General features: G+C 43.4%; 2 protein-coding genes across 7 annotated transcripts; both read right to left on the bottom strand.

Annotated features, from left to right (window-relative positions):
- Positions 1 to 30523: 30523 nt before the first annotated feature.
- On the bottom strand, positions 30524 to 50608 carry LOC139413282 (RNA-binding protein 5-like). 6 transcript variants are annotated; one of them, XM_071160477.1, is made up of 21 exons: positions 50478 to 50608; positions 49591 to 49667; positions 47117 to 48821; positions 46844 to 46933; positions 46637 to 46706; positions 45381 to 45454; positions 41929 to 42003; positions 41376 to 41679; positions 41072 to 41229; positions 40826 to 40926; positions 40675 to 40744; positions 40522 to 40588; positions 40258 to 40352; positions 39706 to 39826; positions 39491 to 39588; positions 39006 to 39389; positions 38741 to 38896; positions 33301 to 33363; positions 32826 to 33125; positions 31847 to 31999; positions 30524 to 31516 (listed from the first exon to the last, which is right to left on the bottom strand). In XM_071160477.1, exons 2-21 carry the CDS (start codon positions 49635 to 49637, stop codon positions 31424 to 31426), a joined length of 4224 nt encoding a protein of 1407 aa, XP_071016578.1. In that variant the 5' UTR covers positions 49638 to 49667; positions 50478 to 50608; the 3' UTR covers positions 30524 to 31423. The 6 variants fall into 6 exon arrangements, with proteins under 6 accessions (XP_071016578.1, XP_071016582.1, XP_071016579.1 ...); XM_071160481.1 differs by having other exon boundaries at positions 31847 to 31987; XM_071160478.1 differs by having other exon boundaries at positions 32826 to 33122.
- Positions 50609 to 60696: 10088 nt separating this feature from the next.
- Positions 60697 to 98376, bottom strand: LOC139414234 (caM kinase-like vesicle-associated protein). Its single transcript, XM_071162132.1, has 11 exons — positions 98253 to 98376; positions 70312 to 70447; positions 70026 to 70157; positions 64272 to 64346; positions 63802 to 63940; positions 63435 to 63555; positions 63193 to 63268; positions 62941 to 63077; positions 62690 to 62768; positions 62516 to 62603; positions 60697 to 62319 (listed from the first exon to the last, which is right to left on the bottom strand). The coding sequence occupies exons 2-11, from the start codon at positions 70404 to 70406 to the stop codon at positions 61966 to 61968; spliced, it is 1296 nt and encodes a 431-aa protein (XP_071018233.1). The 5' UTR covers positions 70407 to 70447; positions 98253 to 98376; the 3' UTR covers positions 60697 to 61965.
- Between the last annotated feature and the right edge of the window lie 45803 nt (positions 98377 to 144179).

Genomic DNA, 144179 nt, shown 5'->3' with positions numbered 1-144179 from the left:
AACCCCTTTTGTTTTCAGGTAGAACCCTTTGGGGTTCCACAAAGAACCCATTCCACAGAGAGTTCTACATGGAGCCCAAAAGGGTTCTACCTGCAACCAAAAAGGGTTATTCTATGGAGATTCCCAAAGAACCCTTTTGGAACCCTTTTTTTCTAAGAGTGTACAACATCAACTCTCCATGGATGTTTACTTCTTGAGATGTCTGTTATGGTAACGTGAGTCAGCTTTCTAAAAGGCTATTGCTCCAGGCGGGGGCCAGACAGACAGACTGACAGATGATCGGGAGGCAGACAGACGGCGAAGAGAGGACACAGGGATGGGGTGTGGATAGAGGGGGGGGGGGGGGGTGAAGAAGGAGAGTGAGTTGCTCAGACAGAGAATTTGTTTTTCTTATCATTATCTCAATTAATGGAGAATTCCCCTCCAGTGAGCGGGATGAGAGAGAAGTGAGAAGAGAGGTGTTTTCAGACGGAGGAGTCTCCATAGGGATGTTTTCTTTGGAGAGCTTTACTAGGAATGTGTCTGTCATTCCTGTGTGCCATCAGCAACTTACTGTTTCAGGCGTCGGCTTGTTCCAACTCATTTTAGATCCCCCAGGGGGAGAAAACAGGCATGGTAGAGATTGAGATACACTGTAGTCGTAAAGGACGGCTAACCAACAGACAGCAGATTTTTTTATTTTCTTTTTTTTACACCAGAGATGATTTCACGTGACTTTAGTTTACAGTAGTGTACGTGTTAGAGAACTCCATTCATTTGTTGATGCATGTGTGAGTATGGACTGTCCTTGCCTCCTAACGTCGACTTGGTCGTAATTGTAATCGGGCCAATGTGGTGTCTCTTGAATGGCTCAGCTATGTTGTGGTTGGCACTGACTCGAGAGTTCAACTGAAACATAGCTCTGAGCTATTCTTTTATTTGGCTTGAGGAACAGAACATTACCTACTCCCTTCAGGGCAAAACCCCTTGGAAACAGGTCTACACCATTGTATTAACAGCTTGTGGGAGATCCATGAGGCAGTAATTCATCCAACAACGGCCACAACTACCTCCATATGCCTTGTTAACGGTACCTCAAAAGAGGGTTAAATGTCTCCGCCTTTTTCCCAGATTTTCAATGAGCTCCTTTCAATTCACATATCAGTGTACACTGTACATGACCCAGTCTACACTGACATATGTAAGTATCTATATCAAGGACAAAGTCTTTATTCGTGACAACGTTTGTTCATAAACCCAAACTGGGAGAAAGTCCAGGCCGGAGTTCTAAGCTAGGAGAATGGGGGGGAAAAAAGAGTCAGCTCATGATAATGATAATAAATACCTGTCACGGGACACGGGGCGGCAGCAGGACAATGACAGTTGACACATGAATTGCTGTGAAGTTCATGCAGAGCAATTTCAGACAGTTTGGCGGCAACCTCACATACAGGAGCAGGTCTCCTCTTGTAGAGCCTGACAGATGAGACTCACATAGGAGCTGGGGGCCAGGGAGATTTCCATTGTTGAACCCATCTGTATATATGCCAAGGACTGAGAAACTAGCCTGGCTCAGAGCCTGTTGGCTGATTCTCCTGAGGATAGCCTGTAACCTCATGTGGCTGTCTCGTTTCTGTGTCGGGGAGTCAGTTTAGAAAATGGATGGATGTGTTATTTAGTGACAGGGTCTCAACAGAAAGTTGTGAATTACAGAATAAAGCTTTCCTTAGGTGGCTAAATGATTGTACTCTAGAATGGCGACTGACTGTCTAATCTCAGACAGACTTAGGCCCATATAAATACTTTTGGACATGTCAAACAATGGCCATTGATGTTTTGACATGAAAACTATGCGAGGGAAGACACTTAGTGAGAGAGTCCCCCCCCCCCCCCCTCAAACCCAGGTAACATTTGATTGGTAAGTGAATCGGTGTGTAACAAACTGTTTCTGTCAGACAAAGACTCCAAATTCATTACTGAGGGAATCCATGGGCACCAGGAGTAGAGTATGTGCACCATGTCCTTGAGGATGCCTGATCGGGTTTCTGAGTGTGATTTATACTGGGGCAGCTGCAGTGGTAGTGTGCCCATCCCAAATCGGAATGTACGCACCACAAAAGGTGGGCGAGCTGGGCTCTAACTGTGTAACACAATACCTGATCTCCTGGACGACCCCAGTTAAGAGTCATGGAGGTGATTGAGCTCACATCAAGAGGAAGACATGCTGGGTCCTCACTGGAGATGGATCAAACCCAAGGATCCTGTCTACATGACCTACTACCGTTCAAAAGTTTAGGGTCACTTAGAAATGTCCTTGTTTTTGAAAGAAAAGCACTTTTTTTGTCCATTAAAATAACATTAGGTTGATCAGAAATACAGTGTAGACATTGTTAATGTTGTAAATGACTATTGTAGCTGGAAACGGCTGATTTTTAATGGAATACAGAGTACGGAGGCACATTATCAACAACCTAGACTCCTGTGTTCCAATGGCACGTTGTGTTAGCTATTCCAAGTTTATTATTTTAAAAGGCGAATTAATCATTAGAAAACCCTTTTGCGATTATGTTAGCACAGCTGAAAACTGTTGTTCTGATTAAAGAAGCAATGAAACTGTCCTTCTTTAGACTAGTTGAGTATCTGGAGCATCAGCATTTGTGGGTTCGATTACAGGCTCAAAATGGCCAGAAACAAAGACCTTTCTTCTGAAACTCGTCAGTCTATTCTTGTTCTGAGAAATGAAGGCTATTCCATGGGAGAAATTGTCAACAAACTGAAGATCTCGTACAACGCTGAGTACTACTCCCTTCACAGAACAGCGCAAACTGGCTCTAACCACAATAGAAAGAGGAGTGGGAGGCCCCGGTGCACAACTGAGTAAGAGGACAAGTACATTAGTGTATAGTTTGAGAAACAGATGCCTTACTCATAATGGACCTCTGTACGCCTATGTAGATATTTCATTAAAAATCAGCCGTTTCCAGCTACAATATCCATTTACAACATTAACAATGTCTACACTGTATTTCTGATCAATTTGATGTTATTTGAATGGACCAAAAATGTGCTTCTCTTTCAAAAACAAGGACATTTCTAAGTGACCCCACATTTTTGAACGGTCGTGTACATCAACGGCTTGATGGAAGTTTAATTTCCTTTCCATTTCCTATAAGCCATAAACATAATATCTAGAGATTTCCAATTGAAAGTTGACATAAAAACTCAGTCAGATATCCATTGCAGTGCAACACTAATCCATAAATCTCATCATGTGACTGGCACGTTCTTGGACACATAGTAATCACATATCTGGGGCCCACACTCAAACATGCATTCTTATCACACATAAAACAATACGATAAGTTAAGACCATGACATGCCTGGTGCAAAGGGCACCATCTATCCATCCATTTGCCCCTTCTCCAGGTCCCCCTAGCCCCAAACACAGGGTAGCTTTCCTGCGCCTGGAAAACAAACAACTGCCAAACAACCAGAGACTTGTGACCCCTAACCCCCAAGGGTCCACTTACTCTCACTCTCATCCCACAAAGCCCAGGTCTGGTTACACCACCCTGGGAGACCTCGGCCATAGCCAGGAAAAGTGGTGCCATTACTGTCCTCATTACCAAACCGACCCTGCCTGCTTCCCTGCCTCCATCACTCAGACCCTACTGACAGCTCCCATTCACCAAGCAGGACCAGGGAACATGGATAGCAGCCATGCCTGCCCAGGCCCGGTGGACAGGAGAGGGTGGGTTTTGGCCCTGACAGGACCCCCCATTGTGACCTCCATCAGCTCTGTGTGATTTACTGTTGGCTCGGTCGTGGGGACACAGACACGTGCCCTCTGTTGTTTGTCTAGTAGATGTGCTTTAGACGAGGCCTAGGGGGATCACCCACACTGTGTGTTGAAGCTAGTTGTGTAGATATTTCCAAAAATCCTCTCCCTTTGTGTTCTTTCAAAGTAAATGTTTTTCTCTTTTTGACAGGGAGAGGAACAGAGAGAGAATGCATGCACAACGATGAGAGGGAGACTTACTGTGTTGACACTAATTGCCTGGAGAAACCTGGAGCTTAACTAGACAGGACTGAAAGTCTGGCATTTCAAAAAGGTAAACTTCACACTTCTGCCTTTAGAAATTGTGAGAAAAAAAAAGTTATTCACTGATGGACAGGAAGTGGAAGCTTCAGTGACAGCACCACTGAAAAAGGTTCTTAGCTCAGCAGACTCCTCTTTGGTTTACTCTATCTGCTTTTAAACATAAGAAGTGAAGGATATCTTCAGAGTTTAAAAAAGAAGGGGGAAGCAGTGAGCATAGAGCCAACCAGCTAGCCAACTAGCCTTTCAGTAACCAGCTAGCCAACTAGCCTTTCAGTAACCAGGGAAAAACCACAATAAGGAAAGATTAGATTTATTTGAACCAATATAAAGTTTGGCAAGGATATACAGTACATCTATCACATTGAGTTAATCCATCCAGTGAGTAGAAATCCAGAACCCAACTGGAGCAGTAAACAACATTCTAATAATATAGCATTCATCAAACGTTTCTAATTATTATTACTTGACCTTAAAAACGGACACAAACACTCATTACATGAAATATATATATTTTTTTAAAAGAGGAGATGGTTGACTCGCTGCCTGTTACACCACTTGTCTACAAATTTACAGGCCTAATTGCACATTTCCTCTTATACTAAGATTCATCGTGTTTACGGCTGTCATTTTGATTCTATCTTAGGGGAAATCCTTTTCCCCCATGTTGCCTATTTTCTCTATGATGCCTTTGTGCAGGGGTCAGCTTGGGCATCTACTGCAAGCCTCTGTAGTTCATCATTTGAGTGTGGGCCCCCTCTGTATGTTTACAGGACATACGTATCTCTCAACACAAAATAAGACTCTCCCTGTCAGCACCATAGAAAAATCTGGAATTTTCCCACACCAGTTTTCGCCTTCACGCGCCAGTGATGGCCACAACTTCCAGTTCAACTAAGTCCTGTAATGTTTTTCAATCTCGTGGTAGATTTCTATCATCCTAGTGAGGTTGTTTTGGTGGGTAGGTCCTGACAGACATGATGGAGGGGCGACCACAGTGGTCGGTTCTGCTCAGGGAAGAGTGCGCTGGGAAAGAAGCAGCCAGTGTAGAACATGGGACAGGTGTCGGAGCCAAGCCTCCGGCAGTTGGGGGATGATAACATATTTACAGCTCCCTGTGCTGCTCACAAGTAGTCTTAAAGTCCAGTGGAGACATGGCTGGAGGGACAGACGGGAGCTGTGGGTGGCAGACTGGAGAATACAGTAGGGAGGGTATGTGAGGGACGTGTGAGGAAAACTTTGCTATACTTCAATTATCAAATTCAAATCAAATTGTATACACATGGTTAGCAGATGTTATTGCGAGTGTAGCAAAATGCTTGTGCTTCAAGTTCCGACAGTGCAGCAATATCTAACAAGTAATCTAACAATTCCACAACAACTACCTTATACACACAAATCTAAGTAAAGGGATGGAATAAGAATATGCACATATAAATATATGGATGGGCCATGACCGACCGGCATAGACAAGATGCAATAGATGGTATAAAATACAGTATACATATGAGATGAGTAATGCAAGATATGTAAACATCATTATTTAAGTGGTATTAATAAAGTGACTAGTGATCCATTTGTTAGAGTGGCCAATGATTTCAAGTATGTATGTAGGCAGCAGCCTCTCTGTGTTAGTGATGTCTGTTTAACAGTCTGATGGCCTTGAGGTTGAAAAATAGCTTCTGTCTCTCTGTCCCAGCTTTGATACACCTGTATTGACCTCGCCTTCTGGATGATAGCAGCGTGAACAGGCAGTGGCTTGGGTAGTTGTTGTCCTTGATGATCTTTTTGGCCTTCCTGTGACATCAGGTGCTGTAAGTGTCCTGGAGGGCAGGTAGTTTGCCCCCAGTGATGCGTTGTGCAGACTGCACCACCCTCTGGAGATCCCCGCGGTAGTGGTCGGTGCAGTTGCCGTACCAGGCGGTGATACAGCCCGACAGGATACTGTCAATTGTGCATCTGTAAAAGTTTGTGAGGGTTTTAGGTGACAAGCCAAATTTCTTCAGCCTCCTGAGGTCTGTGTGGGTGGACCGTTTCAGTTTGTCCGTGATGTTTATGCCGAGGAACTTGAAACTTTCCACCTTCTCCAATGCTGTCCCGTCGATGTGGATAGGGGGGTGCACCCTCTGCTGTTTCCTGAAGTCCACGATAATCTCCTTTCTTTTGTTGATGTTGAGTGAGAGGTTGTTTTCCTGAGACCACACTCCGAGTGCCCTCACCTCCTCCCTATAGGCTGTCTGGATGTTGTTGGTGATCAAGCCTACTACTGTTGTGTTGTCTGCAAATTTTAATCGAGTTGGAGGCGTGAATGGCCATGAAGTCATGGGTGAAGAGGGAGTACAGGAGGGGGCTGATCACTCAGTGTTGAGGATCAGCGAAGTGGGCGGGGTTGAGACCCAGGGCCTCAAGCTTAATGATGAGCTTGGAGGGTACTAAGGTGTTGAATGCTGAGCTGTAGTCAATGAACAGCATTCTTACATAGGTATTCCTCTTGTCCAGAAGGGATAGGGCAGTGTGCAGTGTGATGGCGATTGCATCTTCTGTGGACCTATTGCGGCGGCAGTGGGTCTAGGGTGACAGGTCAGGTGGAGGTGATATGATCCTTGACTAGTCTCTCAAAGCACTTCATGACGAAAGTATCACTCAGTTAAATTTGCTACTGTATTTTTATGAAACAATTAGGAACAGTTGAGGTCTTAGAGTATCAGAAAACGGAGCATACGGTACAATGCAGGATCTTATAAATGATCAACTTCAGCACTTTTCAGTACGTTGGACCTGTTCCAATGTTTTAATAAATCAGGAAGTGAGATTATAGGCATGTCTGTCTGGTGTATCCAACAGAGAACTAGTATATGCCACATAGGAATGCTTTCACTGTTTGAAGTTCTTCTTGTGTGAGCTGCTTTGATTCAGGGAACAAAAGTGCTTAAATTCCTGTCCGGACAGTTTTGCTTTAGAACTAGTTAGAAATGTCAAACGTCCCCTCATTATAAGACAAGACCTTAAGGGTGTTTGAACAACCAAACAACCATTCACGGCTGTCCAATAACTGTGGATATCTACTGTACGGTGTGTAAATGTTTTCCTATTCACATCAAGGTCTGGTTTTAGATAAACATTTAATGTGGATGCGTTACAAACTTGGCCTGTATTACAAAAGAATCCCAGAAATCAGCTCAGCACAAAGGCTTTATTTGATGAGGCTTCATTTTGTGGCTCTTTAACAGAAGAGACTCTGCTTCATTTAGTGCAGAGAATAGGCTGATTGATTGACCTGACGTCATTTGTTTTGTTTCAGCACAGTGATGATGCCAAGTGTTTCGATTGCGGCATTTCTTCATTTTGTATGTGACTTTCTGGCCTAACATTTGCCCTAAATTCTCAATGTGTTTAGTGCCTTATCAAAATCCCAGTTGTGAGACATTGTTGAGTTTGTGTTTAAAAAGAGTCATCTGATAACTCACTTAAAATAAACATTTTTTAGAAACCCATCAACCTGTATCCTGTTGCCTGTTGTGGGGGGATAAAGGACAATCATTTCGACACATTGACCAATAGGTCAGGTCAGGCGTGACATGGTTTAGGAAGTGGTCAGTGTGAGGACCAGGGTGTATGCGGGTCAATGAGTCTCTATCATCGCTGATGACCAGAGGAACCCATTGACCTAGGAGTGCCACATTACTGGCCAGTCTGCCCTACCATTAATCCTTAACAGGACACACACACAAACACACGATGCAAGCACACGCACACACCTCTCTTCATGCCTCGGTGGACGCTAGATCCTCCAATTCCCTCAAATACTGCGATGGAAAACGCGACTCCTACCACCTTGCACAGACCTGGGATAACCTATATCTATGACTGACAGCCATAATGCAGGTCAAATTGTGCATCAGTTCTCCTCCACCTCCTAGTCATAGACATAAGTCTTATTGGCCCTGACAGAGCACAGGGCAGGTTAGGGCAGCCAGGTTTAAAAGTAATCATCCACTCTGATGAGCCGAGCAGACAGTGTTATTGAAACACCGAGCATTAAATAGAGTTGATGAGACCATCATGTCAATGTAATCAGGTTCATCCGTCTTAATATTGACTCTGCTTTGAAAGCCACGAGAGCAAGTCGCCGGTATTATAATGTAGTACTTGTGCAAAAGTACTGTAGGTTTCAAAATCAAAATTGGAAAAGTATTGCCAAGAGTAGCAGGATATAAAAACAAAAGGTAACACCTATGGACATGCTCACCGCCTCTTAGCATTCGAATAGTGAACAGCCTAGGGCTCCCAAACGGTGTTATTCCTTTGTTGAAAAACAAGCTGAATATTTAAAGAGACACGATAGTTTTTTTTTTTTTTTTTTTTTTTTTTTTTTTTTTTTACCTTTATTTAACCAGGCAAGTCAGTTAAGAACAAATTCTTATTTTCAATGACGGCCTGGGAACAGTGGGTTAACTGCCTGTTCAGGGGCAGAACGACAGATTTGTACCTTGTCAGCTCGGGGGTTTGAACTCGCAACCTTCCGGTTACTAGTCCAACGCTCTAACCACTAGGCTACCCTGCCGCCCCAAGTTAATCTTGTCCTGGGGCGAAGGTGGGCCTAAAACACCTCTCAACTAGGTAATGGAAACCCAAGAATATGCCAGAGAAGACTTTCTCTGTTTATGAAAAATGGAGAGCTGAAAGAGTAATGCCTGTACGCACGCACATAACCATGTGCACACGAACATACAGACACTGGAACACATAGACGGGGCGGCAGGTAGCCTAGTGGTTAGAGCGTTGGACTAGTAACCGAAAGGTTGCAAGATCGAATCCCAGAGCTGACAAGTTCAAACCTGTCGTTCTGCCCCTGAACAAGACAGTTAACCCACTGTTCGTAGGCCGTCATTGAAAATAAGAATTTGTTCTTAACTGACTTGCCTAGTTAAATAAATGTTTTTTTTTAAAGACACATGTATTCTGCCTCTTCCCTTCTTACACCCACCCAGCACTCAAGGAGTGGTCTACACAGACAAGTTCTGGCCTGGTTTAGATCTTATCTGTCGGAAAGATATCAGTTTGTCTCTGTGAATGGTTTGTCCTCTGACAAATCAACTGTAAATTTTGGTGTTCCTCAAGGTTCCGTTTTAGGACGACTATTGTTTTCACTATATATTTTACCTCTTGGGGATGTCATTCGAAAACATAATGTTAACTTTCACTGCTATGCAGATGACACACAGCTGTACATTTCAATGAAACATGGTGAAGCCCCAAAATTGCCCTTGTTAGAAGCATGTGTTTCAGACATAAGTGGATGGCTGCAAACTTTCTACTTTTAAAATTGGACAAAACAGAGATGCTTGTTCTAGGTCCCAAGAAACAAAGAGATCTTCTGTTGAATCTGACAATTAATCTTAATGGTTGTACAGTCATCTCAAATAAAACTGTGAAGAACCTCACCGTTACTCTGGACCCTGATCTCTCTTTTGAAGAGCATATCAAGACTGTTTCAAGGACAGCTTTTTTTCATCTACGTAACATTGCAAAAATCAGAAACTTTCTGTCCAAAAATTATGCAGAAAAATTCATCCATGCTTTTGTCACTTCTAGGTTAGACTACTGCAATGCTCTACTTTCCGGCTACCCGGATAAAGCACTAAATAAACTTCAGTAAGTGCTAAATATGGCTGCTAGAATCCTGACTAGAACCAAAAAATTTGATCATATTACTCCAGTGCTAGCCTCCCTACACTGGCTTCCTGTCAAGGCAAGGGCTGATTTCAAGGTTTTACTGCTAACCTACAAAGCATTACATGGGCTTGCTCCTACCTATCTCTCTGATTTGGTCCTGCCGTACATACCGACACGTACGCTACGGTCACAAGACGCAGGCCTCCTAATTGTCCCTAGAATTTCTAAGCAAATAGCTGGAGGCAGGGCCTTCTCCTAATAGAGCTCCATTTTTATGGAATGGTCTGCCTACCCATGTGAGAGACGCAAACTCGGTCTCAACCTTTATGTCTTTACTGAAGACTCATCTCTTCAGTGGGTCATTTGATTGAGTGTAGTCTGGCCCCGGAGTGTGAAGGTGAACGAAAAGGCTCTGGAGCAACGAACCGCCCTTGCTGTCTCTGCCTGGCTGGTTCCCCTCTTTCCACTGGGATTCTCTGTCTCTAACCCTATTACAGGGACTGAGTCACTGGCTTACTAGGGTTCTTTCATACCGTCCCTAGGAAGGGTGCGTCACTTGAGTGGGTTGAGTCACTGATGTGATCTTCCTGTCTGGGTTGATGCCCCCCCTTGGGTTGTGCCGTGGCGGAGATCTTTGTGGGCTATACTCGGCCTTGTCTCAGGATGGTTGGTGGTTGAAGTTATCCCTCTAGTGGTGTGGGGGCTGTGCTTTGGCAAAGTGGGTGGGGTTATATCCATCCTGTTTGGCCCTGTCCGGGGGTGTCATCGGATGGGGCCACAGTGTCTCCTGACCCCTCCTGTTTCAGCCTCCAGTATTTATGCTGCAGTAGTTTATGTGTCGGGGGGCTAGGGTCAGTTTGTTATATCTGGAGTACTTATCCTGTCCTATCCGGTGTCCTGTGTGAATTTAAGTATGCTCTTTCGAATTATCTCTCTCTCTTTCTTTCTTTCTTTCTCTCTCTCGGAGGACCTGAGCCCTAGGACCATGCCTCAGGACTACCTGACATGATGACTCCTTGCTGTCCCCAGTCCACCTGGCCGTGCTGCTGCTCCAGTTTCAACTGTTCTGCCTGTGATTATTATTATTTGACCATGCTGGTCATTTATTAACATTTGAACATCTTGGCCATGTTCTGTTATAATCTCCACCCGGCACAGCCAGAAGAGGACTGGCCACCCCACATAGCCTGGTTCCTCTTTAGGTTTCTTCCTAGGTTTTGGCTTTTCTAGGGAGTTATTCATAGCCCCCGTGCTTCTACACCTGCATTGCTTGCTGTTTGGGGTTTTAGGCTGGGTTTCTGTACAGCACTTTCAGATATAAGCTGATGTGCGAAGGGCTATATAAATACATTTGATTTGATTTGAGTGACTGTTCTTCTGATGAAGGGCTGTCACCAGCACTCTACCCCCAGAGAGATGAGTCCATCTCTGGTTAAGGATTAGTCAGTGATATGAGTGCGGCATTGCTGTCTTTACAACGTTACAATTGTAAACCGTCTCAAATCACTCAAACTTACAAGCTGAGCTGGCACAATTTGAAGCCCTGTGTTGCCTTGTGTAAACTTCTTCAATCGCTGTCTTTCTGCTAGTTTCCCCATCTGTGTTTAGGTCTCTGAGAAGACAACCCATGAGTGATTTATGACCTCCATGTGTCACCCGTGGGGCCTCTAGCCCTTCAACTGAAGACAAATGACACAAACAAGACACAGAGACCCCACTGTCTGGATCGCAACGGCCAACGTACATCTCTGGTTGTGGAAGATATTATATGTCTCCTTCCAACACACACACAAAAAAATCATTAAATCTGCCCTGGTTTTCCAACCCCATTACATAGATTATCATGGGTAGAAAAAGAAAAAAAAACACAATGCAATCTCTCATGACAGTTACTGAATAATCAAGGAGAGTGGATGGGAATTGTAGTGTAAAAGACAATAAGATGGCAACATTTGCATGTTTCCGCCTGTCGGCATCCATTTTCATCTGTGTAAATCAATCCACGTGAAAAATTGCTGTAATACGTCAGAGTAAAAGACTAATGAAAGGTGAAAGGGAAGTCGACAACAGATTTCCTACATTCCATGTTGAATGTTCATCATTAAAGAAGAGAAAAGTGAATATCTCAATAATAATTATGTCTTTGTTCAACAGCGGAAGATTTGCTCAATATTTCTCAAATCAGACCTAAGATAACTTCCACTGTTGAAGACACAGCCCCCCCCCACAAACTCTGATAATCCAACAGTCTGTTTTGAATGATAATTTAACAGTTGTTTACAGGCTGTAAACATGGATGGCATCCCTGGGAGGGAGAGAGACTACAGAGACAACTGATTTGCGATATGGTTTGTTTGACACATGTAGGCCTCCCATAATATACAGTACCAGTCAAAGGTTTGGACAAACCTACTCATTCAAAGTTTTTTCTTTATTTTTTAAAACTATTTTCTATATTGTAGAATAATAGTGAAGATATCAAAACTATGAAATAACACATGGAATCATGTAGTAACCCAAAAAGTGTTAAACAAATCAAAATATATTTATTTGAGCAACTCTTTGCTTTGATGACAGCTTTGCACACTCTTGGCATTCTCGCAAACCAGCTTCACCTGGAATGCTTTTCCAACAGAAGGAGTTCCCACATATGCTGAGCACTTGTTGGCTGTTTTTCCTACACTCTGCGGTCCAACTCATCCCAAACCATCTCAATTGGGTTGAGGTCGGATGATTGTGGAGGCCAGGTCATCTGATGCAGCACCCCATCACTCTCCTTCTTGGTCAAATAGACCTGACACAGCCTGGAGGTGTGTTGGGTCATTGTCCTTTGAAAAACAAATGATGGTCCCACTAAGCACAAACCAGATGGGATGGCGTATCGATGCAGAATGTTGTGGTAGCCATACTGGTTAAGAATGCCTTGATTTCTAAATAAATCACTGACAGTGTCACCAGCAAAGCACCCCCACACCATCACATCCTCCTCCATGCTTCATGTGGGAACCACATGCGGAGATCATCCGTTCATCTACTCTGCTTCTCACAAAGACACGGCGGTTGGAACCCAAAATCTTACATTTGGACTTATCAGACCAAAAGGACAGATTTCCATCGGTCTAATGTCCATTGATCGTGTTTCTTGGCCCAAGCAAGTCTCTTCTTCTTATTGGTGTCCTTTTGTAATGGTTTCTTTGCAGTATTCGACCACGAAGGCCTGATTCACGCAGTTGCCTCTGAACAGTTGATGTTGAGATGTGTCTGTATACTTGAACTCATCTATTTGGGCTGCAAATAATGAACCTATCATCTGCAGCAGAGGTAACTCTGGGTCTTCCTTTCCTGTGGCGGTCCTCATGAGAGCCAGGTTCATCATAGCACTTGATGGTTTTTGCGACTGCACTTCAAGAAACTTTCAAAGTTCGTACAGTAAAGATGGGCTGCCGTTTCTCTTTGCTTATTTGAGCCGTTCTCACCATAGTATGCACACTCCAAATCGCATTCCGCCCCAACAGATCCACAGATGATGCAATCTCAATCGCACTCCACACTGCCCTTTCTCACCTGGACAAAAGGAACATCTATGTGAGAAAGCTGTTCATTGACTACAGCTCAGCATTCAACACCATAGTGCCCACGAAGCTCATCTCTAAGCTGAGGACACTGGGACCAAACATCTCCCTCTGCAACTGGTCCTGGACTTCCTGATGGTCCGCTCCCATTGTCACGCCCTGGCCATAGAGAGGCTTTTATTCTCTATTTTGTGTAGGCCAGGGTGTGACTAGGGTGGGCATTCTAGTTTTTTTATTTCTATGTTTTGGTCGGGTATGGTTCTCAATCAGGGACAGTTATCTATCGTTGTCTCTGATTGGGAATCATACTTAGGCAGCCTTTTTTCCTTTGTATTTTGTGGGTAGTTATCTTTGTTAGTGGCACTATAGACCTAGTAAGCTTCACGGTCATTTCTTTGTTTCTTGTTTTGTTGGCGACATTTACATACATAAAGGAAAATGTACGCTCACCATGCTGCACCTTGGTCCGGTCATCTCCCTGACGACGTTCGTGACAGAACTACCCACCACCAAAGGACCAAGCAGCGTGGCCAGGAGAGGCAGAGGGGGCACACGGGACGGGTTGGAACCAGAGCCAGTCAGATTGGAGGAGAGAGTTAGGAGAGAGTTAGGAGAGAGCTGTTGTGTTGGCGCATGAGGCAGCTCTCCATACTCGTACTGAGGTGCCTGCTAGCTGTCTGGTGAAGACTGTGCTAGCCCCACGCACCAGACCTCCTGTGCGCCTCCCCAGCCCTGCACGTCTTGTGCCAGCTCTACGCTCCAGACCTCCAGTGCGCCTCCACAGCACTGTGTCTCCGGTGCGCTGTGACAGCCCGGTTCGTCCTATGCCTGCGCTCCGCACGTGCCGGGCTAAAGTGGGCATTCAGCCAAGAGGAGCGGTGCAAGGTTTAAGCACCAGATCTCCAGTGCTCCCCCACAACCCGGTTCGACCTGTGCCTGCGCTCTGGAGGTGCCGGGCTAAAGTGGATGGCCGGATGTGATACAGCCTGGTTGACCTGGTTGCTGACGCTGGTTGAGAGAATGGCAAGAGTGTGTAACACTGTCATCAAGGGAAAGGGTGGCTAATTTGAAGAATCTAAAATATATTTAACACTTTTTGAATGAGTAGGTGTGTCCAAACTTTTGACTGGTACTGTAGATAAAATACATACATTAACACTCCAATGCTATCTGTTTGTAAGTCCTTCTCTACTTTCTCTCCCCACATCTTCAGTGATACAATTACAGTGCATTCGGAAAGTATTCAGACTGACTTTTTCCACATTTTGTTATGTTACAGCCTTATTCTGAAATTGATTAAATAAAATAATTTATTCATCAAGTTACACACAATAACCCATAATGACGAAGCAAAAACAGGTTTTTTGAATTTTTTAAAAAAGGAATAAAAAATGAAATACCGAAATAACTTATTTACATAAGTATTCAGACCCTTTGCTATGGGACTGAGCTCAGGTGCATCCTGTTTCCACTGATCATCCTTGAGATGTTTCTACAACTTGGAGTCCACCTGTGGTAAATTCAATTGATTGGACATGATTTGGAAAGGCGCACAAACTTGTCTAAATAAGGTCCCACCCACAGTTGACAGTGCATGTCAGAGCAAAAACCAAGACATGAGGTTGAAGGAATTGTCCGCTCTGAGACAGGATTCTTCCTAGAGATGGCCGCATGGCCAAACGGGGGAGAAGGGCCTTGGTCAGGGAGGTGACCAAGAACCCAATGGTTACTCTGATAGAGCTCCAGAGTTCCTCTGTGGAGATGGGAGAAATTCCAGAAGGACAGCCATCTCTGTAGCACTCCAACAAATCAGGCCTTTATGGTAGAGTGGCCAGACAGAAGCCACTCATCAGTAAAAGTACACTTGGAGTTTACCAAAAGGCACCTAAAGGATTCTCAGACTATGAGAAAAAAGATTCTGGTCTGACGAAACTAAGATGATAGTACTCTGGCCTGAATGCCAAGCGTCACATCTGGAGGAAACATGGCACCATCCCTATGGTGAAGCATGGTGGTGGCAGCATCATGCTGTGGGGATGTTTTTCAGTGGCAGGGACTGGGAGACTAGTCAGGATCGAGGGAAAGATGAATGAAGCAAAGCACAGCGAGATCCTTGATGAAAACCTGCTCCAGAGCTTTCAGGACTTCAGAGTGGGGGCGAAAGTTCACCTTCCAACAGGACAACGACCTTAAGCACACAGCCAAGACAATGCAGGAGTGGCTTCAGGACAAGTCTCTGAATGTCCTTGAGTGGCCCAGCCAGAGCCCGAACTTGAACCCAATCTCTGGAGAGACCTGAAAATAGCTGTGCAGCGACACTCCCCATCCAAACTGACAGAGCTTGAAAGGATCTGCAGAGAAGAATAGGAGAAACTCCCCAAATACAGGTGTGCAAAGCTTGTAGCGTCATACCCAAGAAGACTCGAGGCTGTAATCGCTGCCAAAGGTGCTTCAACAAAGTAATGAGCAAAGGGTCTGAATACTTATGTAAATGGAATATCAGTTAATTTTTTGTATATATTTGCAAACATTTCAAAAAACCTGTTTTTTCATTATGGGGTATTGGGTGTAGATTGATGAGGGGAAAAAACAATATAATCAATTTTAGAATAAGGCTGTAACATAACATAATGTGGAAAAAGTCTTTGCTGGTCATATACTTCTTGTCAAAGTCTCCCAAACGTGAGGTTAATCCTGCTGGCTGATTCAGGCCTTTGTTTTCAAGACTGGAAACCTTTGACTATATCTGTGATGGAAACAATCCGTGCAGTGCTACAGTACAAGGCAGAGAGTATGGATATTTCTTAACTAAGGAAGATGACCAACAGAAAATATGTTGTTTTTCAATTCTCTTACATTTATGGAATGGCCCATAAATATAATGAAGTTGCATGAAACGCTGACCTAATTGTGGTTAGTTTTATGTATTAGATGAGTCACATTTAAATGCCACTCCCACAACATGAGGCTGGCTGTGTACGCTGTTACTTCTCCATGACAATGAATTCATAGCTTTTTATGTGCTTATTTTCACACTCAGAGAAAACGCTGTAATTATGTGTAGTTAGGAACAACTGACAGGACAAAACTAGGCCTGATATAGCTTCAAATAGACCTTACAGACACAGGAGGAAGAAAAATGGAATGATCCGACACTCTTTGCACACTCGGTTTTACCGAATACAGTGCCCCTGCTTGGTTCCATTGCACACTCAGCAAATACAACACATCACACTGTGTTAATTGGAAAGATTACCGGCAATATCAATATAATTTATGACAAAACCTATAGAAACACACTGCCCTTTCTTTTTCAGGACCCACCATATTGAACTTGGCCGCGGAAAATAGATAGCCTACCACAGTTGAATTGAGGGGCACAGGTAAATGAACCAAATTACAATTGGTCTTTCTAATAATTCCCAGAAGCGATCACAGATGCCAGACCAACTAAATGTGTAACTGCAGGATGATTATTCATTGCCAGCATAGTGTCAGAATCAAAGACTCTTTCAGGGTCTTGGCCTAAAATAAAACATAATACTACACTACCACCGCTGCACAAGCGTTTCACAAAGCATGAGGTAAGGGGACTGGCGTTCTCCCTAATAGGTCAACTAACAGATAATCAGTTCTCTTTAATGGAACGAGGGTAGGAGAGGGAAAATACAGTAAAAATACAAATAAAATAAAAAGCAACATCATCTGTTTCACAATGCTGTGTGATGATAGGTTTATCTGCTGCGGAAAACATGTACTGTAAACGGCTGATGATGAAACCAACCATGTGTGGCGTGAGAGGCACGGAGGAGAGGCCTAGGAACCCGAGAGCAGAGCAGGACTGGGAGAAAGAGCTCGTGTTGTAAGCACCTTTCAACAACCCCCTGATTCAGTACACATTTAGAGGGCCCGCTACACAGGTACTGTCCTGTGAGCAGCAGGAGACTGGCCAAGGGCACAGCCATTAGTCTATCATCACAGGTTTATAAAACGGGGAGCTGTTTACCAGCTGTTACTGTACTGTAGAAAACGCTTCGTCAAGATCTACCCTCCCGGGTTTGACCTCCCAAACTTTCTAACACACCAGACACTAAACATGGATTCCACTCAACACCAATAGCTATAAGTGTTTCTCGGGCAATGAGAAAATGATGTGTATGGATCCAAAGACCACAGATACACTACATGCAACTTTGTGCAACAGTTTGGGGGAGGCCCTTTCCTGTTCCAGCATGAAAATGCCCCCGTGCACAAAGTGAGGTTAATACAGAAATGGTTTGTCGAGATCTGTGTGTAAGAACTTGACTGACCTGCACAGAGCCCTAACCTCAACCCCATTGAACACCTTTGGGATGGATTGGAATGCCGACTGCGAGCCAGGCCTGATTGCCCAACATCAGGGCCCAACATCATTAATGCTAGTGGCTGAATGGACGCAAGTCCCCGCAGCAATGTTCCAACATCTAGTGGAAAGTCTTCCCAGAAGAGTGGAGGCTGTTATAGCAGAAAAGAGGGGGACCAACTCCATATTAATGCCCATGATTTTGGAATATTCAATGAGCAGGTGTCCACATACATTTGGCCATGTAGTGTCTCAAACAAAGAGCATGAGTGTAGAGAGAGCGAGAGAGTATAACAGGCTGTATAACATTCCTTCGACATTGCCCTCTGTGCCCCCTTATCCTCTCCTCTTCCAAGGTGCAGATGTTTCTACCCAGAAACCTGGCAGCTGGACAAAACCAGGAAACACCAGATACTACAGAGAAGGATCTGCCTCTGGGCCTGCCAGAACATGGGGTGGAGGATGAGTCTCTCTCCCCCCCTCTGCATCTACCTGCTGCTGCCCCAGGGGCCGAGAGAGGGCTGACATAAATCTCCTGTGGTGGGAGATGACAGTATATTAGGAGGAGTCAAGTCAGGTTAATCAGAGGCCTGAACCTCAGGACGATTTAGATGCTGCTGAGATAGTCTTCTCTGTCTTCATGGACGCATGCAGCTTTATTTTCCAGGGTAGATCCTACATCTGACACATTGAACAGGCCTGGTTATGACCACAGATTGATATTGAATCCCCATCTTTTTTAATCTTCCACAGATTCTTAGACAAACATCATTTCATCAGGTAATTCAGGAAAATATTTTTGTATTTCTATAAATGTCCATGACAGCATAATGCCATGGAAAATCCAGAATATAAGTATTACACCCAATAAATTAAGAGCTAGGAACGCAAGACGCGTTTAGGATCAACTAGCTTCAAAGGGAGATGGGCACCAACTTACAGACTGGGGATGGATGGAGTGCTCACGGTAGGAGTTGGGTATTTCCTGATCTAATGGGGGAGTCTGTGCACTGTGCTCAATAAGGGCATACGCTCACAAAGAATTACAAAACACTCGTGGAATTTGCCCATACGATGAGAAAAGTGTGCAACAAAATCAGAGAAAAGGTGAGAGAGAAATGAGGGCTGTGGGATGATAAATGATACCGGTGCACTCTATTTTTTCCAAATCAATAAAAAGAGTGGAAGAATGGGTGGGAGGAAGACTGACAGATATACAAGTAACTAAGGACAAACTGGGACAGATAGAATAAGAGAGAGCTGAAAGTGGTCAGGTAGCCTAGCGGTTAAGCACGTTGAGCCAGTAACAGAAAGGTCAATTGGTTCGAATCCCCGAGACGAGGTAAAAAAAATATAATCTGTCGATGTACCCTTAAGCAAGGGACTTAATCCTAACAACTCCTGTAAATTGCTCTGGATAAGCGTGTCTGCTAAATTATTAAAATGCCAGGCAGGTCTTTCTTGACTGTTTACACCCCATGACTGCGGTGGAATCTATTAAAACACATGACCTGGTCATATCTCAGTATCAGTCGAGAGAGGGTGGAAAATTAAACATACCCGGGTAATTATCTCATTACCTCAAGCTAACAGGTATGCCAACACAACACAGAAACACCCTGTCACACACGCACACAACAACCCTGTTGCATTCATCCCATCAAACCATAATTGCTGCGGTCTCTCTTCACAGTTGCCATAGAGGCACTTTGTTGTCGTCATGCTTCCCCCTCCCTTGATGGGGGGGAGCTGGTAAATAACACCATGTGATAAGTAGTGGCTGTACAGTAGCCTAGCCTAGGTAGTCTAAATGCAGTAGCTATCCCAGAGTTCCTGGCCTTGGTGAAACCTGCTCTCAGCTCCTGCAATGGAAGCATGGGCTAATATGTAATTGTTCAGAAGATGCTGATTTATGGAGCGTTAAAAAAAAACGTTCAGCTTCATGACAGCTGACATTCATTTGATCGATGACAAAAAATATAAACTTGCTGGCGACGGGATGCAGTATATGAAAGGATCCGGAATGAAGCATAGGTTCAGGTGACGCTTCGTAAATCACTGATATGTAGCTTGGAGGAGCTGTTTTGTGCAGCATGCTTAGAGAGGTGTTGTGAAATGAGTGTGAACGAGGTCAGTGAAGTGTCACTCGTAACCTCCTCCCAGTGTCAGACACACACCGCTGTGACGCTAAGAAAACACAGCCAGAAGAGGGCAAGGCCAACACATCCCAGAACCACACTTCACCTCTCCTTGTTCTACAACCCCAACGTACAGAGAACGGAGTGGTGGCTCGACAGCAAAGTGATGATCCGAGCTGCTTGCTTCAAAATAACTGTTCAGAGTTAAATCTCTCCATTTCTTTCTTGAAAGTTCTCTCTTCGTCAACTATTTGAGTGTGCGCTGGGGAGCTCAATCAGCAAAGGAAACGGTTCCAACCTCCTGTTTTCCGTATTTGTTCAAGGCTGTCACTCCTGTCTTTTCTCATGTCTGAGCTGAGGCGAAGACCCATGACATCACCATCTCCAAGCGTTCCCATCATTTATAATGTTCTCAGTGACAGTCCAGACAACGGAACCAGTCCTGCTATACCAGCCACTGGCACTGTCTCCGGAATCAAAGCTGCCCTTTGAAGCACGGCCCCTTTCTGACAACCAGGACATTTTTTAAGAGGACGTCATGTGGATAAGATCAATGGTCAACTCCATTTTTGTTTTTACTTACACTTGAAAGGAAAAACACCAGGGAGATCATGTAGAGACAAGCATGGTCAGGCTTTTCTCTTTGTCCGGTTGCTAGACATTCAGCACTCTGTTTGTACGGACAGATTACAAAAAAACACATGCTACTATTTAAGGGGAATCGTTTACATGAGGCGTACATGTTACCATCTGTCATAAAACAAAATAGATGGACATTTGTGGTTTCGTTACATACTTGAATTTCAGAAGTAAATCCAGCATGTCATCCAGGAATACTGTATAAATTGATTTTCGCTTGCATCATCAGAGGAAATCTGAAACTCTGAAAGTGGAATTTATCCTTGGCTGTTTGAGGCAAACTAATCTATACATGAATATTTCAATGATGATTTGGGAGTACTGAAGTGACAAGCAGAAAACGGCTAAATGAAGACCACATTTGCAGTGACTTCAGGCCTACTGAAAAAAAACCACCAAGCATTATTCACAAGGAGTCACAACTGTTTGTCACATGAATAAAAACATGGAATGCTCACATCATTTATGCTTTTCATGGACATTTTAATTTGTTTTGCACATAATGTGGTGCATGGTTACCTATCTGGAACTGCTGCCGTTTCAAAACCTGATTTCATGGTGATTAAAAGAGCCTCTTCCCGCCTCTCTCTGCTGTGCACTGACAGAAAATCTAAATATCGGAGGGTCCTGCTCCCTCTCCGCCCATCAGCTGTCCGACTGGGATAATTGGGCCCCCTGAGCTACATCCCTGCCACCCCTGGTGCCTGAAAGCTCCCGCAGCACGTGAATGGGTTACAAAATGGTGACTCGCCACCCTTGGACCCCACCACCTCTATGTTTGGTCCCTCATCAAGTCATTTCATATTCAAATCGACTGACACTCCGCCGTTGGCCGTCGGGTCAGTAATGATGACATCTGTCACACCGGGGGCTTGTGATAGAGGGGAAAAGAGGACTGGAAATCAGACCATGAAACACAAAGGAAACCATATGATACCCCTTTTCAAAGATGCCATCTGATGCCAGATAGTAAATTAATAGATTCTGACTGGGTTTAATTGAGAGATATCTGCATAACACAAACCCCTTAGACAAACAGGTCGATAAAAAGAAACTGTCATGTCAAATTGCAAACAATTATGACTTGTCATTGCAAGCCACAGCTCCAGATAACTATTTCCTTGGTATAATACTTGTTCAATCTGTAAATTAAATAATAGCTCATAAACTAAGGTGTCACAATCTAATTCCCCCCTAGAAGGAGTCATACATACAGTGGGGCAAAAAAGTATTTAATTTTGACAGACAAAATGAGAAAAAAAAAATCCAGAAAATCACATTGTAGGATTGTTAATGAATTTATTTGCAAATTATGGTGGAAAATAAGTATTTGGTCAATAACAAAAGTTAATCTCAATACTTTGTTATATTTGGCAATGACAGAGGTCAAACATTTTCTGTAAGTCTTCACAAGGTTTTCACACACCGTTGCTAGTATTTTTGCCCATTCCTCCATGCAGATCTCCTCTAGAGCAGTGATGTGATGTAAAGTTAAAAAAAATAAAAAATATGGCAGTCAAAAACCTGAGAAGAAATCCAAATAGGAAGTGGGAAATCTGAGGTTGGTCGATTTAACTCAGCCCCCTTTTTTTCCCCCCTTTAAGCAAGTTAAGAACAAATTCTTATTTTCAATGACGGCCTAGTGGGTTAACTGCCTGTTCAGGGGCAGAACAACAGATTTGTACCTTGTAAGCTCGGGATTTGAACTTGCAACCTTTCAGTTACTAGTCCAACGCTCTAACCACTAGGCTACCCTGTCACCCCTATTGAACACACAGTGGGATATTGGTTGCTGCACTTTCTAAGGCTTCCACTAGATGTCAACCGTCTTTAGAAACTTGTTTGAGGATTCTACTGTGAAGGGGGAGAGAATGAGAGAAGATTGAGTAAGAGTTCTGCCAGCAGTCATGCGCATTTCACATGAGAGGCAGCTCGCGCTCCTTTGCTTTTCTGAAGACAAAGGAATTCTCCAGTTGGAATATTATTTAAGTTTTATGTTAAAAACATCCTAAAGATTGATTCCATATATCGTTTGAAATGTTTCTAAGGACAGTAACGGAACTTTGACATTTCGTCTGCAACTAGTGAACACACTTCGTGACTTTGGATTTGTTTACCAAACGCACTAACAAAAGTAGCTATTTGGACATAAATGGACATTATCGAACAAATCAAACATTTAATGTGGACCTGGGATTCCTGGGAGTGCATTCTGATGAAGATAAAAGGTAATTGAATATTTATAATGTTATTTCTGATTTCTGTTGACTCCAACATGGCAATTGTATGTATTTGCTTTCTGAGCGCCGTTCTCAGATTGCATGGTTTACTTTTTCCGTAAAGCTTTTTTGAAATCCGACACAGCGGTTGCATTAAGGAGAAGTATATCTATATTTCCATGTCTAACACTTGTATTTTCATCAACATTTATAATGAGTATTTCTGTAAATTGATGTGGCTCTCGGCAATATCACCAAATGTTTTTGGAACTAGTGTATTGTGTAACATGAAGTCCTATGAGTGTCATCTGATGAAGATCAAAATGTTAGGTGATTCATTTTCTCTCTATTTCTGCTTTTTGTGACTCCTCTCTTTGGCTGGAAAAATGGCTGTGTTTTTCTGTGACTAGGTGCTGACCTAACATAATCGTTTGGTGTGCTTTCGTCGTAAATACTTTTTGAAATCGGACACTGTGGCTGGATTTACAACAAGTTTATCTTTAAAATGGTGTAAAATACTTGTATGTTTGAGGAATTTTAATTAGGAGATTTCTGTTGTTTGAATTTGGCGCCCTGCACTGTCACTGGCTGTCATAACGATCCCGTTAGCGGGATTTCAGCCGTAAGAAGTTAAGTCCTTCCTCTGACACCGTCTGGTATAGAGGTCCTGGATGGCAGGAAGCTTGGCCCCAGTGATGTACTACCCTCTGTAGTGCCTTGTGTTCGGAGGCCGAGCAGTTGTCATACCAGACAGTGATGGAACCCGTCAGGAGGCTCTCGATGGTGCAGATGTAAAACTTTTTGAGGATCTGAGGACCCATGCCAAATCTTTCCAGTCTCCCGAGGGGGAATAGGTTTTGTGGTGCCCTCTTCACGACTGTCTTGGTGTGCTTGGACCATGTTAGTTTGTTGGTGATGTGGACGCCAAGGAACTTGAAGCTCTCAACCAGCTCCATTACAGCCCCGTTGATGAGAAAGGGGCCGTGCTCGGTCTTCCTTTTCTTGTAGTCCACAATCATCTCCTTTGTACATCACTTTGAGGGAGAGGTTGTTGTCATTGTACCACACGGTCAGGTCTCTGACCTCCTCCCTATAGGCTGTGTCATCGTTGTCAGTGATCAGGCCTACCACTGCTGTGTCATCAGCAAACTTAATGGTGTTGAAGTTGTACCTGGCTGTGCAGTCATGAGTGAACAGGGAGTACAGGAGGGGACTGAGCACACACCCCTGAGGGCCCCCGTATTGAGGATCAGCAATACCTACCCTTACCACCTGGGGGCGGTCCGTCAGTAAGTCTAGGATCCAGTTGCAGAGGGAGGTGTTTAGTCCCAGTGTCCTTAGCTGGGTTGTGTCGCTGAGTTATGCTTCAGAAAAATGTACATTATCCCAGGGGTGTCATTAGACACAATGTAAGTAACCTAATTTGCTATTAACAGATGACATTTATATCTGACACTCCCTGACTCAGTTAGATAATACAGTGGTAGCAATACATGGTTATAAGATCACAGAAAAGACAGAAATGCCAAAAGGTGGAGGTGTGGCCATTTATATTCAGAACCACATTCCTGTAACGCTAAGAGAGGATCTAATGTTAAATACTGTTGAAGTATGGCTACAGGTTCATCTGCCTCACATAAAGCCCATTCTGATGAGAAGCTGCTCTACAAGAGGTTTTGTAGCACTTCCTATATTGTTGATGTAAAGAATATTTGTTGGTCCGTGGTGTGTGATGAAGAGCAACCAGACGCTGCACTTGCCACATTTATGAAATTGCTTATTCCAGTCACTAATAAGCATGCACCCATTAAGAAAATTACTGTGAAAGCTTAAATCACAGTGGATTGATGAGGAATTGTATGGTTGAGAGGGATGAGGCAAAAGGAATGGAAAATAAGTCCGGCTGCACAACCGATTGGCAAACATACTGCAAATTGAGAAATCATGTGACTAAACCGAATTTAAAAAAAGAAACAAAGAACAATAGTAAAATGCTTTGGGCAAAAAGGCAAACTCAGCTCCATCATTCATTGAAACAGATGGCTCATTCATCACAAAACCCACTGATATTGCCAACTACTTTAATGATTTTTGTCATTGGCAAGATTAGCAAATTTAGGCATGACATGCCAGCAACAAATGCTGACACTACACTATTGTTGCCTATCAACAATGACAAGCCACCGGGGTCTGCCAACTTGGATGGAAAATTACTGGAGGATAATAGCAGACAATATTGCCACTGCTATTTGCCATATATTCAATTTAAGCCTACTAAGAAAGTGTGCCCTCAGGCCTCCCGGGTGGCACAGTGGTTTAAGGCATTGCATTGCAGTGCTAGCTGTGCCACAAGAGACTCTGGGTCTGAGCCCAGGCTCTGTCACAGCCGGACGTGACCGGGAGGCCCATGGGGCGGCGCACAATTGGCCTAGCGTCGTCCGGGTTAGTCCGGCAGGGATATCCTTGACTCATCGCCAACTAGCGACTCGTGGCGGGCCGGGCACAGTGCACGCTGACCAGGTCACTAGGTGTACGGTGTTTCCTCTGACACATTGGTGCGGCTGGCTTCCGGGTTGGATGCGTGCTGTGTCAAGAAGCAGTGCGGCTTGGTTGTGTTTCGGAGGATGCATAACTCTCGAACATCGCCTCTCCCGAGTCCTTGTGGGAGTTGTAGCGATGAGACAAAACTACTAACAATTGGTTACCATGAAATTGGGGGTAAAAAAAAAGAGAGCCCTAAGGCTTGGAGGGAAGTAATTCTGCTACCTGTGAATAGTAAAGCCCCCTTTACTTGCTCAAATAGCCAACCGACCAGCCTGTTACCAACCCTTAGTAAACTTTTAGGAAAAAACTGTCAGACCAGATACAATATTTTACAGTAAACAACATACTTTCAGCATGCTTATAGGGAAGGACAGCTTTTTTCCATCTACGTAACATTGCAAAAATCAGAAACTTTCTGTCCAAAAATGATGCAGAAAAATTCATCCATGCTTTTGTTACTTCTAGGTTAGACTACTGCAATGCTCTACTTTCCGGCTACCCGGATAAAGCACTAAATAAACTTCAGTTAGTGCTAAATACGGCTGCTAGAATCCTGACGAGAACCAAACAAATGTGATCATATTACTCCAGTGCTAGCCTCCCTACACTGGCTTCCTGTCAAAGCAAGGGCTGATTTCAAGGTTTTACTGCTAACCTACAAAGCATTACATGGGCTTGCTCCTACCTATCTCTCTGATTTGGTCCTGCCGTACATACCTACACGTACGCTACGGTCACAAGACTCAGGCCTCCTAATTGTCCCTAGAATTTCTAAGCAAACAGCTGGAGGCAGGGCTTTCTCCTATAGAGCTCCATTTTTATGGAACGGTCTGCCTACCCATGTGAGAGACGCAAACTCGGTCTCAACCTTTATGTCTTTACTGAAGACTCATCTCTTCAGTGGGTCATATGATTGAGTGTAGTCTGGCCCAGGAGTGGGAAGGTGAACGGAAAGGCTCTGGAGCAACGAACCGCCCTTGCCGTCTCTGCCTGGCCGGTTCCCCTCTTTCCACTGGGATTCTCTGCCTATTACAGGGGCTGAGTCACTGGCTTACTGGTGCTCTTTCATGCCGTCCCTAGGAGGGGTGTATCACTTGAGTGGGTTGAGTCACTGATGTGATCTTCCTGTCTGGGTTGGCGCCCCCCCTTGGGTTGAACCGTGGCGGAGATCTTTGTGGGCTATACTCAGGCTTGTCTCAGGATGGTAAGTTGGTGGTTGAAGATATCCCTCTAGTGGTGTGGGGGCTGTGCTTTGGCAAAGTGGGTGGGGTTATATCCTTCCTGTTTGGCCCTGTCCGGGGGTATCATCGGATGGGGCCACAGTGTCTCCTGACCCCTCCTGTCTCAGCCTCCAGTATTTATGCTGCAGTAGTTTGTGTCGGGGGCTAGGGTCAGTTCGTTATATCTGGAGTACTTCTCCTGTCTTATCCGGTGTGAATTTAAGTATGCTCTCTTTCTTTCTCGCTCGGAGGACCTGAGCCCTAGGACCATGCCTCAGTTCTACCTGGTATGATTACTTGCTGTCCCCAGTCCACCTGGCCATGCTGCTGCTCCAGTTTCAACTGTTCTGCCTGCGGCTATGGAATCCTGACCTGTTCACCTGACGTGCTACCTGTCCCAGACCCATTATTTGACCATGCTGGTCATTTATTAACATTTGAACATCTTGGCCATGTTCTGTTATAATTTCCACCCGGCACAGCCAGAAGAGGACTGGCCACCCCTCATAGCCTGGTTCCTCTAGGTTTCTTCCTAGGTTTGGGCCTTTCTAGGGAGTTTTTCAACATCTGCATTGCTTGCTGTTTGGGGTTTTAGGCTGGGTTTCTGTACAGCACTTTTAGATATCAGCTGATGTATGAAGGGCTATATAAATACATTTGATTTGACATGCAACAAGCACAGGACTTACACAAATGACTGATAATTGGCTGAGAGAAATTGTTGATAAAAATATTGCGGGGGCTGTTTTGTTAGACTTTAGTGTGGCTTTTGACATTATCAATCATAGAATGCTGCTGGAAAAACATGTGTTATGGCTTACACCCCCTGCTATATTGTGGATAAAAGAACAGAGGGTGTTTTTTAATGGAAGTCTCTCGAACATAATCCAGGTTGAATCAGGAATTCCTCAGGGCAGAAGTCTAAGCCCCGTTCTTGTTTCAATCTTTAACAACATGCCACTGGCTTTGAGTAAAGCCACCATATTGAGGTGACTAAACTGCTTGGAGTAACCTTGGATTGTAAACTGTCATGGTCAAAACATTGATGCAGTAGTAGCTAAGATGGGGAGAAGTCTGTCCAAAATAAAGCGCTGCTCTACCTTCTTAACAGCACTACCAACAAGGCAAGTCCTACATGCCCTAGTTTTGTTGCACCTGGACTGGCTGAATGCACAGAGCTGTCTGTTTGAACTACTGGCACACAGCTCAGAAACCCATGCATTCCCCACAAGACATAAAACCAGAGGTCTCTTCACAGTCCAAGTCGAGAACAGACTATGAGAGGCACACAATACAACATTGAGCCATGACTACATGGGACTCTATTCCACATCAAGTAAATCATGCAAGCAGTAAAATTAGATGTAAAAAGATATATAGAAAAACACACCTTAGGGAACAGCAGGGACTGTGAAGCAACACAAACATAGGCATACGATAACATACACACTATAAACACACGTACACATGGATTTTGTGTTGCAGATACGTAGTAGTAGGGGCCTGAGTCGGGGCCTGAGTGCACACACGTAATGTGTTGTGAAATCTGTAATGAATGTATTGTAATGTTTTTAAATACAAAATGTGTTGAGTCAGTGGAGCTTTCGTGAGAGGATAAGCAGGAACATTAGTTCATTTACACTAAGGATACAGACACATGCTACATAGTGGTAGCTTTTACACTGACTTAAAAGTATAGTGTAAATTTTCAATATCAGAAGGGAAACAGAAACATTTGATGCGTTTCCCTCTGTCCTGCTGCAAAGAGCTATACTTGACATAGCACAAATCTCGCTATTAGAACTACAGATATACCAGACAGACGAGTGTCTCGGCAGTTTCTTTTTGAGTTTTTCCACAGCTCTTTAAGAGTCAGGAACCAAATAGTCAGCTCCAAAAAAAAAAATAGGACTTGATATTTATAGACTAGTTTGTTATGTATGAAAAGTTGTCTGGTTTGATTCTACAGTGTTGAATAGCACTTGGTGTTCAGTCTTTCAGAAAAAGTCAGACATTTGGCCCAACAGACACTCAAGTATGAGCCTTTTCACAAAGCAGAACATGACAGGGTGGTTCTCTTTGTCCACAGGTAGATGAGAGCACCATGGCAAGCCAGAGGACAGTGATTTATGACCAGCCTATGGTGGGGTAACTCAAGGATCACTCTGCAGCTGTCAGCCTCCTGACAAAGCCTACCATGGTGGGTTACCCATGATGGAGTGTCTGTTGATCCAGCGTGGCATAACCAATCATACCTTACCACCTCCACTTCTATCCGACCACACAGGAGCGATGAGGATGCTGCTCTGCCATCAGCTCTGACATAATCAAACACTTGGCTACGTCACCATGAACAAAATACAGGAGGGATAAGAGTTGCAATTTAAAGTATGTAAATTAACCAACCATAGCACTTTCCAAAAATAAAATGGCAGACAGCAAGTCGAGTGATTTCAAGTCCAATCGCCTTTTCACTTTATATTATTGGTGGGGTTGTTTTGTTGTGTTTGTGACTATGCACTCACCCTTGCTTCCCTGCCAAGCCACAGAGCAGGGTTTAGGGAGTTGTGCTGCCTCCTTGCATATCTGTCTCCAGACTTACAGGCTCCTCACTGTCAATGCCTCTGGTTAGAAACTGCATTAACCACTCCTTGTTGGAGCAACTTAAGAGAAAAGGAGCAGGTTGGATGGCAGACAGTAAAGTTGAGTCAAGTAACTTGCTGATGGGTACTGAAATCACAAAACAATGGGTTTTCCCGAGTGGGGAGTAATTTACTATATCCGAGTCTGTACATTACGATGGGGTTTGCACCATATGAATCACAATGTAAATGGCTTTTTTTTTTTTTTTTTTAAACGGAAATACCTGGAAAATGTCATCTCTAGTCACAAATTTGATCATACTGAGCAAAGATAATGATGCAGCAATATCGTTTCCAATTTTGTTTATTCCAATGGACACGTGTCATTTTTTGCCATTCTCAGTGCTCGTGATTCAATTTCTGTTTAAAAGGAAAAACCAAAAACCTGAAGACACTCGGCCCTCCGTGGAATGCCTTTGATATCGCTGGTTTAAACTAAGAGGAAAAAAATCCAATGGCAGAAAACTACGAAGTCAGAGTACCATCAGTGGGATTAAGGAGCCCCTACATTCAGTTGTGTTTCTGCTGTTCTGCTCTGCATTGACTGCCTGTGGCGCCACCTTGGTCTGGTTCCTGTTGCGATCTCAGAGGAACTCGGAGAACACTAAACCCAAGTAATCCTCCAATTACGGAGCTAAACCCACGTGGGAGTAGAGCCCATATTCTGACACCTGCAGAGCAGGAATGGGGCTTATATGAAATGATAGAAAACACACCAAACATTAGATAAATCAACCAATTCTACACTAACCCTCTGGAACCAAGACAAGATGGTTTAGTAATCCTAACCTAAACAAAACAGAAGAAAATTAGTCGGGGAGGCCAAGAGAGTTTTTGTTCCTTCCCTGTAGCACCAGTGCTATGGGTAATACCGATGTTTAACAAAATGAACATCCTCATGATGTTCTGCCTCAGCTATAAGACATCATTTTCTCATCAACTTCAACAAATCACCAAGACCAAATAAGCGTAGAGATCATTGCGACAATTCCCTGTTCAAACAATGAAACATATTCTAGTTCATTGTATTATCTGAAGGGTTAACCATATAACATCATGGGAATGTCCAACACTATTCGGATTTAGTGATGGTACACATATCTAAAAGAACACTGCTGCCACCCAATGGAGAGGTCCTGAATAGAATCTGTCTAACAGTCTTGTAAACCCGACCGACCCTAGGCAACAGCAGTGAGTGAATAGGATCTGGTTTCAATGACTGACTCTTTCGGCAACTTCGATAAGGATAAACTATTTGTTCCGGGATGGGAGTGACATAATCCCTGTATGCCAAACTGACATTTGATTACATACAGACGTGTTAAGATGGAACGTTTCAAAAAAAGTGTGGGAGGAAACCCGGATGTCTAGTGACTAGACAAAGTAAACCACTGCACACATTCCTAATCTAACAGCACACACATCCTTTCACATAAATAAACCAGACTCAAGGTGATTTTTTTTGTTGTTTACTTAAAAATGTAAACGTGTACACATACAGAGTATAACCCAAACAAGGAAAGGAATAAGTCCATATAAAAACATCTTAAAATAAATGGTGTGTAGCTGGATCCAGCTGGTAGCATACAGATATTCTACAATGGCAGATCTGGCTGCTGAGTACACGTCACAATAATACTACACATCAGCCATACACAACACAAGGCAAAACAAAGCTACATCCATAAAAAGGATTGATTAGGAGCCCGTCAAAGCCAGCTTGATGTTTGGGGTGAGTCTGGAGTAGCTTAGCCCCAATGCCACTGGTTCTGCCTCGCTCCTGGAGTCAGTACAGCGGTGGGATAGGGATGGGTGAACGGGCCCTCCAACAAGCATAGAAAATACTGCAGAAATGTGGAGGCCCTAGCGGTCTCCCTACAGCGCCATGGTCTCAACAGTTGAGCTGAGTGGGCAGGCTACGGCCTGATTTCATTGCTGGGGAGTCAAAGTCCTTGTAGTACAGTGAATTGGGGCCACCAGGTACAGTAAGAGGTGAGCTCAGTCCAAAAGCTCCGCTGGGGCATGGCAAGTCCATTATGTTGACCACCACTCCCCATAGACAAACACACAAGAGTGGGTGATCTTGGGTGTGTTAAGTAGAACAGAGCGGTGTGCAACGTTTGATTCAACGGAAACAGCGCCCTTCTGAACGACCAGCTGAAGAGCGTTGTGATTATGGTAACGGAGGAAGATTGCATACGTTGTGCTGCATTAGTTTTGTGATTTCGAAAGGTTACATCCATATTGATCAGGCCACCAACCACCACCAGCAAACAAACCTCAGACTGTTGAAGAATGGTGAGCACAAAACATACAGTGAACTGAACGCACCCCTGGTGTTCACAGGAAGAGGTCAGTCCAGCTCTTTGAAGCGTGCGAACATGGACTTGCGCACAGCTTGTTTGTAGGTGGCATGGTTCCAGACGACAGGCTCCTTCTTCTTCCTCTGAGAAAAGAGAGGAAACATCACGAAGGGTAAAAAAATAAATAAATAAATAATAAATAATAATAATAATAATATTATTTTTAAATCACCAAGAAAACCATCTGGAGGACTACAGACAAATACAAAATGTTATAGACCAGGGCTTTTCAACCCTGTTCCTGTAGAGCTACCCTCCTGTAGGTTTACGCTCCAATCCCAGTTGTAACTTGCTGGATTCAGCTCACCAACCAGCTAACTATTAGAATTAGTGCTACATTAAGGGTAGGAGTGAAAACCGACAGGACGGTAGTTCTCCAGGAACAGAGTTGGAGAGCTGCATTAGAGACGCACCTCAACAGGTTCAGAGCCTAACCCAGGTCTCTCGCTGCCTTTGTGCATGTCCCTGGAGCCACCAGCCCAGCTATTCTGGTGTTGATGTTGGTGCTTCCTTCTCTTCTGTTCTGGGGAGCCGTTGGACTCGACAGCACTCAGCTGTGGGACAGACTACACACATTAATACGTCAGTCATGACATTTAAAAATAACATATTTTATTAGGATCCCCATTAGCTGACGTCACACCGACAGCTAGTCTTCCTGGGGTCCGACACGTAACGAAAAAGACATTACAGACAAAGAATACAATTTACATACGTTAACAATTAGATATTACAGACATTTAAAATACCTGAAAAGCAACATTTAATGGTCAAGATCCATATCTCATTAGATGTCTTTTATATTTTCTTAAGACTTTTTCGCTTGGGAAATATGAGTTGGTAATAGAGATGGGCGACATGGGGGGGGGGGGGGGGAATCCATATCGCAATAAAATGACTAAATCATCATATATTAACCAGAAACTGAACAATGAATTCTTAACATTAATGTGCACCAGTTACTTTCTTTTATATATCCCTTAAAACTAGTACCACTTTGAATGACAGTTAGTAATAGCTCATTCAGTTTCTTTTCAAACTTCACATTCCCCTAGTAAAAGGCTACTAATCGTTAATGTCAATATCAGTGAAATGTTAAAATGTCCTTGATAAAATGGTCCGTTTCACCCATTTTGGTTTATCGTCCCAGCTCTAGTAGGAAAGGAGGTCCATTCAATGATGGCCGTATTTAAAGGTTGATTTGTGGAGATCTCTCCCAAGTTGGGGGGGGGGGGGGGTGTATCAGATGACCGTTGCCAGTATACAATAATAAGATAGAGACTGAGGCAACTATGATTTAGCTATTTGCGACTATTGGAACGGCTTTACAGCTACATATTAAATGTGTACGCACTTACGTAAAAGGTGAAGAAAAATCAGGCCTCCACTGACCTCTTTCTCCTGGTTCTCCAAAGCCTCCAGCTCCTTCTTTGACCTTTTGATCTTCATGTGGATCTCCATGTTTTGCTTGTGGAGGTCAGAGAGCTGCTGGTGGCGCACCAGACCGTCCTTATTGGGGAACTGTCTCCTACACAGCAGGCAGGCCATCTTCTTCCAGTCTGTTAGCTTGTCCTCCTCGTCCTGGGACTGGCTCCTAGAAACCTGAGGCGCCTCGTGCTGCACCTCCTCCTCCTCGTCACTGCCTGTAGCTGCATAGTCTGACGCCAGCAGGCCCAGAGAGCCAATGGGCTGCTGGGTAGAGTAGAGAGAACAGGAAGTTTGAGAACAAGTTCACCAGGGAGTGAGGAAACTAGCCCAGACATTATGGATTGGAATCAAATTCATGACTTCTTTCCCCAGCTCTCACACCACAGAACATTCTAGGCATTTGGCGGTGACCTCTCACAAATCCTCCAACCAATCTCACCTTTGAGCCCTTCCCCTCTTTCTTGGGAGGAGCCATAGGCTTCTTGAAGGGGTCATCTCCACCCTGTATGGGGAAACAGAGGAGTTACAGCAGAATTGATAAAATCGTGGTAAATAAATAATGCGTAGGGCAGCTCCCGAAGTGACCCATCAGCAAGAATTTCCTGTGTTCTTAGGAATTCCACATTCTCCATGTTGATCTTGCCAACCCCCAAGGTCACACCTCTGAGAAGCAGTTCTGTTGTGATTACATCATGTAGGTCTGACATCTGATTGGAGGTGAACGGTACAGTTACACTATTGGTCAACTCAGATTTGTAAACCAAACCACGCAGATGCATATAAAAGGGTCTTAGAGATCCCTCCCTCTCCTAGAATGCCAGTTAATGCTTTGTAACATAAGCTTTTTGCCTTGTATGCAAATGTGTTCATTTTACAAAGTAATTCAATGCTCTTATATTTAGAATTCCATTCAGACATTAAGCGCAAGTATGGTGTTCTTGCATATTGCTAAATAATCTTTATGGAGTCAGATAATTCATTAAAATGGGCTAATTGCATAGTTTAATTATGAGGCGCATGTGAGGTACACTACATGACCAAAAGTATATGGACGTTAATTGCAAAATCATGAGCATTATTATGGAGTTGGTCCCCCCTTTTTGCTGCTATAACAACTCTTTCGGGAAGGCTTTCCACTAGATGTTGGAACATGGCTGCGGGAACTTGCTTCCATCCAGCCACAAGAACATGGATGGGCAATTAGGCCTGGATCGCAGTCGGCGTTCCAATTCATTCCAAAGGCGTTTGATGGGGTTGAGGTCCGGGCTCAGTGCAGGCTAGTCAAGTTCTTCCACACCGATCTCGACAAACCATTTCTGTATGGATCTCGCTTTGTGCAACGGGGCATTGGCATTGGCATGCAGAAATAGGAAAGGGCCTTCAGCAAACTGTAACCACAAAGTTGTAAGCACAGAATCATCTAGAACATGGGTGTCAAAGTCAAATGGACGGAGGGCCAAATAAAAAAATCAGCTACAAGACGAGGGCCGGACTGTTCGAATGTTCATTGAAAAATTTTTAAATGACGCATATAGTCTAGTGAACCTAATTGAACCTACTGAAAACCTAACAAATATATTACAATATGATCAGATAAATAAAGCAATATTTTCTTATGGCTCTGTCAGTAATCTTTAATTTTCAACAGACACAAAAGACAAATTTCCTTTATATAAATATCCCCATAACATGAACATTAAATGAAAGAAACCGGTATTCAAGGCACCATCAGTAGACTATATTTTCTATTTTAGCAAAAGTGGGCTAAATTTACTTCAAAGAAAAAACAATAATAGCAATTTTCTATCATCCACTCAACTGAAATATTTTTAAAATATAATTGGATTGAAATACAAAAAAATAAAGTGCAAAAATCTATTAATCAAAAACAACACTTTGTTTAAGGAGAAGTAACATGCAGTGAAAACAAATATTAAATTTTAACTTTTAAACTTGAACTGAGTAAAAACTCTAAATATGTGATTGCACAGTAATGTTCACTTGTTTGAGGTTGAGGGTGATACTTGGTGGTGTCCCATCTTTTCCACAAGTTCATCAATGTTCGGGGTAAGGCTCTGAGCTGAAGAAATCCTCAGAATTGAGTGGAGGTGTTCAGCAGTAAGTCGACTTCTGTGTGATGTTTTGTTCAGGTTCATCAAAGAAAACAGTTGTTCACACAGGTATGTGCTGCCAAACATAGACAACGTTTGAGCAGCCTGGATGCGCAGCTGGGGCATTGTGCCGGGGAGGAAACGGGCAAACTCCGCAGCACCCACTGCCGCATATTTTTCCCTCAGTGCATCATTGCATTGGAGGTCAATCAACTCCATTTGGAGGTTTGGTGGTGAGCTTTCCACGTCAACAGCAAATGGGTTACCGAGCAGTTCCAACCTGCTTTTTTGTGCTTCAAAGTCAGCAAATCGGCGTCGAAAGTCAGTGGTAAGCATACCTATTTTATCAGCCAACTGTGTGCTCGGGAACGCACTGGTAGAGAGCTTCTCTTTCATGGTCTGGCAGCTGGGAAAGTGGCTCAAATTTTCTTTCCGCATCTGCGTCTCCCACAGAGTCAGTTTGGTTTTAAATGCCTTCACTGTACTGTACATATCAGAGATGACACGATCCCGACCCTGCAGCTGCAAGTTTATTGCATTCAGATGACTCGTAATGTCACACAGAAAAGCCATTTCACACAGAAACATTTCGTCTCGGAGTTGTGTTGTGTCTTTCCCTTTGCTGTCCAAGAATAGACAAATCTCCTCACGAAGCTCGAAACATCTTTGAAGCACCTTTCCCTGGCTTAGCCATCGCACCTCTGTGTGATAAGGCAAATCACCATGCTCCGTTTCTAACTCCGTCAGAAATGCCTTGAACTGGCGGTGATTCAAACCTTTGGCTCTGATAAAGTTAACTGTGCGCGTGATGATGCTCATTACATGCTCCATTTTCAAGGCTTTACCGCACAACGCTTCCTGGTGTATGATACAATGATAAGCTGTCAGCTCACCTGTCGCGTTTTCCTCTTGCATCTTTTCCCGTATCTTCGCCACCAGTCCGCTCCTGTGTCCACACATCGCAGGTGCTCCGTCGGTTGTCAAACCCACAAGTTTTTCCCAAGGCAGCTCCATCTCATTTACACATCTTGACACCTCTTCATACAAATCATGCCCCGTAGTTGTGCCATGCATAGGACGTAAAGCCAAAAACTCCTCTGTCACGCTTAGGCTGGAGTCCACTCCGCGGATGAAAATTGACAACTGGGCAATGTCAGAAATGTCGGTGCTCTCATCCACAGCCAAGGAATATGCAATAAAATCTTTTCCCTTTTTCACAAGCTGCTCTTTTAGATTGATGGACAACTGGTCTACTCTCTCGGCAATGGTGTTTCTGCTCAGACTCACATTTAAAAAGAGTTGCCTTTTTTCTGGGCAAACTTCGTCACAAACTTTAATCATGCAGTTTTTGATGAAATCCCGCTCCGTAAATGGCCGGGCTGATTTAGCGATCTCTTCTGCCAAAATAAAACTGGCCTTGACAGCAGCCTGGCCTTGTGATTTGGCTTTTTTGAACAGAGCCTGTCGAGATTTGAGGCCTCGTTTTAATTCCTCTGCCTTTTGTAGCCTTTGTTCCATGTCCATATTCTTGTTTTTGTCCGCGTGTTTCGTTTCATAATGTCGTCTCAGATTATACTCTTTCAGTACCGCCACACTTTCTCCACACAGAAGACACACAGGTTTTCCAGCTACCTTCGTGAACATATACTCCGACTCCCACCTTGTTTGAAACCCCCGGTTCTCAGTATCCACCTTCCGTTTTGCCATTTTTGATGGGTATCTGAAAGTTAATTTTACTGTGATGCTGACGACTGCTGTGCCAATAAATATTGAAATGAAGCAGCCTACTGCTCGGTGCGTCACCTTTGCATTGTGGGAAATGTAGTATTGGTGCGTGTAAAAGATCTGCGGGCTGCCGGCTTGCTGCGGGCCGGTTCTAATAATAAATCAAGATCATCCCAGGGGCCGTAAAAAACCTTCTTGCGGGCCGGATGTGGCCCGCGGGCCTTGACTCTGACATATGTGATCTAGAATGTCATTTTACACTGTAGCATTATGATTTCACTTCCCTGGAACTAAACGGCCTAGCCCAAACCATGAAAAACAGCCCAGACCATTATTCTCCTGGCATCTGCCATACCCAGATTTGTCCGTCGGACCGCCAGATGAAGCTGATTCATCTCTCCAGAAAAGGCATTTCCTCTGTTCTAGAGTCCAATGGTGGCAAACCATACAGACGGTATGTGTGATCACTCTCTCCGTAGTCGACGTGCGTAAGACCTTTAAACAGGTCAACATTCAAAGTCCGTAGGGCCAGGCGGATTCAACACCATAGTGCCTTCAAAGCTCATCACTAAGCTAAGGATCCTGGGACTAAACACCGCCCTCTGCAACTGGATCCTGGACTTCCTGACGGGCCGGGCCGGGCCACCCCCAGGTAGTGAGGGTAGGTAGCAACACATCCGCCATGCTGATCCTCAACACTGGAGCCCCTCAGGGGCGCGTGCGCAGTCCCCTCCAGTGCTCATTGTTCACCCACGACAGCATGGCCAGGCAAGACGCCAACACCATTGTTACGTTTACAGACGACACAACAGTGGTAGGCCTGATCACCGACAACGACGAGACAGCCTATAGGGAAGAGGTCAGAGACCTGGCTGGGTGGTGCCAGAATAACAACCTCTCCCTCAACGTGATGAAGACAAAGGAGATGATTGTGGACCACAGGAAAAGGATGACCGAGCATGCCCCCATTCTCATTGAGGGGGCTGTAGTGGAGCAGGTTGAGAGCTTCAAGTTCCTTGGTGTCCACATCACCAACAAACTAGAATGGTCCAAATACAACAAGAAAGTCATGAAGAGGGTACGACACAAAACCTATTCCCTCTCAGGATAGGAGAATGAAAATATTTGGCATAGGTCCTCAGATCCTCAAAAGGTTCTACAGCTGCAACACCGAGAGCATCTGGTTGCATCACGAGCAATGGACATTAGACAGGTGGAAATATGTCCTTTGGTCTGTCGTCCAAATTTGAGAATTTTGGTTCCAACCATTGCTGTGAGACACAGAGTAGGTGAACGGATATCAGCATGTGTGGTTCCCACCGTGAAGCATGGAGGAGACGTGATGGTGCTTTGCTGGTGACACTGATTTATTTAGTATTCAAGGCCCACTTAACCAGCATGGCTACCACAGCATTCTGCAATGATACACCATCCCATCTGGTTTGCAATTAGTGGGACATTTGTTTTTCAAAAGGACAATGACCAAACACACCTCCAGGCTGTGTAAGGGCTATTTGACCAAGAAGGAGAGTGATGGAGTGCTGCATCAGATGACCTGGCCTCCGCAGTCAATCGACCGCAACCCAATTGAGATGGTTAAGGATGAGTTGGACCGCAGAGTGAAGGAAAAGCAGCCAACAAGTGCTCAGCATATGTGGGAACTCCTTCAAGACTGTTGGGAAAAAGCATTCTTCGTGAAGCTGGTTGAAAGAATGTCATGAGTGTGCAAAGCTGTAATCAAGACAAAGGGTGGCTACTTTGAAGAATCTCAAATATAAAATATATTTTGATTTGTTTAACACTTTTTTGGTTACTACATGATTCCATGTGTGTTATTTCATAGTTTCATAGTTTACTATTATTCTACAATGAAGAAAGTAGTAAAAAAAAGAAAAACCCTTGAATGAGTAGTCAACTTTTGACTGGTACTGTATATAAATACACTGTATACACATGTCAAATATTACTGCCCACTACACGTGAAGAATAAAAATAAAGATGACAAAGCAGCTGCATGCATGTCACCGAGACACGCCTACCCACCTTCCTCTCGAAGATGGCGAAGGCCGCATCAGCTGCCTTGGAGGTCTTCCTGTCGTCCAGTCCGCCCACGGAGGTCTTCAGTATGGGGGACGGGCAACGGACGCTGTCCTTCTGGCGGTTCTGGATCTTAGCCCATCGCTCCATATCCTTCATGACCTGAGACAGACAGATATGTATTCACCATCTATGAGGTAGTGTATTTGGGCAAGAGGGTTGTTCATATAGCTTCATTGTACATGAGTACAATGTGGTAATGTGGGTTTACTTTGACAGCGGCTAGGCTCCTGGGTTTCTCCTCTTTCTCTCCTGGTTTGTCTTTGCCATCTTTCTTATCAAGGCTGTGAGGTGCAGTGTCCTCCTCCTCTCTCCTCTCTGGGGAAGGGTTGGGGTTAGGCATGGTGTTCAGGGCAGGAGTAGGGTTCAGGACTGGGGGAGGGTCGACGTGAGGGGTTGGCTCTGGTTTCTTTATGTCCAGTGGAGCGTCTGCTACTGGATTGGCCAGAATGGCCTGTACGTCAGGTGCCAGGGCAACACTAAATTGGGCCATGGGGGGCTGGGTGTCTGTGGAGTGTCCTCCAGGCACGGGGATGTACGTCTTGGACGCACTGTCCCAGTAAAGGTACTCCTGGGTCTGGGCATTGTAGAAATACTGCACACACAGACAGAGGACATGAAGCACAAACACAACAAAGAGAATCATTTCAAGAGCATGTATCAGATCATATATGAGCTACTGTGCAGCACTCTTACCCTAGAGGCAGGGTCATAGTACAAGGTAGTTTGGGGATCGTAGTAGAACCCGGAAGTGGCATCATACAGGTAGTTAGTCACGTCAGGAGTTTCAGTAGCTAGAGAAATGAGAAGGACAGTTATTGCAAGAGCATGACAAGATGAGACTGATAAAATGCCTGTCTAGTCACATTTTTCCCCCCTGATGTCAGAGGGGCATTATTGCTTGGCCTTACCATAGCTGTAGCCATCAGTGCTGTGGTCTCCTGTAGCTGCCATTACTCCAGCAGAGGAGACCTGGGGGTGCAGAGCCTGTTGGTAGGGAACAACTAATGGAGGTTCACCATAGCCACCTCCCTGGGATGTGGGAGAGGGAAACATAGGTTACCTGGGCATTTCACACCGACACTCACTCAAGCATTTCCTCTGTTTAAACTGTCAATCATTATCAACGCTTCAAGAATGCACAAGATACACATGGTATACACTGTCCAACGAAACGCTTACTTGCAGGTTCCATCGACAATGCAACAATAAGAAATAACAAAAGATAATAAAAAGTAAAAACGGCAGTCGAATGGAATAAACATTTTAGCATAAGTATAATACAGGAAGGCACAATTTCTAGTCAAATATTTACACGTGTTTTGGGGAAGAGGGGGCAAGTGTTATTGCTAAATACTGCACAATTTAAAGATGAAGAGTCAGGTAGCAGCAGCAATATGTGTGTAGCATGAATGGATGCGTGTGTCTTCACACGAATAAAGTCGGTTATAATAGTATCTCACCTGAGCCATGCTGGAGTTCAAGTGAGAGACGGATGAATGGGAGTGAGGGATGTCTGAGCTCATCGGCCCACCCATTGAGCCACCCAAACGGTCTCCTAGGTCAAAAAACATATATAAGAATGGATTCTTACAGATCATTTTGGACTCAACATTACCTGATTGAAGGATGTTGAGCTGAAAAATACACAAAATGTACTGTCTCTTCATGTGCAAATCCTCAGGCAGAAAAGTGTTTGAATGTGGATACTGACAGAGAGGACTCACCTTGCATGTTAGGTGGGGGAGCGCCTGGTGGCTGCTTGTGAGGTTGGGATGAATAGTACTGCTGCGGCTGGAATTAGGGCACAAAAACACGTTCAGTTGTCTAACCAACACACAAAATCAAAACCAAAAAACGATAGCAAACACCTAACTTACCTCCATCATACTGGACTCAGGTGGGAACCCCAGGAGAGAAGTGTTGGATTTATCAAACTCTCTTCTGTAGCTAGCAGGAGAAGACACCATCAAATCCTCAGTAGTGCACTGAAATCTGTGGCTACATGATATAACATGCTACAGGACTCACTTTTGATTCTTCAACGGCTTGGCGACCTCGGCGTAAACCCGGACCCCGTCGATAGAGAGAGGCCTGGGCTTGGTGAGAAGGTCAACTAGACGGGTCACTTGCTAGAATGGAAAAAAAGACCACGTCATGATATCCATTAAGCGGGCTACAACTCTGACATTTCAAATCCACATATCAGTTGGAAAAGGGAGTGTGATAAACCATGACAAAGAGCCTAATTGACATGTTATGGCAGCTATGTGATACCTCATGAGAGTCCATGTCAATGAAGCAGAAGCATTTGGCACCCGGTGGTTTGCCTCTAACCAGACGGACGTTCCTCTCATCCAGGTAGGCGAAGGGGTCCAGGGCTTTCAGGATGGTCTCCACTGTTGTGGTGGGCTTCACATTCTTTATGATCATGGCTGTAGGGCAACAGAGGGGAGAACAAGCACACTGATCTATAAACTTGAAAGCCATTGAGTTTGAACAGTAATCCATAGACAAACAAACACATTATTATCCAGTCACACATCAAACCAACTATTCCAATACTGCCCAGCTCACTCACTCTTGCTCTCCTTAAAGATGGGGTCCAGCTGATGAGGGCCAGGAGCTTGGCGAGGGGGGTTGCGGCTGGCCCAGGACTCTGCCTGCTGCTCAGCCTCTTGCTGTCTGAGCTGCTGGTCCACCTGCTGCTGCCAGGCCTCTGGGGTGAGGTCTGAGCTGCGCTGCCACGAGCCCTGCTGAGATAGGGGGTCCACTGGGGCCTTGGCCTGTGAGCCATTCTGGCCGTAGTGGTCGCTCTTGGCCTTGTTGACCAGGAGCTGGCCCGGGCTTGGCAGCAGGGGTTCCTGGGCCGGAGGGCCTGGTTCCTAACGCAGCGAGAGGAGTCGCATCAATTACTTAGTGGTAGTTGTCTTAACCTATAGCTTAACATAATGAATACAGGCAAAACAAATCTACTGCTCACACAAATCTCGGGGTAAATACGACCAAGCATAAAAATACCTATGCTACTATCATTCTAAAAATAAGAAAAGGTCTATGGAACCAAGGTAAAGGGAATGAATAAATCCCTGTCATCCACAGCAGGCCCTTCCTGTGTGATATACAACACTTACTTGAGCTTCCTTGACACTTCTGTCCGGCTGGACGTATCTCATGAGAGCCGTTTTAGTGCCAACCATCAGCGATCCCTGAAAAACAGGAAGAGAGTTCTCTAGATCCAAACGGAGCAATCCGCTTCCTTGCCAACCAAGTGACACAATTCTAAATGTTCCAAGAGAACAGACTCCCATCATGCACTGTGGCAGGTTTAGTCCTCCTTAGTGGAGAGGGTAGTAGGACAAACATAGTTCTGACAGAAATTTGGAAGCCATGTCGACCAATACCTTCCAAAAGAACTTCCTCCATGCAATTGCATTACTGTTTCCCAGGAGGTAATTCAACCTTTTATGTACAGTACTATCAAAAGCGGAGATTATGAATTTCCCATCACTCGTCTTACTAGATAAAGTTACAAATCTATATTCGTTGACAATGCAGGACTCAAATGTGTACTTCAAAAATGTGAAATTCAATAGACCATTGTGTTGGCAGTGCACTGTAAGTGTATGACACTCATTTGCCTAAAGGCATGACTGTGCTGGATCAGACATGCAAGCTAAGCTGTTGGTTTAAAGACAATTTTTTTTCCAGATTTAACATAACCTCAGGTTTAACTAATACAGTGCAGTCGGAAACTATTCAGACCTCTGGACATTTTCCACATTTCGTTATGTTGCAGCCGTACTCAAATTGATTAAGTAGTTCCCCCCCCTCAATCTACACACAATACCCCATAATGACAAAGAAAACAGGTTTTTAGACATGTTTGCAAACGTATAAAAAAACGTATTAACTGAAATATCACATTTACATAAGTATTCAGACCCTTACTCAGTACTTCGTTGAAGCCCCTTTGGCAGCGATTACAGCCTTGAGTCTTCTTGGGTATGACTCTACAAACTTGGCACACCTGTATTTGGGGAGTTTCTCCAATTCATCTCTGCGGATCCTCTCAAGCTGTCTCAGGTTGGATGGGGACCATTGCTGCACAGCTATTTTCAGGTCTCTCCAGAGACCGGGTTCGATAGGGTTCAAGTCCGGGCTCTGGCTGGGCCACTCAAGGACATTCAGAGACTTGTCCGAAAGCCACTCCTGCATTGTCTTGGCTGTGTGCTTAGGGTCTTTGTCCTGTTGGAAGGTGAACCGTCACTCCAGTTTTAGGTCCTGAGCCCCCTGGAGCAGGTGTTCATCAAGTATCTCTGTACTTTGCTCTGTTCATCTTTCCCTTGATCCTGACTAATCTCCCAGACCCTTCCGCTGAAAAACATCCCCAGGTGGACACCAATCAAGTTGTAGAAACATCTCAAGGATGATCAATGGAAACAGGATGCACCTGATATCAATTGCGAGTCTCATAGAAAAGGGTGTGAATACTAAAAAAATATATATCTAAAAACCTGTAATCACTTTGTCATTATGGGGTAGGGTGTAGATTGAGGAGGAAAGACATTTATTTAATAAAGGGGTCTCTATACTTTCCGAATGCACTGCAAGTACATCTAAAATGGTGAGTGGCAGTTATATCTACAATAACCCCACTTGCCGAGAGAATACTTTAACCGTTTCTTTGCTGTTGATAGGTAAAAAGATACAGCCGAATGCATTAAACACTTGAGAGGAAATGCATGTCTTTTAAATCTTATGTAACCAAATGATTTTTACAAAATCCAAAACCATTCTACCAACCAGCTACCCAATTAGTAAATTAACAGAGGATAGATCAAAGGAACATGTAACGCCTGTCACTGATTCTGCATCGTTCCAGCCTTGATCAGAGCCAGACATGGCCCTAGCCTTGATGATTGTCTGTTGCTTAACATTGTAGTGCGTCATGAGTCCATCAATATGGGTACCAGATTTGGCCAATATGGTTGGGAGAATATGAGTCACCTGTACTGGTGGCGTGCACCACTGACCTTTGCTAAAATGGCTAAAAACCAACCAATGCAGGCTTCTGACACTCTACATGAACTTATACCAATTTGACCAAAAGGAAGGCCTCACAGTCCCCAAAAGGAAAAAGCAAGCAAAGAACTGTGGTCAAGAGAAAAGACTCCTCAAGTGTCAAGTGAATGGGTGTCGAGCAGATATTCTACTTGTATTTAGCAGACAAGTGGATCTGATGTGGAGGACGCATTTAGGCACAGAGTCTATCCATTCAGCACTGTGAAAGAATACCATGGTTGCTGCACAGCTCTCTACGTGTAGAGAAAGAAGAATGGAATAGAACATTACTGTCCACTTCTTGAGAACAAGGAATGAGCATAACCCCCAACAAACAGTCAAGAGTATTGCAGAATGTAGTACCCCAAAGTAATTGGGGGTAAAGTTGGGCTTGTAAGTAGCCAAAGGTTAAGGCAAGATATTGCCAGAAAGGTATAAGTCAACAGGCAACAGCAATCTGAAGCATAAAGAGATCAACTTTCCAACATTGCCACCAAAAAAAAGCAACTCTCGTATTTTTAAGTTCTGTGCAAAAATGAGAACAAAACAAACCTTAAGATGGACTTGAACGCTAGCTCAGAAATGGCTGCCTTACTCGCCTTGACATTGCCATCTAGCAATGAAAAAAAAAAAGAGATCACTAAATGAAAACCAATCCAACTAAGGACTTTGATGGACAGAGGACCAAGAATGCAGGAACAAGACATTATGTAGCATGCCTATGGGCCTAGACATACACTGAGTGAGCAAAACATTAAAAACACCTTTCTAATATTGAGTTGCACCATCCCCTTTTGTCCTCAGAACAGCCTTAATATGTTAGGCGTGGACTCTACAAGGTGTCTAAAGTATTCCACAGGGATGCTGGCCCATGTTGACTCCAATGCTTCAAGTTAGAGGGATGTCCTTTTGAGTGGTGGACCAGTCTTGATACACACGGGAAACTGTTGAGCGTGAAAAACAGAGTAGCTCTGCGGTTCTTGACAAACCGGTGCGCCTGGCACCTACAACTATTTAAATATTTTGTCTTGCTCATTCACCCTCTGAATGACACACATTCACAATCCATGTCTCAAGACTGTAAAATCCTTCTCTAACCTGTCTCCTCCCATTTAGCTACACTGATTGAAGCGGATTTTAAAAAAGTGACATCATTAAGGGTCCATAACTTTCACCTAGATTCACCTGGTCAGTCCGTCATGGAAAGAGCAGGTGTTCTTAATGTTTTGTACACTCAGTGTACAATGCACCAGACAGACGCCTCCTCGACCTCGTATTATTGAACTATTATGAAAAGTCGAATTTCTCCCAAAAAGCTATTCTCAGCATCCTTGAACCTACACCAACAGTGTAAATTCACACACCCACACGTAGGGAGTAACTACGACAAATTATCCCAAACAATAACCAACCCTGCTCCCACCTCTCCCTCCCCTAACCCTTATAAAATGCCAGCCCCCCCAGCCCAAGCCTTCTTCCTGCCCGAAGGCACAGCCGACGTAGAGAGACGAGGATGGGCCACCTGGTTGGATTCCATGAAGTGGACTGCATCCTCGAGGTTTAAAAACTCCACATAGGCCGTATCGTAGCTGTAACCTGGGGACAGCATTTGAAATACAGATGGGTTTGAGTTAGTCAATGCCAGTAAGGACAGCAGTTCATGAGCACATCACGAAAGGAGATCACATTCAGCATTTTTGTGGTGATGGTGCTGCATTTAGATGACTACATGGGGGGATAGAACATTGTCCTAATTATTCATGTTGAGACATGTATGCCAATGTCTCCACTAATACAGTACCTTTTCAGCACAACATGCATTTTAGTCATTTATCTTGCATTTGAGTTGGCAATGTCCGTATTTAATTGCCAGTACCAACATATTTTCCTAATCCAACTATGGACTGAATGTTGTCCCTAAACAGCTTGCCAAGTATGCCAACTATAGCTTCCTTTCCATAAAGGGAAGTTCCTGCAAGCATAAAGGTATGACCTATGTGCTACTAAGGCATAGGCTTACGGTGTATGAAAGAAACTAACATGAAACATAGGCTATGCCATTGATGAATTGTCTTGCTGCCATATTTAAACTTTGTCATTTCAGAAACATGGTATTGTAGCGTCTCAGGGATCTGAAATGTAACGCTTTACATTGCATGAGCTCAACCCTTTTCAACAGAACACAGTTTAAACCCATCTTGCAACATTTATTAATGTGATGTTCTTTGGTAAGCATGTGAATGAACAGTTGGGAGTAGATGGCTGAAGCAGTCCTACAATCAAATTATTGAGAAAACTTTCGGTCTAAGCTGAATGACGAGAAACGCAACACCAAGAACCTGAAGTCGCAGCAAAACACTTAGAGTGGTCTGTAATAGGGGCTTGCTGCCGACATTCGTTTACAATCAATGCTTTATTTGTTAAAAAAAGGAAATTGTGTATAATGAAACAAATGGTGTGTACGCAAGAAATGCTTGTCACATGAACTGTTGTGACAGATAGTCACTGTCAAAGATGGCTTCGTTGAGGATGAAAGCTCCTACAAAATGTTTTGAACGTGTTCCTACATCGTCAGGAATGAAAAACACTAATGGATAAATACTAAGAAAACCTGGCTGTTGAACTGATGCGCGACTGCATCAAGATCGAGAACACCGGAGGCAACAAAGACACTTTGAAAAGCGTATATGAGTCGTATAGTGAAATAGCGAAACATTTCGTAGGAGATTTGAGATACTGTTCGAGTTGAGCATGTCCACACATGGACTTTTGTCTCACCTGGCACAACATTCTTTATCTTCATGCCCTGCATTGGGACACCGTCACGGACTGCAAAGGCACCAAGAATCTGCAAGAGTGAAATGTTTTTAGGCTTTAACCTTTAATAAAAACACCTATAGGTTTATAACTAAAACTTTCATCATCTAACTAGAAGATTTTACGCAATCAGAAAAGTAAAAGGTAAATGTCTGATTTGATTCCTACCTGTTCCATTGTGGCTGTCTTAGGAATTCCAGTTATGCAAATTGTATGAGTAACCTTGTCCTTCACAGTCGCACTCCTGTAATCCTGATCCTTTGGTTGACAGGTCAGATTTAAATAACAGGTTAATTAAAGCAATTGAAAAATCACATAAATGACAAACGGGAACACTCAACCAACAGATGTACAAGAAAATTTGTATGGAATTTAGTTTGGATGCAAATGTTTTGTTTTGCATTTTCTATGTGGTTTAGTCTATACATTTGCTTTACTAACCTGGGAACCAGAGTCATTGAATTTGGGAGTCTGGACTGGTTTGGATTCCTTTAGAACTTCGTTAGGTACTTGCAGCTCCTCAGATTTGTGGTAAAAGACTCTCCCTGGGCCTGTTCTGTAGTCAATGTCCCTGTAGTCCTGGTCTTTGCCTTGGAATGCAGGCCCTGGAACCAGCTTATCCCTCTCTGAGCCTTGTTCAAGCAATGCATCCTTCGGTCCTTTGAAACTAGCGTTATCTTTTGGCCCCTGGCCCAGTGGAGTTGGTGGAGTCTTCTCTAGGAGATAGGGGGGCCTGTCCATCTCTAAGAGGTATGGGGGTCTGTCACCTCGATTTGGTGCATTTTGATTCTGCTTGGGATCTCTGTCTCCAGGCCAGCGCTTGCTGTTATTCTCTCTGTTCGGGGTGTTTGGCAGGAGCCCAGGACCCATGGGTGGAAAGGGAGGGTACTGGGGACCTCTACGGCCAAAGGATGGCAAATCCATGACAGGAAAATCTTGGGGGGGCTTTTTATCCCAGTCCTGAGAACCAGGAGCTTCTCTCTCAGTGTGAGGGAAGCCAAAGGGAGGCCCATCCTTTTTCCCTGGGAATTCTGTGGATGGTCTGTCTTTTTCTTTAAAAATTGGTGGCTCTCCAAGAAGACCGCCCCCTCTGGACATTGGAGGGAATCGCTGTCCCTGAACATCTATGGTGAAAGGAGGAAGACCTCTGATCATAGGAGATGGAAGAGTGTCCTTCATTTTTCGGTTCTTCCACTCCTCTGCAAGCGACACCTCATCCATTTCTGGAAAGTCCCTGTCTCTATGGGTGCCTTTTGGATCTTTACCCATAAACTTGGGTCTGTTTGGCCCACCAAGATCTGGAGGGCAACCAGGACTTCCCCGGACATCCATTGGCGCACCTTCACTGTCGCCAAATCTAACAGGAGATCTGTCCCTTCCTCTGTATTCAGCCTGGGGTCCAACGCGGTTTCTGAAGTCCATATCAGACTCAAACCTTCTCCTTGGATTCAACGACGAAGCACCCCTCCTGCTGAAGTCCATCATTCCCCTGTCCGAGTCCCGTGGAGGCATGTCCATATTAAACCCATCAATGTCATCCATGCCCATTGGGGGCCTGTCTCTATCACGCATGTCTCTGAACCCCTCATTTCTACCCATAGGCTCAATGGAAAATCCTCCACGCCTTCCATCCATATTGGGATTGTTGAAACCTGGCATATCCTTGCGGAACATCTCCCCATCTCTCATATCTATAAATCTGTCATTTGGCTCTCGTAGATCTCGTGGTGGCATGCCTCTCCCTCCCATGCCTGGGCCTGGCCCCTTGAAACCACCACTACCTGCTGCATTTAGCAGCTTGTCTCGGATTGCCATTTCATACTGCCTTCGGAGGCCGAAGTCTGATTCCTCCCCAGGTCTTCCCGGGAAATCCCTGGGTGGTTCTCCTCTCCCTCGTATGTCAAGAGGTTCCATAACATGGCCCCTCATATCAGACGGACCCCTCATATCAGACGGACCCCTCATATCAGACGGACCCCTCATATCAGACGGACCCCTCATATCAGACGGACAATCCATCCTCCTCATGTCCATACGAGGCCCCCGATCCTGTGGCCCCCTGGGACCCATGTTCATCCCATTTCGACCCCTGAAATTGGGCATAGCTCCACCTCGGTCCCCAAACATTTCTCCACGATTGCCCCCACTGGAACAAAAAAAATGGTGGGATGTTTGTGCTGGTACAATTAATTATGCAAGAAATGGCCATGATATAATAAGCATATCAAAGTAAACCTGGAGTCACGTGATGATATGGTGTGTGGTCCTCCCACTACGACTCAGGAAACCATGCAAATTATTAGGTTACAGATTCAATAAATTATGATGAACTTCACAGGTTGGTTAAAGTGCACTGTGATGAGCTTGATGCTCCTTTCCAATAAATATAGAGTGTCTTATTCTGGTGACATGATGATCCATGCTTGACAAATAAACAATCTCACTCTTATCTATAATAATCTCATCATGTAGACTAGCCTACCCTCACTGTATCTGTGAGCTGTTGGCTAGAGAGCACATGTCAAGACCAGAGTAGGCACATTTGCTATTTAACGCAACAGTTTCTGACAAAAACTATCGGTAGAGTTGAAAATAAGATGGAAACACATTGAACTTTAGATTCTTATTCAGTACTTGAAAACTAAAATCTACATTGTGTGTACTAAATCCTCAAGCACGGATTTGTTTCTGTAAGAAGTCTGTTTGGTGGAAACACACCACTGGTGGATTTTAGAATATTTGCATGAAAATCTATTGCCAATTGGATGGCATCCTAGCTACTGACAAACATTTTCAATTGAGCACCTCTTTCAAATCAAGTAACCAATGAAAATAACTTGAAACGTTAGTGTTCCTCATCTCATATCACTATAAAAACAGCTCTGTGGATACTGCCTTTGCCACTGTCTGCTTACCGAAAGGGTGGTCCCGCTTGTGGTCCTCTCCTGGGTCCGTCCCACATATTTTTCCAAACTTCAATCACCAAATTTATCTGACAGAGTAAAACGTTTTCATGTTAAATCGCAGACAGTAGCTTGACTCCAATGCAGTGTTATTTACCTTCAGTATAGCAATAAACTACAGGGGCTTGATAAGCATCTATAATGAGCAAATTCAAGGAAACAAATTGCCACCAGTTTACAAGGGAAGATGGCATTGACACAATAGTCGGTATCACCAATCTTTAGCATCGTATGTTGTGCCAAGGAATGGGTTAGCTAGCAATGTGACATGTTATTTACTAGCTAGGCCTGACAAATGTGTGTTAACTAGCTAGCTAAATTAAGTTAGCTAGCTAGATAACGTTAGTTACTTTCAGTCAATATTTCCTCCACAATTTGTGTTACAGTTGAAGCTAACTATCTAGCTGTCAATTATTTTGATAAACGATCAAGGTACACTCTGGTGTGCATTGCAAGGCCAAATACGCTAATGACGACGTTTCAGTTAGCTAGCCGTGCTGGCGACATTTTCTAAGTAGCTAAAGTCAGAGATACTGTGTATAATGACGAGACAGTCTTCTCCCATAGGCGGGAAAGCAGACCGGGCAGTCTGCTTATCGTGTAAAGAATTTGACGGGAGTATACCCTCTCGCTTCGCCGTTTCCTCTCTGCTGTCAGCTAGCTAGCTGCCTCCACCGGATTGGTTTTCAAGCTACTAACGCTAGTGAGCTAATATCCTGGCAGGTAAGAGTCGGTTTTCAAAATGTAAGCTAGGTGATGTTTTTGATGATAAAGGTTGATATGAACGGAAATAACCATATTGAATCAATTTCTTATTATTTATAATAGGAGAAGCTCACCTTATATTTGTTCTGAGATCTTCAATCAATCGGGAAGAAAATGGAGACCGGAGGTTTTAAAGAAGAGTGGTATCCAGGGAGGGGTAATATATTGGTGGGATTTGTAGTCCTCTGGCAATATGTACTACAATATCCACTGAGACGATAGGTCTGTTCGACATTGACGCTTGACTGATCTTCTAATCACCTTGCATCATAAATAGCGACTCGTTATTATTTGAGGGTCAGTCAGTCACAATTTACCCACGATATAACACGGTTTTGATGCTCTCGAACACGGCCAGTGGGCGAGTTCCAGACCGACTAACGGCTTGAGAATTTGGCCCTCCATCGCATGCTGCCTGCCTCGATCTCCCCTGGACAACTTTTAGAGATCCCTGTTTTTCTACAGTCAAAAGACTGCAATATCCACAAGGCTGTTGACAACCAAAGCAAACATACGAGTATTTGTTAAATGACTAAACTGTAAATATGTGTGAACAACAGGACATAGAGACTGACGGAGAACTCGTCTTTGTATCTGTGACGGCATGGGCAGCAAGCACCATTAAGGCTATCGCCATTTAAAGTAGTCTGTTTTCTTCTTCTTCATTGGCTGATTGCTGCCAACTCATAGGAATCCAGTTTTAATGTCACACACAAGTACAGTGAAATGCCTTTCTTGGAAACTCAAAACCCAACAATGCAATAATCAATATTAATGTTTTACAAGAAAAAAACCCCACAGGAAATAAGAATATGAAATATGAAATAGACATTAAAGTAAGTAAGTAACCATGGTATATACAGGAAATATTTAAAAAGTCAGTTCCAATACCATATATATATATATATATACTCTTGACATGTTTATTTTTAGGGGATAGATCAGCTTTAATATTGCAAATGGGTTGTAGCTTCCGTCAATGTAATTCTCTGCATCATTTCCAATCCCCAAAATATTGTTTTATAAATATATACAGTACCAGTCAAAACTTTGGATACACCTACTCATTCAAGGGTTTTTCTTTATTTTCACTATTTTCTACATTGTAGAATAATAGTGAAGACATCAAAACTATGAAATAACATATGGAATCATGTAGTAATCAAAAAAGTTTTAAACATCAAAATATATTTTAGATTTTAGATTCTTCAAAGTAGCCACAATTTACCTTGATGGCAGCTTTGCACAATCTTGACATTCTCTCAACCAGCTTCACCTGGAATGCTTTTCCAACAGTCTTAAAGGAGTTCCCACATATATGCTGAGCACTTATTGGCTGATTGTCCTTCGCTAAAATCCCAAACCATCTCAATTGGATTGAGGTCGGGTGATTGTGGAGGCCAGATCATCTGATATAGCACTCCATCACTGTTCTTCTTGGTCAAATAGGCCTTACACAGCCTGGAGGTGTGTTGGGTCATTGTCCTGTTGAAAAACAAATGATAGTCCCACTAATTGCAAACCAGATGGGATGGTGTATCGCTGCAGAATGCTGTGGAAGCCATGTTGGTTAGGTGTGCCTTGAACTCCAAATAAATCACAGACAGTGTCACCGGCAAAGCACGCCCACACCATCACACCTCCTCCATGCTTCACCGTGGGAACCACACATGCAGAGATCATCTGTTCACCTACTCTGCATCTCACAGACACAGTTGGAACCCAAAAAATCTCAAATTTTGATACATCAGATCAAAAGACAGATTTCCAATGGTCTGATGTCCTTTGCTTATGTTTCTTAGCCCAAGCATGTCTCTTATTATTATTGGTGTCCTTTAGTAGTGGTTTCTTTGCAGCAATTCGACCATGGAGGCCTGATTCTCCTCTGAACAGCTGATGTTGAGATGTGCCTGTTACTTACACTTTGTGAAACATTTATTTGGGCTGCAATTTCTGAGGCTGGTAACTGTAATGAACTTATCCTCTGTAGCAGAAGTAACTCTGGGTCTTCAATTCCTGTGGCAGTCCTCGTAAGAGCCAGTTTCATCATAACGCTTGATGGTTTTTGTGACTGCCTTTGAAGAAACTTTAAAAGTTCTTGACATTTTCCATAATGACTGACCTTCACCAATTGTGCAAGTTCTCCCACTTAAAAAGATGAGAGGCCTGTAATTTTCATCATATGTACACTTCAACTATGACAGACAAAATTAGAAAAAGAAATCCAGAAAATCACATTATAGGATTTTTAATGAATTTATTTGCAAATTATCGTAGAAAATAAGTATTTGGTCAATAACTTTGTTATATACCCTTTGTTGGCAATGACAGAGGTCAAACATTTTCTGTAAGTCTTCACAAGATTTTCACACACTGTTGCTGGTATTTTGGCCCATTCCTCCATGCAGATCTCCTCTAGAGCAGTGATGTTTTAGGGCTGTTGCTGGGCAACACGGACTTTCAACTCCCTCCAAAGATTTTCTATGGGGTTGAGATCTGGAGACTGGCTAGGCCACTCCAGGACCTTGAAATGCTTCTTACTAAGCCACTCCTTCGTTGCCCGGGCGGTGTGTTTGGGATCATTGTCATGCTGAAAGACCCAGCCACGTTTCATCTTCAATGCCCTTTCTGATGGAAGGAGGTTTTCACTCAAAATCTCACGATACATGGCCCCATTCATTCTTTCCTTTACACGGATCAGTCATCCTTGTCCCTTTGCAGAAAAACAGCCCCAAAGCATGATGTTTCCACCCCCATGCTTCACAGTAGGTATGGTGTTCTTTGGATGCAACTCAGCATTCTTTGTCCTCCAAACACAACGTGTTGATTTTTTTACCAAAAAGTTATAATTTGGTTTCATCTGACCATATGACATTCTCCCAATCTTCTTCTGGATCATCCAAATGCTCTCTAGCAAACTTCAGACAGGCCTGGACATGTACTGGCTTAAGCAGGGGGACACGTCTGGCACTGCAGGATTTGAGTCCCTGGTGGCGTAGTGTGTTACTGATGGTAGGCTTTGTTACTTTGGTCCCAGCTCTCTGCAGGTCATTCACTAGGTCCCCCCGTGTGGTTCTGGGATTTTTGCTCACCGTTCTTGTGATCATTTTGACCCCACGGGGTGAGATCTTGCGTGGAGCCCCAGATCGAGGGAGATTGTCAGTGGTCTTGTATGTCTTCCATTTCCTAATAATTGCTCCCACAGTTGATTTCTTCAAACCAAGCTGCTTACCTATTGCAGATTCAGTCTTCCCAGCCTGGTGCAGGTCTACAATTTTGTTTCTGGTGTCCTTTGACAGCTCTTTGGTCTTTGCCATAGTGGAGTTTGGAGTGTGACTGTTTGAGGTTGTGGACAGGTGTCTTTTATACTGATAACAAGTTCAAACAGGTGCCATTAATACAGGTAACGAGTGGAGGACAGAGGAGCCTCTTAAAGAAGAAGTTACAGGTCTGTGAGAGCCAGAAATCTTGCTTGATGGTCGGTGACCAAATAATTATTTTCCACCATAAATGGCAAATAAATTCATTAAAAATCCTACAATGTGATTTTCTGGAGTGATGGAGGTTGATATGTATAGGGGTAAGTGGCCAAGGCAACAGGATATAAGATAAAGTAGCAGCAGTTTGTATGTGAGTTGGTGTGCAGGTGCGTAGAGTCAGTATAAATTGATGTGCATATTATGTTTGAGTGGGCAAATGATGGAGTGAGTGTTTGTTTGTGTGTTGGAGTGACAATGTATGTGAGTGTGTAGGGCCCTATCGGTGTGCTTAGAAATAGTGCAAGTGTCACATGTGCTCCCTCTCCGGCCTCTAGGTCACCAGGCTGCTCGTTATGGTGCTCACCTGTCACCATCGTGATGCGCACCAGCGTATTATGACACTCACCTGGACTCCATCACCTCCTCGATTACCTGCCCTTTATAAGTCACCCCCTTTGGTTTCTTCCCCAGTCGTCATTGTTTCTGTTTCTGTGTCATGTTGCTGCTCTGTTCGTGTTTTCTTGTTTTGTATTTTGCTACGTTTATTCATTAAAACACTCACTCCCTGAACTTGCTTCCCGACTCAGCGCACGTCGTTACAGCAAGGATGGAAATAAAGGTAAATAAAGAGGTTACTTAGGCAGTCCATGTAGCTAATTTGTTAGCTATTTATCAGTCGTATTGCTTGGGGATAGAAGCTGTTCAAGAGCGTGTTGATGTCAGACTTGATGCACCAGTACCTCTTGCTATGCGGCGGCAGAGAAAATTGTCTACGGCTCGGGTGGTTGGAGTCTTTGATGATTTTCCGGGCCTTCTTTTCAAACCGCCTGATATAGAGGTCCTGGATGGCAAAGAGCTCGGCCCCAGTGATGTACTGGGCTGTCCACACAACCCTCTTTAGCGCCATGCGATCGAGGGCGGTGCCATTGCATACCAAGCAGTGATGCAGCCAGTCAATATGCTCTCAATGGTACAGCTGTAGAACCTTTTCAGGATTTGACATACAGTAAGTGCATGTGATACCAAAATGTCTACTAGACAGTCACCATTACATTGGTGTCAGAACTGGGATAGCTATACACCCAAGCCTGTGAAGCATCTGATGAAGAAGACTGGGCAAGAAGAGGAGGAAATTAGCATTCTGCTCCAGGTGCTGAGTTTCGGCGGGAAGTGATCCAAGGAATAAGGTGCCCATCCGGACAGTGAAGGTTGCCTGCTATGGGAGGTGGAGTCCTAGGAACCCTACCTAGCCCAGTTTCAGCTAGCCATGAGGTAAAATGGATGGCTGAAGAGGAAATGGCTGTGCAGCTTGCCCCTGTAGGGGCTGTACTAGACCTCAGCTCTGACCAGTGGAGGGACTACACTGCCCTAACTACCACCTTAAGGCAGAGATTTGGTTCAGCCCTTGCCCACACCTGAGTTGACAAGAATTGCCATTGGGATAATGACGATGGGAACTTCATCCCAGTCCCCTGACACCTTGTTGAGCTGGAATATGGAGTTTGTTGTTTAGGCCAGATGCAGGGCATCTACCTTCCATGCAGCATCAGCGGGGAGGCCTGGAAGGCGTTGATTGACATAGATTCCACGATAGTCCTTGTTCAGCCTGGTGTTGATCCAGGCCTCTACCTGTATGTCTTCGCACAGTGACGGGAGCTTGCGGTCGTGAAGGGTCGGAGTTCCTTATCTGTGACAGTCAGCAATGTCTCGTTGAAGCACAAGTTCTGGTTAGCCGATATCCAAGGTGACTACACACACCTAGGGTTGATTTCCTCAGTCAAGCAGGGGCATGCCTAGATGTTGGAACACGGAAACTCCAGATGAAAGTCTCTGTGATGGAACTTCAAAGCAGTGGAATAAGGCAAGGGAATTGTGGACAGACAGCCCCAGAAAGATCCTTCCTCCAGATGAGAAGCAGCAGTTGATGCCCCCTGAACAGGTGAGTGTGCCCCAGCAGATGAGAAGTGGCAGAGTGGACGTACCTTCAGAAGCTACCCAGCAAGCTGTGCGGGAACAAGGGAAGAGGTGTTCGTAAGGTCTGGAGCCTGATCAATGGGAGAAGTTGGAAACACTGCTTGCATTTAGTGGATGTCTCTGCAGCATGAGATGAAGACTACTGGAGAATCCGTCTGGTCCAGCACTCTATTGATACTGGCAACGCAGAACCTATCCGTTTGTGGCCCCATCGCTTGCCACTGGCGAAGAGAGGAAACAGAGCAGAAGATCCAAGAGATGGCGGATACAAGTTTCATCAAGCCATTCAACAGCCCTCGGGCGGCCCCTGTAGTCCTTGTCAAGAAGATGGACAGCTTGTGGTGTTTTTGTGCAGACTACAGGCAGCTGAACTATGTGACTGGGAAGGATTCCCATCTCCCCCCCCCACACACATAGATGAAATCACAGGGCCACTGTGGTGCAGTTCCCTTGACCTCTGCAGCAGTTATTGGCAAGTGGAGTTTGCCCCAGAAGCCAGGCCGAAGACCACCTTCTCGATTGGACAGGGACTGTGGCAGTTCACCATGGTGCCCTTCAGGCTCTGCAACACTCCACTAACCGTTGAGCTTCTTATGGAGCAAGTGCTGTGTGCAATCCTCTGCAACAAGTGTGTGGTCTACCTGGATGACCTCCTTGTGCCTACTGCAGACTTCCAGGGAGCTCTGGCGAACCTATGTGATGTCATTCTGTTAGGCAGGACTCAAGCTAAATCCCAAGAAGTGTAACCTACTGCAGCGGCAGATCAGGTTCCTGGGCCATGTTGTCAGGGGAAGATGGAGTCGCAGGTGATCAAGCCAAAGTAGTGGCGGTTAAGCACTGGTCAGTCCCAAAGGACCTCACTGAGTTGAGAAGCTTTGTTGGCCTAGCTTCTTACTACCGGAAGTTCATCAAGGACTTTGCAACAGTAGACAGCCCTCTACAAACAAGGACCAGCGGTTTGACTGGGATGAGGACTGCGCGGCCGCAATTCACTTAACTGTGGGAGGCCCTTATCAAGGCTCCGGTCCTTGCATACCCTAACCCTCAGCACCCATTCATCATGGATACAGATGCCAGCAATGTGGGCATTGGGGCTGTTCTGTCGCAGGAGGGTCCAGATTGTGAACGGGTGGTGGCCTCCTACAGTCGGAGCCTCAACTTTGCAGAGTGCAACTACTTTGTCACAATTCAAGAGTTGTTGGCTGTGGTCGACGAACTCCATCATTTCTGATCCTACCTCTACGGGACTTAAGGCCTCCTCCTTACTGACCATGCCTCACTCACCTGGCTCCTCAACTTTTGAGAACCACAGGGCCAGGTGACTCACTGGATAGAAAAGCTACACGAGTACGACTACCAGATGCAGTACCGGGCTGGTCGTCTCCACACAAACTCCGATGCATTTAGAATAGAATGCTATATATGTGGGGGAGAATCTCAAATTTGGACTCATCAGACCAAAGGACAGATTTCCACCGGTCTAATGTCCATTGCTTGTGTTTCTTGGCCCAAGTAGGTCTCTTCTTATTAATAGTGTCCTTTACTCTTTGCTTATTCGAGCTGTTCTTGCCATAATATGGACTTGGTATTTTACCGAATAGGGCTATGTTTTGAATGGCTCAAACGCATTAAGAAAGAAAGAAATTCCATAAATAAACTTTTAACAAGGACCACCTGTTAATCGAAATGCATTCCAGGTGACTACCTCATGAAGCTGGATGAGAGAATACCAAGAGTGTGCAAAGCTGTTATCAAGGCAAAGGGTGGCTATTTTGAATAATCTCAAATATAAAATATATTTTGATTTGATTAACACTTTTTATGATTACTACATGATCCAATATGTGTTATTTCATAGTTTTGATGTCTCCAGTATTATTCTGCAATATAGAAGATAGTAAAAATAAAGAGAAACCCTTGAATGAGTAGGTGTGTCAACTTTTGACGGGTACTGTATGTACAAAATGCCATAACAGTAGCTCAAAAGGGACAGGAGATATGCTTGTTCAAAGTTTGGTGGGATACAAAAACTCTAATTTGCAGAAAATGTAATGGTGATGAGCTTATAAGTACTTATGGGAAACATGTTGCTCATGAGGAGATTATACTGTATGTACAAAAGGTAATGACTAGCTCAAACGGGACAGGAGATATGCTTGTTCGAAATATCTATAGCGCCCCTCTTGTGCCGACCAGTGTATTGTTGTAAATGCCAGATCTCTATGGCAAGACGCATCATTCACCTAAGTTTTGTCAAAATCGGGCCAGTGGTGTCTGAGATATCGAGTGTGACTAAACTATGGACAGCAACATCTCCCCACTTGGTCTGTTTATTGCTATATTCTCGCGTGGACAGATTTTGACAGGAGTGGAGTCTCTCGCTTTGCTTCTTCCTCTCTGTTAAAACCTCCTAGCGTGGATGTCCGCACCCCCGCGGGAATCGAATTAGCGTAATAAGCTAGAGACTATATGTATCAGTTTTTTTGTTTTGGATGCATCTCAATCCACCATCCACCATTGTCGCACTTCTGCATCTAAGGTGACAGAGCTAGAGCTCTAGAGGTGTTTGTCAGACCATGACACATCCCGAAAATCTGTCTTCTCACAAAATCTTCTGTAGTGTCAGAATGGATTGCCTACAAACGATTATGATCCCTCTATGTAAACATGTGATTCTCACGAATACGTACAGTGCATTCGGGAAGTATTCAGACCCCTTGACTTTTCCCACATTTTGTTAAGTTACAGCCTTATTCTCAAATGGATTAAATACAATAATTTCCTCATCAATCTACACACAATACCCCATAATGACAAAGCAAAAACAGGTTTTTAGAAATGTTTGCAAAATTCAAAACAGAAATACCTTATTTACATAGGTATTCAGACCCTTTCCTATGAGACTCAAAATTGAGCTCAGGTGCATCCTGTTTCCCATTGATCATCCTTGAGATGTTTATACAACTTGAGTGGACATGATCTAGAAAGACTACAGGCAGCTGAACCAAATAAGGTCCCACAGTTCACAGTGCATATCAGAGCAAAAACCAATCCATGAGGTTGAAGAAATTGTCTGTAGAGCTCCGAGACAGGATTGTGAATAGGCACAGATCTGGGGAAGGGTACCAAAACATGTCTGCAGCATTGAAGATCCCCAAGAACACAGTGGCCTCCATCATTTTTAAAACGGAGAAGTTTGGAACCACCAAGACTCTTCCTAGCCAAACTGAGCAGTCGGTGGAGAAGGGCCTTGGTCAGGGAGGTGACCAAGAACATGATGGTTACTTTGACAGAGCTCCAGAGTTCCTCTGTGGAGATTGGAGAACCTTCCAGAAGGACAACTTTCCAAAAGGACAACCATCTCTGCAGCACTCCACCAATCAGGCCTTTATGGTAGAGTGGCAAGACGGAATCCACTCCTCAGTAAAAGGCACATGACAGCCCGCTTGGAGTTTATCCAAAGATTCTCTGGTCTGATGAAACCAAGATTGAACTCTTTGACCTGAATGACAAAAACATTACTTCTGGAGGAAACCTTGCACCATCCCATCGGTGAAACATGGTGGTGCAGCATCGTGCTGTGGGGATGTTTTTCAGCGGCAGGGACTGGGAGACTAGCAAGGATCGACGGAAAGATAAACGGATCGCTCAGGACCTCAGACTGGGGCAAAGGTTCACCATCCAACAGAACAATGACCCTAAGCACACAGCCAAGACAATGCAGAAGTAGCTTCGGGACAAATCTCTGAATATCTTTTAGGGGCCCAGCCAGAGCCCAGACTTGAACCCGATCGAACATCTCTGGAGAGACCTGAAAATATTGTGTAGCGACGCTCCCCGTCCAACCTGACAGCGCTTGAGTGGATCTACAGAGAAGAATGGGAGAAACTCCCCAAATACAGGTGTGCAAAGCTTGTAGCGTCATACCCAAGAAGTCCCAAATGTGGGAAAAGTCAAGAGGTCTGAATCATTTATGTCAGTTGTTTTGAGGGCCACAGGCCTCACAAGACTCTTCTGAAGGTCCCCAAGTACCAGTGGAAAAAATGTATTGAAGTAAACACATCTTTCTTATATCTCTCAGATATAGGACACACTTCCTTTAAATTTTTGTTTTTTTGGGGGGGGGGGGCTATCTGTTCCATGTAGTGAATCTGTTATTAAATGCATTTGTATGGGATAATAGCAGTAAGGCCAAATAAAAATGTGAATTAAATATTATAAAAATAAAATAAATTGATACTTCAAGGGGTCTTAAAATTCAAAATCAAATAGCAAAATGATCCTTGGTATGACATTCTTAAAACAATTCCAAATAGCCTATTAATAGGACCCCCCCCCCCCCCCCACTACTTTTTATAAACTTTTAATAAACTTGTCTGGTAGTGGTGATCGAACGACATATGCTCAGTTGGTCTTGAGCAAGTTGGAAAAGCAGTGTGAGCCACCATTTGTGTGAGCCACCGTTTGTGACAAACCTCAACCTGCAACTTTTAATAATACACAAGTAACACAAGCCAACACCACAAATAAATATAAGTAACACAAACCAACACCACAAATAAATATAAGTAACACAAGTATAATCACATTACTTGCTTTCTTGCTACAGTAGCTACATAGACAATAAAATGCATTTTTTTTGTCTGTGTAAATTTCAGCCTCCCCTAATGCAGGATGTGATGACAGAGAATGTATTTTCTGGAAATGATGATGATACGTTTATTTCCCCTTTGATAGCTACTGGACCATGAACCTACACATAGTATTCCAACTCACCTTTTTAGCACAGCTGCAGAACCCATACAGTACATTGTGCATCAAAAATATATATTATAACTTGTGAATCACAATACATTTTATTTTAGATTTACAGTCAAGAAATACAGACTACAAATGGGACATGACTCAAAATACAAGAAAAAGTACATTCGCTAAATAAATGCATAATACAAGCATATTGTTAAATAATTCACCATACATTAACCTTATAGAATACTTTTTAAACGTGTGAGGATTGATTAAATCATTGCTTTGATTTGTTACTCTTTGTTTTGTGGTGGCTCCCACGATATGAATCAGTCAAAGTGAATTAAGAAAATGTTTTACAGGTATTCATGGGCAAAATGAAATGGCAAAAAAAAAAACAATCAGGTGAAAAAGTTACGATCTGTTTTAAAATATGTTCTACTGTCCCACACCTACATAGGGACACGTTTTTTTGAAAAGCAATCAAGTGGAACCGGCTGGTCATGGCATATGAAAAATAAATCATACTGATCAGTCACAATTAAATCAGATTCTGAAAAGTGTCACAGTTTTATACAGCAATACGAATATTGCTCAGTTCATAGATGTATATAATACTTCGGCAGCACTTCAGCTCAGCTAAAAGATGCTTAAGACATAAATAACACACTTTAACAGGCTTGACGCGATCTTAAACGTACACACAACATGAGCTACTATTTGCAAAATGTTCATAAAGCCCGATACACTATTTTATTGGGATCAATAATCAAGCATACACATTTTCTCACCAGGTTTCCGTCTTCTTTCCAAAGAAAAGGGAGTATACAGTGAGAATATAAGCAGTTATCAGACCATTTCTCAGTCACATTGGGTACGGTACAGCAGAAAACAGATTTTGAGATTGCTCTCTAAGTTGACCTTTAAGGAACCAAAGAGGCTGGCCATCACAAACATGTAGGTGTCTAGGAATTTCACTAAAGGTGTGATTCAGATTCAAACCGATACATTGATAGAATTGAGAATTCGATCAAATAAAAAGTAATTAAGTGAAGAGAAAGTGTGAGACAGAAATTTGCTAGACCTGCTCAAAACAAATGTTAGAGGTATGTATTCCTCACACTCTTTTTTTCCCAAAAGGATGAGTATCAACAAAACTAGAGGGGAAAAGAGTAAGAGGAAAAGATAGACAGACCACTCAACCAATCACAGGGTGCAGATAGATAGAACAGACTGTGTGAGATGCGGCTGCACTAATGCTGCAAGAGGGTGAGTGTGGCGGGACGTTAAGCAGATTCTGGATAATCATGCTGGCGCCTTATTTACAGGGTGTGTGTGGTGGGGGACACTGGTCCCGCTTTGTCTAGCCATTCTGATCCTCCTGTGTTTGTGGGGGTGTTTGGAGTGGTGCTGCGGAGTCCCCGTTACACCGTTCCAGGGGCTCGGCCTCTGGCTCCTCAGGAGCTGGGCTGGGCTGGAGTTGGGAGGGGGAACCAGGAGTGATGATGGTGGGTGCATTCTGTGAATAGGGAACCTGGAGGGTGAGTGAGGCCTCTGTGCTGGCAGGGGTGCCCTCAGAACCATCAGCTGGGGGTACTGGAGTGTTGCTCGGGGTGACAGGGCCAGCGGTGGCCCCTGGAACTGGGCTGGAGGCACCGGAGTCACTCTGTTCTGGAGCTCGAAGCCTCTTCATCAGGGTTGTGACCCTTACAGCTTTCTGTGGAAGAGCAAGACCATAGAAGGATGTTTTTAGAACACCATCATCTAACTGAACAGACTGTCCAGTGAATGAATAGAACTTCATATGCACAACATTCATGCATTTTGCATACTACGGTGTAGCCCAGTTCAGAAATGTTTTTTTTTTTTTTTTAATTTTATTTTTACATTAGTTTGACAGAAAGGAAGAGTACCTTCCACTTGGCTTTAGCAAAGTTCTTTTCAATTTGCCCACACACTCCATCCCTGATGTTCTTGTTGGAGGCTGCATTCCCAGAAATCCTGAAACAAGGGACAGGTCAACGGAAAACCCACCAAAACACCTGAGAAGACAGAAATGGGTATGCATTTCAATCTTGGATCCATACCATTCATGGTTGATGGCCTCCTGTGCAGTCAGTCTTTGATCCTGCTCCACTTCCATCAGACATGACACCAGGCTTTTCGCTGTGGATGAAATCGACAAGAACGATACAGTACACACCTGCTCTTTCTCGCCTCTGGTGCAATAAAGTGGACATGCCTAAGAACCATCGTTTTTCCATCTAGCTGCTTTACTGGTTTAAAAATGTGATATGTAGTACTGCATTCTGATTTGAAATAACATGACTCTTTATACCTGAGTCAGATATGTCATCCCAGTACGGTGAGTCAAACTCATAGTCTCCCGACAGAATCTTGCGGAAAAGGTTTTTGTCGTGATTATCATAGTCTTCATCTTCCGTTTCGTCGTAGAAAGGGGGGTTTCCTGACAGGCTGGAGGAAGGGAAAACAAGACGTTTGATAGTCACCTGAGATGGGCAATGACATTAATACTGTATGGGCAAGACACTGTAAACTTTAGTGTACTTAGGTGGTAAAGAACACTCACAGAATATACATGATGACCCCGATGGCCCAGCAATCCACTGGCCTTCCGTACCTCTGACGTCCCACCACCTCAGGAGCTGCAGGAAGACACACAGAATCCAATAGAATCCATTCCATTTAATAGGAAAATGGAATGCCCAGAGGTAGCAAGATGGTGTCCGGGCTCTAAAGTTGGCCAAACACTCATGCCAAACCCATCTGCCCCCATAAGTCTATGATCTGCCCTCCTCCCTACCCCCTCACCAAGGTACTCTGGGGTTCCACAGGGGTCCTTGATGAGTCTGTTCTCCAGCTTGGCCAGGTGGAAGTCACTGATCACTATTTTGGAGTGCTTCAGGCGGTTGAAGTACACCAAGTTCTCCAGCTGTGTGAGACAAAACAACGTGTACATTGAATACATCATCATTCATTTTTGTTATGTAGAAAGCATGACAAAATATAGGTAATTGCCAGGTTATAGAATTACTCAGGGTGCCATTCAATACATTTTTATTTCAGGCAGAGAGCAAAGTAGCTTAATTTCTAATGCTGGCACCCAAGTGAGTGGCCTGTGGTGTAATAGCCACTATGCAACACTAGATGGGAGCAGTGTGCTGAGTGTGCAGTATACCTTGAGGTTCCTGTGGACAATTCTCTGGGAGTGCAAATAGGCCACGGCTTCCAACACCTGTCTGACAACATTGCTGGTGTCCTTCTCTGAGTAGTAGCCTTGGTCTAAGATCCAGTCAAAGACCTCTCTGCCTGTAGCTCTGCAGAGAACATACAACATATGATATGACAGTGGTTTTCTCTGTATCATTCAAATGTACTGTAGGCCTCTTGCAACACTCAATAAGTCAAATCAACTCTCAGATGAGACGACTAAGATGAGATTCTCCTGCAGAATATGGGAAATAGACATTTCACGCAGGGGTTCAGAAAGGGAAGCATACATTGAAAAGTCTGCAGAATGTAGGCTATCATTTTGTACACTCCTTAAAATGGTGTAAACTGGGAGGGAACCACAATGACTTCAAGGGAATGAGTACAAAAAATTAAAAAAATAAGCAACATCATTCAATAATTTCCAATAACACTCACAACTCCAGGAAGAGGAAGTACTCCTTTCTAGTTTCAAAGACATCAACCAGCTGGAGGATGTTATGATGTTTTACCCTGTTAAAAAGGGAGACACCGAAGGAAACAGAGGAAGACATAAGACAATATTATATATCAAGCAATTATAAGATTAACTAGCAATCATCAAAATATATGACATTTAATTATTTGTATCAGTGGTTTAATGACTTAATAACCATTAGAGAATTGGACCATTTACAATTTAAGTGAAATTCATATTATGAAATGCCTACTCATGCACTAAATAAAATCAGTAGGGGAGAGTGGGGCAAATTGAGCCAAAGGGGTAAGTTGAGCCACCCGTGTTTCTAGGAAACCATACACACAATGTATAACTTGACCAAATATGTAATATTTCATGGAGTCTGCAAAGGAAGAAACCACATGGAAGAAGGGGTAAGGAAGTTAGGTCCAAAAAACACATTTTCAACAAGTACAAATACATTTATTGTGAAGTTGGACCCGTTCCAAAATGGACCTGACCTTTCCCACCCGGACCCGATATGCATAAAAACCTATTTTTAATATAGAGACCTGTTCCGAACGGACCTGAGGACAACTAGACCTGTACCCTATAGACCTGGTCTGAGTGAAGGAAGCAGCAGAAAAGTCAAGTTTTTAAGCTACTTTATCAACAGGAGTTGATAAAGCGCGAGGTACAGGAGGGAGAGAGAGGTGCTGCTCTAGCAGACGAGGGGATGGGGGAGTGTTACTGTGAGCGAGTGAAATGGGGAGCAGGGAGGAGGGAGAGAGAGATGAGAGACAGCAACCAACCAAGCCGACTCGTGCTATAGTAGAATAATAGCTGCCATAGATAGGTTATTTATCATCCAATATGATTACATAGTACCAGTCTTGACTACATCAAACCGAGAAGATACTCTGAACAAAAATATCAACGCAACATGCAACAATTCCAAAGATTTTACTCAGTTACAGTTCATATAAGGAAATCAGTCTAATAAAATAAAATCATTAGGTCTAAGGAAATCTAAGGATTTCACATGATTGGGAATACAGATATGCATCTGTTAGTTACAGATACCTTAAATAAAAACAGAGGAGCGTGGATCAGAAAACCAGTCAGTATCTGGTATGACCACCATTTGCCTCATGCAGTTCGACACTTCTCCTTCGCATAAGAGTTGAATAAGAGTTGCCTGTAGAATGTTGTACCACTCCTCTTCAATTATTGTGTGAGGTTGCTGGATAACGGTGGGAACTGGAACACACCGTTGTTCAAGTCGATCCCGAGGATCCCAAACATGTTCAATGGGTGACATGTCTGGTGAATATGCCGTCCATGGAAGAACTGGGACATTTTTAGCTTCCAGGATTTGTGTACAGATCCTGGCGACATGGGGCCGTGCATTATCATGCTGAAACATGAGGTAATGGCAGCGGATGAATGGCACGACAATGGGCCTCACGATCTCGTCACAGTATATCTGTGTATTAAAATAGCCGTCAATGAAAGGCAACTGTGTTCATTGTTCATTAATCATTTTGTTCAAAATCAGCAAACCGCTCGCCCACACATCTGCCCAGTAGAGTTGAAACCGGGATTCATCCGTGAAGAGCACCCTTCTCCAGCATGCCAGTGGCCGTCGAAGGTGAGAATCTGCCCACTGAAGTTGGTTACAACGCCAAACTACAGTCAGGTGAAGACCCTGGTGGGGACGAGGAGCATGCACATGAGCTTTCCTGAGACAGTGTGTGCAGAAATTCCTCAGTTGTGCAAACCCACAATTTCATCAGCTGTCCGGGTGGCTTGTCTCAGACGATGCCGCAGGTGAAGAAGCCGGATGCGGAGGTCTTGTGCTGTCGTGATTGCATGTGGTCTGCGGTTATGAGGCCGGTTGGACGTACTGCCAAATTCTCTAAAACAACATTGGATGCGGCATATGGTAGAGAAATTAACATTCAATTATCTGGCAACAGCTCTGGTGGACATTCCTGCAGTCAGCATGTCAAATGCAGGCTGCCACAAGACTTGAGACATCTGTGGCATTGTGTTGTGTGACAAAACTGCACACTTTTAAAGTGGCCTTTTATTGTCCCCAGCACAAGGTGGGGTGTAATGACCATCTTGTTTAATCAGCTTCTTGACATGCCGCACTTGTCAGGTGGATGGATTATCTTGGCAAAAGATAAATTCTCACTAACAGGGAAGTAAACAAATGTGCGCATAACATTTGAGAGAAGTAAGCTTTTTGTGCGAATGGAACATTTCTGGTATATTTTATTTCAGCTCATGAAACATGGGACCAACACTTTGCATGTTGCATTTATATTTTTGTTCAGTGTAGATAAACTAACTAGAAAGCTAGGCTAATTGAGGCTGCACTTTCTCTTCTTACAGTTAAAACTCCATTCAGAATATTAAGTAGCAGCATACCTGTTGGCTCTTGGTCGATGTAGCCTATCCTTTAACTTTTAATTACGTAATTGTAATTCCATATTCCATTGACTAGATACATTATATGTACAAAAGTATGTGGACACCCTTTTAAATTACTGGATTTGGCTATCTCAACCACACTGTTGATGACAGGTGTATAAAATCGAGCACACTGCCATGCAATTTCCATAGACAAACATTGGCAATAGAATGGTCTTACTGAAGAGCTCAGTGACTTTCATCGTCGCACCGTCATAGGATGCCACCTTTCCAACAAGTGAGTTTGTCAATTTCCTGCCCTGCTAGAGCTGCCCCGGACAATTGTAAGTGTTGTTATTGTGAAGTGGGAACCTGTTGGAGCAACAACGGGCTCAGCCGCGAATTGGTAGACCACAAAAGATCACAGAACTGGGCCGCTGAAGTGCGTAGTGCGTAAAAATAGTCTGTCCTCATTTGCAACACTTAACCGAGTTCCAAACTGCCTCCGGAAACAACGTTCATTGGGAGCTTCATGAAATGGATTTACATGGTCGGCCATCTGGCAGTCCGACGGACGAATCTGGGTTTGGCGGGTGCCAGGAGAATGCTACCTGCCGAAACGCGTAGTACCAACTGTGGTACTGGTCAGGGGCTGTTTTTTATGGTTATGGTTATAGGCTAGCCCCCTTAGTTTCAGTGAAGGCAAATCTTAACGCTGCAGCATACGATAATATTCTAGACGATTCTGTGCTTCTATCTTTGTGGCAACATTTTGGCGAAGGCCCTTTCCTCTTTCAGCATTACAATGCCCCCGTGCACAAAGCGAGTTCCATACAGAAATGGTTTGTCGAGATCGGTGTGGAAGAACTTGACTGGCCTGCAAAGAGCCCTGACCTCAACTCCATCGAACACCTTTGGGATGAATTGGAACCCTGACTGTGAGCCAGGCCTAATCGCCCAACATCAGTGCTCGACCTCACTAATGCTCTTGTGGCTGAATGGAAGCAAGTCCTTGCAACAATGTTCCAACCTCTAGTGGAAAGCCTTCCCAGAAGAGTTATAAGGGGGGAACAATCCCATAGTAACGCCCATGATTTGGAATGAGACGTTCGACAAGCAGGTGTCAATATACTTTTGGTCATGTATCTCCTATATTTAGCCACATAAGGAGGACCTATGACACTTTGATGACTTATGATTGGAGAACGACAAGCTACACGTACCACTCTCGTGAAAAGATCAGCAGAATAAATTATACAATCTCTCTCTCTCTCTCTACTGCAGAATTCGGGTCTGGATATGTACGGGTCCTTCCGGAAAAGTCAGCTAAAATTACACATACCTGAGACCCGTGACAATTATTTCAGATCTGACCCAGACCCGTGACATTATTTAGAATTCTGGATCCGGACCTGCTCGGGTCCTGGATTGGGTCTTCGGGTACAGGTGGATCCGTGAAGACCTTTCATTTATTGTGGTATAGGTTTCATGACGCTAGTATCTAAACCAAAGTTGATACTTTTAAGATGTTTCCATACATCAGTTGTGGTCTCTATAAGGTTCAATATGAGGTCCTGTCATGTACTGTCATGTTGTGTCTTGTCTCTGTCCTTTCCCTTCACCCTGTCTCCCTCTGCTGGTCGTTGTTAGGTTACCTTTTCTCCCCCGCTTTCCCCCAGCTGTTCCTTGTCTCCTCTTGACTACCTCGTCACCCCTTCTCCCACCTGTTCCCCTTTTCCCTCTGATTAGTCCCCTATATCTCTCTCTGTTTTTGTTCCTGTCCTTGTCGGATTCTTGTTTGTTGTGTTTCATGCCTGAGCCAGACTATCGTCATGTTTGCTGTAACCTTGTCCTGTCCTGTCGGAATCTGCCGGTCTATCTGAGCCTACCTATGTTTGGTTATTAAAGAAGCTCTGTTTAAGTTAGTTCGCTTTTGGGTCCTCATTCACTCACCCCGTAACAGGTCCTAAACCTAGCATGAAAGTGAATCATTGTAGCTGTGTGGGTTAATATAGTCAAAATGTTTGCCTTGGGGTAAGTTGAGCATATTTAAGTGTTTTCTTCCCAGGCATTATAACTGGGATATGAGGTAACAACAGGGCATGGCCTATGTCAAAAGTGTTTTTTTTTTTTAAGTACAAAGTGTTAGGTGTTAAGCCTCTGTTAAAAGATGCTTAAAATGATTGAAAGACAGAAAAGCAATTGCTATTGGGAAATAAAGATAGACATGGTTTTAAAAAGGTAGCGGTAACATTTCACTCAGTACATACATTTGAAGGCGGTTTAACTTAATCCATACCCGGGGTAAATTGTGTCAAGAGACCACTTTTTTGGGACAAGCTGTGTTTTCAAAACTGTAATGTTTACATGAATTCGGATTTCGGGGGGGATACACAACATCCTGAAATATACTGTATGTAGATATCTTTGCTCGAAAGAATACTATATTTCCCTTGACAGAGGGATGCTGAATGTAAAAAATGGCTCAACTTGGACCACTCTCCATATAGGCAAAAAGGTACAAATAGGCATTAAAAACAGACATTATTTGTGATATTGTAGGGGTGGATTAATGATTATATTTTGTTATGTATGGAGAGTGGACCATTTCCAATTCCAGTGAAATTCTGGTTAATGAATTCAAACTTGAGATTGGTCTCACTACCAAAGTTAATTTTTTTAACCTTTGTTTAACTAGGCAAGTCAATTAAGAACAAATTCTTATTATTTTCAACGACAGCATAAGAACAGCAGGTTAACTGCCTTGTTCAGGGGTAGAATGATTTTTACCTTGTCAGCTTGGGGATTTGGTCTTGCAACCTTTCGGTTAATTAGGTATTTAAAGGAATCTTGATTGGCATATTTTATTCACAGTTTTAAGTTAAATAATGTTTTAATTAATGTAATCCCAATAGTTTCAATTGCATTTTAATATTTGTTTTTAAATTACTGATGGGTCTGTGACTCTTTCTACTTCAAATTCAAGACTGGACTGCTCAAGAGATATTGCTTCATTGTAACTATTTGTTACAGGAAAATGGATCATTCAAGCTGAACAGGACTGGTGTTTATGGGAATGTTATAGAGATGTTATGGAAACATTATGAGGATGCTATGGAAACAAGAACATTAGTATTTAGTAACCATTATTAACTAATTTCTGTTAACTATCTCTACTGCGTGTCCCCCCCCCCCCCCCCATTTCAATTGCATACATGTGAATTGTAAAACTAGAGATAATCGTAACAGAATGATTCATGCTTTCCTGTGGCATTTCAGACGCCAAGGATAAAGCTTTGCATTAATGAATAAGCCAAAAACGGAATTTCACTCACATATTCAAGATCACAATTTCATTCTTGGCAGCTTTCCTCACTTTCCTCCCGTCCTTTTTCAAAAACTTTTTACAGGTGAACATTTTGAGTGTGTTCTTATCCTTCGCTCTGAAGATCTCACAGAACTCCTCCCTTAAATCAGGACCACACACAAGAACAAACAAGAGAAACATTTTAAAACGGCCAAATCTTCTACTGAAAGGAAGAGGCATGTGTGTTCCTATTAAGCCACAGTCCCAGAATACAGAATGCAACAGTCGTTTAGATGTCGTGAAGGAATACTCACGATTTGACAATTTGTCCAAGGTCATATTTATCAGTCACCTCTGAGGGATTGTTGTAATCCTTCTTCTCCCCGAGTGTCAAACAGCCAAATGGCATGGCAGCTCCTGCCCTTCACAGGGAATTCACACCAGCACCACCTGTTAACAAGACCGAGCACATTGTTGCTACAATACACATGAAAGCAATTGTACATGAGAAGGCACGTTAAAACAACTTCTTTCGGGTGGCTGTGCTGCTGTCATAGGTACGAGTTCCATCTCACTACTAAACATCTGAATAAGAGCACCGTGACAAACGCTGTTGCTAAAGTTTATGATCTATCCCTTCTCTTAGTCACTGTATGTACACGTCTGTAGGTACACGTCTGTATGTACACGTCTGTAGGTACACGTCTACGTCAATTACATCACACCCCTGCACATCGACGCAGTACTTACCCTGTGTATATAGTTATCGTTACTCATTGTGTATTTATTCTTTGTGTTATTATTTTTCTGTTACTTCTACATTTTCCTCTCTGCGTTGTTGCGAAGGGCCCATAAGGAAGCATGTCACTGTTAGCGCTAAATGGCACAATTGTAATTGGCTCCTGCTGGATGTTAAATCCCTCACCTACCTACTGTAGCAGTCCACTTTGCTGAACATAAGTGTAACAATACTCTATCTGAGTGAGCTTACATAAGACCAGGCCTGGCATTGTGTTAGAGGTATCCAGTCTAGAGGTAGCCTGTCATTGCTAACAATTAAGGTGCAGACCAAAACATGTATTCTTTCAATCAATGCACACATTAGCCAGCATGCACTTATCATTTTCAAAATGGGTTTATGGAATATGCCGGTCATTGAGATCATAACGCACTTTGAACTCAACATGATAATGACTTCGATTCAAATCTTTAGAGAACATTGTATGCCATGGGACCTTGAAAATAACCGGATTCATTCATATTCATCCATCACATAACTCTACTATACAAAGACTTAAGTCTCCAGTAGCCTGGAAGGCGTGTTTCTTTTTTACTCAACAGTGAGCCAGCCAGCCCTGTACTTGCATTGCAGATGTCACTTTATAGAACTGAATAGGTTTCCATGAATCTGGTCCACAGCAGCAACACATACTCAGTATTCAGCCTTGGGACGATTAATACCACCAGGAGCAGCAGTAACTATTGTTCTTTCTGAACAAAGCACACAGTTCCCTGAATACATGCAATACGAATATGATCCTCTCTGGATGGGTTTCTGGCTGCTGAACAATCCTGTTGATTTGGCAGCAGAGGAAGCAGAGTGAAATACAGTGGGAGGAGGAAGGAGGCGAGTGAATTTGACCGAGGTGCCATCTCAGTGGAGCCATCAATCATGTCCCTATTATGAGAAGAAAAATGGATTCCTCATCTCTGGTGGAAAATCAATGCGAGGTTTCACTCTGTGGTAGAGGAAAATAACACGTCCTTATGGAAGGATCATGAATGTATGAGGAAACAACAAAAATAAATGATACAGGGAATACGGCGTTTAGCCTTTGTAAATGAGCCATTACCATTCCTGCATTAATAGCTAATGTAGATGCACATGATTTCAAAACAGTTCTAATCTTTTAGTAGTATTAGGAGTAACAAATAGTTATGTACAACTACATTTGATGTAAGAAATGCACATTTCTAGGTGAGTAAATTTATTGGGAAGCAATCTTGTTCTACATATTTGCTTTTGACAACACCAATCATTCATGACGTATGAGGCATCTGCTATGCTCGTTGCAAGCCTTCCTAATGGCTAGTAGAAGGTAAAGGTTACAGCAGGACTAACTTCATGTAGTAGGTGTTAAAGAAACACCTGAAACAAAATGCCGCATATGACGGAGAAGCTGTTGCGGTCGGTTCTCTTTTGCACTGTTCAACCAATCCAGTAAATGTGGAGGAGGGGTGAAGACGGAGTGTCACCGTGTTAATATTCCTGATAGAAACAACTTCAGATCGCAAGCTACTGTAGCAAATGTGCCATAGCTAGCTGCTAGCCAGATACTAGCCTGCATTATTTAGCAATAAAGGATTCTCCGACCAAACTTGACATCAAAAAATTGGTATGTGGTGTCTGTCGACTTTGTGATAAAACACTATCCCGTGAATATTGCAAGTTTTAGTTATTGTTTCCTCAAATATTTGATCAGAAAGCTACATATTTTCTAGTCGTATGCTCACCCGCTATTTTTCACCGACTTGGTTCATTATCGCGACCAAAACAGTCGCATTTGCGACCGTTTGACTTCGCAGTGAGACACATTCTTAACTGGTCGCTAGAGTGACAGCATTTTTTTTTTGACCTTGTCACGTTAGTTTTTGGTTCAAAATGAGCTTTTTCTTATCATCCTGATTTATTCAAACAGTAATGTGCAATTGACCAAAGATAAACCAACTTTCTGAACAGGCAACAATGACACCGGAATACAGGGAAGGTTTTGGAAAACCTCCTGGCAAGTCGATCATAACGATCAGTGGCCTGCTTGGTCCAGTGAATTTCTTTTGTAATAATGCAATTTTTTTATCTAGGGAAAAGTATTCATTATTGTATATTTTGTGTTACACTGACTGGTTTTCTGATCCACACGACTACCTTTTTTTTAAGTATCTGTGACTAGCAGATACATATCTGTATTCCCAGTCATGTGAAAACCATGGATTAGGGCTTAATTTATTTATTTAAAATGACTGATTTCCTTATATGAACTGTAACTCACAAAAATCTATGAAATTGTTGCATGTTTTGATGTGTTTAGATTTTTTTTTCAGTGTAAACTAAGCCAATCATTTAATTCTTGCACCCGTTACTGAAATGGTTGTTCCAGTTTAACAGGCTTAGGTAGTTTCATCCACGGTGCTTAACCCTGGCAGACATTACGAGTGCAAGTTGCGGATTAATACACATTTCAACTGTTGGATAGCCTAATGCTGGCTCGATTCCAATAGGAATTACACATACTTTTACAAGCCAGTATAATGTGATTTACAGTTAGGGTTGCAACATTCTGGTACATTTCTCACGTTTTCCAGAAATCCTGGTTGGAAGATCTTTAAACAATCTTTGGGGGATGTTTGTGGAATTTTGCAACCCTACTTGCAGGCCTGGTGTGACCTGTAAACTGAGTTTCAGGCCACAGTATAAGGCCTTATGATATATGTAATAGTTGATTTATAACTTTTTATATTTGCCCAGGAACTCACCATGTCGCTGTCACTAAGAAATACAGTCATGGGTGGTAACTCTACATTTCAATCGAAAAGGCAAGCCGCACTGATTGGAGGCGTGGCTTAGTGGGGGCGTTACATTTATGTATACCTTACAAAAAAAGCTGCATTTGTATTACTCATATGAAGGTAGTACTGCTTACTTCGGCTCTTTAAGTTCCTTATCTTTTTTTTTTTTTAGGTAATCAGTTTCCTGTTTGAGTACTCAGGAACATTATCACTCTTCTTGGTAAGCAACGCCATTGTAGATTTGGCATTAGGTTTTAGGTTATTGTCCTGCTGAAAGGTGAATTAACTAAAAACAGGTTTTCCTCTAGGATTTTGCCTGTGCTTAATGGTGGCTGCATAACATGATGCAGCCACCATTATGCTTGAAAATATGGAGAGTGGTACTCAGTAATGTGTAGTATTGGATTTTCCCCAAACATAATACTTTGTATTCAGGGCAAAAGGTTAATTGCTTTGCCACATTATTTGTAGTATTACCTGCCTTTTTGCAAACAGGAGGCATGTTTTGGAATATTTGTATTCTGTACAAGCTTACTTCTTTTCACTCTGTCAGTTAGGTTAATATTGTGGAGTAACTACAATTTTGTTGATCCATCCTCAGTTCTCCTATCACAGCCATTAAACTCTGTAACTGTTTTAAAGTCACCATTAAAGTCATCATGGTGAAACCTCTAAGTGGTTCCCTTCCTCTCCGGCAACTGAGTTAGGAGGGACGCCTTTATCTTTGTAGTGACTGGGTGTTTTTATACACCATCCAAAGTGTAATTAATAACTTCACCATGCTGAAAGAGATATTCAATGTCTGCTTTTTTTTTAACCATCTATAAGTGCCATTCTTTGCGAGGCATTGGAAAACCTCCCTGGTCTTTGTGGTTGAATCTGTGTTTGAAACTCACTGCTTGACTGAGGGACCTTACAAATAATTGTGTGTGGGGTACAGAAATGAGGTCGTCATTAAAAAAATGTTACATTTTACTATTGCACACAGAGTGAGTCCATGCAACTTATAATTTTACTTGTTCAGCACATTTTCACTCCTGAACTTATTTAGGCTTGCCATAATAAAGGGGTTGAATACTTACTGACTCAGGACATTTCAGCTTTTTATTTTTCATTAATTTGTAAAACATTGTGGTATCCCAGGAGGTCTACCCGGGGGATGGTAATAGAGGGGAGGTACATGAGGCAACGTTGGCGCCCTCTACTGGAAATACGGGAGCTGGGCACCCCGAAGCCTACAACCAGGGGGAGCCAACCACGAGAGTTCCAACCAGGTGAGAAGGTCTTGGTGCTGATCCCTACAACAGAGAGTAAATTCCTGGCTACGAGGCATGGGCCGTCAACTATAAGTTCCGCCAACCGGGGCGGAGAAGACCCCTCCAGCTTTACCATGTGAACTTTACTCCAGTGGCACACACGTGAGGCACTGTGCGTAACGTGGACCCGGCCACAGCAGGGCCCGCTCTCGGTCTAAGTTGCAATGGGGGAAGACCTCAACCCAATCCAAGACAAGAGCTCAGAGAGTTGGTCCTGCGGAATACGGCCGTGTTCTCCGAGGTGTCGGGGTGCACGGATCTCGTGGAACATCATATCCACACATGTCCCGGAGAAAAAGTGCGCAAATGGCCATACCATGAGCCCGGAGGGTGGTGGTCCAGTGGGAAGTGACGATAATGCTAGAAATGGGGGTACTGGAGGAGTCACACAGTGAGGGGTCTAACCCCATAGTTCTGGACAAGGTCAGTAAGTTTGATGCTTACCCCATGCCCCGGGTGGACGATCTGATCGACGATCTGACCGCTTGGGGATGGCGAGATACGTCAGCACCTTGGACCTGACAAAGGGGTACTGGCAGGTGCCACTAGTAGCTGCCTCCCGGGAGAAGACTGCCTTCTCCCCCCCGGGGGGGCTATACCACTACAGGGTTCTGCCTCCACGGGGCACCAGCGACCTTTCAGTGACTCATGGACCACGTCCTGCGGCCGCACAATGAGTACGTGACAGTTGGGAGTCACATCTTTGTAGGTTACAGGCTGTGGTTGATGCTCAAAAGGGATGCAGGTCTGACCGCGAACCCCCACAAGTGCAAGCCGGGCTACGCCGAGGTGGAGTACCTGGGATATCAGATCGGGAGTAAATGTGAAACCCCAAGAAAAATAATCACTGCCATTAGGGGATGGCCGGTCCCCCGAACCAAGAGGCAGGTGAAGTCATTCCTGGGGTTAGCAGGGTACTACATTAGATTTGTACCCAACTTTGCTGCAATAGCTTCTCCCCTCACAGACTTAACGAAGGCACGATTACCCCGACAGTGCGATGGACGGAGGACACGGAGGCGGCGTTCCAGGCCCTGAAGGATACGCTATGTTCGCACCCGGTACTCGTCACTCAGGACTTCTCAAAAAACCTCCTAGGCCAGAGAGACACGTCTGACACAGGGGTAGGGGCCGTTTTGTCCCAAGAGCAGGAAGGCGAGGAGCACCCAATCATCTATGTCAGCAGGAAGCTCCTCCTGAGGGAGAAGAAATACTTGATTGTCGAGAAGGAGTGCCTCAGCGTGAAGTGGGCACTGGACACACTCAAGTATTACCTTCTCGGGAGGAAGTTCACCCTGATCACTGACCATGCCTCCCTTGTGTGGATGGCAAGAGGTAAGGACGCGAATGACCGTGTCACCCACTGGTTCCTGTCCTTACAGCGCTACTCTGTCATCCACAGGTCAGAGGTGCAGTCCCGCACGGCAATGCAGTCGTCCTCTCCAGGAGGGATGCAAACCTAGACCTGAGCATGCCTCCCTCCCAGTCAGGGCTAAGGAGATGGGCGGGGTCTACCCTATGGGGGGGTCCTATCCTTTTTTCTTTTTTTTTCACCTAAAATGACATACCCAACTCTAACTGCCTGTAGCTCAGGACCTGAACCAAGGATATGGATATTGAAAGGAAACACTGAAGTTTGTGGAAATGTGAAATAAATGGTTGGAGAATATAACACAATAGATCTGGTAAAAGATAATACAAAGAAAAAAACATGCGTTTTTCTTTTTTTATTGTGCCATCATCTTTGAAATGCAAGAGAAAGGCCACAATGAATTGTTCCAGCCCAGGCACAATTTGGACTTTGGCCACTAGATGGCATCAGTGTATGTACAAAGTCGTGGACTGATCCAATGAACCATTGTATGTCTGTATATCAAGACTGCCTAAATATGCCTAATTGCTTTATTAATACATTTTCAAGTTCATAATTGTGCACTCTCCTCAAACAATAGCATGGTATTCTTACACTGTAATAGCTACTGTAATTTGGACTGTGCAGCTAGATTAAGAAGAATTTAAGCTTTCTACCCATATCAGATATGTTTATGTCCTGGGATTTTTTTTGTTACTTACAACCTCATGCTAATCACATTAGCCTACGTTAGCTCAACCGTGCCGCATAGGGGGGACACGGATCCCGTAGAGTTTAAAAATCTGACATATCTAGGCTATTTGGTCCTTGAATAGTCAGTGAAGTTATGGTAGCTGATTTAGTTAAGTTATAATTAATCCATTATTTTATTTCTGATTTAAGAGATGTAGGTGCTTCGTTTGTTTCCTGCCATCTCAATTGAAGGGTGTTGCGTTATTGTGCTTGTTGTCGTAAAACCATGTGCGGTTATTATGAGCAAGACAGCATCCAATGTTGGCTTCAACTTGGTTTTCCATACAAAGTGTTCCATTACAAAGGGAACCTGGTTTTTGGTTGCTTTCTCCTTTTAAAATATGATAAAGTAACCCCTCAACATCTAGTTTTAGCAACTTGCTAGCTAGCTACCACATGAACAGGTGCAGTTTTATAGGGTCAGCTGTAGTAGTTCAGCACAGCTGGATCAAATTAGGTTTAAGTGCCTTGCTGAAGGGCACATCAACAGACTTTTCACCATGTCGACTCAATAATTTTAACCAACAACCTTTCGGTTAGTGGCCCAACGCTCCAACCGCTAGGCTAACTGCCACCCACTAGTGTGTTTGTGTCGGGAGCATGCTGTCTATTTAGTCAAGCAATGCCCACATTATTCTGACATATTTTTTTAAATAAAAAATAATGGTAGTGTCAATGCAGGCCTATTAAATAATGAATTATTTTTCAAATGGTAATTAATAGGCCACATTTTTTGCAATCCAGTGGCCATTTGTTTTGAAAGCCCTACACCACTGAATTAAAGGGCAACTTCTTTGCTGTTACAGTAAAGCCTGCTTTTCCACTGACTAGACCATGTAAAGAACACACTCCATCTCCCAGAATAGCTCTTTGGGCCAGGAGAGCAGACTGAAGTATAATTTCAGAGCCAGAATGATTGCATCCAGATTTTTTCTTCTTCTTCTAATAAACACACAAAAGCCGTTAGCTACTCAGTCTACACTCTGGCAGAGGAGGGTGTTATTTTTGTCTTCTTCATGGCAAATTAAATTCCCTTTTCCTAGTGTTTCAACAGTGCTGTTTACAGCAGCAGCAGCAGTCCTTGCTGTATTGGTTCGGTGCGGAGTGGGCAATATCTCCAACCGACACGTAGACTGCTAGTAATGAGCCAGGAGAGGGAAATAATGAACCCTGTGCAGCGAGAGAGGAGAAGAAGAGTGAATAGTTCTGTTTCAGGTTGTGAATCAATCATCGGCACGGGAAGGAGAGAGTCTCTGGGATGAAGACTCAGAGGAGAGGAGAGGAGAAGAGGCGGTTGAGTGTAGTGCGGGCCACAGTGGGACTCACTACTATATAACTCCAGGATCAGGGCTCCAGAGATACGCATTGCCTCACTCGCTGGCTGAATAGCACAGTGGCCCTGATATAATCAGCCTCCCCTCAAGCAACTATATTACTGCAACTGATAAACATACATCAAATCATATCAAATGGTATTCGTCACGTGCTTCGTTAACAGTGAAGTGCTTACTCACGGGCCCTTCCCAAAAATGCAGAGAAATTAAATAGAGAAATAATACAGAAGTAATAACACATAAAACATCTAAGTAATAATAAATACACAATAAGTAACAATAACTTGGCTATATACACGGGGTACCAGTACCAAGTTGATGTGCAAGGGTACAAGCTAATTGAGGTAGATACGTACAGTACCAGTCAAAAGTTTGGACACCTTCAAGGGTTTTTCTTTATTTTTACTATTTTCTACATCATAGAATAATAGTGAAGACATCAAAACTCTGAAATAACACATATGAAATCATGTAGTAACCAAAAAAGTGTTAAACAAATCATAATGTATTTTATATTTTAGAGTCTTCAAAGTAGCCACCCTTTGCCTTGATGACAGCTTTGCACATGCTTGGCATTCTCTCAACCAGCATCACCTGGAATGCTTTCCCAAAAGTCTTGAAAGAGTTCCAACATATGCTGAGAACTTGTTGGGTTTTTACAAGGACTGATTTGACGTCATTTCCGGTCAAAACTTGTAGACTTGTTTATGTGCTGCTGTGCTGTTTGTTGCTAACCTTACTTTGCTACCTGCCAACTTTACAGTTTTTACTTTTTAATTACCGTTTTATATTTACATTTTTGACCTCTTTCGACTTTTTTCATTCATCTGGATGTGGTTCATCAGGACCTCCACCATTCGGAGCTATGTAGTAACATTAACATTATGCCATCTAATTGCAGTCGCTGTCCTCATAATATACAGGAGAACGATCGCCTTATGGCGAGGATAGCTGTGCTGCAAGCCCAGCTTCAGAGCAATCGTTAGGCAAGTGAAGGAACGGATGAAATAGTGTCTGTGCCACCAATAAGTACAGATAGTAATATAAATCGCCTCGCACAGACCCCGCAGCCGGACAATTTTCTCATGGCTTCTGGAGGGAAATGCTGTAGGATTGCTCAACCGGTGTCGCTCATTCAGCCGACAGAAACTATCAACCGGTTCTCCCCATTAAGCAACGGGTCGGAGTCAGAGGCCGTGCTTTCTCTGGTCTCTCCTCCTCCCGTTACGGGGTCTGAGACGCCGAAGCCTCCCACCATTAGCTCTGACAAATTGAAAGCCCTAGTCATTGGCGACTCCATTACCCGCAGAATTAGACTAAAAACAAATCATCCAGCAATCATACAATGTTTACCAGGGGCAGGGCTACCGACATTAAGGCTAATCTGAAGATGGTGCTGGCTAACGCTAAAACTGGTGTAGAGAGTATAGGGATATTGTTATCCACGTCGGCACCAACGATGTTAGGATGAAACAGTCAGATGTCACCAAGCGCAACATAGCTTCAGCGTGTAAATCAGCTAGAAAGATGTGTCGGCATCGAGTAATTGTCTCTGGCCCTCTCCCAGGTAGGGGGAGTGATGAGCTCTACAGCAGTCTCACAACTCAATCGCTGGTTGTCTGCCCCTTGTAGATAATTGGCCCTCTTTCTGGGACTCACCCACAAACAGGACCAAGCCTGACCTGCTGAGGAGTGACGGACTCCATCCTAGCTGGAGGGGTGCTCTCATTTTATCTACGAACATAGACAGGGCTCTAACTCCCCTAGCTCCACAATGAGATAGGGTGCAGGCCAGGCAGCAGGGTGCAGGCCAGGCAGCAGGCTGTTAGCCAGCCTGCCAGCTTAGTGGAGTCTGCCACTAGCACAGTCAGTGTAGTCAGCTCAGCTATCCCCATTGAGACCATGTCTGTGCCTCGATCTAGGTTGGGCAAAACTAAACATGGTCGTGTTCGCCTTAGCAATCTCACTGTAATAAAGACCTCCTCCATTCCTGTCATTATTGAAAGAGATTGTGATATCTCACATCTCAAAATAGGGCTACTTAATGTTAGATCCCTCACTTCCAAGGCAGTTATAGTCAATGAACTAATCACTGATCATAATCTTGATGTGATTGGCCTGACTGAAACATGGCTTAAGCCTGATGAATTTACTGTGTTAAATGAGGCCTCACCTCCTGGTTACACTAGTGACCATATCCCCCGCTAATCCCGCAAAGGCGGAGGTGTTGCTAACATTTATGATAGCAAATTTCAATTGACAAAAAAAAATACATTTACGTCTTTTGAGCTTCTAGTCATGAAATCTATGCAGCCTACTCAATCACTTTTTATAGCTACTGTTTACACGCCTCCTGGGCCATTTACAGCGTTCCTCACTGAGTTCCCTAAATTCCTATCGGACCTTGCAGTCATGGCAGATAATATTCACATTTTTGGTGACTTTAATATTCACATGGAAAAGTCCGCAGACCCACTCCAAAAGGCTTTCGGAGCCATCATCGACTCAGTGGGTTTTGTCCAACATGTCTCCGGACCTACTCACTGCCACAGTCATACTCTGGACCTAGTCCTGTGGAATAAATGTTGTGAATCTTAATATTTTTCCTCATAATCCTGGACTATCGGACCACCATTTTATTACGTTTGCAACCCCAACCAAGGATCCTCAAAAGCCGTGCTACAAATTCTCGGACAACCCAAAGATTCCTAGATGCCCTTCCAGACTCCCTCCACCCACCCAAGGACATCAGAGAACAACAATCTGTTAACCACCTAATTGAGGAACTTAATTTAACCTTGCGTAATAACCTATATGCAGTCACACCCCTAAAAACAAAAAACATTTGTCATAAGAAACTAGCTCCCTGGTATACAGAAAATACCCGAGCTCTGAAAATTGGGACGGAAATGGCGCTACACCAAACTGGAAGTCTTCAGACTAGCTTGGAAAGACAGTACTGTGCAGTATCGAAGAGCCCTCACAGCTGCTCGATCATCCTATTTTTCCAACTTAATTGAGAAAAATAAGAACAATCCCAAAATTATTTTTGATACTGTTGCAAAGCTAACTAAAAGCAGCATTCCCCAAGAGAGGATGGCTTTCACTTGATCAGTGATAAATTCATGAACTTCTTTGACGAAAAGATCATGATCATTATAAAGCAAATTACAGACTCCTCTTTAAATCTGCGTATTCCTCCAAAGCTCAGTTCTCCTGAGTCTGCACAACTCTGCCAGGACCTAGGATCAAGGGAGAGACTCAAGTTTTTTAATATTATATTTCTTGACACATTGATGAAAATATTAATGGCCTCTAAACCTTCAAACTGCATACTGGACCCTATTCCAACTAAACTACTGAAAGAGCTGCTTCCTATGCTCGGCCCTCCTATGTTGAACATTATAAACGGCTCTCCATCCACTGGATGTATACCAAACTTACTAAAAGTGGCAGTAATCAAGCCTCTTGAAAAAGCCAAACCTTGACTCAGAAAATATTTAAAAAACTATCGGCCTATATCGAATCTCCCATTCCTCTCAAACATTTTTGAAAAAGCAGCAACTCACTGTCTTCCTGAATTCAAACAATGTATACGAAACGCTTCAGTCTGGTTTTATACCCCATCATAGCACTGAGACTGCACTTGTAAAGGTGGTAAATTACCTTTTAATGCCATCAGACTGAGGCTCTGCATCTGTCCTCGTGCTTCTAGACCTTAGTACTGCTTTTGATACCATCGATCACCGCATTCTTTTGGAGAGATTGGAAACCCAAATTGGTCTACACGGACAAATTCTGGCCTGGTTTAGATCTTATCTGTCAGAAAGATATCAGTTTGTCTCTGTGGATGGTTTGTCCTCTGACAAATCATATGTAAATGTCGGTGTTCCTCAAGGTTCCGTTTTAGGACCACTATTGTTTTCACTATATATTTGACCTCTTAGTGATGTCATTTGGAAACATAATGTTAACTTTCACTGCTATGTGGACAACACACAGCTGTACATTTCGATGAAACATGATGAAGCCCCAAAATTGCCCTCCCTGGAAGCCTGTGTTTCAGACATAAGGAAGTGGATGGAGGCAAATGTTATACTTTTAATTCATGGACAAAACAGCTAGTTCTAAGTCCCAAGAAACAAAGAGATCTTCTGTTGAATCTGACAATTAATGTTGATGGTTGTACAGTCATCTCAAATAAATCTGTGAAGGACCTCTGCGTTACTCTGGCCCTGATTTCTCTTTCGACGAACATATCAAGACGGTTTCAAGGTCAGCTTTTTTCCATCTATGTAACATTGCAAAAATATGAAACTTTCTGTCCAAAAATGATGCAGAAAAATGTATCCATGCTTTTGTCACATCTAGGTTAGACTACTGCAATGCTCTACTTTCAGGCTACCCGGATATATCACTAATTTAACTTCAGTTAGTGCTAAACACGGCTGCTAGAATCTTGACTAGAACCAAAAAATGTGATCATATTACTCCAGTGCTAGCCTCTCTACACTGGCTTCCTGTTAAGGCTAGGGCTGATTATAAGATTTTACTGCTAACCTACAAAGCAGTACATGTGCTTGCTCCTGCATATCTTTCCGATTTGGTCCTGCCGTACATACCTGCATGTACGCGGCGGTCACAAGACGCAGGTCTCCTTACTGTCCCTAGAATTTCTAAGCAAACAGCTAGAGGCAGGGCTTTCTCCTATAGAGTTCAATTTTTATGGAATGGTCTGCCTATCCATGTGAGAGATGCAGACTTGGTCTCGACCTTTAAGTCTTTATTTAAGACTAATCTCTTCAGTAGGTCCTATGATTGAGTGTAGTCTGGCCCAGGAGTGTGAAGTTGAACAGAAAGGCACTGGAGCAGCGACCCGCAGTGCGTGTCTGCCTGGCCGGTTCCCCTCTTTCCACTGGGATTCTCTGCCTCAAACCCTATTACAGGGGCTGAGTCACTGGCTTACTGGTGCTCCTCCATGCCGTCCCTAGGAGGGGTGCACCACTTGAGTGGGTTGAGACACTTACGTGATCTTCCCGTCTGGGTTGGCGGCGCCCCCCCCCCCTTGGAATCGTGCCGTGGGGGAGATCTTTGTGGGCTATACTCGGGCTTGCTTCAGGATAGTAAGTTAGTGGTTGAAGATATCCCTCTAGTGGTGTGGGGGCTATGCTTTGGCAAAGTAGTTGCAAAGCAGTTTGGACCTGTCCAGGGGTTTCGTCGGATGGGGCCACAGTGTCTCCCAATCCCTCCTGTCTCAGCCTCCAGTATTTATGCTGCTATAGAGTATGTGTCAGGGGGCTCGGGTCTCTCTCTCTCTCTCTCGCTCTCTGGGGTATAAGGTTGGGTTTCTGTACAGCACTTTGTGACATCAGCTGATGTAAGAAGGGCTTTATGAATACATTTTATTGATTGATTGATTGCTGCTTTTTCTTCACTCTGCGGTCCAACTCATTCCAAACCATCTCAATTGGGTTGAGGTTGGGTGATTGTAATGGCCAGGTCATCTGATGCAGCACTCCATCACTCTCCTTCTTGGCAAAATAGCCCTTACACATCCTGGAGGCGTGTTGGGTCATTGTCCTGTTGAAAAACAAATAATAGTCCCACTAAGTGGAAACCAGATGGTTTTTGCGACTGCACTTTATGGATTGACTGAACTTCATGTCTTTCTCTTTGCTTATTTGAGCTGTTCTTGCCATATGGACTTGGTCTTTTACCAAATAGGGCTATCTTATGTATACCACCCCTACCTTGTCACAACACAACTGATTGGCTAAAACAAATTAAGAAGGAACGAAATTCCACAAATGAACTTTTAACAAGGCACACCTGTTAATTGAAATGCAGTCCATGAAGCTGGTTGAGAGAATGCTAAGAGTGTGCAAAGCTGTCATCAAGGCAAAGGCTGGCTACTTTGAAGAATATCTAATAGTATCAATATCAAAGTCAAGAAAGGTCATGCAAAAAGGGTCAAAGCAGATAGTTAAATAGTTAACCAAAAACCTACCCGGACTAACTATTTAGCAGTCTTATGGCTTGGGGGTAGAAGCTGTTCAGGGTTTTGTTGGTTCCAGACTTGATGCATCGTTACCGCTTGTCATACCGTAGCAGAAAAAACAGTCTATTAGACTTGGGTGGTTGGAGTCTTTGCCAATTTTCATGGCCTTCCTCTGACACAGCCTGGTATAGATGTCCTGGATGGCAGGGAGCTCAGCCCCAATGATGTACTGGGCCGTACTCACTACACTCTGTAGCGCCTTGCGGTCTGATGCCAAGCAGTTGCCATACCAATCGGTGATGCAGCCAGTAAAGATGCTCTTAATGGTACAGCTGTAGAACTTTTTCAAGATCTGAGGGCACATGCCAAATCTTTTCGGCCTCCTGAGGGGGATGAGGAGCTGTCGTGCCCTCTTCATGACTGTGTTGGTGTGTGTGGACCATGATAGATCCTTAGTGTTGTGGAATCCGGGAAACTTGAAGCTCTCAAACTGCTCCCCTACAACTCTGTCAATGTAAATGGGGTGTGTAGTCCATGATTAGCAATTTTTTCTTGCTGACGTTGAAGGAGAGATTGTTGGCAGTGTGGTGCCAGATCTCTGAACTCCTCCCTATAGGCGGTCTCATCGTCGGCGGAGATCAAGGCTTGGAGGACTCATTGACCACGCTGAGCTGTGGTCAATGAACAGCATTCTCACACAGGTCTTCCTCTTGTCCAGTTCTGAGAGGACAATATGTAGTGCGATAGAGATTACGTCACCTGTGGATCTGTTGGGGTGGTATGCGAATTGGTGTGGGTCCAGGGTGTCTGGGATGATGGTGTTGATGTGAACCCTAACCTGCATTTCAAAGCATTTTGTGCTACAGGGCAATAGTTATTTAGATAGGTTACCTGGCGGTCTTGTCATAGGGACTATGGTGGTCTGCTTGAAACATGAAGGTATTACAGACTGGATCAGGGAGAGGTTGAACATTTCAGTCAAGACACTTGGCATCTGGTCAGCAAATGCTCCTAGTACGCGTCCTGGTAATCCTTCTGTGTCCTGGTAGTCCGGGTCTTACTCACATGGACTGTTCGGAACAGCTGGTGCTCTCATGCATGGTTCAGTGTTGCTTGCATAGTGTTGAGAGCATAGAAGGCATTTAGCTCGTCTGGTAGTCTCGCGTCATTGGGCATCTCGCGGCTGGGTTTCCCTTTTAAATCCAGGATAGTTTGTAAATCCTGCCAAATCTGATGAGAATCAGAGCCGGCGTAGTTGGATTCGATCTTAATCTTTAGTACATGGGCCATTTGTTCTGTGTTGTCATATGTTCTGCAACTTTACTAATATAATTCATATTTTGATATACTGTAACTATTTTCCATTCATAAGTATAGTGGTACTTGTCCATTGTGTATGCTAATCCAGACCCACTCCACAAGAGACACAAACCCATTCCACGACAGAAGAATAGACATGCTACATTGGCCTGTCCCTTCATTAAATTTTATCACGCTCCGTCAAGCTAATTGACCTTTAGGGGTTGGGAAGCCTCAGCTAGTCTATACATTAAATATAGGCTGTCGCAAATTTGGCTGTGACATTTGACAGCTTTCCTTACAGTGAATACCGCCTGTTGTATTTTCTCCCCTCAAGATTAGCAGTTTCAATGATGTGTAGTAATATCCATACAGGCATTCACCCTTACCTTACCCCTCCTTCCTGATAACCTCACACAGTCTAAATCTAAATCAGTCTAAATGTACCTCACAGTTAGACTTCCGTCACAGTTGCCACAGACTTCTACATAACACTGCTTATACAGTACCTGGAGTAAATGTATCTACTGTAAAATTTACAACAAGAGAGTTCAGAAGTCAAAAACAAAGGGACAATGACATACAAGGGTTGTCATATCTGTCTTGATTTTAGCTGTAAATTTGACAGCAAGTCAGTTCTGACATGGGGGACACTAGCTCTTTAAGGTAGTCAAGACCTTTCTCAGTTTGAGATTAGATCGACATCACTCCCCAAATGTTTGTTTTAGACATAATAGCTTTGCACTCTCTGGCAATCCCTTAGTAGCAACACATGCAGGGCTATGTTTGTGACTGTTAAATATCTTAGTCATTCAGCAGACACTCTTATGCAGAGCGACTTACAGTAGTGAGTGCATACTTTTCCCCCCATTGGAATCAAACCTACAACCCTGGCATTGCAAGCACATTGCTTTACAAACTAAGCCACACGAGACCTGTAATCTGCTGTCACCTAGCAGCACATTGATCCCAGCATTCATATTCGATATTCTACGTGGCTGTAAGGAGATAATGAAAGAGCAGAGCCAGCAGGTTTGCCAGCACATTTTCATAAGCTGCTTGTGTGTGAATACATTCATTTTTGTTTTGACCTTCCATACATGCCCTAAAATAAGCCTCTGCAAATGTGTTTGTTTGCTCCGTCCTATGAATGATGAGGGAAGGAGGCCAGTATTGTCAACTGTAGACTACATTGGATGTATTGGCACTGGCATATGGAGAATGCAAATGTAGCCTAGCCTTAAACAGTAGCCTATGTAGTGTGTATCAGTAGCTACGTTTACATCCAATAGGCAACAGATTTTCATATGAATATTCCAGTATTCGCATTTTCCCACCACAGATGTTTTCCCATTATTGCGGATAAAAGGCAGTGTGTGATGACGTTGTGCACATAAAAAATAACTTTTGCGGTTAAATTCCCATATATCGAATAAAAAAGTGAAATGGGTTTTCATCGCATTTAACTCTACTGATGGTTTTGTCACTAAAAATGTTTGTGTTATATAGTGAATGTGCCCACTCTGATCTTGACATGTGCGTTCCAGCCTACAGCTCGCAGATACAGTGTGGGTCTAGTTTACATGATGAGATTATTATGAACAAAAAGAGCAAGATTATTTCGGTTTGTCACACGGCAGCTAAACATGTCACCAGAATAAGACCCTCAATACTTATTAGAAAGGAGCATCAAGCTCATCACCGTGCACTTTTACCACCCTGTGATGTTCATCATAACTTATTTCATCTGTAGCCTAATAAACTGCGTGCTTTTCCGAGTCGTAGTGGGAGGACCACACAACATATAATCGCGTGACTCCAAATTTACTTCGATATGAGGGTTATTGTATCAATATTTGCGCATAAAGATGTTTCCACTGTCATTGCACGCATAATTAATTTTTACAGACACAAAGATTCCACCTTTTGATTTGGAAAGTTTACCGACAAATTAGCTGTATCCATCAGGCCTGTCATGACATTTTTCATCCGACATGTACTTTACTCGCGTAGAAAGGTTGGATTTCATCACCTTCCAGTGTAGGATTATCTATGATATGTGTAGTGTCTAACCGAATGAATATTTCATTAACTGCATTATTAACCCTTTATAGGACACTATACGGGGAACATAAGGGGGAAAGGAGAATGTTCATGTTCACAATCCACTATCTGAGGAGCCATTTTTGAAGACTTCTAGAAATCAAGGGAAGAGACAGTCATGTGTAAGAGAATATAGCCAAAGACACATGCTCACATATGCACTCTGAACAATATGGAATAATGCAGATATACATTTGAAACATATGTATTTCGTAGCTAAACATGTTCTGTGCATAAACAGCCAACAGTTTACAGCCTGTATACAGTATGCACACCTCCTTTCTCTTCTGTCTGAAAGCTGCAGAGCTCAGCATCACTCCCTGGTACTGTATGCTAAAACAGAGATGTGTTAGTAGTTTCAAGTCCAAAGTACAGCCTGCCACTCTTCACATGCTGAGACCCCTTCTCAAGCATGGATTCTAGGGGAACGACCACCACAAAGGCTGCCTGCCTGGCTGTCTCTAACCCAGTGGTTCCTAAACTGTGGGGAGCGCCTGCAGGGGGGACGCTGGGGGTGTAACACAATCATACTCTTATAAACACACACACACACAAACACACACACACGCCAAATTAGCTTATATAACGGCTTCATAATGACATTCCCCCTTGTTCTACAATCCCATTATGGTTTTGCTATGCAGCTCTTGTTCCAATAGTGAAGTGTTGGCTCAGGGGTCACTTTTAAAAATGGTTTCATGTCTGAATAAGAGGACAGCAACAATAACCCTTGTTCACTTTTTATTCTATTATTTTGTTTTCTAAGCAAAGCATTCATCCAATTCAGTTTCAGTAAACATAACAAGTGCGAGACACAGCATCAATCAGTGGTGATACTGATATAGCTAATAGAAATACTGCTTAGCATAATGCATAAACATTCATCATTCTTCGCTGTATTGTCTGAACCTCTGTGCTAATCATGCATATGCAAAAAGCCTCGTCACAACACTGTTACGCACTAACCAGGTTTCCATCCCACCTTTTTTATGCGAGTAAAGTACATGTTGGATAAAAAATGTCACAGCACATTTTATCGGTAAATTTTCCAAATTAAGACAAAAGAAAATACGCTATACAAAGGTGGGATCTTTTTTTTGTGTCTGTAAAATGTATTATGTGAAAAATGGTGGTGGAAACACCTTCATGGTCAAATAGAGAAAATAAGGAAGTAGGTTGTGTTGTGTGGTCCTCCCACTACGACTTGGGAAAGCATGCAGTTTATTAAGGCTACACATGAATTGAGTTATGATGAACTTGACTGGGTGGCGAAAGTGCACTGTGATGAGTTTGATGCTCCTTTTCAAGAAATATCAAGGGTCTTATTCTGGTGACATGATGGTCGATGCTTGGCTGCCGTTTGACAAATACAGAAGCGACAGGCGCAACAGTCTCTCGTCTCAAACCCAGTAGGTTTCTACTGAAGCTGACAGAGGCTGACGACATCGAGGCTTACCTACACGCCTTTGAGAGGACAGCGGCTAGGGAGAAATAGCCCCATGAGCAATGGGCCAGCCTACTAACACCCTTCCTATCAGGCACGGCACAGAAGACCTATCAGGATATGATGGTTGACCAGGTGACGCATTACGAGGTGCTGAAAAAGGAAATCTTGCGCCGTTTGGTCAAGCAGCAGGAGGAAAACTACCTACAGAAGATATTGCTGCAGAAGGTGCAAGCCACAGTCCTCCAGGAGAGGGAGGCCAAGGAGGCACTGAGAGGGGAGGTGTCCCTCCACCAGAGATCTGCAGAGCTCCAGCAGAGCCTAGGTTGCTATGAGGAAGGATTTAGCCAGGCAGTAGGAGGAGAAACAGGAGGGCCTTAGAGAGATGAAGGAGCAGCTTGTCAAGCAGCAGGAGGACAGCTCCCTACAGAAGGTCTTGCAGGAGGCCCAGGCTGCAGCCCTCCAGGAGGAGGCAGTAGACGCTCTGAGAGGGGAGGTGACCCTCAATCAGCAGAAAGCTGCAGAGCTACAGCAGAGCCTGGAGACTGCTCTGAGGGATCAGGAGGAGAAGAGCAGAGAGGAGGCCACTCTGAAAATGGAGACCCTCCAAGCAGCAAAAGACCTGCAGCTCAGCACTCGGACAGAGAAGGCCACCCCCTTACAGGAGCAGCTAGCTAAGAGGGAGCAGGAGATCTCCCTTCAGAAGGAGGCGCTGCAGGAGGCCCAATAGGAGAAAGAGTCAGTGGAGGCGATTCGGGACTGGCCCGCCCCCTCACCAAGAAGCAGATCAGGTGCAGCCCATGGAAATGCAGATGCCCTCTCCAGGAGAGGTGCTCTAGGGAGCTGGACCGCCCCTCCCTCCTGGACAGAGCTGGGTGTGTGTATGGCAGGCAGTAGGGAGAGGTGAGGGGATTGGTAATTGAGGGGAAATATCTTGCAGGTCGCTGGCTCCACCCCTGAGCCTTACATGGATTTCCTTCCCCTGGCGAGGCTCAAATAATCAACATAACTTGCAATACACATGCTGTATAGTAGTCCATCCTTTTTTTTAGCATGGGTTTACATGCAATCTCCCTCATCCGTTTCAAATTCTTTTGAGTATACCTTTAAATGCCCTGATGTGTCACTAATTTCGGCTTTGACAACAGCTGATCAATTAGATATGGGGATGCGCAAGGAATAGCAGGATAGAAAGCAATTGCGACATGACGCATGCGAAAATACAATGTTTTATAGTATTTAAATGTTCAAAAAATCAAATATGGGTTAAATGGCAGGATGTTATACTCATTTTGGCTCTTCCTCGAGTAGATTGGAAGGGGTGGGCTGTGAGTGATAGGACCTAGTTCTCTTCAGGTAGCCAAACAATAAAACGTGGCTACTGAATTAGGAAGATGCCTAAAGCTTCTGCGGTGGTATTCAAATGAAGGCTAAATAGTTTCTTCTACATCGCAGCAGAAGTCTTAAAAAAAATATATTTATTTTTTTCTTCTCATTGACAAGTATTTATTGTTCTCTTGCCCTTTGTCAGAGCTTTTAAACTAAATACTACACCATCTTTTGATTTCTAATTGTGTCGGCGCCGGGGACTCGAAATGTGGCTGCTTTATTGATGTCATGCTAATCAGGCTTTTTGATTTGAACACATGGATTGTTTTACTTTTGTAGGCTAGGATACCAGGATACCAGGATTGCAGTGCTTTAGTGTATTATGTTGCTGTCCAGCGTTTCTGATTTGTAGCCTTTTGATTTGAACATTTGAACACTTCTGGCTATTTGACTTCATTTATACATGTTACAGAACTTTGGTTTCACTAAATATGTTGAAATGAAACTAAATAATCTGTTTCTTTCTTTAATACTTTTGTAATAGAATAGGTAGATTACACGGCCTACAGTACAGGTAGAATGTGGTAGTCTGGCTATAAACAGCCTATAACTCCATTCCTATTCAATTCAGAGTTTAGAGAAATCCATCGAATTGGAAATTAGCTATTATCAGTCTGTTGAATTTGCACTCGGCCCCGCCCCACCTACTCAGCCATTCAAGAGCTGAGCTGCTACTGCGTTGTGGCCGTAGCATACTGCATACTTTTTACTAAACGGTTTGTGCTAAATAATATGTGACGATGAGTACGCAGTTTAAGTTTGTATGGGTATTTGGACACGGCCAGCTATAGAGACTTCACATATTTTACTGCAGATATCGTTATATCTTTAATAAGGCATCGTTAACTGTACAATTGGGTGATCTGGCTGTTCATTTAATTCTCTCTCGTAATACTGTAAGTACCATACAATAACCAGGTCAATTATTCTCCCCAGTCTCCCAGGTCTTTTTTTTAAACCTTTATTTAACTAGGTAAGTCAGTTAACAAATTCTTAGTTTCAATGACAGCCTAGGAACAATCAGTCAACTGCCTTGTTCAGATTTCCCCCCCCCCCCCATCACTAACATTCAGGGGTGAAAGTAAAGTAGATTTAATTTCTTACCGGTATGGGACTCCCTATGTGTGACATAGATTAAAACAAGTATAGAGTGTAGATGTAATCATCGCTCGGGGATTCGATTGCAACCTTTCGGTTACTGAGCCAACGCTCTAACCACTAGGCTACCTGCCGTCTGACGCAGGCATGGCCTTGATGCCTGATCCCTGGCACGAGCCTGGAGCCCACGAAGGTTAAGGCTAATGAAGCACTAGTGATGGGGGAGATGGTCAGGCTAGGAAACAGATGTTGCCTTTTTCGAACGGTAAGACCATCTCTGTGTATTATCCCCGCCTAGAGGAATTTGATTAATTCAACCTCAATACAGACTAGATATTGTATAAAACACAAACATATATCGTTGCCAGGGGTGAAAGTAAGCTAACTTTACTGCATGTCAGCTGCATAAAAAAAAATTGCGAATTAACTTGAAACTGGATGGTATACATACGTACGTGAGAACAATTACATTTTGCAAAGGTGGAGATTAGTGGCCGATACCGAGATGCGTGCGGACAGCAGTGGACTGACTCATCAATTCATGCTACAAGTATCATTACAATACACTTTTAGGTGTTTTGTAACAGACGTCTCTTTCCGTTCATCAAATTGTGGGTGCACAGTACACTGTTTGGATGCTGGAATTATTTGATGAGCGGACGAACGTGCGCAGGTAGCCTACAGGAGCGCTTTTTTTTTTTTTTTTAAATGATTGACAATCAGATGAAAACATCACGACTGGTTGTGTTTATGCCACATTAAAAGATAACACGTGTCAGAAGTCATATTACAAATCTTTACTAGGTCTACTAGGCACACAGATTCTATATGTAATAACATCTACACTCTATACTTTTTTTTATCTATGTGACACATAGATAAATGTGTCACATAAGGGGGGGGGGGGGGGGGGGGGGAATCGATACAGTTAAATATCGGGACATTCTTTTTGATGATATATATTGCGATCTTATTTTCCCTGTAGTTGGCTGTACCTGCAACAAAACTCCAGTATTTTTCCTTTACATATTTCTCTCCATCTTCTTTTTAAATAAGGAGCCAATTTGTTTCCAGATCTTTTATTTCCATGACTGATCCAAACTCATTTTCTCACGGCTCTCTCGTCCCTCTACAGCAGACACATGGTGAGAAATATGTTTGGAACATCAAATTGCAATAAAATCCCAGTATTGAATCGCAATACATATAGAACCGTGGGAATCGCAATAAATATCTGATAATATCATATCGTGAGGTCCAGTTCCCAGCCAATACTGATTGTTACCATCAGCACCTAGGACAACAGATTCCACAACAGAACTGCAAGGGAATTGGAAAACTACATGAAATCACTGGTGAGAACAGCTGAGATAGCTGGGCTCTTCTTACCTGTTTGATCTGGCTGTTGACTGAAGAGGAAGGACGTAGGTCCCTTGTGTTCCAGCTTCTGACTTTATTGGTTATGAGTCGGACACATTTGTTCCTATTCTTCTTCTTCACGCTTCACTGCCTAATCTGACCATTCTGTTCTGTTGTTTGTTGCCTTGGATACCAAGTCCTACATAAGCGTCATTGGTACAGTGCTGCGCATTCCCCATCCACACGGTGTTGTACAGGAACAGAGCTAAATTTAGTGGCTGGCTAGGGTCATGCTCACCTCACTGGGGTTTTTTGACGCAAAACAAACGGAAGCTTCGTCTTGCATCAAAAGATCAACATAGAAGATGCTTCATGGAATGATCTTAGTACCTTCAAATAGACTGTGTTTGTAATAAGAACAGTACCCGTTGGCCTACAACCCAGTATACGACCCATTATTTTCATCTGCATGCACATGAAGCATGACGTGACCACTTTCTTCACTCACTTCACACTTTTCTTGTTGACTGTTTTTTTCACATTACTGTAAACACGCCATAACCGCACAATATATACAACAAGGACAACAATTCGTTAGTGTGGTTTAACCATATCAGACCAGGTTCTATGGAAGGCAAACTGATAGGTTTCTGTAATAATCTGTCACATCTCTCTGTAGTCCTCCAATCAATGACTAGTTGAAGATTGACATACAGCATCTAGCAAAATTACATCATGGATCAAGCGGGGGTGAAATATTAATTAATGCTATAATTTAAAGATCTCCTTCAATTTTAGCTTTTTGTAGATGCAGTCATGTACTCGGATCTCTGCCACACTTTCAGTAGGATGTGAGGATTTTCTTTGACAGCGGTGCTCACTCACATTTTCTTCCTTGTAAAAATGGGCTTTACACTTGTGTTCTTTGATTGGCGAATGACCTATTTTCTCAAAATGGTATTTGAGTGCTCTCCGGCCTCTTCACTGTGTGAATGGGACTTCTATAAACTCATCCAATTGCCTTATGCGGATCTCTTGTTTCTCCGAATTGTCCCTCAGGTAAAGCAATGTACTGACATTTGAATGTACTGACATCTCCTCTAAGCAAATATTATTTTCACACACACACACACACACACACACACACAACCCAAAAGATGCTTCCCAGAAGAAGTTGTTATTACAAGCGTTTGGCTACATTACTTAAATAATACATTATGATTTCCATGGCTTTAGTAATTGTCACCCATGGGAATATGGTTCTTACTGACCTTTGCAGTGGTTTCATTATACTCAGTGGGGAGATGTGAATTTCCCTCACAGCCATTCAGCAAATGGATTGCTTCATTTTCTCTGCTTGAGTCTATGCAGCGACATGCTGTATGTAGATGCTGCATTAGTAGACTGACTAAACCATACTTTCCCTCCCTCTCTTGGTTTTCCTCAGAGGACTGTCTATTTGTTAATTAAGCCATATTCCCATGGTGAAAGATGGAAAGTGAGGAGTGGAGGGGCGAAAGAGATTTCTACTTCGTAATTCACATTAGGCTACATCCTTGCTTTCCCCTTCGTTGTGGCTGGCAATGCTACATTCCTGGTCCGCAGCTCAAATTCACCGTAAATATCACAGTGGCCATTAGCCAGTAATCACAAACTATTTACATTGAACAAAAATATAAATACAACATGTAAAGTGTTGGTCCCATGTTTCATAAGCTGAAATAAAAGATCCCAGACATTTTCCATACGCACAGAAAGCTTATTCTCTCAAATGTTTTAACCAATTTGTTTACATCCCTGTTAGTGAGCATTTCTCCTTAGCCAGGATAATCCATCAACCTGACAGGTGTGGCATATCAAGAAGCTGATTAAACAGCATGATCATTACACAGGTACACCTTGTGCTGGGGACAATAAAAAAGGTAACTTTAAAATGTGCAGTCTTGTCACACAACACAATGCCACAGATGTCTCAAGTTGAGGGAGCGTATAATTGGAATGCTGACTGCAGGAATGTCCACCAGAGTTGTCAGATAAATGTATGTTAATTTCTCTACCATAAGCCGCCTCCAATGTTGTTATAGAGAATTCCTTTCAACCAGCCTCACAACCGCAGACCACGTGTAACCATGCCAGCCCAGGACGTCCATATCTGGGTTCTTCACCTGCAGTATCATCTGAGACCAGCCACTCGGACAGTTGATGAAACTGTGGTCTTGTACAGACAAAGAATTTCTGCACAAACTGTCAGAAACCGTCTCAGGGAAGCTCATCAGCGTGCACGTCGTCCTCACCAGGGTCTTTACCTGACTGCAGTTTGGAGTTGTAACCAACTTCAATGGGCAAATTCTCACCTCACTGGCACACTGGAGAAGTGTGCTCTTCATGGATGAATCCCAGGTTTCAACTCCTGTACCGGGCTGATGGCAGACAGCGTGTGTGGCGTCTTGTGGGCGATCGGTTTGCTGATGTCAACGCTGTGTCAACAGAGTGTCCCATGGTGGCGGTGGGGTTATGGTATGGGCAGGCATAAGCTTTGGACAACAAACAGTGCAATCACTGGGGGGGAGGTGACATCAATATGGCCAGCAGTTGTTATCGACACAAGACATTTCGGTAAAAGCGGACCATAGCAGGCAATTGGCACATCCATTTTCAATGTGAACTTTCTACATGTCGACAACAACAAAAAAAATCACTGGACAAGTTAAAGGAGACATAGTTAGTATGGTCTGATTTGCTGGGCTATTTCCTTCACCTTTGACCCCATCAAGAGCAGCTTTTCTGCTGAAGTAATTATTCAATTAATCATCTCATGGGAGATGCAACAGAAAAAATACGTAGAAGGAGGCCAGATCTTAACGGGGATATACAAATCAGTTTATTTCTGGTAATACTTTCATAAATAAAAGCAATGGCTTATATGACTGTAAAGACATGTCTGTACATGTTTACCAATTCTTCTGTATTTTGTGATTTCTGTCCCTCTTGAAAATATCTGCATCCCCAAGATCGCTTAACCTGAGGTAACGCATTCCTTAACTCTACCTTATAAGACAGACCTATGTGGCTCCACCTCTCTCAGAACAAAGACTGTTGCCCCTCGTATGTCACAAAGAAAGACGTGCCAACCCACATCCAGTCATTCTATACGGTCAATTTGAATGGGAGCCAACACGAAGGCCGTTTGTCCGGTAAGTGTCCTCTGTTTCAGACCATATTTACACCCTTTGACAGCCAACAATTCAAGTATAGCCAAGTAGAGAGGCAGGTGTCCTTGCAGGACCACCAACAGCATCCTAAATTACTTCTCTCCTTAATCCTAATTTAGGACATTGTGTTATCCCAAGATGATTTACAAACACAGGGCTCCACTCAATTGAGCAGAGAGAGAATGTGTAATGTAAAATGTAGATGTTTTGAGGTTGAAAATATAACTGACCAATGTAAAGAGAGTGAACAGCTGATGCGAGAGTCCATCCTTGGAACTTGCGAATCAAAGGCATACACACAACGCATACACTGCTTTCAACTGGGTAATTGCGGAGGTGGGGTTTCGACATCATTAAATAGAGCAGTGGTAATTCACACCTATGTCCTCCATAGGCTGCTACTGGAGATTTTGGTGGTACGTTAACATTCCGAGATATAGCTTTTACATTGGATTTTTATTAGGAAAAAACAACAGCCTCTCTCCTCTCCTCTCGTGTCTGATACGTGACGCTTTCCAGACTTCAGTTAAAAATGTAATGTTTCATAATGTCGGTTGGATGCAAAATAAAAACACACCACGACCCCGACACAGGTGTCATGGAAACCAACGCAAAACATGCCACATAAACATGAAATATCCTCCACTGACAGACCAGAGAAAACAGTGTTATGAAGTCTGTAAACCTGGATTTAAAAAAAAGACCATTCCCCTACATGCCAGGTGTTTCTGCACTTCGGTCTTTGCATACAGCCGCAGCAATATTAGAACATCTTTTAAACAGGGTTAGTGATAAGCAATGGTCCAATCCACGCCACAGTCAGCAAACAATCAGCAAACTCAGTGCTAGTTAGAAAGTGTGAGTGTTACTCCAAGAGAGGCTCTGCCAAGGCCATGAGCTGTCACAGCCTGTCAGGTATATCAGGGCCCATTATCAGCCCTAAAGAATGCAGGCCGTGCCCAACTTCACACAGAGGGAGCAGGGCATGATCGCTGGGCTAAGACCCAGGCTAACATACATATTTTACTCGTGTAAATCTACCCTGAGACCCATATCACTTACCAGAATAATCATTATTCCTCCTGGGTCTGTGGGTGCTGCCTGATACCCAAAAGTGAGGTATCACTATAACAAACGCAATCTGACTCTTTTAGACAGTAAAATCACTTGAGAGTGGAACAATGTAATGAGCTGCACCATAAGTTAAGGTGAGAGGGTTGTAGTAGCTGCCATCCTACTCTGACTCGGGGAAGGAAAGCGTGCACAATGGAAATAACATGGTAATATGATAAACAATGTAATTTCCAATTGTCATACATTGTTAAGGGATCATCATATGTATTTTGCAATTGTAAATCTGCAATCAAATCTTACGATATTTTAATGAAATTAAGTACATTTCCCACCAATTCCTGACTAATTTTAAAATTCTATTTTATTATATTGTACAATGATTGGAAACATCTCAGACAATTTTGGGCAAAGCCATATGAAAAAAAGTTTGAAAATCAGGTGTTTACAGTAAATGGAATTGTTACAATACTTTCTGAAATTCACAATTTTTGTAATGTAAAGACAGTTAACCTTTGAGGGGGGTACAACAGGCACACAGTTTCCGAAACCTGCAACGTGAAGATTGTCCATTAAGAAAGGTATTCACATATAGTCAGTGCTGTAAAGTACTTAAGTAGTACTTGAAAGTATTTTTACTTAAGTTGTTTTTGGGGGAAACTGTACTTTACTATTTATATTTTTGACAACTTTTACTTTTACTTCAGTACATTCCTAAAGAAAATAATGTACTTTTTACTGGCTGACTTACATTAATAGAAAATGACTCAAGTAAAAATGTATCTTTACTTTTACTCAAGTATAACAATATGTTACAGTACATTTGCAACCATTGCATTTAGTGATACCCTGTCTTATATATTTTCCAAAACAGAAGGCCCCCAGAAATTGTGTGGGATATCTTAGGTTACATCTCAGGTTTTAATAAGTCCAATTTGCTAATTGCATGCTGCTCACTCACCTGAAATTAGCTCTGTAAAAATTGAGTCCGTTCTTTTTCCAGGTCTTTCTTTCTTTCTTTAGCCTATGCGTGCTTTGTCATCGAAAGAACGTGATAAGAGCTTGGTTTTCCTGGGTTGGTTAGCAGTGGAGATGTATTCCCTGTGAGATAAAAGAGATAGATCCTCGCTCATCTGCTGTGTCAAAGCTTCTTAAGGAGAGCAACACAGAGGAGGAAGGATGCGCATCGATAGTAGGCTGCTCTAAATACCATCAACAACATCCAGGCAAGGGAGGTGTGGAGTGAGCGCATATGAGTGTGCAAATATATGGAGCGCATTTGAGTGGGTACGGCTAAAGTGTTTATCATAGTCCAAAATGTGTACCTGTATGCACAGCAGCGTGGTAGAAAATTGGACTGCTGGCTTTCAGACTTTTCACATTTTCTGTCAACACATTCAAATGAATCGAGGACGGGTAGCAGAGCCGCGTTGGTTGGGCATTGTGGGGAGATGTGCGTTTGGGCTGTATGTCTGATGGTGGTCTCAGAGCCGTGTAGCTATGTCACAATGGGACAACTGACGATCACAACTGACTAGATGAAAGTCAAGGAGTGAAGTCGGGGGAGGTGGATCTGCAACAGCCAAAAGTCGGATACTAATGTGGTTTTCCAACAGCAAGGATCAGATCAACTTGGAGGTGTTGCCATTGTTTTAGAAACGTTTTTCTTTATAATGTCGAAATAAACATGTCCCCAACCCCAATATCGCACACTCACAAACTGAAATAATATTTGTGTACATTGTATAATCAATTAGTGAGAGAGAGCCTTATTAAATATCACATTTGATTGTATCCACGGTAAGAATCGTGGCAAAGTTGGTTCCTGTTTCAAGTCAAGTCTTTGGTCACGTTCGTGTGGGTCTAACAAAAACACCCAAATGATTGGTTGACAATAGAGCCACCAACAATGCAGGCCAAGGCTGCAATATGAAGTTGGTGAAGAGCATCTGCAGAAACTTGAAGTTGACTGAAGTCAAAACTTCATGACCTTTGATCACATGATTTTTGCAAAGTTAACGCAGTCTACATGTTGGCGCAAGTCTGACTATTTGTATCCCTATAATGCCACACACCTTGAAAAGCGGTGACACTTAACAAAAGTGATCTGCTCGAAAGCATTCATTTATCAAGGCTAATGGTAGCCTATGTTATGGAACCCCTAAAGGGACACATAGAAACGGAAAAAGCTAATTATTTTGCATTCCCTCGCAAAAAGTTAGCTAGCTGGTAACGTCGTCCCCAGGCTATTGCACACAGGGCATTTTCAAATCAAATCAAATTTATTTATATAGCCCTTCGTACATCAGCTGATATCTCAAAGTGCTGTACAGAAACCCAGCCTAAAACCCCAAACAGCAAGCAATGCAGGTGTAGAAGCACAGTGGCTAGGAAAAACTCCCTAGAAAGGCCAAAACCTAGGAAGAAACCTAGAGAGGAACCAGGCTATGTGGGGTGGCCAGTCCTCTTCTGGCTGTGCCGGGTGGAGATTATAACAAAACATGGTCAAGATGTTCAAATGTTCATAAATGACCAGCATGGTCGAATTATAATAAGGCAGAATAGTTTAAACTGGAGCAGCAGCACAGTCAGGTGGACTGGGGACAGCAAGGAGTCATCATGTCAGGTATTCCTGGGGCATGGTCCTATGGCTCAGGTCAGTTGAAACTGGAGCAGCAGCACAGCCAGGTGGACTGGGGACAGCAAGGAGTCATCATGTCAGGTAGTCCTGGGGCATGGTCCTAGGGCTCAGGTCCTCCGAGAGAGAGAAAGAGAGAAGGAGAGAATTAGAGAACGCACACTTAGATTCACACAGGACACCGAATAGGACAGGAGAAGTACTCCAGATATAACAAACTGACCCTAGCCCCCCGACACAAACTACTGCAGCATAAATACTGGAGGCTGAGACAGGAGGGGTCAGGAGACACTGTGGCCCCATCCGAGGACACCCCCGGACAGGGCCAAACAGGAAGGATATAACCCCACCCACTTTGCCAAAGCACAGCCCCCACAACACTAGAGGGATATCTTCAACCACCAACTTACCATCCTGAGACAAGGCTGAGTATAGCCCACAAAGACCTCCGCCACGGCACAACCCAAGGGGGGGGGGGGGGGGGGGGGGCGCCAACCCAGACAGGATGACCACATCAGTGACTCAACCCACTCAGGTGACGCACCCCCTCCAGGGACAGCATGAGAGCCCCAGTAAAGCCAGTGACTCAGCCCCTGTAATAGGGTTAGAGGCAGAGAATCCCAGTGGAAAGAGGGGAACCGGCCAGGCAGAGACAGCAAGGGCGGTTCGTTGCTCCAGAGCCTTTCCGTTCACCCTCCCACTCCTGGGCCAGACTACACTCAATCATATGACCCACTGAAGAGATGAGTCTTCAGTAGAGACTTAAAGGTTGAGACCGAGTTTGCGTCTCTGACATGGGTAGGCAGACCGTTCCATAAAAATGGAGCTCTATAGGAGAAAGCCCTGCCTCCAGCTGTTTGCTTAAAAATTCTAGGGACAATTAGGAGGCCTGCGTCTTGTGACCGTAGCGTACGTGTAGGTATGTACGGCAGGACCAAATCAGAGAGATAGGTAGGAGCAAGCCCATGTAATGCTTTGTAGGTTAGCAGTAAAACCTTGAAATCAGCCCTTGCTTTGACAGGAAGCCAGTGTAGAGAGGCTAGCACTGGAGTAATATGATCAAATTTTTTGGTTCTAGTCAGGATTCTAGCAGCCGTATTTAGCACTAACTGAAGTTTAATTAGTGCTTTATCCGGGTAGCCGGAAAGTAGAGCATTGCAGTAGTCTAACCTGGAAGTGACAAAAGCATGGATTAATTTTTCTGCATCATTTTTGGACAGAAAGTTTGATTTTTGCAATGTTACGTAGATGGAAAAAAGCTGTCCTTGAAATGGTCTTGATATGTTCTTCAAAAGAGAGATCAGGGTCCAGAGTAACGCCGAGGTCCTTCACAGTTTTACTTGAGACGACTGTACAACCATTAAGATTAATTGTCAGATTCAACAGAAGATCTCTTTGTTTCTTGGGACCTAGAACAAGCATCTCTGTTTTGTCCGAGTTTAAAAGTAGAAAGTTTGCAGCCATCCACTTCCTTATGTCTGAAACACATTCTTCTAGCAAGGGCAATTTTGGGGCTTCACCATGTTTCATTGAAATGTACAGCTGTGTGTCATCCGCATAGCAGTGAAAGTTAACATTATGTTTTCGAATGACATCCCCAAGAGGTAAAATATATAGTGAAAACAATAGTGGTCCTAAAACAGAACCTTGAGGAACACCGAAATTTACAGTTGATTTGTCAGAGGACAAACCATTCACAGAGACAAACTGATATCTTTCCGACAGATAAGATCTAAACCAGGCCAGAACTTGTCCGTGTAGACCAATTTGGGTTTCCAATCTCTCCAAAAGAATGTGGTGATCGATGGTATCAAAAGCAGCACTAAGGTCTAGGAGCACGAGGACAGATGCAGAGCCTCGGTCCGATGCCATTAAAATGTCATTTACCACCTTCACAAGTGCCGTCTCAGTGCTATGATGGGGTCTAAAACCAGACTGAAGCATTTCGTATACATTGTTTGTCTTCAGGAAGGCAGTGAGTTGTTGCGCAACAGCCTTTTCTAAAATTTTTGAGAGGAATGGAAGATTCGATATAGGCCAATAGTTTTTTATATTTTCTGGGTCAAGGTTTGGCTTTTTCAAGAGAGGCTTTATTACTGCCACTTTTAGTGAGTTTGGTACACATCCGGTGGATAGAGAGCCGTTTATTATGTTCAACATAGGAGGGCCAAGCACAGGAAGCAGCTCTTTCAGTAGTTTAGTTGGAATAGGGTCCAGTATGCAGCTTGAAGGTTTAGAGGCCATGATTATTTTCATCATTGTGTCAAGAGATATAGTACTAAAACACTTGAGCGTCTCTCTTGATCCTAGGTCCTGGCAGAGTTGTGCAGACTCAGGACAACTGAGCTTTGAAAGAATACACAGATTTAAGGAGGAGTCCGTAATTTGCTTTCTAATAATCAAAATCTTTTCCTCAAAGAAGTTCATGAATTTATCACTGCTAAAGTGAAAGTCATCCTCTCTTGGGGAATGCTGCTTTTTAGTTAGCTTTGCGACAGTATCAAAAAGGAATTTCGGATTGTTCTTATTTTCCTCAATTAAGTTAGAAAAATAGGATGATCGAGCAGCAGTAAGGGCTCTTCGGTACTGCACAGTACTGTCTTTCCAAGCTAGTCGGAAGACTTCCAGTTTGGTGTGGCGCCATTTCCGTTCCAATTTTCTGGAAGCTTGCTTCAGAGCTCGGGTATTTTCTGTGTACCAGGGAGCTAGTTTCTTATGAGAAATGTTTTTAGTTTTTAGGGGTGCAACTGCATCAAGGGTATTGCGCAAGGTTAAGTTGAGTTCCTCAGTTAGGTGGTTAACTGATTTTTGTCCTCTGGCGTCCTTGGGTAGACAGAGGGAATCTGGAAGGACATCAAGGAATCTTTGTGTTGTCTGTGAATTTATAGCACGACTTTTGATGATCCTTGGTTGGGATCTGAGCAGATTATTTGTTGCAATTGCAAACGTAATAAAATGGTGGTCCGATAGTCCAGGATTATGAGGAAAAACATTAAGATCCACAACATTTATTCCATGGGACAAAACTAGGTCCAGCGTATGACTGTGACAGTGAGTGGGTCCAGAGACATGTTGGACAAAACCCACTGAGTCGATGATGGCTCCGAAAGCCTTTTGGAGTGGGTCTGTGGACTTTTCCATGTGAATATTAAAGTCACCAAAGATTAGAATATTATCCGCTATGACTACAAGGTCCGATAGGAATTCAGGGAACTCAGTGAGGAACACTGTATATGGCCCAGGAGGCCTGTAAACAGTAGCTATAAAAAGTGATTGAGTAGGCTGCATAGATTTCATGACTAGAAGCTCAAAAGACGAAAACGTCATTTTTTTTTTTGTAAATTGAAATTTGCTATCGTAAATGTTAGCAACACCTCCGCCTTTGCGGGATGCACGGGGGATATGGTCACTAGTGTAGCCAGGAGGTGAGGCCTCATTTAACACAGTAAATTCATCAGGCTTAAGCCATGTTTCAGTCAGGCCAATCACATCAAGATTATGATCAGTGATTAGTTCATTGACTATAATTGCCTTTGAAGTAAGGGATCTAACATTAAGTAGCCCTATTTTGAGATGTGAGGTATCATGATCTCTTTCAATAATGACAGGAATGGAGGTGGTCTTTATCCTAGTGAGATTGCTAAGGCGAACACCGCCATGTTTAGTTTTGCCCAACCCAGGTCGAGGCACAGACACGGTCTCAATGGTGATAGCTGAGCTGACTACACTGACTGTGCTAGTGGCAGACTCCACTATGCTGGCAGGCTGGCTAACAGCCTGCTGCCTGGCCTGCACCCTATTTCATTGTGGAGCTAGAGGAGTTAGAGCCCTGTCTATGTTGGTAGATAAAATGAGAGCACCCCTCCAGCTAGGATGGAGTCCGTCACTCCTCAGCAGGTCAGGCTTGGTCCTGTTTGTGGGTGAGTCCCAGAAAGAGGGCCAATTATCTACAAATTCTATCTTTTGGGAGGGGCAGAAAACAGTTTTCAACCAGCGATTGAGTTGTGAGACTCTGCTGTAGAGCTCATCACTCCCCCTAACTGGGAGGGGGCCAGAGACAATTACTCGATGCCGACACATCTTTCTAGCTGATTTACACGCAGAAGCTATGTTGCGCTTGGTGATCTCTGACTGTTTCATCCTAACATCGTTGGTGCCGACGTGGATAACAATATCTCTATACTCTCTACACTCGCCAGTTTTAGCTTTAGCCAGCACCATCTTCAGATTAGCCTTAACGTCGGTAGCCCTGCCCCCCGGTAAACAGTGTATGATCGCTGGATGATTCGTTTTAAGTCTAATACTGCGGGTAATGGAGTCGCCAATGACTAGAGTTTTCAATTTGTCAGAGCTAATGGTGGGAAGCTTCGGCGTCTCAGACCCCGTAACGGGAGGAGGAGAGACCAGAGAAGACTCGGCCTCTGACTCCGACCCGCTGCTTAATGGGGAAAACCGGTTGAAAGTTTCTGTCGGCTGAATGAGCGACACAGGTTGAGCGTTCCTACAGCATTTCCTTCCAGAAACCGTGAGAAAGTTGTCCGGCTGCGGGGACTGTGCCAGGGGATTTATACTACTATCTGTACTTACTGGTGGCACAGACGCAGTTTCATCCTTTCCTACACTGAAATTACCCTTGCCTAGCGATTGCGTCTGAAGCTGGGCTTGTAGCACAGCTATCCTCGCCGTAAGGCGAGTACAGCGACTGCAATTAGAAGGCATCATGTTAATGTTACTACTTAGCTTCGGCTGTTGGAGGTCCTGACGAACCGTGTCCAGATAAAGCGTCCGGAGTGAAAAAGTTGAGTAGGAAAAAACAAAAATATAAACGGTAATTAAAAAGTAAAAACCGTAAATTTGTCAGGTAGCAAAACAGGTTGGCAACAAAACGCACAGCAACTCAAAAACAAGTCTGCTTGGTGGAAGTTTTGATGGAAGTCTCTGGGAACGAGATTAGCTAGCTACCTCACCTTCACAACCAAGAGGTCATTGAGGAACAGCCTTAGGTAAGTGTCCTTTAGTCTTGTAATTTCACATCTGGAAGGTGAATTGAAACAATTAGCTAGCATGATTATATAATTTGTAGCACTGCCAACTATATGAATGATGCACTGAATTTACTGTCGAGGGGATCACAATAGTTGTTAGCTATGGCTATACTCATATCAAGAACAAGCAAGACCCTATCTGAGAAGCATGACTGATCGAGCATTCTACTCAGTGCATTGTCAATGAGCTGTGAATTCATCAAAAGTGCATTACAGTGGCTTGGAAATGCAATTACATTTCAAAAGGAGGCCAGCTGTTTTTGATGACCTTTGCTAGCTAACGACAACATTGCTATCGGTCTAAAGTACATTGACAAAATGATAATGATGGCAAAGTTGTTTCCTTCTAAACAATTGCCTACTTTATCAATGCCATATTGTTTCCAGGCCACCATGGATTCATTTAGATTAAGCAGTCTTTAGCCTCCATCTATCACGATTTTTTGGGTTGGTTCCTGTTCCGACAGAGGGAGGTTTGAGAACCTTCCGTTCATAGCAATGGCATGGCGCGGCCAAGTGATGGAGGTGCAAACTATGAATGGCAACATTTGCTTTGCAGTTGTCTAATTTGCCCAAATCTCTGACTGTGTATTTCTGCCAGTAGAGGTGCGTGGGTAAAATCACTGGATATAAGCCCCCCCCCCAACCCCCCCAGCCACACACAAGAAAAGCCATATTACAACCGATGTGTTGTGATAATTGCGTTGTTTGCTCCTTAACCTGTTAATTCATATGTCTTGCGGCCGTGATATATTAGGACTGAAGGCCGAGACAATAAGAAGACATAGAATAAATTCAACCACACCTTTGTTTTATCACTAAACCAGATAACATGTACAGCATATTGCATGTACAGCAACAGACATGACCTACAGAATGGTCAAGCAATTGAATGTTTCCAACATTTTCGGACCACTTAACAACTATTGATTTAGAACCACAGAGAGGTCCCGCAAGTCGTAAAGAAAACAGGAGCTGACTCCACTATTCCAGCACCATTTCAACATTTCATCATCATCATCAAATCACCTCTGCTTAGTCTAATAGAGTGACAACTAAATGATCCCCAAAACAATTTAGTCCATTCAACATGAGATAAATAAAATGTGGCTGTCCATGGTTCTGATTTGTGTGTGTGTGTGTGTGTGTGTGTGTGTGTGTGTGTGTGCGTAAGTGTAGAAAAAAGTAGAAAAACATGTCGACTCACCCTACAAGTAGAGAAATGTAAATGCCATCCTGCTCTTTTTCATGTTGATGAAACAGTCATACAGTACACACTTTTATTTTTTGTTGTCATAGGCTACCTGGCTAAAATGCTTGCTCGCCAGTCTAACTTCCATTCATGGGCAACATTAGCTAGTTAACATTAGCCTTCTACAACTAGCTACATATTGAACTGCCATGCTCTCAAGCCAGGGGCACAACAATGTATGAATTAATGGTTGGATCAAAATCGCCATTATAATCATTGGCCAGTACGGAGAATTAGGTAAAACCACAAGTCCAAATCCCTATCTCCATCCATGTCTAATTTAGGAAAGGGACAATTTTAGCTAGCTGGTTAGCCAGCCACCGGAGGACAATACCACATCGAGATGCAACAATTCAAGTTTCTGTCAATGATGTATGCTCTCAATGGGATTTGATAGGAGAGACACCAAATCCAAGCTGGCTTCCGTTGACACTTTTTTTTGGTCCGCCAAGACCATTCACAGTTTAGCTCAATGCTGACTGGCAGATTTTGTATACTTTTTTGTCAAGGGAGGCCAGATGCTCGCTGACTTCTCTTGCCTTCAATGCTACGGGCGGAAAGAATGTCATACTTGTTTGGATCAGAGAGAGAGAGAGAGAGAGAGAGAGATGCTGTTTCGCTCGCTCGAATGCTTCCTCCTGTGAGATACATTCAGCCTCTTGTGAATTGAAGGAAAACTCTGAAAAACCTAGAGACGAAAGACACATTATTATTTTATTTTTTAAATTCATTTTCGTACATTTTCAGGGGGAAGCCTGGCTTCCCTTGCCATCCAGGAATACACACCACTGGTGTCTGCCTACCTGTCTGCCAGCCTGTCTGTATGCCTGTCTGTCTAGGAGTTCCAGATGTGGCGGTGGCCACTGCAGGGCAACTTTACTGGAGCGCATACATTTTTTTAAATGATTAGTTATTTATTTAACCTTTATTTAACCAGGGGAAACCCATTGAGACCAGGGTGTCATTTACAAGTGTTCCCTGGGAACAAGAAATCAACATGGAAAGTCTCAATACAACACTATACGTTTAGCCAACAGAAAAACACATATTCTTGCAGTTAACACAGAATCTTCTCATGTTTCTGTGCAAAACATTTTTGTCACCTTTTTGGGCCCTCACCAGCTTTTAATCCCTGGATTAACTCCACGGTCTATGATTAGTAGATGTGGGTGATTGGACATACAAATCGGGGACTAGAAAAAACTATCAAAAGCGTTCGACAAGGATGCTGGCCTTGTTGACTCCAATGCTTCCCACAGTTGTAACAAGTTGGCTGGATGTCCTTTGGGTGGTTGACCATTGTTGATACGGGAAACTGTTGAGCTTGAAAAACCCAGTAGTGTTGCTGTTCTTGGCACACTGAAACCGGTGCGCCTGGCACCTACTACCAGACCCCGTTCAAAGGCACTTAAATATTTTGTCTTGCGTATTCACCCTCTGAATGGCACACATACACAATCCATATCTCAATTGTCTCAAGGCTTAAAAATTTCCTTTAACCTGTCTCCTCCCCTTCATCTACACTGATTGACGTGGATTTAACAATTGTCGTCGACAAGGGATCATAGATTTCATCTGGATCCGGCTGGTCAGTCTGTCATGTTTTGTACACTCAGTGTATATAGGAGATAGGAAGAAGTAAACGGTGAATAATCATTGCAGACAACAGAATAAACATAATAATAACAGGAATGAGAACTACATAGAATACTGCTAATCTAGCATATACTGCAATGACAACAACAGTGACAACTAACTTTGTAATCACGTATCCTATACACGTGCAGTACCAGTCAAAGTTTGGACACACCTACACATTCAAGGGTTTTCTATATTTTACTATTTTCCACATTGTAGAATAATAGTGAAGACATTAAAACTATGAAACAGTTGCCCTCAGGTAGCCTGTTTCTGGTCTCAAGTTCAGGATTGGCTGAAAATGCATAACAGGGATCTAATATTGACCCTAGATATAGTACTGTTAGGAGATCTGAAGAGACCGGGTCAGTCAATGACTAATTTACTAATACTCTTAGTAAAAGTATTTGTCTTCAACTTTCAATCTGTGGATTTGATTAGATAGATTGAAATTGTATGTTAAACATCACAGCATAGTTGAAAGATATATGGAGCATAGAAATCCGAAGAGGGTGGCCAGCAGAGATAGATGGGATGGACATTTCCTTCTTAATGCGTTTGAGCCAATCAGTTGTGTTGTGACAAGGTAGGGGTGGTATACAGACGATAGACCTATTTGAAAAAGACCAAGTCTGTATTAAGGCAAGAACAACTCAAATAAGCAAAGAGAAACGACAGTCCATCACTACTTTAATTCATGAAGGTCAGTCAATCCAGAAAATGTCAAGAACTTTGAAAGTTTCTTCAAGTGCAGTCGCAAATTGATGAAACTGGCTACCTAATAAACTGGCCACTAAGTGTATTTGACAACAGATAAACGATGTGGGAAATCAAAGCTTACATCAACGTAACCTTTTTCTCAAGGATTCTATTTTAAAACTTCTTTGTGACTTCCCTGAGTTTATCTAAAGGAACTCACACTTATCAATTCTCTTTGCAAAGTAAATGAATGAATAATGCTGAATGATGATGTGCAAATTGTACGCCATCAGAGGCCAGTGAGACTGGGGCCTGTAGGAAAGTTGCATTTTTAATTTGAATGGGGTACAGAGAGTCCATTTCAGATCAAGCTCCAAGCAGTGGTTGGACGACAAATCCATGTTATCAACAGTGCATTTAATTCCTTCTCTGGGCGTTGTACTTTGATAACTCTGAGGCAAGAGAGATTCATACCCCTTCCCCCATCATTCCATGAAAGAATGAAACCACACACCCGGTTCAATTTTAGAACCTCTGACATTGATGCAGTGCTGAGTTCCAGGCAGTGGTAACTGTACCAGTTCCATGGAGGTGAAATGAACGGTGTATGTTTGATTAGGTTCGACATTGATGACTTCATCCTTTTACTCAGTGGGCTAAATCAGAGTCGCACAGAGTGTTTCTTGGTAGTCTTAAATCTACTTTGAAACAAAAGTATACACCTCACACACATGGTTATGGTCTGAAAAAAAGAAGACCCCTGTACTATGTTAGATATAGAGTTGAAATGTATTTTTTGCATCCCAATATTGCACTTTATATTCACCAGAGAAGACTGAAATATAATAAAACCATTTGATATAGAAATACCCGATTTCCTGCAGTAAAAAATAAACGTTTTTAACTCTGAAAAATATGAATAACATTCCACCCATGAGGCCACTAGAGGACGAGTTGGTGTTTTGACTGCAGGAAAGGGTTTTATTTGGGCCACTCCTGGAGGCAGAGTAGAGGAGTTTAGTTAAAGAACAGAGACATGGTGAGATAGTATACTGTGGACAGAGGCAGTAAAGTAGATATGTGACAGGAGACCTTGTGACAAGAGATACAGCAGCACATGTTAGCTCCCCTACAACACACTCTGCCATTGCTTCACCTCAGGGAATATGGTACTTTGCCACCTTTTTACAGTATGAAAGCAGAGACAATTGCAACAGTGACTCTAACTACCGCCATACAGCACAGTATCTTCCTGGGGTTAAGGTCTCCTTTATACAGTAAGTGTGCTAATGAGGGAGAGTCAGCAAACAAATGTTAGTAAGGAAACCAATTCTGCTCTTTAAAGTAGGCTGCACAGGTGGAATCGTGTGTGTTTGTATCGATATTGCTGTGCTTGGCCATCAATGCAAATCATCGCAAATAAGAATCTATTCTTAATTGATTTACCTGCAAAAGGTATAAATGGGCAATAAAAAAAAATCTGAATTAGAACTGACTCGGATGCATCATCAACAGTGATGATGTCACAAGCCCTCAAAATGTAAACAAAAAAAGCACTGGAGACATCCATCACTGGAAACGACACATCACTTTCTAATGGCATTTAGGCTACTCATTGAAATGTGCTACAGCGCAACTAGCTCCACAGAAATTTCACCATGTATGGCCATATAAAATGTCAGATTGGGACACGAGCTGGAATGTTTAATGCATGCAGCCTCAGAACAACAATAGAAACCCAAACATGGTCCTCTCCATCAGGGACTGGCTCTAAAGAACAGCCCAAAATAACAGAAACACACATGCAAATTATGCAGGGAAGATAGCAACAATATAAATTCAGCAAAAAAAGAAATGTCCCTTTTTCAGGACCCTGTCTTTCACAGATCTTCATTGTAAAGGTTTTAGACACTGTTTCCCATGCTTGTTCAATGAACCATAAACAATTCATGAACATGCACCTGTGGAACTGTCGTTAAGACACTAACAGCTTACAGACGGTAGGAAATTAAGGTCACAGTTATGAAAACTTAGGACACTAAAGAGGCCTTTCTACTGATTCTGAAAAACACCAAAAAAAAGATGCCCAGGGTCCCTGCTCATCTGCGTGAGCGTGCCTTAGGCATGCTGCAAGGAGGCATGAGGACTGCAGATGTGGCCAGGGCAACAAATTGCAATGTCTGTACTGTGAGATGCCTAAGACAGCGCTACAGGGAGACAGGACGGACAGCTGATCGTCCTCGCAGTGGCAGACCACGTGTAACACCTGCACAGGATTGGTACATCCGAACATCACACCTGCGGGACAGGTACAGGATGGCAACAACAACTGCCCATTACACTAGGAACGCACAATCCCTCCATCAGTGCTCAGACTGTCCGCAATAGGTTGAGAGAGGCTGGACTGAGGACTTGTATGCCTGTTGTCTGGTGAGGACCTGTCTTACATCACCGGCAACAACGTCACCTATGGACACAAACCCACCGTTGCTTGACCAGACAGGACTGGAAAAAAGTGCTCTTCACTTACGAGTCACGGTTTTCTCTCACCAGGGGTGATGGTAGGATTTGCGTTTATCTTCGAAGGACTGAGCGTTACACCGAGGCCTGTACTCTGGAGCGGGATCGATTTGGAGGTGGAGGGTCCGTCATGGTCTGGGGCGGTGTGTCACAGCATCATCGGGCTGAGCTTGTTGTCATTGTAGGCAATCTCAATGCTGTGCGTTACAGGGAAGACATCCTCCTCCCTCATGTGGTACCCTTCCTGCAAGCTCACCCTGACATGACCCTCCAGCATGACAATGCCACAGCCATACTGCTCGTTCTGTGTGTGATTTCCTGCAAGACAGGAATGTCAGTGTTCTGCCATGGCCAGCGAAGAGCCCGGATCTCAATCCCATTGAGCACGTCTGGGAACCTGTTGGATCAGATGGTGAGGGCTAGGGCCATTCTCCCCAGAAATGTCCGGGAACTTGCAGATGACTTGGTGGAAGAGTGGGGTAACATCTCACAGCAAGAACTGGCAAATCTGGTGCAGTCGTTGAGGAGGAGATGCACTGCAGTATTTAATGCAGCCGATGGCCACACCAGATACTGACTGTCACGTTTGATTTTGACCCCCCCCCCTTTGTTCAGGGACACATTATTCCATTTCTGTTAGTCACATGTCTGTGGAACTTGTTCAGTTTCTGTCTCAGTTGTTGAATCTTGTTATGTTCATACAAATATTTACACATGTTAAGTTTGCTGAAAATAGACGCAGTTGACAGTGAGAGGATTAAAAAATGTTTGCTGAGTTTATGAAAACAAACCCCACTACGATGGAACTAGGCTTATGTTGCAAGTCACGACTTCACAGGAGAGCCATTTGAACATTTCTTTACATTTTTTATCAAAATGTGTTTTTTTTTTGGCAGAAATGCCTTCTGGAACATATGTGAACTTTCATGTGCCATAACAAAAACTTGTATGCCATCTGTAAATATGAATACAATTGGTAAATTACGAGCCCTGTTAGCAACCTTCCCATTAGCCATGATTGGCTGAGATAATGAGTGGGCTGGACATGCCGAGAGAGGAGTTCGGATTGGTTCTGTCTATTTGAACTGGTCAGTCTGTGTTGGTAATCATGTTAAACGCAGCTTTTAAAACAATTTTTTGTGTAGTGGAGCTGCAAAAGTGTTGCTCTCCACTTTCTGAAGGATCGAGTTTTGAAATCAGTGGAATTAGAGTATGATAGCTAAAGAGATGGAGAAAACACCTGTCTCCGGATTTTATCTTCAAACTAAGGGCAACCGTGGCATGGCATCCATGACAGGGAGACGCATCCATCATGCATGTTGATGTATACAGGCAAGATGGTCTAGCTAGCTACATTTTCATATATTACATGCTTCTAATTTTGACATAAAGCTTAAGAGGGTGTGAACGATGCTGAATGGGTGTAGACAAAAAAGAGCTCTTCACTAGATACCAAAACATTCAAAGGCCATTTCTCAAATGTGAGTTTACAAGTTTATCAACTTTCAAAGCAGAATTTCTTTCCCAGTGTTCCTCAAAAATTCAGTGTATGATATACAATTTTCTTGCTCTGAGTCTCTACTTTTATCCAATGTAAAAAACACAATTTCAAATTGTGCTACATAAGACCAAATCCAGGTAGTGAGTCACATATGGAGAAACTTTGACCTTTGAGGAGAAAATAGCACCTCTTGAGAAAATGCTTTAGACAGTGGGTAGCTTGGCAAAATCATTTGAAATGTATTCATACCCCTTGACTGTTTCCACATTTTTTTGTATTACAAAGTTGGATTAAAATGTATTTGATCAACTATCTACATAAAGTACTCTGTAATGCCATTATTTTAATTGATGGAAAATAAAACACAAATGTATATTTTATATATACTCTGACACACAAATACTGTAAAAGTATTCAACCCCCTGAGTCAATACATGTTTGAATCACCTCTGGCAGCGGTTACAGCTGTGCATTTTTCTGTTTAAGTCTCTAAGTGCTTTGCAAACCTAGATTGTACAGTATTTCCCCATTATTCTTTTTCAAATTCTCCAAGCGCTGTCAAGTTGCTTTTTGATCATTGCTAGACAAACATGTTCAAGTCTTGACATAGGATTTTAAGCTGATTTCAATTTTCAAGCTGATTTAAGTCAAAATTGTAACTAGGCCACTTGGGAACATTCAATGTCATCTTGGTAAGTAACTCTAGTGTGTTTTTGGCCTTGCGTTTTAGGTTATTATCCTGCTGAAAGGAGGATTTGTCTCCCAGCGTCTGTTGGAAATCAAACTGAACCAGGTTTTCCTCTGAGACTTTGCCTGTGCTTAGCTCTTTTCCATTTATTTTTATCCTAAAAAACTTCATAACATGATGCAGCCACAACCATGCTTGAAAATGTGTAGATTGATACTCAGTGAGATGTTGGATTTTCCCCAGAAAATAATGCTTTGTATTCAAGGCAAAAAGTACATTTCTTTGCCACACGTTTTGCAATATTACTTTTTGCAAACAGGGTGCATGTTTTCTATTCTGTACAAACTTAGTTTCCCTCTGTCATTTAGATTAGTATTGTGGAGTAACTGCAATGTTGTTGATTCATCCTCAGGTTTCTCCTATTCCAGCCATTTTACTCTGTATTTTTACTCACTGGTTTAAAATCACCATTGTCCTCACGGTGAAATCCTTGAGCGGTTTCCTTCCTCTCCATCAATGGAGTTAAGAAGGACGCTTCTATTTGTGTAGCGACTGGGTGTATTGATACACCATCCAAAGTGTAATTAATAGCTTCACCATGCTTAAAAGGATATTCAATGTCTGTTTTCTTTCACCCATCTACCAATAGGTGCCTTTCTTTGCGAGGCATTGGAAAACCTCCCCGGTCTTTGTCGGCTACCGCAGCATTCTGCAGCGATACGCCATCCCATCTGGTTTGTGCTTAGTGGGACATCATTTGTTTTTAAACAGGACAATGACCCAACAAACCTCCAGGCTGTGTAAGAGCTATTTGACCAAGAAGGAGAGTGATGGAGTGCTGCATCAGATGACCTGGCCTCCACAATCACCCGACCTCAACCCAATGGAGATGATTGTGCTCTCTCCCTCTCTCTCTGTGTGTGTGTGTGATTGTGTGGGCGGAGACAGGTGTGCTGGAGTAAAGGCAGATTCCCACCAGCTGCAACCTGTTCCATAATCAAGACCTCTGCAAATACTCAGTCCTGCCACATCCACACTGCCAGATCGTAATCTCTGCCCATTCAGTCCATGTTTCTAGACGTTTGTTCCTGTTGTGCCTGGTTTCCCTTGCATGACGCTGTTTTCCTATCCGCTACAGTTCTGCCCGCTCTGACTCTGGTCCCTGTCTCCAGTTTGACTTCTCGTCAGTCCTATTACTAGCTTGTTCAACCTCTCTTTCGTATCGTCTAAGTTCCCCAAAGGTTGGGAAGCTGCCGCGGTTATCCCTCTCTTCAAAGGGGGAGACACTCTAGACCCAAACTGTTATAGACCTATAATCCATCCTGCCCTGCCTTTCTAAAATCTTCAAAAGCCAAGTTAACAGATCACTGACCATTTCGAATCCCATCATACCTTCTCCACTATGCAATCTGGTTTCCGAGCTGGTCATGGGTGCACCTCAGCCACGTTCAAGGTCCTAAACAATATAATAACCGCCATCGATAAAAGACAGTACGTACTGTGCAGCCGTCTTCAACCTGGCCAAGGCTTTCAACTCTGTCAATCATCACATTCTTATCGGCAGACTCAATAGCCTTGGTTTCTCAAATGACTGCCTCGCCTGGTTTACCAACTACTTATCAGATAGAATTTAGTGTGTCAAATCGGAGGGCCTGTTATCCAGACCTCTGGCAGTCTCTATAGGGGTGTCACAGGGTTCAATTCTCGGGCCGACTCTTTTCTCTGTATATATCAATGAAGTCGTTCTTGCTGCTGGTGATTCTCTGATCCACCTCTATGCAGACGACACCATTCTATATACATCTGACCTTTTTTGGACTAACAAACCTCCGAAAGGAGCTTCAATGCCAAACAACACTCCTTCCGTGGCCTCCAACTGCTTTTAAATGCTAGTAAAACTAAATGCATGCTCTTCAACCGATTGCTGCCTGCACCCGCCCGCCCGACTAACATCACTACTCTGGACGGTTCTGACTTAGAATATGTGGACAAATCCAAATACCTAGGTGTTTGGTTAGACTGTAAACTCTCCTTCCAGACTCACGTTAAGCATCTCCAATCCAAAATGAAATCTAGAATCGGCTTTCTATTTCGTAACAAAGCCTCCTTCACTCATGCTGCCAAACATACCCTCATAAAACTGACTATCCTACCGATCTTTGACTTTGCTGATGTAATTTACAAAATAGCCTCCAACACTCTACTCAACAAATTGGATGAAGTCTATCACAGTGCCATCCGTTTTGTCACCAAATCCCCATATACTATCCACCACTGTGACCTGTATACTCTTGTTGGCTGGCCCTCGCTTCATACTCGTCGCCAAACCCACTGGCTCCAGGTCATCTATAAGTCTTTGCTAGGTAAAGCCCCACCTTATCTCAGCTCACTGGTCACCATAGCAACACCCACCCATAGTACACGCTCCAGCAAATATATTTCACTGGTTATCCCCAAAGCCAACACCTGCTTTGGCCACCTTTCCAGTTCTCTGCTGCCAATGACTGGAACGAATTGCAAAAATTACTGAAGCTGGAGACTTACATATCCATCTCTAACATTAAGCATCAGCTGTCAGAGCAGCTTACCGATCAATGTACCTGTACACAGCCAATCTGTAAATGGCACACCTAACTACATCATCCCCATATTGTTATTTATCTTCTTGCTCTTTTGCAGCCCAGTATTTCTGCTTGCACATCATCATCTGCACATCTATCACTCCAGTATTAATGGTAAATTGTAATTATTTCGCCTCTATGGCCTATTTATTGCCTTACCTCCCTAATCTTCTACATTTGCACACACTGTACATATATTTTTCTATTGTGTTATTGACTGTATGTCTGTTTATGTGTAACTCTGTTGTTTTTTTTGTCACACTGCTTTGCTTTATCTTAGTCAGGTCACAAATGAGAACTTGTTCTCAACTGGCCTAAAGGTTAAATATATTTTTTAAATAAAGTCCTGCTACTCTGTCCTGGATTCCCCACTCTACGCTCCCTTGGATTCCCCTCCAGACCTACTTATCCTGTTCCAACACTTCTCGCTCCAGCCTCAGCCTCTGCACCTGGTTTCCGGCAACCCGCCCGAGCTTCCCCTGGCCTGCACTCAATCTTCCCCCCATGTTTCAATAAATATGTTGGTTACCTCATCCCAGTCTCCTCGTCTGAGTCTGCACTTGGGTTCACCTGTTCCGTTTCGCGTGACATGTTGGACCGAAGAGTGAAGGAAAAGCAGCCAACATGTGCTCAGCATATGTGGGAACTCCCTCAAGACTGTTGAAAAGAATTCCAGGTCAAGCTTAAGAGAATGCCAAGAGTGTGCAATGCTGTCATCAAGGCAAAAGGTGGCTACTTTGAAGAATCTCAAATATAAAATAGATTTTGATTTGTTTAACACTTTTTTGGTTACTACATTATTCCATATTTGTTATTTCATAATTTTGATGTGTTCACTAATATTCGACAATGTATAAAATTGTAAAAAATAAAGAAAAACCCTGGAATGAATAGGTGTCCGAACCTTTGACTGGTACTGTATGTTTGAGGTCCATTTTTGCCGAGAACCCTCTGCGTGAAAGTGGCACATTCGTCAGTGGAGGTCAACGCAGGCACCAAATTTGCCAGGAAAATTGATGCGACCATTCACAGCAAACTGCAATTATGTGGAGGTAGATGGAGAGAGTGGGCCAGCGGGGCTTTTAGGCGGATGGCAGGCAGGCAGCCTCTCTCTGAAGCTTTTGGATTATATAATAAGTGTCTCTCTCCCAAAATGAGTCATCCCGATGAAGGACTTTTAAAGTGACAGGAGAGAGTGGCGGAACACCGTTGACCTGCTCCCCACCCACCAACAGATGCCTCCTACTCTCTCCGCCCTCTGACCCTCAGCCTCGCCTCACCTCCTCTGACTGTTGTGGTTACCACAGCAACGTTCCAAGAGTGTTTACATCCCCCTCTTTGTCCCACCACAGCAGTGCCCACTAAATATGTTCTGGGAAAAGATGAGTGGACTTGTGGCCTACAAGTGACCCTATTTGTGTTGCTTAAATTATATAGCAATATTTAGAATTCGCTGAATGTTCCTCTGCAGATACAACAACCCACCTCTCCTTCCTAGTCCGACACCTACTGTATGAAAATACTGACACCAATTCCCTTATTTCACCTGTTGTCCATAGATGGTTGTTGTGGAGGATGTCCTCTTAATTTGAATAGCAAAACAAAGCTACAGTGACATACATGTTTGTAGGCTTTTTCTTCTCCCAACCTGTTGTAGAGTCTGTTTTACTTTGAAGTGAGACACCTCTCTGTTGTTATGCAATCATAACTTACTCCAGGTATGATCTGTTCTTACACCTTATAAATCAGGAAGGAAATATCCTAAATGTCTTTATTTACAACAAAAAAATAGTGGCTCCCAAAATGCAATACAAAAGATGCAGTAGTTATCAGTGATAACTCATAGTCAAAATGCATTTATAGAGATCCTCATCCCTTAGCTATTCAAACCTTTATACCACTGAGTGTACAAAACGTTAGGAACACCTGCCCTTTCCATGACATGCCAACCAAGTGAATCCAGGTGAAAGCTATGATCCCTTATTGATGTCACCTGTTAAATCCACAGGTCAACGGTATCATGAACCTTACCCAGTACCAGGCCATGTTTGGACCTGATTGTATATGAATATTGATTTTGGCCAAAAAGCTAATAATATTTTACAAAGAATACATATTTAACAAACCTAGGTAAGTTGGTTGTTATCTGCATAACTATAATACTTTTAAAATTATCATTAGGCATATGCCACCATATTCCTTCCAGCGCCGACAGAGATGGCCGCCTCGCTTCGCGTTCCTAGGAAACTATGCAGTTTTAGTTTTTTTTACGTGTTATTTCTTACATTGGTACCCCAGGTAATCTTAGGATTCATTACATACAGTCGGGAAGAACTACTGAATATAAGAGCAACGTCAACTCACCATCAGTATGACCAGGAATATGACTTTCCCAAAGCGGATCCTGTGTTCTGCCTTTCACCCAGGACAACGGAATGGATCCCAGCCTGCGACCCAAAACAAAGACTTCGTAAAAGAGGGAAACGAAGCGGTCTTCTGGTCAGGCTCCGGAGACGGGCACATCGCACACCACTCCCTAGCATACTTCTCGTCAATGTCCAGTCTCTTGACAACAAGGTTGATGAAATCCGAGCAATGGTAGCATTCCAGAGGGACATCAGAGACTGTAACGTTCTTTGCTTCACGGAAACATGGCTCACTCGAGATACTCTATCGGAGTCGGTGCAGCCAGCTGGTTTCTTCACGCATCGCGCCAACAGAAACAAACATCTTTCTGGTAAGAAGAGGGGCGGGGGCGTATGCCTTATGGTTAATGAGACGTGGTGTGGTCACAACAACATACAGGAACTCAAGTCCTTCTGTTCACCCGATTTAGAATTCCTCACAATCAAATGTTGACCGCATTATCTACCAAGGGAATTCTCTACGATTATAATCATAGCCATATATATTCCCCCGCAAGCAGACACATCGATGGCTCTGAACAAACTTTATTTGACTCTTTGCAAACTGGAAACCACATATCCTGAGGCTGCATTCATTGTAGCTGGGGATTTTAACAAGGCTAATCTGAAAACAAGACTCCCTAAATTGTATCAGCATATCGATTGCGCAACCAGGGCTGGTAAAACCTTGGATCATTGCTATTCTAACTTCCGCAACGCATATAAGGCCCTCCCCCGCCCTCCTTTCGGAAAAGCCGACCACGACTCCATTTTGTTGCTCCCTGCCTACAGACAGTAGCTAAAACAAGAAGCTCCCGCGCTCAGGTCTGTTCAACGCTGGTCCAACCAATCTGATTCCACGCTCCAAGACTGCTTCCATCACGTGGACTGGGATATGTTCCGCACTGCGTCCAACAACAACATTGACGAATACGCTGATTCGGTGAGCGAGTTCATTAGAAAGTGCATTGAAGATGTCATTCCCATAGCAACGATTAAAACATTCCCAAACCAGAAACCGTGGATTGATGGCAGCATTTGCGTGAAACTGAAAGCGCGAACCACTGCTTTTAACCAAGGCAAGATGACCGGAAACATTTCCGAATAAGTGAGTAAAACATTTAAACGTTTTAACCCTCGCAAGGCTGCAGGCCCAGACGGCATCCCCAGCCGCGCCCTCAGAGCATGCGCAGACCAGCTGGCTGGTGTGTTTACGGACATATTCAATCAAACCTTATCCCAGTCTGCCTTTTTCCACATGCTTCAAGAGGGCCACCATTTTTCCTTTTCCCAAGAAAGCTAAGGTAACTGAGCAAAACGACTACCGCCCCGTAGCACTCACTTCCGTCATGATGAAGTGCTTTGAGAGACTAGTCAAGGACCATATCACCTCCACCCTACCTGACACCCTAGACCCACTCCAATTTGCTTACCGCCGAAATAGGTCCACAGACAATGCAATCTCAACCACACTGCACACTGCCCTAACCCATCTGGACAAGAGGAATACCTATGTGAGAATGCTGTTCATCGACTACAGCTCAGCATTTAACACCATAGTACCCTCGAGACCCTGGGTCTCGATCCCGCCCTGTGCAACTGGGTACTGGACTTCCTGACGGGCCGCCCTCAGGTGGTGAGGGTAAGTAACAACATCTCCACCCTGCTGATCCTCAACACTGGGGCCCCACAAGGGTGCGTTCTGAGCCCTCTTCTGCACTCCCTGTTCACCCACGACTGTGTGGCCATGCACGCCTCCAACTCAATCATCAAGTTTGAGGACGACACTACAGTGGTAGGCTTGATTACCATCAACGACGAGACGGCCTACAGGGAGGAGGTGAGGGCCCTCGGAGTGTGGTGTCAGGAAAATAACCTCACACTCAACGTCAACAAAACTAAGGAGATGATTGTGGACTTCAGGAAACAGCAGAGGGAGCACCCCCCTATCCACATTGATGGGACAGTAGTGGAGAGGGTAGTAAGTTTTAAGCTCCTCTGCGTACACATCACAGACAAACTGAATTGGTCCACCCAGACAACCTCAGGAGGCTGAAGAAATTTGGCTTCTCACCAAAAGCCCACAAACTTCTACAGATGCACAATCGAGAGCATCCTGTCGGGCTGTATCACCGCCTGGTACGGCAACTGCTCCGCCCACAACCGTAAGGCTCTCCAGAGGGTAGTGAGGTCTGCACAACGCATCACCGGGGGCAAACTACCTGCCCTCCAGGACACCTACACCACCCGATGTCACAGGAATGCCATAAAGATCATCAAGGACAACAACCACCCGAGCCACTGCCTGTTCACCCCGCTATCATCCAGAAGGCGAGGTCAGTACAGGTGCATCAAAGCAGGGACCGAGAGACTGATAAACAGCTTCTATCTCAAGGCCATCAGAATGTTAAACAGACACCACTAACATTGAGTGGCTGCTGCCAACACACTGACTCAACGCCACTTTAATAATGGGAATTGGTGGAAATTTATGTAAAATATATCACTAGCCACTTTAAACAATACTACTTAATATAACGTTTACATACCCGACATTACTCATCTCATATGTATATACTGTACTCGATACCATCTACTGCATCTTGCCTATGCCGTTCTGTACCATCATATATCTTTATGTACATATTCTTTATCCCTTTATACTTGTGTGTATAAGGTAGTAGTTTTGGAATTGTTAGGTTAGATTACTCGTTGGTTATTACTGCATTGTCGGAACTAGAAGCACAAGCATTTCGCTACACTCGCATTAACATCTGCTAACCATGTGTATGTGACAAATACATTTGATTTGATATATTTTTGAAAGAGTTGTGGCAATGTCAGACCAATCCATTTAAAACCAATGGAGCTGAATGGCGGCCATATTGGAAAATGTGTGGTTAAACCAGCAACAGCTAGGAATCAGTGTTTTGACTTTTCCAAGGTTTGTGTAAAGTTTGGTGCACTCATTATGAAGACATTTTGTGAAAATGGCTTACCTCTTTGCTGGACGTAATGCATTTGTTACGGTTTTCTAGGTGAGAAGGAGAGTCGGAGCAAAATGCAGCGTGTAGATTGCGATCCATGTTTAATGAACAAACGTAAAAACACGAATCAATAACAAACACTACAAAACAAAGAACTTAACGAAAACCGAAACAGCCTATACTTGTGTAAACTAACACAGAGACAGGAACAACGATACATAGGACAATCACCCACAAAACACTCAAAGAATATGGCTGCCTAAATATGGTTCCCAATCAGAGACAACGCTAAACACCTGCCTCTGATTGAGAACCACTCTAGACAGCCATAGACTTTTCTAGATACCCCACTAAGCTACAATCCCAATCCCAACACCAAAACCCCAAGACAAAACACACCACAATTCAAAAACCCCATGCCACACCCTGGCCTGACCCAATACATGAAGATAAACACAAAATACTTTGACCAGGGCGTGACAGCATTCCTATGGGATTTCATATATAAGGTGCAATGTATGGAGCAGGTTTAACGTTCACATTTCTTGTTAACATTATGTATAGAATCATATTGCATATCATGTTAATTAATAGACGTCAGTGAATGCTTCTAGAACATTTAAGTGTTTTAATATAATATATTGAAAACAGCTACAAAACTTAGCAATTCGGACAGCTTTTCTGTCAAATGTTTACTTAATTCTGGTAATATTTTGCTAAATACATATAACTGACATACTTGGGCCATCATTTTGTGTTGTCCTCATTGAAAGTTTCCCACCATTGAAATAAATGGTGGCCATCTTGCTGGGACTGATTATGTACAAAATCTAGGATGACTCTATATAGCCCCCCCCCACAAAAAAAATCCCAATGGTTCTCCTTGTTCTGTGTGAAATTTGAAGTAGTTATCATCTGATGAAGGGTACCATGTGATAATAGAGTGCATCCCAATACTATTCTGTCTCGATGTACCCCAAAATGCTTACATGTATGACCTTTGATCCCAAAGAGGTGGGCCCATAGTGATTCATTACTATTCCAATTGTTTCATATATTAATTGGTGTTGGATCATGAAGTTCATAACATATCAATTGCCTTATTTTGAGAAGATTGTTGATTACATTTGATACCTTCAATCTTGTTGGTCCAGCTAACGCATAGGGGTCATAACATATAACGCAGTGATAACCACATTTAGCTACCTCCAATACATGGGTATAATATCAAAATATAACCTAATGACCTTAATGAAAATCATCATTCTGCTAGCGGAACCCCTCAACAACATTCCGCTGAAAAGGCAGCGAGCGAAATTCAAAAATATTTTTTAGAAATATGTAACTTTCACACATTAACAAGTCCAATACAGCAAATGAAAGATAAATATGTTGTTAATCTACCCATTGTGTCTAATGCTTTACAGCTAAAGCACAACATATGATTATGTTAGATCACCGCCAAGTCAAAAAACACAGCCATTTTTCCAGCCAAAGATAGGAGTCACAAAAAAGCAGAAATATAGATAAAATTAATTAACCTTTGATGATCTTCATCATATGACACTCATAGGACACAATACATGTATGTTTTGTTCGATAATGTGCATATTTATTTCCAAAAATCTCAGTTTACATTGACGCCTTACGTGCAGTAATGTTTTGATTCCAAAACATCCGGTGATTTTGCAGAAATACTCATAATAAACATTGATAAAAGACAGTAGTGTTATTCCCAGAATTAAAGATGGACTTCTCATTAATGCAACCACTGTGTCAGATTTCAAAAAAACTTTACGGAAAAAGCATAATCTGAGAACGGAGCTCAGAATCCAAAACAGCCAGAGGAATATCCGCCATTTTGGAATCAACAAAGTTATAAACAACACCATAAATATTCACTTACCTTTGATGATCTTCATCAGAAGGCACTCCCAGGAATCCCAGTTCGACAATAAATGACTGATTTGTTCCATAAAGTTCCATAATTTATGTCCAAATAGCCACTTGTTGTTAGCGTGTTCAAACCCACTTCCATTACAGCCCTTTATAAACATGTCATACGATGTATGGAATCAATCTTTAGGATGTTTTTAATATAAAACATCAATAATGTTCAAACTGTAGAATTCCTTTGTCTTCAGAAAAGCACTGGAACGTGAGGTAACTCTGTCGGGAGCGCGCGTCACGAGACCAAGGCTCTCTGCCAGACCACTGACTCAAAGAGGTCTCATGAGCCCCTCCTTTATAGTAGAATCCTCATTCAAGTTTCAAAAGACGGTTGACATATAGTGGAAGCCGTAGGAAGTGCAACTTTATCCATATCTCAATGTGTATTTGGTAGGCCAAGCTTTGAAAAAGTACAAACCTCAGATGTCCACTTCCTGATTAGATTTTTCTCAGGTTTTCACCTGCCATATGAGTTATGTTATACTCACAGACATCATTCAAACAGTTTTAGAAACTTCTGAGTGTTTTCTATCCAATACGAATAATAATATGCATACATTAGCATCTGGGACAGACAGAGTAGGAGGCAGTTCGCTTAGGGCACGCTATTCATCCAAAAGTGAAAATGCTGCCCCCTATCCCAAAAAGGTTAGACTTTACAACCCCAAAGTGGACAAATCTGTGAAATTTGGCCTAATGGCCCATGGACCGACCTACACCTCCCCACTCTGACAAGCATGATCAGGAAACATCAATAGTAAAAATTGCATTGTTCAAAGACCTTTGCATTTTTCATCAAGGGACTTAAATCATTTGTGCTGCATATCAACATTTATTTTTGTAGCTGAGCATGTGTTACTGAACGCGTGAACAAATGAAATACTAACTTAATTTCCTGAGCACTTTGAGAATCCACTGCTCACAGAAACATCCTGGCACATTTGGTCGCGTTGGAAGCATGCTGATGTGATCCAGCCAAGCTCCAACCAAACACAAACTATTAATACATTTTTCATAAGGTAAAATCAAGTCTGACCTTTTTAAGTAGGTATTACAAACTTCAGAAGACTTTTTAAACCTCAAATGCACAAGTTTTAAATGTCCTGCGTTGCAGGAAAGATCTCCTGCGACAGGGTGATCAAATGACATCTGTAATATTTATACTGTTGCTTGTTTGTATAATTCATGACGACTTGCAGAGAGTGATGGTAAATTAACCAGCTGGTTCGCAAAGCCTGCTGGGAGTGAGATGGAGGGTTGGTTGGTCTGCTAGCGCAGGCCACCTGTGCAGTGTATAAACACCGTGGGCGGAAACAACGTTGAGGCACATTTAATTCTGCTCTCAAGTGACGCAATCCTCACAGATGGTACGCCTGACAACTTGAGATGGAATTTTATTTCAGGCCATACTCATTTTATAAACAGTATAACCTACATTTGTTGGCCAAAGAAAAGTTAGAATTTATTTGGAATTGATCGATTGTAGCAGGTTGAATGTTTTTTTGTAATTCATTTTTTTTTATCTCAACAGTAACTATAATGCTGTTGATGGTATTTGTTTTGTATTTGCAACACTGCAATTGATGTTTCAATTCGGAGGGTGACATTTTGGGGTCCTCTCAAATATGATTGAAATGTTGTTGGTTAGGAGATCGTAAGCAAGCATTTCACGGGAAGGTCTACACCTGTTGTATTCGGTGCTTGTGACTAATAACATTTGATTTGATTCGATTTGATTCTGTGTCTCTGACCTTTGGTAAAACAGGCATATTTGAATTAGAACGCCTGTTTCCCAATGTTGGCAGCTGTGCTCGATAGATGGGGATTCAGCTTGAAGAAATACACATTCCGTCATTGCTTACGCTCCTCGTCTTTAATTTCTCTGATGATAATTAAAAATCACATCGCTTGTCACATGATGTGTGTTTTTCACAGGGGTTAACGTACGGGTCCTGGCAAAATAATTAAACCAAAGAAAACTGTAGGCTATTACACCACTTTTTATCATTACTGCATGTCAGAGGCATAAAAAACAATTGCCCCTGCACATTGACTCTGTCCCGGTACCCCCTGTATGTAGCCTTGCCACTGTTATTTTATTGTTGCTCTTTAATTATGTTATTTTTCTATTTTCTTCTTTTTTATTTCCTTCTTTTTTACTTCAGTTTATTTTAGTAAATACTTTCTTAACACTTAACACATGTGACAAATACAATTAGACTTTATTTGATTGACGGGTAAAAAATGAATTCTACTTTCACCCGTTTTTTTCCTAACGTTCCTATGATTTAAGTCTCACAGTGGTGTTTCATGTGAAAAGTCAGGGTGATGCTTTCCTGCAAATGCCTGATACATTGTTAATCTATCACCATCGGTGATACAGCCCTTTGAGTTACGATACCGATATGCATCTTGATTCCCTGTGGTTCCTTACACATCATTCAAGTGTTTTCCCAGCATTTATCCCATGATAACAAAACAAATAATCGAATTAAGATGAAGAAGACCCTTTGCTCAATTGCGCCCATTGGGAATAGTGTCTCCATCAATATCCCATGCAGTGTGTTCCTTTAATGTGATCTATATCTGTTAGCTATGAGATGGCTATCTATGCTGCTGGAGCAGCGGACATGAAAGTAGGATCTATCTGCGTCACACAGCCGCTGTGATGGCTAACTAAACAGCTCTGCAATCCCTACAGTACTGTATGTTACCATGGCTGTATACATCCAGTCAATGCAGGCTTTTTTCCCCCTTCTTTGTTTTACTGCATGCCAGTCTATTCATAGCACTGCAAGTTCTTAATTTATTTCTTTCATCACAAGATTTGAATTAAATCTGCTCAAATGATCAAAAACGTATGACAATTACAGACACATACATACAGACACATACAATTGCGCTGCTCTCACACACAATGTATTCAAATTGAGCAGAGCTTCAATCTGTTATATTATTCTGAGTGTTTTTCTTCTCTGGGCTGTTATGATGCTCACAGAAGATGTCAACTTTGTTGTCATAAAAACCAATGGTATTTCCCAGTAGCTGTAACTTGTGTGTGTGACGTATAAACATTTCATTTAATTTGATTTGTAATGGAAACCGTTGATTGGTTGAAGCCAGGCTTGTAAAGAACAGGCTTAATGGTGGCCTTCAATGCCATCAAAGCCGTTTCTGAAGAGATAATCCCTGTTTTAAAAGGTCATTGCCACTCTGTAAATCCATAAAACACATAACGCAGACAGTGAATCTTGACATTTGATTTGTGAACAGGGAGATATGTGGGTCAGTTCTGTCTGGGAGAGAGCACTTCATTCTTGTGCCTTAATTAATGTATCAGACATCCTCATTAAAAATAACATCTCTATATACTGAACAAAAATATAAAAACAACATGTAAAGTGTTGGTCCCATGTTTCATGAGCCGAAATAAAAGATCCCAGATATGTTCCAGATGCACAAAAAGCTTACCTCTCAAATGTTGTGCACAAATTTGTTTACATCCCTGTTAAAGAGCATTTCTCCTTTGCCAAGATAATCCATCAATTTGACAGGCGTGGCATATCAAGAAGCTGATTAAACAGCATGATCATTACACAGGTGCAATAAAAGGCCACTCTAAAATGTGTAGTTATGTCGCACAACACAATGCCACAGATGTCTCAAGTTTTCAGGGAGCGTGCAATTGCCATGATGACTGCAGGAATATCCAACAGAGCTGTTGCCAGAGATTAGAAAGTTAATTTATCTACCATAAGCCATCTCTGTAACGGATTTCCTCCTCTTCGTCTGAGGAGGAGTAAGGATCGGACCAAAGCGCAGAGTGGTAAGTGTTCATGATGATTTTAATAAAGAAAGCACTGAACACTGAATCAAAACAATAAACGGTGGCATGAATTAACAAAAAAACGAAACAGTACCGTGTGGCCCAAACACTCACACGGAAACAAACACCCACAACTCAAAAGTGAAACCCTGGCTACCTAAGTATGATTCTCAATCAGAGACAACTAACGACACCTGCCTCTGATTGAGAACCATACTAGGCTGAACTCAAAACCCCAACATAGAAAAACATACATAGACTGCCCACCCCAACTCACGCCCTGACCATACTAAATAAAGACAAAACAAAGGAAATAAAGGTCAGAACGTGACAATCTCCAACATTGTTTTAGAGAATTTGGCAGTACATCAAACCAGCCTCACAAGCACAGGTTATGTGTAACCACGCCAGCACAGAACCTCTATATCCGGCTTCTTCACCTGCAAGATAGTCTGAGGGGGGTGCTGAGGAGTATTTCTGTCTGTAATAAAGCCCTTTTTTTTGGGAAAAACTCATTCTGATTGGCTGGACCTGGCTCCCTAGTGGGTGGGCCTATGCTCTCCCAGGTCCATCTATGGCTGCACCCCTGCCCAGTCATGTGAAATCCATAGATTAGGGCCTAATTAATGTATTTCCTTTTTACTGTAACTCAGTAAAATCTTTGAAATTGTTGCATGTTGCATTTATATTCGAAGACATGGAAGCACAGAAGAGACATTAAGACTATTTTCTCCCACAGAAACTGTGATCGCTTTCCTTCACTGTATCTCTGTCTGTGAAACATTAGTCCACGTATTGATTGATTGAACTCCAATTAGTATCTTAAATATGTACCTGTATCAACTCATGTGCTTTAGGTTCATCTTTATTAGAATCTTTGTCCACTGCCTGGCAGTACCTTGTCTCTCTAGGTACATAGCTTGCCACTCTATAATTCATCAATGACTGAATGAGCAGTCCTCCTGGTACTGTAAATCCTTCAGCACTGTTCCTCAACAGTTTTTTATTTGAAACCTTAATTGAACCATTGCCTCAGTCACGGCCTAATGGCAAATGATTTATAATCCTGCATGTATAATAAATTCATAATAAATGTGTTACTCAAACGTGTCACACCTGAACATACTTTCCTGACACGCATGTGTTAGGTCTCATTTGTCCCATTGCAATCCCAACAGAAGCTCTTTTTAAGCTATTCTGAAAATCTGTTATATTCATCTAAGGCATTCATGACCTGCCTCTCTCCTGGGGGGGTTACAGATGGGTCCCACCTCACACAGGGCTTCAGACCTCCGTGCCATGTTGGTTAAAGGGTTAGGGTCCCCTGACTGGAATGGACCAAATCTGTGCCAGAGTACACAGTTCAGAGATGGAGGACTCGGGGGAGGAGGCGCAGGCAGCACATCACGGATGATGGCCTCACACTTCCAAAATGAGCAGTTGGTGCTCTCAGCAATACACACGTTGCCATAGTTACCACAACACAGCTAGACCAGATGCCCTAGTTACATCCGATGTTATAACTAGTGGTGGCATATCCATGGTTTTCTTTGTCATTGTGAACATATCCTAAAAGGCAAACAGATCTGTGATAAGAGGTAGTTCTCATTCAAATACTCATTTAGATGTATCATTGTGGGGATTTGCTCTGCGGCTCTACTACAAGTAGTCCAAACACACAATGTCTGTTGGAGACAGACAGGTCAAGAGGCGAATGAGGTGAGCCCCTCCCTCTTTATAAGGCACCACTCGCCTGCCTTTTGGTCATTCTCGCCTCTCTTCCTTGCGGAAGTTTCAGTGCGGCTCCTACGACTCAACTCCTGTCTTCTTACTTAACAGTTCTCAGATGAACCGCAAGGTTAATGCTGCTGAACGTAGGACCCCAGCTCCTGTCTATAGTGTTGAGTACTAACTGAAAGGAAAGTTTTGCATCAAATAGAATTTGCTTCAAGTATCGAGACTTGGAAAGCAAGCTAACCATACTCCTACCTGCAAATAGGGAAGTATTGCTAGCTCCCTTCTTTCATCTACCTTAATCTACAGTACATTCACTCATTTGTGTTAACTAGATCGACCGGTTTAGCCTCACGGCTCTACAGCCGTGGGAGGACACCTACCCGAAATAGAACTCTGCCACCACCCGGTTCCCTTCAGCTAGCACTGTGCTAACTACAAAAAACCTTAGCCACAGCCAACTCCCGCTAGCATCCCTACCTGCACACACAGTAGCATTGCTAGCTACCTTTTCTCACCTAGTTAACGTACATTCACTTGTTGTGTTAGCTAGACTGACAGGTTTAGCCTTTAGGCTTCTTGGTCAAAGGAATTTGCCAACCCTAAGCATTATCTTGCACCCATGCAGTCCCCCGCAGCTAGCACTGTGATAACAGCTACCTTGTGGACAAGGTGCACTCTAGCTAACTAGCTAAACGCCTCACTATCCTGGCGGCTACAGCTTTCTTATTGTGCTCACCCTAGCTAACTATTAGCCTCATGGCTTTTTACCTAAGTAGCTCATGCTTTTTACAGCAGATGTATCTTTGTTAGCAAACCTTGTTCTTTACAATGGCCACTACTACTCCATCCCAAAATGAACAATGCCCAGCACTCAAACTCCCATGTTCTTGTGCTTGCAGCTCCTTCTATGCATCGATTACTTGGGAAGGGAACATGCTCAGGCAGCACTCGATGACCCTGAGTCCTGTGAGCAGTGTAAGACGCTGACAAGGGCGGGTCTGCTCCGCCGGCCAAGGTTGAGATTCCTCTCACCACAACTGAGCCAAGCTGGGGCGAGGTTATAGATAGCCTCGATTCCCTCCCCTCACTGTCTGACGACTTGCTGTCAGGGGAAGACAAACTAGGTGATGGTGAGGATGACGACGGGATTATCTCATGAGTCGCCTCAAACTCACGTCTGAAATGGAGGGTGAAGACCCTCTCAAGTCTCCCTGCCCTCAGGACGAAGGAGCTGCTCTTCCCCACTTGGAGTTTGGGTTCTTAGACGTTTTCAAGTGAGCCATGGCCAGACTCGACATCAAGCGGCTGGCTCCCTTGGGGGGTCAGAATCCTGAAAGGGATCTGTACGATGGGAAGAGACTCCCTTCCCGTACGTCCCCTGCTAAAAAACTGCTTCCGTGGTCCTAGCCTGCCTTAGGGAAGCTAAGGGTTTGTGGGATAAGCCCATCACCAGAAAGTTCCCTGCTAGGAGCTCCCCTTATCTGGTCATACAGATATGGGCCCCATGGCAGCCAGTTGGTTCCTGCAACTCGTTCCAGTCCCACAGCCTGTAAGGAAAAACAGCTGGCTTTGGGAGTCCAAAACCCCCAGAAACGCAGCAGACTGCCAATACCCAGGCTAGGATCCCGAACCAGGGCACACATGAAGGTAAAAAGTCCTTTGCTTTAGCTGCAGCAAGGTTCTGCCCTCTTAAACCCCTATTGGGGGGCAAGAGGAGCCGGCTATCTTTTTTAAAAAATTTTTTATTTTACCCCTTTTTTTCCCCAATTTCGTAGTATCCAATTGTTGTAGTAGCTACTATCTTGTCTCATCGCTACAACTCCCGTACGGGCTCGGGAGAGACGAAGGTTGAAAGTCACGCCAGCCGCACCAATGCGCCGGAGGAAACACCGTGCACCTGGCCACCTTGGCTAGCGTACACTGCGCCCAGCCCGCCACAGGAGTCGCTGGTGCGCGATGAGACAAGGACACCCCTACCGACCAAGCCCTCCCTAACCCGGGCGACGCTAGGCCAATTGTGCGTCGCCCCACGGACCTCCCGGTCGCGGCCGGTTACGACAGAGCCTGGGCGCGAACCCAGGACTCTGATGGCACAGCTGGCGCTGCAGTACAGCGCCCTTAACCACTGCGCCACCCGGGAGGCCCCCCGGAGCCGGCTATCTTAAGGCAAAGCCCTGGTGGCTGAGGAGGTTGGCGCGCAAAGCCTCCGGCTCCCTTTCCTACCCTCTCTCTCTCTCTCTTGGGTTTATAGCGTGAGCCATTCCTCCCCTTCCTTACCTCACAACTGCACGTTACCCCTAAGTGCTATCCTTACTTAATCTGTCCCCTCTGTATCCCATTTAATTTGTTCCAGCCAGGGGTAGAAGTCAGTATGTCCACTCTCCCTCAGGTCTATTTTTACAATAAAGCAGGCTGACAGATTGCCATTTATCATGTCCTTCTTGCCATGCATTTTGCCTCAATATGTCTATTGCGTACAAGCGAACACAATGAAACAGAGTCATGAGTGTACCCCCTTGGTTCTCCACAATGGGGTGCCATCACTCTAGGTGAGCGAGGCAGAGAATGAAACCTGGGAACAGGTTTTTTCTTGCTCACTGTGAGACTCCCGTAGCCCACTGGGTCTTTGGGGTTCTTCGGTGAGCCAATGGCAACTCTGCTCTATCGAGCTAAAGAACAGTCAGTACAGTATTAATTGCTCATACTTTCTGGTTCAATAAAGGGGGAGGCTTTTTCCACTGATAAGGTTTATTTAGCCTTTATCTGTCATATAGGCTTCGATAATAGCACAGTTGGAAAAACATCCTCTGTTATGTCGTTTCATGAAGGGAGCGCATCACTTACCTCCAGTCTCCAAGCCTTTAGTCCCGTCTTGGGACCTGTTTACTGTGCTTGACGTCATTTCACAGCAGCCTTTTGAGCTGTTCAAAAGCATGAAGATTAAATATATCTCCTTTAAGACTGCTTCACTGCTTGCCCTTACATCCACAAAGTGAGTCAGTGAGCCGCACGCCCTGTCAGTTCCCCATTCATGCCTACAATTTCTCCCGGGGTTATCCAAGGTGACCTTGTTACCTAACCCGGCCTAATGTATGCAACAATTACAATTGTCTGGCCTTGGAGCTTGCAGCCTTCCATCTGCCTTCCATCACTTTTGCGTAGAAAAATGCATACCGTCCTCAGTGTCGGATCTCTGAGGGGTGATGCTGTTGGGACTACCCTGGTTTCGGAGAGCATGTCTGCCATATGGGAGTCGGCCATATCCCTATAGTGATACATCGAAACAAGTATTTGAAAGAGGACTAAAAGTTCCTAGTTTAACCCCGGTTCTCTGATAATATGAGTGAGATGTATCACATAGTGATGTGCAGTCAAGGTAGGCAGGGAAGGCATTCTAATTTTTTTTTTAATTATGAAATTATGAAAAAGGAAAGGCACCAGGGTATGCATGCCTTCATCCCCAATGTCCACATCCATTCAAATTGTGATGCGAGCGCAGGTTCATGACTCCAGTCACTGTTACTAAACAGGGTCAGCATCAGGGAGTAACATTGGTTCACGAAAAAAGACCCCGGAAATTACAACATGTTGGAACTAATGTTGGAACTAATGCTAGCCCTAAACAAAATGCGCAGCATCAGATTAGCCAAAAATGAAATAGCACATTATCCAAAAAGGTTGTTCATGGAAGCATTTAGCATAGCGTATTTGCTTCACACAAAGTCGCCATAAATTCAAAACGTATGCAAAATTGACACTGCCGGATTGCACACTAGACCCAAATGCAGTTAATAAACCCTACAGGAAACCCTTACAGTAGGCCTACTAAACATGTTGTGTTTAGTAGGCTTATGAGTATTGCCTAAATATGTTGTGTGGGTAATGCCTGGGGTGAGCTGTGCACATTTAGGCATCTACATAATTTGTCATCCCTTAAATTGAACGAAACTACTGTACCTAGCTAGGAAAAACAACCAAACAAAATGGAAACTACTACTATACTGCACCTCAAATAACTTTCCAAATGTAATTTCCAGGAAATTGAAAACGTGTAGTGCATTTAAGGTTTAAAAAGTATTTTGAAGTTTGTAATTTCCACTTTGAAATTTCAGACTTGATTTTCTCATACGGGAAATGTAGCAATAGCTACAGAAAAATGTCCATAAATTGTAATCCACATTTCCTGTTGCTGCAGGATTATTTCATTATATATGAATTTAAGATCCTACAAATGTATAGTCCTAGATGACTGAGCAGAACCTCATATCCTCCTTCCCTGTTAAGTCCCCTACTTAGCGGACTTTGAGCAGTTCTTGACTGGTTCCAACTGACGCAGGGTCCAGTGCTTTAGAGTGCAAGAAAGCCCAATGAAAATCCAAGAAAGCCAAGAAACACGAGCAATGGACATTAGACCGGTGGAAATCTGTCCTTTGGTCTGATGAGTCCAAATTGGAGATTTTTGGTTTCAACCGCCGAGCCTTTGTGAGACGCAGAGTAGGTGTACGGATGATCTCCGCATGTTTGGTTACCACAGTGAGGAGGAGGAGGTGTGATGGTGTGGGAGTGCTTCACTAGTGTTAGCAGTTGAAGTTACTCTTCAATAACACAGATCCCAAAGCAAGGGGGAGGAATATAGGTCAATTCAAAGTGGACAAATCATGCTTGGAAGTGGATGGTAGATATCCATGCTCCCCTGTCCTCAGTGATTCTCTTCCGTGGTTCTTTCCTGTGACTCTCTCCACAGAACAAATTTGGTCCTTTGTGCTGCCATCCTGTTAGAAGGTAACAGATTATTTTATTACAATGGTTCAATTGGATTTTCATTGTGTTCAATGGTGTTATTTGCCCCCTAGTGGATGTTTCTGGTACTTAGAAAGACTACGCAAACAGGAAGTAGAGAATTTGTTCTGCACGCATAGAAGCAGCTACAAACAACGCTACGGTGCAGGTCTTTCAATGTAGTTATTTCTTGTCACGCTTCAGCCTTGGAAAATATTTGTTTGTAAGTTCAATTCAAGCATTTAGCTAACGATTATAATCTTGTTATTGATAGAGTTTCTTACATATCAATGTTGGTTGCATTTACTCACAAATTGCAATGCCTTTCATGTATGTCGTTAGCTGTATTACTTTGCTCGTGCGTCATGCAAACGAATTGTAAAATATACAATACTGTAGTTTTGTTACTGTTCCTAGTGTAATATGCTTTGTTATTCTACATAAATGGTTGTACACTATTAGAGTAATGAAAGGAGCCAATTACCATATGAGTAACAATTAGCTATATGGTTTGGCATCATGCCAGATGCTTGGTACCTTAGCGCGTGCTTTGTATTTATGCAACTTCAAATGTATAATCTACAGCTACTGTCGGTGTGAATTGAATACTAAAGTATATTCTTTTCTGTATTTTGCAGTTTCACAACATAAACGTTTTCAATATATTCATTCAAGAAAAGTCACGCCTTGGGAGTTTTATTGAAGACTTAGTTGTTAGCTATCTGTCTAGTTTTGCATGGGAACGCAACTCAAGGGCAGAATATCCTTATTAACCCATCCCTACTCTGTGGTCGACCAATTAGAATTCCTTGCAATAAAACCGGGCCAATGGCCAAATAACAGAGAAACTACTTTTTCCATTGATCGTTAGTACTCTATTGACTCGTCCTCTCATACTCTGCGTTGTGTATTTATCATGGAAATATTCTTACACTGCCCCTTAGACCATTTAAAAAATATATATTCTTAAAATGTCATTTTAGAAAACAATAAAAAACATGAAAAAATAGACCGTTTAAAAAACATTAGCAGTAAGGTAATGACGGGAGACTCTAGCAGATCAGGACAGACGGGAGACTCTAGCAGCTCAGGACGGACGGGAGACTCTGGCGGCTCAGGACAGACGGGAGACTCTAGCAGCTCAGGACAGACGAGGCGCACTGTAGGCCTGGTGCGTGGTGCCGGCACTGGTGGTGCCGGCACTGGTGCCCTCCGGTGGTGCGGGGGCTGCCACCGGAGGGCTGGTGCGTGGAGATGGCACCGGATAGACCAGACCGAGAAGGCGCACTGGAGATCTGGAGCACCGAGTCTGCCCAACCTTACCTGGTTGAATGCTGTAGGTGCCCTCCCCCAATACATTTTTGGGGCTGCCACTCGGGCTTCCAGCCGTGCTGCCGGGCTGCCTCCTCATACCGGCGCCTCTCTGCTTTCGTTGCCTCCAGCTCTGCTTTGGGACGACAATATTCCCCTGGTTGTGCCCAGGATCCTTTGCCGTCCAGAATCTCCTCCCAAGTCTAGAAGTCCTTTGATTGCTGCTGCTGTCCGTTACCACGCTGCTTGGTCCATTGTGATGGGTGATTCTGTCACGATCGTCGTAAGAAGCGGATCAAAGCGCAGCGTGGTGTGAATGCATCATTTTAATGGATGACGAAAACACGAAGTAAACTGAACAAAACAATAAATGAACAACGACCGTGAAGCTATATACGAAATGTGCTGACACAAGCAACTAACATAGACACCTAGATGAAAACAACCCCATAAATCTACAAAAACCCTAGAATAAGCCAAAAACACACGTATCACCCATGTCACACCCTGACCTAACCAAAATAATAAAGAAAACAAAGAATACTAAGGTCAGGGCGTGACACACATCTTGTATTAAGAGAAAACTCACAAAATAAACAATTGTCTACAAAACAATAATATTAAATCGTCCTATTGGCAAGGTAATCCACCAAGTCCTTTAAAAAGTGACCAGCTCTTCCACACTGGTATCAGTCCCACATAGATAACTATTAGAAATTATGTTCTGACAGTCTGGCGGTAGTGAGGAATTCTTCTTCTGTTCCACTGGTTGATAAGGACATTTCTAATAAACACTTCACTGGTGATCTTGTATCATTTCAGGTACTGTCCTTGGGTCAAGGAATATTGTTTCAGCTTCAGACGGTAGATTCTCATAACCTGGAACGAAGGAAACAAAAAAGTGAAAGTAACATGTCCTGGTTTCAAGAGAAATTTATATTTCACATAGATTTCCCTAAGTTAGCATGTCTTGATTTTCAGAAAAACGTTGGAAATTTCCCTAATGTGATGACTCCGGTATAAAACATAGAAGCTTATCAGATTCTGATCGTCTTACTATACTTCTTCACCTGAGATTGTCTCCCAATAAGCTAATCAATCAGTTCTATATTCTCCAGGCTCTGCTTTGTCATCAAAATGGACAACCATGCAATGAGTGACATGTATCCATTGTGATTTTCTCTTGACTTCTACCGCTGACCTCGTTATGAGCAAAACTTGAAAAGGACCTTCCCATTTTGGCCCTAATGTCTTTATTACATATTGTGGCAGATGGCAGGGAAAGGTGAGGGGAGATATCTTGGCTCCACCCCCAAGTCTTATATGGACTTCCTGCCAAAACAAGGCAAGGCTGTGGATCATTAAGCCAGGGAGTACTTGGGAAAAAAGAGGAAGCAACCTGCACAAAGCGGCAGAGAATGGAGAGAAAAAAATGTGCGTTACAAAGAGTGGGAGAAGAGAGAACAATATCTGTGTGATAGCCCGTTGTGACCTGGACTGTCGGATTACCCCCCTTGTGTACCGAACCGTATTGGCTGAGGACCCGAGTTTAAGATTACCCCTGGAGAACAGAACGGACAACGAGAACAGCTTGTGGACTGTGAAGTAATTGGTGAATTCCCCTTGTTCCCCAGTGTACAAAAATCCGTAATAAACTCTCCATTTGCATTCTAGTTGTGCTACTGGTGCATGTTTTGTTACTGAACTTGGTGACGTGGAAACACCACACCCTTGAACCTGCTACATATGGTGGAGAATGTGGGTAACCCAAACCAAGCTCAATAACTAAACAGACACGGAGCACAATGGAAGCATTGGTGAAACAGCTGGTGGAGGCAAACATAGCACAGCAGGCTATGCATCGGGAGTTGCTGGAGGAACAGCATCAGCAGACCGCTCTCCTGCGAGAGCTCTCCAGCAGACTGCTCTCCTCTCCTGCCGGCATAGCGGCAGCGCAGCATTCTCTCGTCCCAAACCCAGTAGGTTTAAACTGGAGCTGACAGAGGCTGATGACATCGAGGCTTACCTCCAAGCTATCGAGAGGACGGCGACTAGGGAGAAATGGCCCCATGAGCAATGAGCCACCCTATTAGCACCCTTCCTGTCAGGGGTGGCACAGAAGACCTATCAGGATCTGCCGGTTGACCGGGCGACGCATTACGAGGTGCTGAAAAAGGAAAACCTGCGCCGCTATGGCTACACCCTGATTAGCAGGGCACAAAGATTCCATGATTGGGCGGATGATCTTACACCGTCCCCCGATCACAAATGCATGATCTAATTAGGCTGGCCAAGAGCAGGCTAACTGCTGAACCCCTGACACTCACAACCATCGAGAAAGTGGTCATGGATACATTTATATGCTCTCTCCCGTTCTCAGCTAAAAAGTTAGCCAGCCAAGTTACCCGGCAGAGCGCAGATCAGCTGATGGAATTGGTGGAAGGACAACAGGTGACTTTGAAGGTCCTGCGCATCAGACAACCACGGAAGTCGGTACCCTCCCCTCGCCCGAAGGAGCAAAAAAGGAAGGAGGACCAAGCCGGGACCCCGGCCAAGGATGGCGAACACCCACAGCCAGCTCCCCAAGATGACGCCCCTTCCAGAACCTGGACAGCAGGAAATGCTATGAGTGTGGCGAGCCGGGACACATTGCATGGACCTGTTCAAACCGCAATGTCCGATGCCTTCGACCTCAGCCAGTGAGGTAGCCAACGGGTGTATCTGCGGCTTGCTGATGGAATGCTGGGCTAGGGAGAGTGGTCCCGGTAAGAGCCAATGGAAAGGACGGCACTTGTAGACTCTGGGAGTATGGTGACCCTGATCCAACCTGGCGGAGACCCTGGCCGTCACGTGCATACACGGTGAGACCAAGGACTACCCTACCACACTCCTCCACCTACAGACCACAAAGGGACAACACACGGGACCAGTGGGAGTCGTCCCAAACCTGCCTGTGCCGGTCCTGGTGCATGTTTTGTAATTGTACTTGGTGACGTGTAAACCCCACACCCTTGAGCCTGCTACAATATTTTTTTTACCATTACCCACTGTCCTGGTACTAAGTCATGTCTCTCTTCTGGAGTTATTCCCCATGCCTCTTTCACTTGTCTGTTTGCTTCCCCTACTGCATTAGAGAGATGTAAGCAATAGTTAACGCTTCAAATGGTCCCAAGTTTTCATACCCACTTCTCGCGGATGTTTCAACGTTTTTGACCATTCATCCAACTGTTTTGGAGATGCTGTTTTATGTGTGATTACTGTCACTGGAGGTTTGTATTTGCAACCTTTTACAGCCTGTGTTCTGGTTGGCCTTGGACATCGGGTCCACTTGTTGGAGCCAAGTCTGTTTTACCGACCCTCTCCTGTAATTCTTGAAATTCGACTTTCAAGGATTTTATATGTTCAAGAGCTTTCAAACATTCTTTATTTCTCTTCAATGACCTGTCAGGATTCTCCAGAAAGAATTCCTCATCCCGTTTTCTTACTTCAGCTAAAACAGTTAAAGACAATTGTGTCTTTCTCAAGGAATTAGACATTCTCTGAATTTTTCCCTAAGCTTTTTGTATATCAGTCAATATTTCATCGTTGTCAACAATGACAGAATATTTCTTTATTATCTCTTGCCTACACTTCTCTACTTTGAAATGGTGCCGACAGTGAATTTAAAATATTTTTCATGCTCACATCCAGAGGTGCTGTTCCGCCCTTTTCCAGAGTGGTTTTCTCACCTAACAATGGCATTTTAATTTCAAAAGTTGTATACTGTTTATTTATATATTTATTTAACACCAAAATATATCCACTTTTGAGGACTCAAACCTCTTCTAGAACACCAATTGTTTCTGTAGGGCCTGGCTACCCATAACACTTATGTTCACTTCAAAAAGCTTGTTGAAGGCTTACATTAACCACACGTGTTAAAGTTGCTACTCAACTAGCAACGCACCTCTATGCATTAAGAAGGTTTCAAAAAAAGAAAGGACTCTAACCTTTTAATGGAGGAATCAAACACCTATAATAGAGAAGAAAGACTAAGGCCTCAAACCTTTTCATAGAGAACAAAGGACTTGAACCTTATACATCACGTATCACTCATTGCATGCAGACATTTAAACCTGATTTTGTTCTTTTAAAATGATATTGGTCTAGACTCACCCAGCAAATATGCTATCAATCAGGAGATTAATAGTTAACTCACCAAAGTGGGTTTCCGCTCAGCCTTCTCTCTTTCTTCTGGATCGACACACAGTTGAGTTTTTCTTGTTGTTCAGACCAATTAATCCGGGTCACGGCACCAAATGTTAGCAGTTCAAGTTACTCTTCAATAACACAGACCCCAAAGCAAATCAGGGGGAGGAAAATAGGTTTATTCAAAGCTGACAAATCATGCTTGGAAGTGGATGATCAATGTTTTTGCTCACCGGTCCTCAGTGATTCTCTCCTGTGGTTCTCTCCTGTGATTCTCGCCACAGAACAAAGGCACAGGATGTACTTTATAACCCAGCACTAGCCTGTGGTTGACCAATTAGAATTCCTTGCAATAAAACTGGGCCAATTCCTACCAATTGAGATGATCTGGGGTGAGTTGGACAGCAGAGTGAAGGAAAAGCAGCCAACAAGTGCTCAGCCTGTGGGAACTCCTTCAAAACAGTTGGAAAAGGATTACATGTGACTACCTCATGAAGCTGGTTGAGAGAATACCAAGAGTATGCAAAGCTGTCATCAAGGCAAAGGGTGGCTACTTTGAAGAATCTCAACTATAAAATATATTTGTTTAACCCTTTTTTGGTAACTACATCATTCCATATGTGTTGATGTCTTCAACATTATTCTACAATGTAGAAAATAGTAAAAATAAATACAAACCTTTTGAATGTCTAGATGAGTAAACCTTTAACTGTACTGTATATACTGTATATGTATACACTACCGTTCAAAAGTTTAGGGTCACATAGAAATGTCCTTGTTTCTGAAAGAAAAGCACATTTTTGGTCCATTAAAATAACATCAAATTGATCAGAAATACAGTGTAGACATTGTTAATGTTGTAAATTACTATTTTAGCTGGAAATGGCATATTTTTTTTCATGGAATATCTACATAGGTGTACAGAGGCCCATTATCAGCAACCATCACTCCTCCAATGGCACGTTGTGTTAGCTAATCCAAGTGTATCATTTTAAAAGGCCAATTGGTCATTAGAAAACCCTTTTCCTGTGACATCAGAAGATCTTGTACAACGCTTTGTACTACTCCCTTCACAGAACAGCGCAAACTGTCTCTAACCAGAATAGAAAGAGGAGTGGGAGGCCCCTGTGCACAACTGAGCAAGAGGACAAGTACATTAGAGTGTCTAGTTTGAGAAACAGACGCCTCACAAGTCCTTAACTGGCAGCTTGATTAAATAGTACCCGCAAAACACTAGTCCCAACGTCAACAGTGAAGAGGCGACTCCGGGATGCTGGCCTTCTAGGCAGAGTTCCTCTGTCCAGTGTCTGTGTTCGTTTGCCCATCTTAATCTTTTCTTTTCATTGGCCAGTCTGAGATATGGCTTTTTCTTTGCAACTCTGCATCCCTGAGTCGCCTCTTTACTGTTGAAGGTGATGAGTGATGAGCTCTACAGCAGAGTCTGTTTTTTTCCCCCTCCAAAAAGACAGAATTTGTAGATAATTGGCCCTCTTTCTGGGACTCAACCACAAACAGGACCAAGCCAGGCCTGTTGAGGAGTGACAGACTCCATCCTAGCTGGAGGGGTGCTCTCATCCTATCTATGAACATAGACAAGGCTCTAACTCCTCTAGCTCCACAATGAGATAGGGTGCAGGCCAGGCAGCAGAATGTTAGCCAGCCTGACAGCTTAGTGGAGTCTGCCACTGGCACAGTCAGTGTAGTCAGCTCAGCTATCCCCATTGAGACCGTGTCTGTGCCTCCATCTAGGTTGGGCAAAACTAAACATGGCGGTGTTCGCCTTAGCAATCTCACTGTAATAAAGACCTTCATTCCTGTCATTATTGAAAGAGATTGTGCTATCTCAAAATAGGGCTACTTAATGTTAGATCCCTCACTTCCAAGGCAGTTAAAGTCAATTAACGAATCACTGATCATAATCTTGATGTGATTGGCCTGACTGAAACATTTACTGTGTTAAATGAGGCCTCACCTCCTGGTTACACTAGTGACCATATCCCCCGCTAATCCCGCAAAGGCAGAGGTGTTGCTAACATTTACGATAGCAAACTCAAGTTTTCGTCTTTTGAGCTTCTAGTCATGAAATCTATACAGCCTACTCAATCACTTTTTATAGCTACTGTTTACACGCCTCCTGGGCCATATACAGCGTTCCTCACTGAGTTCCCTGAATTCCTATCGAACCTTGTAGTCATGGCAGATAACATTCTAATTGTTGGTGACCTTAATATTCACATGGAAAAGTCCACAGACCCACTCCAAAAGGCTTTCGGAGCCATCATCAACTCAGTGGGTTTAGTCCAACATGTCTCCGAACCTACTCACTGCCACAGTCATACTCTGGACCTAGTTTTGTCCTGTGGAATACATGTTGTGGATCTTAATATTTTTCCTCATAATTCTGGACAATCGGACCACCATTTTATTACGTTTGCAATCACAACAAATAATCTGCTCAGGCCCCAACCAAGGATCATCAAAAGCCGTGCTATAAATTCTCGGACAACCCAAAGATTCCTAGATGCCCTTCCAGACTCCCTCCACCTACCCAAGGAAGTGAGAGTACAAAAATCAGTTAACCACCTGAGGAACTTAGTTTAATCTTGTGTAATAACCTAGATGCAGTAACACCCCTAAAAACAAACAACTTTTGTCATAAGAAACTAGCTCCCTAGACTTCCGACTAGCTTGGAAAGACAGCACGTGCAGTATCGAAGAGCCTTCACTGCCGCAAATTACGGACTCCTCTTTAAATCTGTGTATTCCTCCAAAGCTCAGTTCTCCTGAGTCTGCACAACTCTGCCAGGACCCAGGATCAAGGGAGACACTCAAGTTTTTTATTTTTTTATTTCTTGACACATTGATGAAAATAATCATGGCCTCTAAACCTTCAAGCTGCATACTGGACCATATTCCAACTAAACTGCTTCCTGTGATTGGCTGTCCTAGGTTGAACATAATAAACGTCTCTCTATCCACCGGATGTACACCAAACTCACTAAAAGTGGCAGTAATCAAGACTCTCTTGAAAAAGCCAAACCTTGACCAAAAAATATTTTAAAAACTATCGGCCTATATCGAAACTCCCATTCCTCTCAAAGAATGTTGAAAAAGCTGTTGCGTAGCCTTCCTGAAGACAAAGAATGTATACGAAATGCTTCAGTCTGGTTTTAGAACCCATCATAACACTGAGACTACACTTGTGAAGGTGGTAAATGACCTTTTAATGCCGTCAGACCGAGGCTCTGCATCTGTCCTCGTGCTCCTAGACCTTAGTGCTGCTTTTGATACCATCAATCACCACATTCTTTTGGGGAGATTGGAAACCCAAATTGGTCTTCATGGACACGTTCTGTCCTGGTTTAGAACGTATTTGTCGGAAAGATATCAGTTTGTCTCCGTGGATGGTTTGTCCTCTGACAAATCAACTGTTCCTCAAGGCTCCATTTTAGGACCATTATTGTTTTCACTATATATTTTACCTCTTGGTTATGTCATTTGGAAACATAAGGTTAACTTTCACTGCTATGCAGACGACACACAGCTGTACATTTTGATGAAACATGGTGAAGCCCCAAAATTGCCCTCCCTGGAAGCCTGTGTTTCTGACATAAGGAAGTAGATGGCGGAAAAGGTTCTACTTTTAAACTCGGACAAAACAGAGATGCTAGTTCTAGGTCCCAAGAAACAAAGAGATCTTCTGTTGAATCTGACAATTCATCTTGATGGTTGTACAGTTGTCTCAAGTAAAACTGTGAAGGACCTCGCCGTTTCTCTGGACCCTGATCTCTCTTGACGATTATATCAAGACTGTTTGAAGGACAGCTTTTTTTCCATCTATGTAACATTGCAAAAATCTGAAACTTTCTGTCCAAAAATACAGAAAAATGAATCCATGCTTTTGTCACTTCTAGGTTAGACTACTGCAATCCTCTACTTTCAGGCTACCTGGATAAAGTACTAAATAAACTTCAGTTTGTGCTACAGGGGCTGAGTCACTGCCTTACTGGTGCTCTTCCATGCCGTCCCTAGAAGGGGTGCGTCACTTGAGGGGGTTGAGTCACTGACATGATCTTTCTGTCTGGGTTGTCACCCCCTCGGGTTCCTGCCGTGGGGGAGATCTTCGTGGGCTATACTCGGCCTTGTCTCAGGATGGTAAGTTGGTGATTGAAGATATCCCTCTAGTGGTGTGGGGGCTGTAGTTTGGCAAAGTGGGTGGGGTTTTATCCTGCCTGTTTGTCCCTGTCAGGGGGTATCATCGGACGGGGCCACAGTGTCTCCCGACCACTCCTGTCTCAGCCTCCAGTACTTATGATGCAATAGTTTGTGTCGGGGGGCTAGGGTCAGTCTCTTATATCTGGATTATTTCTCCTGTCTTATCCGGTGTCCTGTGTGAATTTAAGCATGCTCTCTCTAATTCTCTCTTTTTCTTTCTTTCTCTCTCCTACTTTCTTTCTTTCTCTCTCGGAGGACCTGAGCCCTAGAACCATGTCTCAGGACTACCTGGCCTGATGACTCCTTGCTGTCCCCAGTCCACCTGGTCATGCTGCTGCTCCAGTTTCAACTGTTCTGCCTGCGACTATGGAACCCTGACCTGTTCACCGGACGTGCTACCTGTCCCAGACCTGCTGTTTTCAACTCTCTAGAGACAGCAGGAGCGGTAGAGACACTCTGAATGATGGGCTTTGAAAAGCCAACTGACATTTACTCCTGAGGTGCTGACCTGTTGCACCCTCTACAACCACTGTGATTCTTATTATTTGACTCTGCTGGTCATCTATGAACATTTGAACATCTTAGCCACGTTCTGTTATAATCTCCACCCGGAATGGCCAGAAGAGGACTGGCCACCCCTCATAGCCTGGATCCTCTCTAGGTTTCTTCCTAGGTTCTGGCCTATCTAGGGAGTTTTTCACAGCGACCGTGCTTCTACACCTGCATTGCTTGCTGTTTGGGGTTTTAGGTTCTGTTTCTGTATAGCACTTTGTGACATCAGCTGATGCAAGGAGGGCTTTATACAATTTTTTGATTGATTGACGTTGAGACTGGTATTTTGTGGGTACTATTTAATGAAGCTGCCAGTTAGCTAGCTAGGTACTGTAA

This window comes from Oncorhynchus clarkii, chromosome 7 (assembly GCF_045791955.1).
Source record: "Oncorhynchus clarkii lewisi isolate Uvic-CL-2024 chromosome 7, UVic_Ocla_1.0, whole genome shotgun sequence".
In the NCBI taxonomy this organism is placed as follows: Eukaryota; Metazoa; Chordata; class Actinopteri; order Salmoniformes; family Salmonidae; genus Oncorhynchus; species Oncorhynchus clarkii.
This window is presented reverse-complemented; position numbering and strand designations above follow the sequence as displayed.

Bases quoted from the DNA above. Each gene is read 5' to 3' on its own strand.
- LOC139413282 (XM_071160477.1), bottom strand. From the start codon at position 49,637: ATGTGGGACGGACCCAGGAGAGGACCACAAGCGGGACCACCCTTTCG. The intron at 48,822-49,590 runs GTAAGCAGACAG...TTTTTGTTCCAG, and splicing joins CAAGCGGGACCACCCTTTCG to TGGGGGCAATCGTGGAGAAA. The intron at 40,745-40,825 runs GTGAGTCCTGTA...TTCTCCTGCTAG, and splicing joins AAGCCGTTGAAGAATCAAAA to CTACAGAAGAGAGTTTGATA.
- LOC139414234 (XM_071162132.1), bottom strand. From the start codon at position 70,406: ATGCCATTTGGCTGTTTGACACTCGGGGAGAAGAAGGATTACAACAAT. The intron at 63,078-63,192 runs GTGAGTGTTCTT...CCCTTCCTCCAG, and splicing joins GGGGTCATCATGTATATTCT to CCTGTCAGGAAACCCCCCTT. The intron at 62,604-62,689 runs GTATGGATCCAA...CCCTTGTTTCAG, and splicing joins GAGGCCATCAACCATGAATG to GATTTCTGGGAATGCAGCCT.